Here is a 126,651-nt window from a genome sequence, read left to right as displayed (position 1 = left end):
ATGACGAACGTCAGGCGGTATACTGTGTGTATGCCTAAACTGTCGTAATACGCGCTCGGGCATGTGGTCCTCAACGATGTCCAAGTATATCAATGGACACCGCGATCTCCACGCCCCCTGACCTGCCCTGCAAAAGGTCGGCAACCCATCCAATATAGCAACGTACGGCGTCCATATAAATAGTTGCATAACATATAAATACAAATTAGTGATCACCAAGTAGAAAAGACATTTAATTAAATTAATAATGTAAAGTTAAATAGTTTTACCTTATCGTCCGTCATGTGATCAAGCTAGTCCCGGAGTGGAACAATATTGTGATGCATATCCACATCACGGTCAAAACCCATCGTCCACCTCCTCGTATAGGGCATGTCAATATCGAGGTGATGCCTAGGTACAGGCTGAAACGGCAGCATCCTCTCCCACGCCATGACTGTAAGCGATATTAGAAAATACGATTTTTTAGTCATCGTTTCAAGAGGTTTGTTTACATTAAAGGAACGCACACTTAAAATATTACCTGGAGAAGAGAAAAAAATCCACATACATTACTGACATCACCAATAGACGCTCGACATAGGCATCTGTAATGGTACACCAAAATAGCACCGCCCCAACTGTAGTCTCCCAAGCGTCCAATTATCGTAAATTGACAAAGGCACTCGATGAGTTCGGGAAAAAGATGCCCCCAAATATAATAAGAAGGTACAAACGGGCATGACAGTCAACAACGTCCTGCTGAGTGTCGTCCTCAACAGAAGGCTCTGCCTCCAAATAAGTACAGAGTGCACTAATCTTCACCCGACTTTGTCTCGAGATTTGGGCTGCGTCATCAGGCACGAAGTGGGTGAGCCTAGTCAACTCCGTCACCCATGTACTACCAGAAGTAGGCTCGTATCGAGTGTATAATGACTCTCCATCTACCCGCAATCCAAACAGGACCTCCACACCCTGAAGTGTAATCGTGGCCTCATCGGTGCGAATATGGAAGGTACGTGTCTCCGACCTCCACCGCTCAACCATGGCCGTAATGAGCGCCCAATCATGTTGTACCCGACCAACGGACACGCAACGATAGATACCGCCCCGAAACAATATCTCTAAGACGCGGGGGTGTGGGGGGGGGGGCTCACGTAAAAGAGCCCACGCTCTCTGCAGCTTACAGGGACGGAGCCTAGTCGATATCCCTATAATACCATCCCATAATAACTTTAACCTATAATTGTCTTGTAAAGACAATACTGATCTATCATCGAACCCCGGGTGAACTGCGAGCCTCGGGTGATCATCGAGCCCCGGGGGAACATTCGGATCCATGAAAGAGTTGGGTCTGTAGAAACTAAATTAGTCATTATTCTTGAAACTAAAGAGAAATTATATTAACTAATTAATCATTTGTAAGGAATATGTGAATTATGTTGTATTATATCTTGTGAATAATTAACATGAGATAAATAATTTCACAAATAAATAAAGTAACAATGCCATAATTAACATAATATGAGATTACTATATTTTTTGTAACTAGTCTCTATGTAGGTGCGTTACACGAACATTTCTTGTCGGTTTTTATAATATTATTTATATTCTATTGATAAGAAACTTGAAAAATAATATCTAATTATTATCTTGAATACAATATTTATTTTGAATGTATAAAAATCAAATATTTACTGCCTCGCACGATTCTGAATATTTGATTTGGTAATTTTGTTATCAATCTTTAGTAGATAGTATTTTCCAAAAATTATTTTCACTCTCTAACCAAATATTAGAAGAAAATAATTATTTTTTAGAATAACTTTCGTCATATTAAATGTGCAGTAAATTTAATATGTGGTAAGGACACGGGATTTTGAATCATGTGATGGCAAAGACTTTTAAGTTAATTAGTTTGGGAATTGAAATTCAGCGGTAGTATTTGTTTAGAACTCTATTTTGAATATGTGATATATTTTTAGTTGACAAAATAGTCAACATAAATATGATAAAATTATATTAAAAGAGTATATTCGTCGACCACATATTTTCCTAGAAACTTTGCATTTTATAGTTAACGTATCTATTTATGAAATTCATAATAATTTTTATTTCCGTGAACATAAATATTAAAAGAAGAACTTTAACTATTCTTTTTTAGATAATCTTTTTCTAACTAACATATATATTCATGCTTTTAAAATAATATAGATTTAACAATTCATTATCAATTAACAAAATAATAATTCATAAACAATTAACAAAATATCAATTCATAATCAATAATTAACAACTAATTAATTAATAATTGCATATTTTGCAAATAATAGTACATTACTATATTAAAAAAAATTAAAAAATTAACAATTCATAAACAATTAACAAATTAACAATTCATAAACACATTACAAATTAACAATTCATAAACATATAACAAATTAACAATTCATAAACATTTAACAAATTAACAATTCATAAACATTTAACAAATTAACAATTCATAAACATTTAACAAATTAACAATTCATAAACATTTAATAAATAATAAATTAGCCAAAAAAAAAGGGAACAGTAGCAAAAGCTAATGCCTAGCCCCATCAAGAACAAATATATATATATATTTTTTTGGAAAATAACAAGGATTAAATGTTAAACATGCTTAGAATATAATGTATATAACAAAATAATAACAAAAGTTCATAGTAGAAAACCTTAATCGAAGATTTTTCTAGCGTTATTTTAATCAAGTTGTACGCCGTTTTTTTTTTTCAAAATTCGAGCTTAGAATCTTGCTCCTTGACTTGAATATACCGAGAATCTAAACTTTGCCTACAAAAATTAATAGAAAACGACGTATTATGAAGTGGGGACCACCTTGAAATTGCCTCCAATGGCATTTTTGAAATATATTTGGCCGTGGAGGGGACCAGTGGTGGAACCCGATCGGGTTTTATGTTGGTGCTTATAGCTCAGTATTTTACTACGCTAAAGGAGAGAGAGAAATATCCTTTAGCGCAGTATAAAGGTACTTTTGTACCAAAATGGTTTTTTGGGGGTATTTTGGTTCACTTGGATTTTTATTGGGTCATTTTGGTTCCGGACTCTTTAAATAGTGGGAAGTTTATGATGACGAGTGGAGGAAGCAAGCATTTTACTTTCATCTATTTTCAGTTTCTTTTTGCATGATTTCTTGTCCTTTACCTATTGCATTCGTGAACAGATATTATTTTATTTATTACAAATCTAAACCATCTTAATTTCCTCTAAACCAGGTGCTTCTCCAAGGCCTCTGGATGGTTGATATTGGCGGATGGGCGCCGATTTGTTATTCGGTATGCTTGGTCTAGGCAGACGGAAGAAGATGAAGAATGCTGGTGGGATTAGTAGAAAACCAAAATGTGCGTTACTATTTACTAATATGTTTATTTATTTCTGTAAGACTTAATTATAGAAGTAGTAAAATCTCAACACTTGGCTATAAAAGTTGTTAAATTCGAACTAATATTGTAATACTCAAGTCAAGAATCACAATTTTCTTGACTGTTTTCATTAACCATATCTTTTTTTTTTAATCACCCGGTGTCAATATCCGCATGGGAGCCCGACTAAGTCTGAATAGCGCGTTGCTAGGGGCGGCTCGATACATATGGGGGCTTAAAGCAAAACTTCAATAAGAAGCCTTAAGCGTTTTGTTAAAACAAAACAAAAAAATTCGTACATAATTTTATTTGAAACCTATATTCTAACTTTTTTGATACGTACAGTTTTAAAAACTGATGGGATTGTGTTATAGTTTTAATCTGTCTTTGAGTTTTGAAATAATCGAATTCATATTTTCGAATGTACATATCTATATCCTGATAAATGATTTAAAAGATAATACAAATCTAGAAGTAAGAATGTCAAATATAACAAATTTTAGATGCAAAAATAATAGAAAGAGAGAATAATAGAACTTGATTCAACAAGTTGGTAATTTGATAATAGTACCTTTTAATGCTTCAATATGCTTGATGCAATGCTTGAAAATTTGAAGAAAAACACAAAATAGAGTTCGATGATTTACTTTGACTCTCTTATTTTTATAAATCTTTCTAAGACTTGAAAAAATGCCTAGGGAATACAAAATATTAAAAGAGTAAATACATATTATTTGTAGAGAAATGTTAAAAAGAACAAGAATAATGTTTTTATATTGATCATGATGCTGGTTGTATCAGTAAATGAGGCAAAAAAAAAAAAAAACAAATATATTATTTACACGTATGATTTAGGGAGTGATGACAAAAAGTCTACAGTCATATCTCTATATTAGTCACTCATTGAGCCCGTTTGGCTTAGCTTATTAGTTGCTATCAGTTTTTTTAGTGTTTGACTGGCTAGCTTATAAGCCATTTTGTGTTTAAAATAAGCCCAAAACAAAAGTTAGCCTGTTTGGCTTAGCTTAAAAAAAGCAGCTTATAAGCTGTTAATTGCTTTTTTAAGCCCATCCAAATAGGCTCATTATAACAACCTTCACCATAACAACCAAGTCATCTCAAAACTTGTTTTTATGTTATATTGTGCCTCTTTATAACAGTTTTTTGCCCAACATCTACCAATATAGCAGTATATTCTTTGTAAAATTACTCCTTTATAACAATTTTACTGAAATGTTAATTGCTTTACTATTTCTCACTTCCGCTACAAGTCATTTATTTTTCATAATAAAAAGATATTAATACTTCATTGTTGTCATAAAGCCGCATATAAAAATAGAATCTTTAAGACAAGCAATAACAAGTCTAATATTTTGATTATATATACACCACTTTTGATAAGAACATAACATTAATACGTACTCAATAATTAAAAACATTGCATTAAAAATCTGCACATTAGAAAAATTTGGGGCCCCTAAAATTATGGGGCCTAAAGCAGCAGCTTCACCATTCAGCCGCCCATGCACGTTGCGGGGCTCATTTTGGGGCAGCGCTCCAACAGGATTTTTTTTTGTTTCTGGACTCAAACTCGAGACCTCTGATTAAGGGTGGAAAGACCTCAATCATCTCACCATAACCCATATTGATTTTCATTGACCATCTCATTTTTAGGTCATTTGTTTTAAAATTTGAAGACACTTAACATTTAGTCTTATTTATTACAAAAGTCGGTAAATAAGTGTCGCGGTAGACCTAATTACTTGTAATATTTGGTTGAAAAACAACAAACTATCTTGCTTATATATAAAAAAAGTCTTCCCCCTAGATAGAACAGGATATAGGATATTTTTTTTCTATTTTTCTTTATAAGTAATTATTTTTTTCTCAACTTTGCGAATCATGTTAATATCTTTTAAAATTAAGTTGAATGAGCAGGGAATTAGCGAGACTCAAGTTGAGGAAGATTGAATTTAGACGATAGGATTGTTATCATTTTGTACTACTACATATAATATAATAATATTAACAACTTTATACGAGCTCGAAAAATTAGTAGACGCCGTCAGGTATCTTGCAGACGTGAACGAGTTGCCCGAAGAGGAGCGAATCCCCACTCTCTCTCTCTCGATCTAGATCTACTTTACCGACAAGAGCTCTTAATGAATGAGCAATGAGTTTTATTCTAACTATGAAAAGCAGAGGAAATTGAATGAACTATGAGCTAGAAGTCTTTTTACTTTCGTTTGGGCCATGGCGGCCAGTGCTCCTAAGATCATAGAAGCAATGCTGCAGGAAACCTTCGGTTCCCTTTGTTTGAATAAATCCTGCTTATTTTAGTTTACATTCAAACCAAAGTAAACCAAGCCTAAGCCGACATCTTGTTGATATTGATTGAGGAGTTTGATGGAGTTTAGCTGGTTGAATCCATAATCCATATAACTTATGATATTGACGTTAATTTTGACTCTCATTTTTATAATTTTTGTTTTACCGTTCTGCTGCAAATCTTTAACAATGTTAAATTTTATGTGGAGACTTATTATCTACTACACCCAATCAAACATCAGCTAAATGTTTCCCGATACTTAATTTGATAGGGCGAATTAGACCTTATAGGTTGCCAAAGAAAGATATCATCTTCTAAGAGGAAAAGTTCAATTTTTTGTATGAATTAAAGCTGAATTTTATACTGACGCACATATCCTAATAAATAATAAACACCATGATATGAAAATTATACATTATTTTTTTTGTACATCAATTGTATGCATGAGTTAAATAAATATGTTGACCAAAGTTGCATTAAAACTGTTTAGCTAGTTTATAAAATCCCAATGGTTCTGTTATGTTAATGTGTCTTTTTAACAACTTTCACCATAAAGTTAAGAATTCAAGAATATTGGATTAGAGAAAATTAAATAAAGAGATACTTTACAAACCTATAAAGGGAAATTTCATTTCCAAACTCCAGCCACATTGAAGTTTGAAATCCAATTATAATGCTAGACACATAAAAAATAAAAAAAAAATAAAAAAAGAGAATTATGATGATCGAGTCATGTCCTATGAAGGAAAATTTTCTCCTAAAATCGCACTATCCTACGTTGACATTAATTACCAATGTTGACCAAAAAAAATGTGATAATGTAATGACTTAAGTCATCGATAGACCCTCGAACTTATCCGTAAAATCCATTTAACACCCCCCCCCCCCCTCCCTCCAATTGAGAGTCATACCATCTAAACCCTTAAAGAAAACGTTTATTGCGTGTCATATAGAGTATACACACAAATTTGACAAGTATATTGTGCATCTAAGTGTGTGGATACCACTTAATGTGATATGGCAAACCAACCAATAAAAAAAATACACATCAGTAAAAAAAAAAAAAAGAGAAAGAAATTAAAAAGAAAAGGAAAAATCCATACGCCACCCCCACCCAACCGACCCTCCCAATTTCTTCTTTCTTCTCCTTCGATCCCCCATCACTGTACACCCATCTTTTTCTATTCCCCAAAGCCACCATCCATATTATGTAAGCAAGTTTATGCTTACATAATATGAAAAGCTAAGGCAACAAGTTCAAGCTTCTTTCCGCACACTGATTTGTAGAGATATATTTGCTTAATGGAAAATTTGTAGAGATAACCCTAAATTCAAAATATGAGTTGACAAAACGTTGGGGAGAATTTGTCGATGGGTTCTTTAAGTCTCTTTTCTCTTTTACAGTTTGCAAATAAATTTTCTGTGATTTGAGTCATGGGAATACCCAATTTCTTAACTTTCACGATTGTCTGACTAACTTTTAGCTTTGCAGACAATTTCAAGCTTCTTATACTGATTTTGATAGAACAGATTGACCCCAAATACAATGGCACGGGTAGAATATTGGGTAATGAAAATTAATCACCGTTGCAATATATCAAAACAACCCAACACAGACGTGTAAGAGAAGAGGAAAGATATTGAGTAAATCTTCATATATACGTGCTGCTCGTACACTTGTGTAAGGATTCCGGAACCAAAATACCCTTAAAGAAACATTTTATACCAAAATTCCCCAACAAAAAAAAAAAAGTTACCAAAGTACCTTTAGCGCAGTATTTTACTGCGCTATAGCACTTGACGGAGACGGAGCCGTTAAGTGCTATAACGCAGTAAAATACTGCGCTATCCAAAAGTTTCTCTCACCTATAACACATTATTTTACTGCGTTATAGGAGTCCCCCATTTCCATTAACATCACATTTTTCACTCCTCTTTACGTAGTTTATCTTTTTTACGTAGTTTAGCCGTATATTAATCGTGCTTTGAGATTCCGGAACTTCAATATTTTATATAGAACTCTAGCTAAATTTGTACAATTAATAAAACAGGCTCAACACATCAAGAATACGCAATACTTTGGATTGTCATTTTAGTGGTTGAAAAGTGCTCGAAGTCCTTTTTTCAGCCATTTTTAGCATTAAGTTATTTATCTTTTAGGGTTTCGTCTTTGTTTTAAATTAATGCTTAACTTTATTTCAAATGTGTCACATTTTTTTTAATTATCAATATAGGATGTGAAATTATAAACAATAATAAAGACTAAGATAATATTTATAAATATGCAAAAAATAGATAATATTGACGATAAATTGTACAACACTAATGTATATACACTATCGAGGATGGGTCCCACATGTAGTATGCCAGAGACTATCCCTGGGCCTAAGGCTCATGCCATCCCCACCGCCCTCGCCATCGTCTCCATCGCCTTTTTTCCTCTTAATAACCGGGCGCTCCAAGTCATGATCATCTCTTCTTCCCCTAGCCCTTGCGCCCTTAACTAGAACGTGCTTCTTCTTGGGATCTAGTCCCGCTGGCACGCTCAGAATCTCAGGCTGAGCTGGGTCTGGAAACTCGACCTCTTCCTCGTCGGGAGTCGCCACCATAGGCGCCGAAGGATAAACCTGAAAAGTATATAAATATTAGTACCATTTCTTATTTATATTGAATACATTAACGTTATTTATTTACTCAAACCTGTGTGTCAACGGGCGCCTGAGTAGGCTCCTGAGATGGGTGTGGTGGTGAGTATGAGGTAGTCTCCTGGACGACATGCTGTTCGAAGTTCAAGTAAAGGTTATAAAAATTAAATAAATATTTACCTTATATTGAATAAAATTAGTTTTAAGTAAAAAACTTACATGCGCCTCGGTAGTCTCATGAGAAGACACTTCTGCCTCGGCAGGCTGATGAGAATGCTCCGGAATGGGCAGCTCCTGTGGACCCACTGGCGTCGAATCCTAAAATATAAAAAAAATGAAATAATAAGTACTTTAAATGATCAAATATGTATATTAAATATTGAACTTATATTGAATAAAACTAATTTTAATTAAAAGCTTACATGTGGCTCGACAGTCACATGGGAAGACATCGCTGGCTCGGCAGGCCCATGAGAAAATGCCTGAGTGGGTGGCTCTGGTGAACCCGCTGGCGCCGAATCCTAAAATATAAAATAGTACTAAATAATGAGTAACATATATATATTTAAAATAAATAATTTAAATGAACAAATAAGTATTTTAAATACTAACCGGGATCAAAAACTCATCGAAGTCAAGAATCCGGGCTCCCTCTAAATTCCTCACAGGCCGCTCATCAGCTAATGAAGCGCGTAACACCGCCCAATAAACGTTATCACGCTCCTCCAAGTATGCATTCTGGCTCGGCTATGATGAAGACCCGGGTATCTCAGCAAGTAAGAGCACCGGCGTAAACGTAGGTAAGTCCCCAAGTGAGTTGCCACCGGCCTGGAAGGGCTGCGGATGGACTAGACCGTGAACGCCCTCTGGAATGGGATCCGCCTCATCCGCCTCATCTACCAGTCCTCCACTACCAGGTCCTCTATAGCAGCAACGTCGCGTCCTCTACGCGCACGGCGTCCTCTGCCAGCACGACCTCCTCCTCTGGGAGCACCCAGTGCTGCCTGATACTCAGCCTCCGGAACAGGCTCCGCCATGCGCCTAATCTCGCCTGCCTGGCGGATACCATCCTTGGAAATCCTATCCATCTCCGCGACAAGCCCCGCAAGCCCAGGGTAAGGCATATGCTCTAACCCCAAGATGTGTAAACGTTGTACGGCCACCAGCTGCATTTGTGTTTAACAGAAACAAAAAAAATTTATTTATAAAACGTAACAATTAATGAAATTAGATAAATCTAAATACGATAAACTTACCAATGCCTCGTACTGCCCTGCGAGTGCTGAATATCCTACATCCCTAGGGGGATGCAAAGTTGGGTTGCTGATCAATTGACGTGTGATCTGATGATGCCAATGCATGTAATGCTCAATGGGAGTCAAATGGCCGACCATCGCTAAAGTGCCCAACCTGTTCTCCCAACGGTGGAGCTGGACATCCATGAAAGCAAAAAAATCATCATCAACGGCAGCCCGATCGTCTCGCTAGTAGTGTCGGAGCTTATGACGGACATCAGGGGGTATACTCTGTGTATGCCCAAACTGTCGTAAGACACTGTTATATCCCGTATTTTGTACGTTTGGATATTTCGAAGTCGTCGTGAAAAGTTAAGGGCGAGGCCATTTTTAAAAATTATTTTAATATACAAGATGTTATGAATATTATTTATGGAGATTTTGATATGGAAATATTAGGAAAGGTTAGAGGTAAAAAGGGAAATTCACAAGGAGGTTCAAGGAAATTTTGGGAAAGCCGAAGGGCAAATTTGGAACTTGAAGATCTTAGTTCATGAAGTGGAAAAAAAAAATATATATATATATAATGAAAAGGGGCACCATATTGTCGGCCAAGGGTGGTCCCCACATGGGAAATATGAGCCAAGATTTATATATTTATCACATGTTTCATTTTTGCCTTAAGAACTTTCAAGAGAGTTGGAGAGGGAAAGAAAGCATGAAGAAGAGAGAAAAAAAAAAAAAAGGGGCCATTTCGGCCAACTCCATAGAAAAATAGGTCTTTGAAATCTTGCCCAAAAATATAATTTCTTCATGTATTCCTACTAATTTGGAGGTCCTCTACAATATGAAGTAGTTGTTGGAGCAAGAGAACCATTATTTGTCACAAGCTCACAACTTTAGTTAAGTGAAGAAGTTGAAGAAGAAAGGTAAGATTTAATCCCTTTTTGTATGTTATGAAAGCTTTGTTTATGTTGTGGAATGTAGGAAAGGATAAAACTCATGAGAATATGGAAGTTTGCATGGTATTTGTATGTATGCATGTGTGGCTGTGTGTATGTGTAGTTGGTATAGGCAAGTTGAGTTTGATTTTATGTAATGTTCTAGTTGTGGGTGTTGTGAATTCTATATTGGAAATGAAAGTTTTATGAATTTTCTTGAAGTTGGAAATGTGGAAAGTGACCGAGTGATGGTTGGCTTGGCAAATTATGATGAATTGATTTTATTTAATATGTTAGTTGTTGTCGTAGAGGATTTTATGATGTTAAATGAAGAATAAATGACTTGAAATGAAGTTGTAATTTGTTGGTGGATTATGAAAGAAGGTAATGCGATGTTAGTATTGTTTCTTGCGATTATAAGAATGAAGGATATTGTCGAAGTATAGATCATTAATATTCTTGTGGAAATTGGAAGGTCTTGGGTGAAGAAGTAGGTCGTTTGGGTCGTTTGGAATACTATGTGAATTGTTTGAAATATTCTTGAAATGATTGATGATGTTGTTGGCATAATTGTTGGTATTGTCGTCAATACTTTGGCCGAGTTCCATTCTCGGGTTTATTGTTGTGTTTTGGACGAGTTGTATTCTCGGGGACGGTATAATTACAGGGGAAATGCTGCTGAAATTTCGGCAGAATATAAGTGAAATTACTTGAGAAGTTGAGATAAGTGAATGACAATGAATTTAATGAATATGCGAATTCTTTTGTATGTAGATTAACGAGTTTGGACAAATAAGCATAACTAGTTGGTCGTGGCACAGGTATGTAAGGCTTACCCTTTCTTTCTTTGGCATGTCTTAGAGCCAAGTAAGGTATGATGTGATATGCTCTTGGGGTAAATCTGTTCTGTGATTCCAATTTTGATTATGGTCTTAATCCCCTTCTTGATATAAGTTCATGATTCTTATTTACTTATGGATATAAGTATTCCGATATAAATATTTTGATACAAGCATTCTGATACAAGTATTTTGATATATGTATTTCGATATAAGTATTTTGATGTAAGTATTCTGATACGAGTATCCCGAGGTGAGAATTCTGGTATGAGTCTTTAATATATTTTGATATGTACATATGATTGTAAAAGTTATATTTGATTTGATCCATATGATACCCGGAAGAGATTTGCTTCTGAAGCTCTATTTAAAATGTTTCCGAGTCTGCCTATGATTCTGATTCACTTCTGATACAAGCATGTCGGATATGATCCAGTATGTTATACGATTGAGTGACGAGATAAGTATAAGAGCTTTGTTTCTGAAAGAATTTTGTAAGTCATAATGTCCCTAACCTTCGGAAAAGATCTCAGATTTGCTCTAAAATGCTTATAGAACGTTCTGTACTTCAAACGTTTGTAACTTTCTCATACAACGTCGGATTGACCTGAAACTTGTTCTGAGCCTTCAGATGTCAATAAGTGTACGTATCTATGAGTCTTGATTTGTGTGCATACGGTTTCGCACTATTCTGTTCGTGCAAGCTTGATATGTCTATTCACTGAGCCCGGGCCAGGACATGTTATCGTGCGTACTTCTCTGCATTATTCACCGAGTCCCTTTCACTTGCGGGCCGGGACACGTTATATGTATATGATGTTGTGATGATATGGGGATGGTGGCCAGGATGGCATATGCTGATTTATTCACCGAGACCCGCAAGGGAGGGCCGGGACACGTTATATGTACCTACCGAGTCCCTCAATAGAGAGCCGGGACACGTTATATGTATACATGATATATGACATTGACAAGCATGATTCTATCCACCGAGACCCGCACTAGAGGGCCGGGACACGTCATGCATACATGATATATGATTTACTGAGTCCCTTACTGAAGGGCCGGGACACGTTACATGCATATGATATATGATTCTGACATACATGAAACATGATTTACCGAGTCCCTTACTGAAGGGCCGGGACACGTTACATGCATATATGATACATGATTCTGACATATATGATCTATTCCACCGAGTCCCCCATTAAAGGGTCGGGACACGTCATATGTATATAGGATATGTGATTCCGACATGTATGGTCTGTGTATGGAAAATGAGCATTTTGGTATTCAGCACCCTCTGTACGTTCTGTATTCTATCTGATATATGACATCCTCTGAGTATTTTGTACGTTCTGTATTCCGTCTGATATATGACACCCTCTAAGTATTCTGTACGTTCTGTATTCCGTCTGATATATGACACCCTCTGAGTATTCTGTACGTTCTGTATTCCGTCTGATATATGACACCCTCTGAGTATTCTGTACGTTCTGTATTCCGTCTGATATATGACATCCTCTGAGTATTCTGTACGTTCTGTATTCCGTCTGATATATGACATCCTCTGAGTATTCTGTACGTTCTGTATTCCGTCTGATATATGACGTCCTCTGAGTATTCTGTACTTTCTGAATTTCGTCCGATATTTGACATCATCTGAGTAATCTGTACATTCTGTATCCCGTCCGATATATGGCATCATCCGAGTATTCTGTACGTTCTGTATTCCGTCCGATATATGACATCATCGGAGCAATCGGTACGTTCTCTACTCCGTCTGACGTATGACATTATCTGTGCGTTCTGTACGTGCCACACTCCTTCTGATATCTGATATCGGTATGTACGATCTGTGTCTGGAAAGTAAGTATGTCGGCATTCTATATGCTCTGTATGATTTGTACGGTCTGTATGATTTGTGTTGGTCTGTACGATCTGTGTCGGTCTGTATGATCTGTATTGGTCTGTATGATCTGTGTCTGAGAAGTAAGTAATTCGGCAATCTGGATAATATGCTTACCCTTGTACTATTTGTTTCGATTATGGTTCTGCTTTCTGTATTTCATGCCTTACATACTCAGTACATATTCCGTACTGACCCCCTGTTCTTTGGGGGTTGCGTTTCATGCCGCGCAGGTACTCCCAGACGAGATAAGGACACTATAAAAGATATTTCAGCAGTGGCGGCGAACTCCATTTGCTCCTGGAGGACTGCCAAGTCAGGGTATGGTATATGTGTTATGGTTTCTGTATGGTGTTAGAGACTTTGCAGACAGCGTCGTGGGTATAGCATGTCAGTCTGTAAGCGGCTCCGTCAGTCGATATGTCGGTCTGTGTTATGTATTGAATTTTGTATGACTATAGATTTGTTCGCTTGGAAGCTTCGAGAAAGAACATTTCTGAAAGAAAGAAAAATTTACTATGTATTTTATCTGATTTGATTTAAAAGTTTGACGTAACTTTATGTGCAGCAAGAGTCTGAGGGTTCGCTCGGCCCTAAGTAAGGGTCGGGTGCCCATCACACCCTAGTAAGGTCGGGGTGTGACAGACACGCTCGGGCATGTGATCCTCTACGATGTCCAGGTGTATCAATGGACACCGCGACCTCCAAACCCCCTGACCTGCCCTACAGAAGGGGGGCAAACCATCTAATATAGCAGCGTACGGCGTCCATAGAAATAGCTGCATAACATATAAATACAAATCAGTGATCACCAAGTAGAAAAGACGTTTAATTAAATTATTAATGTAAATTTAAATAGTTTTACCGCATCGTCCGTCATGTGATCAAGCTGGTCCCGGAATGAAAGAATATTGTGGTGCGTATCGACATCTCGGTCAAAACCCGCTGTCCACCTCCTCGCATAAGGCATGTCAATCTCGAGGTGATGCCTAGGTACGGGCTGAAAAGGCAGCATCCTCTCCCACGCCCATAACTGTAAGCGATATTAGAAAATACGATTTTTTAGTCGTCCTTTCAAGAGGTTTGTTGACATTAAAGGAACGCACACTTAAATATTACCTGGAGAAGAGCAAAAAATCCACACACATCTCTGACAGCACCAATAGACGTTCGGCACAGGCATCTGTAAAGATACGCCAAAACAGCACCGCCCCAACTGTAGTCTCCCAAGCGGTCCAGATGCTCTAAGAAAACCAAGTAACGTAAACTGACAAAGGCACCCGATGAATTCGGGAACAAGATGCCCCCGAATATAATAAGCAGGTACAAACGGGCATGATGATCAACATCGTCCTGCGGAGTGCCGTCGTCAACCGGATCCAGACCCTCCAAATAAGTGCAGAGTGCACTAAGCTGAACCTGACTCTGTCCCGATATCTGGGTCGCGGCATCAGGCACGAAGTGGGTGAGCCTAGTCAACTCTGTCACCCACGTCTGACTAAGAGGAGGCTCGTACCGAGTGTACAGTGGCTCTCCATCAACCCACAATCCAAAGAGGACCTCTACATCCTGAAGTGTAATCGTGGCCTCACTAGTGCGAAGATGGAAGGTATGTGTCTCTGGCCTCCACCGCTCAACCATGGCCGTGATGAGCGCCCAATCATGCTGTACCCGACCAACGGACACGCAACGGTAGATGCCGCCCCGAAACAATATCTCCAACACGCGAGGGTGTGGGGGGTGCTCGCGTAAAAGAGTCCACGCTCTCTGCAGCCTACAGGGACAGAGCCTAGTAGATATCCCTATAGTACCGGACCATAATAACTCTGACCTATGATTGTCTTGCAAAGACAATACTAATCTATCAGCGGGCTCCGGGTGAACAGCGGGCCCCGGGTGATCATCGGGTCCCGGGTGATCATCGGGCCCAGGGGGAACATTCGGATCCATGAAAGAGTCCGGTCTGTACAAACTAAATTAGTCATTATTCTTGAAATGAAAGATAAATTATATTAACTAATCGAAATTTAGCAGTAATATTTGTTTGGAACTCTATTTTGAATATGTGATACATTTTTAGTTGACCAAATAGCCAACACAACTATGATAAAATTAAACTAAAAGAGTATATTCGTCGACCACATATTTTCCATAAACTTTACATTTTTTTCGTTAGCTTATGTATTTATGAAAAGAAGAACTTTAACTATTCTTTTTAAGATAATTTTTTTATTTAACATATATATTCACGCTTTTAAAATTGTATAGATTAACATTTCATAATCGTTTACAACTTGTTTGGATGGTTGTTACCTATTGTATTATATTATGTTGTTAGTTTAAATAAAATGTTTGCTTTGATTGCTACTTTAATTTTATTGTTATGTAACGACGAAAAGTTCTATTTTATGTAACTACTGATTTGGTCCTATACAAAATACAACACAATACGATAAATGTCAAAACAATACATAACAACCATCCAAACAAAGTGTTAACAATATAATAATTCATTACCAATCAACTTCTTTCAATTCATAAAGAATATTTAACAAATACTCAATTAACAAAAGAATAATTCATTAACAATTCATAAATAATTAACCAAATTAACAACTCATAAACATATAACAAATTAACAATGCATAAACATTTAACAAATTAACAATTCATAAACATTTAACAAATAATGAATTAAGCCAAAAAAAAAAAATGGAACAGAGGCCTAAGCCACTGCCCAGCCCGATCAAACCAAAAAAAAAAATGAAATTTGATTTTTTTTTTTGGAAATTAACGACGATTAAATGTTAAACATGCATGCAATATAATGTATATAAAAAAATAATAACAAAAGTTCATAGTAGAAAACCTTAATCGAAGATTTTTTGTAGAGTTATTTTAATCGAGTTGTATGCCGCTCTTTCTCAAAATTCGAACTTAGAATCTTGCTCCTTGACTTGAATATACCGAGAATCTAAACTTTTCGGATGAAATTTAATAGAAAACGACGTTTTTAAGACGTGGGGACCACCTTGGCTCGCCTCCAAAGGCGTTTTGAAATTTTTTTTGCCACTGGAGGGGACCAGTGGTGGAACCCGATCGGGTTATAGTGGAGTAATAGAGAGAAACAAACTCCTATAACGCAGTAAAATAATGCGTTATAGGTGAGAGAAGTTTTTTTAGGGCATTTTGATTCCGGACTCTTGTGTAAGACGGTGCTGTTTGTGGAGTAATGAATGTGGTGGAGAAGATGAAGTGGGGAGAGAAAAAAATTGTTTTTTTTTGTGTTTTTGTTTTTCTGTTGACACTTATCGTTTGGGAACCCCATCAATAGCATTATATGCTGGTCATGCTCTTTAAAAAAGTGGGCAACACCAATCCATAAAAGAAATATTAGATGAATTACAATAAGACAACATTGCACAAATAATTATTTAAATAATAATCATGTTATTGAGTCTGTTTTTACAATTCCTAATAGATCTTCATAATAGCGGAATAAGTACAGTTTAAAATAGTGTGGATGGATGTTTTTAAGGTATTCTAGCTTTGAATAACTAATAAGTAGTAATTTTTAAATATTTAAATTACTATATTATAACTCAAACAAATTATCTTAGAATATGTATACAATTGAATTTTTAATATCACTTTCTTATACTTTACACGAGATATACACGCACCTGTCCAGAAACTAGTCCACATATATCAGTTGGCACATTTATTATCATAACTAATTCCAACATAAAAGATTCACATAAATTACTAAAAGAATTAAGTTGATTGCTTAACAAAATTAATTATTTGAAGCAATTAGTTGTCTCCATAAGATACAGTGCTTGATAGCAATTGTAAAGAATATCTGCATTAAATGCGAGAGTAGATACTCTTACTATTCTACAAATTCTTTCTTGGCTGAAACAGCTATGAAGTTATATAGATATTTGCATGTTAAGCATAAACAAAAGAATAAAACTAAACAATAAATTGGAGTGTGGGTGAAGATGAAAATAACCCCACAATCCTCAACAGTTAGGAAGTAACAATCAATAATCTCTGCCTATGCTACTCTAATTCATGAATTTCCTACAGTTGGGAGCTCCACAAAGACAAGGGACTTTAGGTTCATCACTCTGATCAGCCTCAAACCTGTAATCAAACGTTAACTCATCCCCTGCTGAAACATCCATTTTAGCTATAAGAACGATCCGATCCTCGTCTTCTCCAAGACTCATGATCCTTGCAAAACAATTTGGCATGCATGAGTGGTTGATTAATCTCGCTATGGTTCCTTTCATCGTAGCATCGATAACTACTTCTTCATTAATCCTGAAAAAGTAACAGTCCTTGCCTTGTGACCTATAGCGACGTTCTCTAAGGTCAGCAACGCTTCCCCTAATCCTCTCACCAACATATTCAGCTACCATTTGTCCTTCTTGAATCTCTCTTTTCGCAAAGAGACCCCATCCGTGTATACCGGATTTTCCAAAACAAATCCGATGGTTTATAGTTTTACTCAAATGATGCAATCTATCTCTTAACGTTGCAAAATTCCTTTCTTCTTGATATTGTTTTGAGCTTATACTCTGTATGGCCGTTAGTGAGTGATGGCGAGGCCTCGGTGGCATATGGACTATTGGCTCCGGTTTAAAATTCTTATTCGTTGATGGTCTAAAAACTCGACATCTAGCTGCAGAGAAAGGATCTGGTTCGTTATCTTCAGCCGATGATGCCTCACAAGGCATGAGCCTCAAACGATTCAAGAGTCGGCCTCCATTTCTCCTATGAAGCAAATTTTGGTTCGAGTAAACACCGTTTGGAGTTCGCATGACTAAAATGTTATCCTCACTTGGGGCTTTATGAGAAGCACAATACGATAACCATTTAGTTGTTTGTGTTCCGTTCTTCTCTGAGCAATGCATTTCCATGTAGTATCCAGCTCGTAAGGCACACATGGTATGATAAGATGTTGTGCATTTGGAACATTGTATGCAAGAACCATGAGTCTGTTGGCATATACTGCATGCTTGATGAAAGTACGTTGGGGGAATCGCGAAAAGTCCTATGGCAGGTTCCATTTTCTCATGATTAACAAAAGCGATTTCGGGTCTAAACCAAGCACAAGTAACATGAACCCAAAAGGGATCAACATCAGTAGGTTTCAATGCACCCCCTTTGACAGGGCAGAGGCAACAGTCCCTGTCAACTTGTGGAGTTTCACAAGCCCGGCAAACCCAAGAAGCAAAATCTCGAACCCCTTTAGCTCCATAACATTCTTGATGAACAGCAATCTGGCACCTATTGCATATAATAATCTTATTAAAGTCCCAATCTTCAATCCATCTACAAATGGCGCAACGTTCTGAGGTCCACTTTGCATAAACAGGTTTGTACTTTTCTTGCAAGAGGGAAATCAATTGCTGCTTATCTAATTTCAAAGGAGTAATTCCATGAGCATCATTATTCGCAACCCATTCACCAAGTGGCTGCATAGACATCTTCACCTTAATGCTGGCCTTCCATTTTTTCGCTCTGGAACCAGCATGCCTTTCCCATTCACCAACTTTCTGCTTCTTAGAGCTGCATGAACCACATTTGCACTGAACCATATGAAGTGTTGGAAAATAAATCCCTTCCATGCCATTGCAAATTACAGCTATATTATCCGATTTCCCTCTGCAGTCGTCGCATAACGAATTTTCGTTAAGACTACTAAAGACTTTCTTACACGCCGAGCAGCATATATTGATTTTCCTCCATTTAACTTTGATGTCAGGAAAAAGATGGGATCTTGGACTTGGTATACGGCCTTTACTAATTTCTGCTGAAAAAGGGTAATCTTGAACTTGGGGCAAAAACTTTTGCAATCCTTTTAATTGAAAGCTAAAATCTCTGAATCCAGGAGACCCAAAAACATCATGGGGTTTCTGTTTCTTGGATGTAATAAACCAATTTTCCCTATCAATTTCTTCGTCGATTTCTTTCTTGTTAGTTTTCCGTTTCACAACCATCTCCCTTTTCTTAACAACTTTTCTGAAAAGAGAGGCAATTTCTTCATCCAACGTAGGATTGAATGTGGCAATTTATAACCCCTTAACCCTAAAACACATGAACTCGATCACAATTGGCTGAAAACCCCCTGTTTCACAAGAATTTGACAGAGTTGAATTTGTTGATGTAAACAGAGGGATTGTAAATTATATTCTTCAACTGTTTCTACGAATTAGGATTTTTCTGTAAAAAGAAAAGCCCCCAGTGGAAAATAAACGACGTGAGTTTAAGGAACACATGTTCCACTCCCACTCGTACAAGGATTTTCTCGTATTTATAGGTTTCCTTCGGGTCGACCGACTTCTTAAACGGACACAAGTTATGGGCTTGTACTGGGCCAATTACCTTCAGATAAAATAAGCCCATTCTATCATGAGACAAACATCTCCATTCCTAATGACAAAAGTATAGAGAAGACTCTTCTTGCTTCATGAATTTAATTTCTTTTAGAGTCAGAACTCGTATTTTTTGAATATTTAAATGGAAAATTTTATATAATGTAATCAATTATTCAAAATTAAAAGTAATTCATGATATTGAATGGAACTCAGGCAAAAAATATAACACCTTCCTATTGGGAAAAGTGTGTGAGGTAAAATCTGGTCTTGATGTGTAGGCGAGTCAGGAGATGACACATATAGAACAATGATATGATAGGCGTGATTCAGCAGCAACAGTCCCGATCCTCACACGTAAGCACGCCCGAAGGTTGGTTTTTTGATTTTTTTAATTTAAAAAAAAAAAAAAAAAACTTTGGAGTCTGAACCATCTTGCTTAATGAATTTAATTTCTTTTAGAGTGAACATTTAAATGGCAAATTTTATATAATATAATCAATATTCAAAATTTAAAATTTAAAATCAATTCATGATATTTAATTGAACTCGGCCGAAAATTGACACTTTCCTAATGGGAAAAGCATGCAGGGAGTCGACCCATTCACATCATTTTGGCAAAAGAATGAGCACTCTATGGTATGAGATAAGAATGAAAGTTTTGTTTGTATTTATGGTCGACAACACATTCATAATCGAGATAGCCATTGTCCACGACGCTACATTTTGTATGTTGTCTATATGTTGTCGATAAATATCGTTTTTCATGATTAGCATAGTAATTTTCAATATCTGGTTATTTTAATGTTTGAAAACAATTTTCCTCAATACATCAAATAGGCGAACAATTTAATGTGCTGACATTGTTATCATCGTATACTACTCATTTATTAGGAAAACACTACATCTATGTACCACCACCCCACCTTCGACAACTATCATATGCTTGTCAAGTGTCCACAGTCAACCTCCATAATGTAAAAAGTAATTTTAATTTCCAGAAATTTTGGACCTCAAACTGTTTACACCATCCCAAAAGTACCTTTTGAAAATGGAAGCAATGGTTGAATCAATTTGCTCATTTTCTTCACTACGTGGTAGACATAACATATATATCTCATAATCATGAGTCTCTCCTTGATGATTGCTCTTTACATGCAAACCCCATTACCCCACAGAAACAAATTATCTGAACATATCAAAAATAGAAAATTTACAAAGTAGAGAAAATAGAAAATTCAAGAATGATCAAAGCAAATAAAATACCCTCTTCAAACTAATGGTTTTTCTGTGCTGTCTGATGAACTCACACTAAGGTTAAACATGCATGTCCCTTTAGATGTTTGCTTCCCTTTAGATGGAGTCAGTGACGTGGTGTTCCAATAATTACTCCCACTTCTAATCTCTTCTCCATAAACCCAATTTTCCCCTTCTCTACTTTTACTCTCAAATCCACCAGTCTCTGAGCATGAAATTGTAACTTTTCTCCAATTGCACCATATTCTCAGCATGATATAAAGCAGAACCATGCATATGACTGTGGCAGTAGACACAATGGCCACTGTTATCCCTACAACACCAGCTTTTGATAGCTGCCAAATTCCCTCATGTCCCTTTAATTCAGAACAGGATAATAATGGTGGGCCACATAACTTATCATCATTACCTATGAAAGAGCTCAGTGGAAATCCTGAAAATGTGGAAGGAATTGGGCCTTGGAGATGATTATAAGACAGATTGAGAATATGCAAACTTGATAACCTTCCAAGTGATTGTGGGACTTTTCCTTCAAGTTGATTGAATGAAAGATTTAGTCTTTCTAACTTCACAAGATTTCCAAGTGATGAAGGAATTTCACCAGAAAGTTGATTCTTGCTCAGGTCTAGTATCACTTGTAACTCGGATAAAGAGCCGATTTCATAAGGGATTGAGCCAGTTAAGTTGTTCTCAGAGAGCCTTAGCTCATAGAGCTTCTGGCATTTTTGAAGAGTTGAAGGAATGGAGCCAGAAAGATTGTTTCTTTGAAGATTCAAGACATTTAAACTTGTGAGATTTCCCAATTCTTGTGCTATGGCACCTGATAATCTGTTGTTACTGAGAGAGAGTTTGAGTAATCTCGGACAACTTCCAAGTTCTACTGGAACTGATCCAGTGAAGTTGTTGAAGGAAAGATCGAGCTCACCAAGACCTTCTATACCTCCTAACCATGTGGGAATTTCTCCCGAAAATTGATTAGAGCTAAGGAGAAAATGACCAAGGTTTTTTAGGCCAGCAAGGGAAGGTCCTAGATCTCCGGTCAAATTGTTGAACGATAAATCAAGAAATCTTAGCTCTTCAAGTTGTCCAAATTCAGAAGGGAGTTCTCCAGTGAGAAAATTATTAGCAAGGCGAAGACGGGTTAGATTTATTGACAAGGCTAACTCAGATGGGATAGGACCAGAAAAGCTGTTGTTTGTTAAGTCAAGAGCTGTTAGAGAATTTAAACCAGCTAGGGGAGAAATGCTTCCACTAAACTTATTGTGAGAAAAGTTAACTTTGCTTAGATTTTTCAGAAGGGAAAGAGATTCGGGAAGTGGACCTTCAAGGGAATTGTTGTAAAGAGTAATCAGGTCCAGCTCTGAGAGAAATCTGAAAGTTGGTGGCAATGATCCTGAAAGTTTGTTATCAGCCAAAGCCAGTTTTTGAAGCTTCTTGCAGTAGCCTAAGCTTGATGGAATTGGACCAGACAACTCATTCTGCCTTAGCTGAAGAATTTCAAGATTCTTAAGCCTACCAATGGCATCAGGAATAGAGCCCGAAAATTGATTACCAAAGAAATCAACTCGCGTTAAGCTGGTGCAGTTTGTCAATTCTCTTGGAATATTTCCTGACAACTGGTTTTCATAGAGGTACAGTTCGCGCAGCCTCTGAAGCTTTCCAATTTCAGTTGGAATTCCACCAGAGAGCATGTTGTGGAACAGGTACAAATCTTCCAGGTTAGTCAAGTTTCCTATCTCAGGCGGTATAGCTCCAATGAAGCTGTTATTGTTTAGCAGGAGGTCCGTGAGACTTTCTAGCCTGTCGAGGCCACGTGGCAGCATTTCTCCAAAGTTGTTACCAGAGAGATCCAGCTGTCGCAAGGACGTGCAATTTAGTAGCTCCAAGGGGAATTTGCCTGATAGCTTATTGTCAGCCAGAATAAGTAGGCTTAAGCTTGAACCGCGAAGACAGAAATTACTCGGGATGCTTCCTGTTAAGAAGTTTCCAGAGAGTGCTAAAGTCTCAAGATTCTTCAGCTGAGTGTTGAGAAGGGATATGGTTCCTGAAAGATTGTTGTTTGATAAATCTAACGTTTCGAGCTGAACCAACTTGTTGAGCTCGAAAGGGATTTCTCCCTCCAATTCATTGCCAAACAAGTTTAAGTACTTCAAATTGGAGAGATGGCTCAACTCAACAGGAATTAAACCAGAAAAGCTGTTGTTTGCCAGGTTCAAGATTTCGAGTGATTCGAGCAGACCAATTGAGGAAGGAATACGACCTCCAATTCCGTTATTTGATGCTGCAAAATTTTGAAGATTTTTGCAGCCGCTAATTGATTCTGGTATGGGGCCACTAAGACTGTTTTGCTGCACGTCAAGATTTATCAGATGCTTCAAGTTACCAATGTCATTTGGTATTTTTCCACTGAATTGGCAATAAGCAAGAGCCAAGACTCTCAACTCAGAAAGTTTACCAATTTCTGGTATCACTTGGCCTGTCAGCATGTTAGCTCCAATTCTAAGAACTTGCAGCTTTCTCAAATGACCGATCTCCGAAGGAATCTCACCAGTGAGAAAATTGGAAAAAAGAAGCAATTCCTCCAAGTTGTGAAGCTCTCCTAATTCAGGAGGGATTGTTCCATTAAGAAAATTGTCCGATAAATCAATCACTCGAAGAGAAGTGACACGCGCGAATTCTTGAGATATTGGACCTTCTAGTCCTGAAGCGGAAAGATTCAGGCCCATAATATGAGACTGATCATCAGAACATGCCACTCCATTCCAGGTACATATACTAGTTCCTTCAGACCAGTTTTCAAGAACTCCAAATGGATCAACAAATTTTGACTTTATTCTCAAAAGCCAATAAGAATCTGAACCATTTGGAGAAGAACCAGCTAGAACAACACCAAGTGTTGTCAAGAAAAGCAGCAGATAAGAAAGATGAACACTTCCCATGTCAATATTTGGGAATGGAAGACAATCTTGGACTTAAATTGACAAATGCATAATTTATGAAAGAATATTTGTGGAGGTGTAATGGAAAACTATGAGTAGCATGAAGCTCATATGTTTGCTAATAGAGATAGGAGGAAAATTAACAGTGTCCTTAGTTGGCAAAGGCAAAAAGGAACTTGGAGTTTAAATAGTTTGATAGAAGTAGTCCTGCCTAATCATCTTTCTCAATAAAGTTGATGACGATGAGCATGAAAAGTTTTCTGAGTTTCATAATACTTTTTTATGACTATTCCATCTTTTCACTTTCCAAGTTCTAGGTAAATGATGTGATACTGTAACTTTTCTTTTTCTTTTCGGTCTGAGGGCAATCATAGAATTATGGAGCAGCTGTTAGTAGCTTTTTAGATGATGAAATGTATGAAGATAAGATATTGTGATGGCTATGTTGAAAAAATAGTTAAACAAGAACAAAAAGGTTATGGGAAGTGTCCCACTTGCCCTTGCAAAACAATCAAGAAAGTGGGCCTTTCTCTAGAAAAAAGTGGGCTTCTCTCTGGAGCTCTAAACTCTGAGGGCCCTCTAGTCAAGTTGATGTAATTCCTGAACTACTACTAGATACAAAGAGAATGTTATGAAAAAGGAAAATCTTTGGAATCTATTGCAAAAGATCAGATCAGGTTTGACTTTCTGAAGAGATGTGGTCAATTAAGCTTCACCCTTTCGTCAACATAATTGGTATAAATCCATTATATTATATTATTTGCAACAAACCATCTAGCTAGCTTGTTGTTCTTTATCTCCTCCATAATTTAAATATGAATCCTATAATTTATCCATCAAAATAACAATTCAAATGTCTTGGCATAATGACATGTTTACGTAATAATAGCAAGTTAATAAACTCTAAATTATAGAACAAAGACACGTTCAATTTGATATATTCTCAAATACTTAAAAGTCAAAGGCGAAAGCGTGTACACGGCTGACATGTCACCTATTCGAGTGTTAGTTACTTGAAATTTCGGTCCTCTTCAATGACCTTGAGATGTTGAGAACCTACCCCATACATAATCAAGTCTAAGGCGAGTTCTTACTTACCTCTTACGAAAGTGAATGCAATTTTACGATGTAATTCTAGTTTAAAATAAATTTTAACAACTCCAAAGTTTCATAACCGCGTAAACCTATTCGTGACATATAGTACCTAGCCAAAAATTAAGGTAGTGGCGCTTTCAAGTTGTTCTATTAAACTCGAGCCAATCAATTTTTCATAATTTGGTATAATTCTCTGTCAGCTTGTGATTGGAAATTTGCATGAAATTATTCTCAACCCTTCAACCAAATCTCACCTAATACCACATTTAAAACAACTAGAAAACAGAAGAGCAGAGTAAACACATTTGAATATCTCAAAGAGGGAGCAGTTTGATTTCAATTCTTTAAAATTCAGAACAACCAAATGACCATGTGAACTATGTTTGGCTGTATTATGATCAAAGAATGTTAACATTTTTTTGTCCATTTGGGCCTATTATTAAGGCTTAAATGTGAAGTTACTATAATTTTATGACGATTATTCTTGCAGAAGAAGACAAACAAGACAAGTTAGATAACTTTATACAGGGATGTTCGTTGACAATAACTCTTGAAAATTGGAACGGTGGTAGGCGCCCAAGGGTTCATGCGAACTTTTTTTATCGAAAATTTATATTGTATATATAAGGTCAACATTATGTATATAATAATAGATTATGAATCTCCGTTGACTTCTTTATATATTTATTCTTTTATATTTTGAATCCTTTTAGTGAAATTTTGACTCCATGCTACATGAATATCTACTTAGCTTTCGGGTTTTTGCTTATTTCTTGAGGAACCCCTAGAGAGACAACTAGCCAGGGGCGGAACCACCTTAGGCAAAGGTTGGTCAGGTGCACACCCTTCGCCAGAAAACTACGCGGTGTATATAGGTTAAATGTTAGCTATGATAAGTATATATTTAATTTTGCACAGCCTTAACACATGTGAGAAGAAATTTGGCACATCCTTCGCCAAATTCCCGACTCTGCCACTACAACTAGCTCTCATCAATAAATTCACAACACGTTGTCCAATCAAACTATTAAACAAAGGAAAATATTCACTTTGCTGGATCATGTCACCCAAGTGTTTAATCATTTTCCTTAACAGACCATTGGAATATTAACCATGAAATGTCACAGTTAAATTACCCCATTTAACTGCATAATATTCGGTAATAGTGAGGTAGGGAAACATAGAAGGGGAAGATATTTTGATGAGGTTGAAATCTCGTACATGAGTGATGCAAGCTGATGTTTTTATTTTAAAAACAAAAATTAGTCTTTTTTTTTTTCAAGTCACCTTTATGCATGTATTTTTTAATTTTTTTTGGTAAAGAGGATATTTATGATACTTAGGCAAAATTCAGTAAATCTTTTTATTAGAAATAAGGGTAATATTTTAGAGATTTTGGTGTAAGAAAATAAACATTAACTATTCATCATGAAATTACCCCTTATTTTTATACGCCCCTATAAATAAATTAGCATCAAGTAGGAGCAGAAAGAAGGGATTCACGTTCTAATGCTTGCCTTTCGCATCTTAATATATCTAATTCTATTTTAACTAATCTAGATATTTTTACTTAGTAAAAGTAAAATATCTTTAATTTTAGATGGTTAAAAGGAGAATTGAAATTCTAAGTTCTTATCTAAAACTAAAAGTTGGGAAAATCAATCCAGCCCAAACTCCCTAGTTTTACTAATTTATAGTAAAAAAAATCAGTTACAACATTATTTGACTAGTCGTCGATAACCTTTTATACTATCAATGAAGAGAAAGAGCTATGCACGTAGTAGGTAGAGGTGGAGCCAAGATTTTTAGTTTATAGATTCTTGATTATCACTTTTTTTTTTATTGACTTCTGGAAGTTTGAGCCAAAATTACTGGGTTCTATCGAACCCCTAGCTAAAACTGTGGCCGCTCCTGATTGTAGAGAGATAAAAATTTATTCATACTCGATATTCACATCAAATCGTGTTAATTTACCATAATTACGTCATAATTTAAGGTGACAATTAATGTATATTGATAATAATATTTTAGTGATAAAATTGTATATAAAAAAATGTATCGTATATTTATTAGGTTGGGGCAAATAAGGAAAATTTTATCACGTAGAAAACAATGTAACAAGTTTTTTTTTTTTTTTTGGTTTAAAAGGAGGGATCCAACCACTTTGGACATTAGGGTATAATATGCTTTTAATTACTTGTCTTTACTCAATTTGAGTATTTTGTCTAAGGTGCCACCTGAAGAAAAACAAATAGAATGAAGCCACAAAGGCAAACCAACTCTAGAATTAAGAACAAATGAAGGGATAATTGACATTGACTTCTGAAGACCATTGGTCACAAATAAGGGGATATAAGTCCAACAGAGAAGGTGCATTGAATTAATTGTTTATAGCAAGTAGTCACTATATTAGGGAGATAACAACAACTTAATTATTATTTCTGTTGAAGACTTCTTCATGAAGAGAAATATAATGCTATTTGTGATTTCATTGACATTGGAGGGAATATCTTAAAATTATGAATCTAATAATCAGTCCACTTCAGGGAATTAAATAGATTTAGATTTAAGTTATATACGCAAATAATATACTTTTTTTAGGCTATTAGTATATTTAAACATGTTCTAGCATATAATCTACCTTAATTAGTCATCTCGCTTTTTTATGAACGAGTTACACGTAGTATCTTTTAGGTGTTTAATTGTTTAACTTTCTTTTAGATCTCACAATATTAATATATAAAAGTTAAACTCAATAAATTTTGTATTTTCGTATTTGGATAAAGTATATTAATCGAATCGCACATCAAATTCGACAAGTCAACATAATGTGTTGAATTGTATGCGCTAACCTTCTCCACAATCAAGGAGTTGACTTCATAAGTTGCAAAATAATCCGTAGGTGGGACCTAAAAAGGAAAGATATTGAAGTTAACTTCTATCCCTTTTGATTTTACGAAAACTAATTAACATCCTCTTTAAATTTTGGAGGTACAAAAATGCAAATGCTTATTCACGTATGAAGTTTATACCGAACTGTAGTATTTAAAGACAAATTAATTTTTCATAACTAAGTGATGAATTATCAGTGTTTTAAAAGGTTTAAAAGGCAGTTTCAGGACCACCCCGGGGGCACTGGCAAAACGCCTCGGGGCTCATATGCAGGGCTTTGTTCCTGTGAGGCTTACGCCCTAAGTGCCCGATTGTACGCCCTAAACACGCTTAACGCCCAACGCTCGGGGCTCGCCTAACAGTTCTTACACAAATTATTTCCTTAATTAAAAACATTGACCTTCATAATTATTTAACAAATGAATGATATTAATAGTTTTTCATCTATAGATATAAGGAGATTGGGTGTAACTCAAATTACAAGTCGTAATATTGCGTATTTACTAGTTGAGAACATTGTGAGGGTGAATATCACTTGATATTTCTTTTAAAATACATAGCCGAATTGTACATTTTCTCTTGTCATTGGTCTTTTATCCTATGAATCAAAATTATCATATTTTATTATTTCGCTATTTCAAAGTAATTTTATTTTTATTCATGAGGGAGTAATATTTTTATTTTAATATTGATAAAATTTATTGATTATTTGCTTGTAGGGAGATGAAATGAATAGTATTATAGTATTGTTTCAAGATGATATTTGTTGAATGTGCTCATGCTATTTGGGTAGAAGGGAAAGCTAGAATTTTTGAAGGGAGATCAACTTCTCTTGATACCATTGCCAGAGCTATTGCTTATACTTGCTGTTTTAGAGCTCCACCACTACTGCAACAATATCTACTTAGGTTTAATTTCTGAGTTTGCTATGTATTTCTAGGCCTCTTGTTACTGTTGGCACTTTGTTTTTGTGATGTACCTCCTGAGATAGCCAAGCTGTGTTGTAGCTAGCTATGGATTTATAACTATTCATTTTGATGGTTAATGAAAAAAGTTTGATTACCAAAAAAAAAAAAAATTGAAAGTTAAGATGTTAGGGTTGATTTACATTTCATAATAGCTTTTATTTCATTGTATTGTTTATACTTTTAAAGTTATGTTATATATAATTACAAGTTGTAAGTGATGTATAATGGATTGCTTTGATTATTCACAAACACACACACATATATATAATATTTCATTTATTTACAATTTTCTTTTATTTTTTATGTAATTTTACATATTTAAAAATATTTATTGTAATTATATTATTTTATGATATACTAATAATTAAATACCCATGGAGCTTATAATTACGCTCCATGTCTCGGGGCTTACGCCTCGCAAGGCATATGTAAAAGGCCCCGCCTTACGCCTTTTAAAACACTGTGAATTATATGAGCATACAAATTAATTAACAACGATCAAAGGGTAAAGTGTATTTAAAGACAATTTTATGGAAATATGATCAGTGTAAGTGAAAAAAAATTCTGAAAGCAGAAAGAATGGAGAAAAGGAACCTCTGTGGCAACAAATCACACTCCTCCACAGAAATTATAAGCCATGATAATTTTTGTTATCGGTTTTTCAATCTAGTGTATTTTATGCGATCAATATTAAACTCGACTCGTTAGATACTACGAAAATTGAGCAACCACAAAGCCAATCTCTTGATGACTTCATGGATTTGACCAATCGCTTAGGTACTACTAAAGACAAAATTAGTTAAGCCTCTTTTCATTTTGACGTTATGACTTAATATGTGATTTCGAAGTTGAAATTACGTATTAGTTGAGAGTCCATGAAGCTAATTGCATGAATTGTCAAGTCCTATGGTAAGTACATAAAAGCTTGTTTAAATGATTAAGATATGTAGAAACATCCTAGAACTGAAATTTAAGATAAGATCTTACATTAGAATTTAGAACTTTTAGAGTCGTAACTAATATGTTGAAGAACACAACAAACCTACGCCATTTTGTATTTTATGATATTTCGCGTTACGGAAGTTTGCATATATAATTTTTTCACTTTCATTGAGTTGCGCGTGATTGAAGTCGGGGTTGGAGCTAGCGCTTTGATTACAAACTTAGTAGCTTTGATTCAAATCCTATATATGTATTAAGTATTCATTGTATATGTACATATTATTAATTTAGAATCAGTAACTTCAAGAGACCAAAATTTTGAATTCATAAACTTCAAATCTTGGATTTGGTTCTTATTGAAAGACTAGTTTAACTGGAATTGGAAAAAAATGTTTTCCAATGTTTCCATGTTCAATTGGTCAAAAAAAGATTGAAAATTTTCTCCTGAAAAACAAGTTCCTTAAAAATGAGAAAAATGACTTAACTAGTGGAAGTAGGTGTAGACATCGAAAATTTGTAGGACTCTATAAGACGAATCCAACCCATCTTCAAACTCTAAAACAAGGCTCGTTTGGTATGATGGATAGAGAAAAATAGTCCTGAGATAAAAATTAATACCGCCTTATCGCACGTTTGGTTGAAAAAAAAAACTAGGGATAACTAATCCCGGGATTAGAGTTTTTTTTATCCCACCTTGAGGGTGGAATAACTAATCCCGGGATAAGTTGTTTCCAACCAAACGAGCCCTAAGGTCTGTTGGGTTTCTTGGAGGCTACTCTGCCCTAAACCCTAGCTCACACCTATATAAAGGGAGACATATTCCCATGAAAAGGCATCTCAAATATCTTATAAACTCATAGGTATTCACAGAGATATCAAAACATATATCGAATATCCCATAAATTCTTGGGTATTCACAAAGACATCAGAACATATCTCGAATATCCCTTAAACTCGTGGGTATTCCGAAGAGATCAAGTCATATCTCAAATATCCCATAAACTCATGGGTATTCACAAAGAGATCAAGCCAGATCTCGAATATCCATAAACTCATGGGTATCCACAAGAGATCAAGGCATCAAATAATGCCTTTTTCAAATCCATGCCAGATGTCTACACGTTCGAGAAATATGCCACTGACGGCCCTCGAATTACGAAGAAAAATAAGAGAGAAGAATCAAGGGATGAACAAATTTGTCCTCACAATCTTGATAAATAAAACCTCTTTATATTTGTGGTTGCAATTTATTTTTCTTATTTGGAAAATTTGTTGTAAACAGTAGGGAAAACAAGTAATTTTGTCGTCTCCGCCCTTCAATACCTTATCTTCACCCTCACCCCGTAGCCCCTCCCCCTAACCCCGCCGCCGCACACCCCTACCCCTTATCACTCCCACCTTCCATAGTATTTATCTAGATGATATATAAATATTTTTAGACTAATATTTTTTACTTAAGTACCAACACAAGAAAAATAAGAAACACAATAATTTTCCTGAAAAACATTTTCCCAAAAAATATTTTTTTATGGAAAACATTTTCCTTGGTACCGAACACCACCCTTAATTATGATCATACTCAACTGTTAAATCATTGACAAGTATCCCTCTTTAATTCAAAACAACTTAAGGAGGGTTCTTTCCTTAACATTTTGTGAGTATAAATTTAAGAGTTCATAAATAAGATTCGGTAATAAAACTGTACAAGTATTTATAAGCATGCGACCACTTCTACTTTAGTTCAGCAAATTAACTCAAGAAAGATTACTGGGGGTTTATTTGCTTTTTCTGCGGCTAGTTAGCCTTGTCGTTTCTTAAGTACGTGAATCTGAACAAAAAGCAGTTTCAAGAGTTCCAAATTCCAACTTTCACTAAAGTTACTTTATGACATTTATAGTCGATTTTGAATATATTCAAAACACTACGTGAAACAAGCATCCATCCCTAAATGGTATAATGGGATGAATGAGATTGATCCATCCTTAATTAAAGATCTCCGATTCGAAATTTGCGAATGGAAAATCCTTTGATAAGGAGTTTTCCTCTTAAATGAATATTTACATAGCACGAGTTCGCATCAGTGGGGTAGTCATTCATATCAAGTTAATTTTTAGTTCATTCATCATGATGATCCTGAGGAAAAAGTTGAAATATAAGTTGACAAACTAAACATAAATAGTTCTCGTACCCGTCACGAAAGAGAATGGTGAGTCATAAAATTCAGCTGTGTGCCGCTTGTGGCTGCCTAAGAGAGAAAATAGGACACAAGTGAAAGTTACAACATTGACATTTTGGACTATAAATTGTCATATTGATATTCCGTTCATATGGTGGTGCTCAAAGCATGTCCATTTTTTGTCCACCAACGATGTTTCTCACAGTGGCATTAATTAAATTTCGCCGTACTTTAATCTGTGCTACTCACAGTATCGCATAACTTGAACAAAATCTTTGATGATACCTAGAAAAGATGAGAATATACACAAAAGACTGCTATATTGACCTTTTTTTCAAACACAATAGCCATAAAACGGTTCAAATGTACAAGCAACCTATTATACCTTCCTTAACAAGGTCAAACTATTAATAGTAAAAGACATGATCAGCAGCTAGGACAACTAAATTGCATAAAATTAAAGCTAAACTTAGAAAATGTATTACTTCCTCTGTTTTATTTTATATGTCTTTGTTTGATTGGACAAAAAATTTAAGAAAATAAAAGAGACTTTTGAATCTTGTGATCTCAAATAAAAGATGTGTGTATTGTAGTAAAATGTCCTTTAATTTGAATCGTGTGATCTTAAATAGGTCATGCGATCAGTTATTGGAATTAAAAAGTTACTAAATATATATAAAGTAACATTCTTTTTTAAACAGATTAAAAAATAAAGTAAGACATATTAACTAAAACAAATGGAGTATATTTTATTTACATAACAACATAGTAGATACACAAAGATGCGACTTTGTTTTTTTTTTTCTTTTTCTAATCATGTGTAATTAATTAAAAACAAGTAACAGCAAGACCAATTATTCACCTCTATTATTTTTTCTTGAAAAAAAAATCTGTTTCTGCACTTAAGAACAGTTGTACAGCTTCTCTTTTTAATATGTAAGAGCAAGCTCTAATTTGTATATTTTATTAGATTTGATCAACATTATTAAGTTGACGATTTAATTCAGCAGTAATATTCATACATGCAAACATATCCCCAGTGGACTACTTGCAAACATATCCCCAGTGGACTACTTGCCACGCACATAGTCCCGGAGGAGGTCCCTCTTTAACGCACGTTGCCACACAATGAGCAGACTCATAGCATTGCCCACTAAATGTCGAACTCAATTTCATTGCAAATCCCATTCTCCACACCATTCACATCTGCACCCAAAAAAATAAAAAAATAAAAAAGGAATTTTGAAACTTGTGATTTAAAATAAGTTGTAGATATTTATATGGCTTTAAATTGTATAGGGGTAAAATAGACATTTTAAAATTAAGTTATGCACTTTTTTTAAGCAAATCCACTAGGCGAGGTGCCTAGGACTAGTTTTTTATTTATATAATAAAAGCGAAACGCAAAGAAAAAGTACAAGCAAAGAGGTTGGGTCTTACCTTACTAATCCTATTGAGGCGTAAAAAACCTCTACTAACTAACATGCATGTAAAAAATAAGAAGAATTAAGGAGTCCGGAACTTTTTAACCCAAAAAATAACGTTTGGAACGAAACTAACCCTTTACCCTTTACCCTTTAAAAAAAAAAAAGAACCAAACTAGGCTTCACGCACAGAATCTGTGCATGAAATCCTCTTTCCCCCGACCCCAACCTTTATTCTTTGGAAATCAAACTCAAAATTAAGCTTTTCTCCGTACTTTGACCAAAGATTAGTCACGTTTCAAAACACCGGAATATAAATATTTTATATAGAACTTAATATTTTTTTAGCATAAAATAATGTCGGCTCATTACATCAAGTATACATATATGTTTGGATCGTCGTTTTAGGGGTTGTAAAGTACCTCGAAGCAAGTTTGGAAACTTATTATCTTTAAAAAAAAATTCGTACTTTGACCGAAGATTTGTCACGTTTCAAAATGTCGAAATATAAATATTTTATATAGAGCTTAATATTTTTTTTTAGTGTACAATAATATCGGCTCATTTCATCAAGTATACATATACATTTGGATCGTCGTTTTAGGGGTTGTAAAGTGCTCCGAAGTAAGTTTGAAAACTTGTTATATTTAGGTTTAAGTGTCATATTTTATAGGGTTTTGATTAATCTCTTTTGTTTTACTCCCAAAGCTATGAAAGTACTTTTCTGTTTCAAGAAAGATAGAAAAGAAAAAATTACTCTGCTTTGTATTAGGTTGTTTTTTTCTTTTATGTCTTTTTTATTTTGTTATTGTATTGTGTAATCCGCACCTTTTCAATGTGCAAAACTAAATATAATATTTAAAAATAATTCATCCAATATAAGAGGTTCACAATATTGAAAAATATTTCATTCCATTAGAAACGAAATACATCATTAAATTACAATATACTTAAAAAAAAAAAAAAAACAAGTTCTAGACATTCTTCTACTTCCAAATGTGTTGCCACCACGGGAGTTTTGCCCACATGAAAACTTATCATGCCTAAATTGCTTACATGTCGAGCACTTGCGAGAGTAAGTCTTTTCTCTAACATCCATTTGATTGGGATAACGGGTTAGCTTGTTTTTTCCCAATTTACGGATATACTCCTTGTTCGCAACCATAGAAAACGGCGCGGCTGGCCAATAAGCTTGATTACCAAGGGGATGGAAGTGGACGGAATATGCTTTAAGGTAATTTACGACCTTATATTCCCCCGCCACATAATCAGTTACATTTTTTGCCATTCTTTCAATGCACTTGACTGCATGAGAACATGGCATGTGGTATGTTTGCCACTTACCACAAGTGCATGATCTTGTACGCTCAATAACGATATGTTTGTTTCCTCCTTTACCGTCGTAATAACCCGTTCTAAATTCATACACTCGTTGAACGGCGTCATACTCGGTCATGCGGTGACCCTATGCTTTTCTTCTATGGTGCTCCATCTTTTTGTAGGGCTTTGGCATCCATGTTCCGTCCTCGGCTAATATGGCTCTGGCCTGCCTTGTCCTATCCGCAAACCGCTCCACGACCTGCTTGAAAGTTAGTCTTACTATTGCGGTGACAGGTAGTCCCCGAGCAGATTTGAGGAGTCCATTGAAAAACTCCGAGCTGTTCCTTGTGAGCATGCCCCATCTCCTTCCTCCATCAGCATAAAGCGTCCATTTTTCAACTTCTAATTTCATCAACCAAACATATTCCTCTTCACTCACTTCCCTTAGCAGCTCCATTTTTGCAGCCCATTTTCTTGGTTGATGTTGCATCGCAGCCCCCCACATCAATTTGTTTATAGTGCCATTTCCAAACTTTGTTTGCAAATTAGCCTTTAAGTGCCTTAAATAATATCGATGGTAAGTATGTGGAGGCTGCCACCCTTCCAAAGTACGCATATTGTGTAATATGCCTTTATGACGATTCGATAGGATACATATGCCCTGACGACCCCTAATAACATGAGTCTTCAGATGAGTCAAGAACATCCCCCATGTCTCGTTGCTCTCGTTGGCGGCAATTGCGAAAGCAAGAGGGAATATTGACCCATTGGCATCCATACCTACTGCAATTAGGAGTTTGGTGTCATATCGTCCATATATATGCATCTCATCTATCGATATCACATTCCGGCAGTGAGCAAAACCATCAATATTCAGTTTGAATGCCCAAAAGACGAAGTCGGAAATTCTGCCCTCTAAAAGCCGTCACTGTACAACAGTACCAGGATTAGCATGTTGTAGAGCCGTCATCTACCCCGGCAACGCCCGAAAAGAGGATTCCCAAGTTCCAAAGATCATCTCAAAAGCACGTCTATGCCGGAGAAATCTCTTTCTCTTGCTTATGGTTTTACCATATTTGGAGTGGACCATGCTAATACAAGATAGGCATCCTGCATAAGTTTAAACAAACAACATTCAGCAATGATATTTTAATTGCTATAAGATATATAATGTACTAGGTCAGATAAGTTACCTTGGAGTTTCCTCAATGTCTTTAAGTAACACATGAGCAATCAGGTTTATATCTAAATTAAAATGATCTACTCGACTTTGTCCCATATCACAAGTGTGCTTTGGGTGCAATTTTGTGATTTTCCACAGACCATCAGGCTTAACAATTCCCCGAAGCAACCACCGACAGCCTTGAGTCTTTCGCTTACAAACCAGCCTCCATACCGATTTGTTTGGTCATCAACCTTAAACTCCCTCATATCCTTTATACAATAAATTTTGGCAGCCTGTTGCAACGCTTTTTTTGATACGAACATCATTCCCTTTGCAAGGACGCATTTATCAGTCATGAGATTTTTTTGTTCAATCCACGTTTCTTGGCGAATTTGATCATCATCTCTTGTGAAGACAAATGCATCCTCACGACTTTGTAGACTGTCAAGATATGGAATATAGTCAAAATGCCACTGCATTGGGCTGTCAAGAATTGGGTTTTCCGCCATCAGAGGTGGTATGTGGTGGTGAGTTGGTTCTGGTTGGTTCGGGGGACTAAAATGCGTATCTTCTTCATCTCCTTCACTATCTTCATCATCAGTTACCTCTGCATTATTAGCTGGTTCAACGCCATCACTCTCTGATGTATCCACATAACTTGGACAATCAGCCACATCTAAGAGAGGCCTCCTCCTACACGATAAAAAGCATATGTTAAATTCTAAATTCAAATATATATAAATTATTCAACATCAAAGTAATGAACCTACACATATTGAGAATGAGCATGGTCTGGAGAATGATCAACCCTACCAAACTGAGAAGATTGCCCAACATCCACAGTTGGTACCACTGGCGAGTTTTGATAATAATAAGCTACACTGAACTGAGAATTATTATAATAATCAGCTCCACTGAACTGAGAGTTTTGATAATAGTGAGATGCTCTACTAAATTGATATGATTGCCCAATATTACTCATATCAGGTCTATAACCCCTACAAAGATTTAAAAATGATTATTTACCAATACATACAATAAACACATGCTACTACACAAAATAATAATATAAGAATGCATATTTACCATGTTTGATTAAATTGTTGGGTTAGATTTTCTAGCGGTACCTGGCCACTCAAAATGCCCCCGTAAGAACTAATATCCCCATAAGTGTTAACTTGACTGGGCTGTTCTTGAGGGACCTTTCGGGGTATCTTTTCAACATACATCTCAAGAACATTAATGGCGACTAAATGTTTGCATTCTTCTGACGCATTCAAATAATCCCTCAAAGAATCATCATCATTGATATAATGCATACCATAAAGCACTCTACCATGGGAAACTGATTGTGGATATTTGCCTGTTATAGAGATTTCATACTCATCTGGCCTAATGTTCATTTTTCATGTATGTAAGTGATTAGTGATTCATAAGACATTTCAAATGAACATTTAACATGAACTTTTGGTCTTTTATTGTAACGAACTGTACTATTGCCATCAAGGATAATACCATCCCAATATAGTGAAACCATATCTGATGGAATATCTTGAGCCATTTTTTGTATGAAGCTTGATTTTTTTTTTTGAATGACTTAAGAGACTTAAACTTATGAAATGGATGAGTTTTTATCTCGTCCAACATTCTTCTTAAATAGATTCATATTGACCCCTATTGCACATTGAAATGTTGCGCAATAGTCACTATTTTCGTCATTTCATGCATTGTATTGTCAAATCGGTCTTTTATGTGAGATAAAAAAACTGAAATTGACATGCATGGCGTGTAGTCAAATCAAGCATGGGGTATAAATATACTTGTATTGCGCATTGAAATGTTGCGCAATATGAATTAACGTCTAATAAAACGGTAAAATAATGCATCATTGTATTGCCTTTATGTGAGATAAAAAAAAAGTTGAAATTGGCATGCATGGCGTGTAGTTAAATCAAGCATGGGGTGTAAATACAAGTTTACAACCCCTTAAAGATAACAAGTTTCCAAACTTACTTCGAGACACTTTACAACCCCTAAAACAACGATCCAAACATATATGTATACTTGATGTAATGAGCCGACATTATTTTACGCTAAAAAAAATATTAAATTCTATATAAAATATTTATATTCCGGTGTTTTGAAACGTGACTAATCTTCGGTCAAAGTACAGAAAAAAGCTTAATTTTGAGTTTGATTTCCAAAGAACAAAGGTTGGGGTCGGGGAAAAGAGGATTTCACGCACAGATTCTGTGCGTGAAGCCTATTTTAATTCTTTTTTTTAAAGGGTTAATTTGGTTTCAAACGTTATTTTTTGAGTTAAAAAAGTTTCGGGCTCAAAATTAAGTCATGCACTTCCTTCTATCCATATCATGATATTTCATGATACTCACTTTTTTTCAAAAAAATGGCTAGTAGGCCCTACTTCTGCATCAAATCATGGGAAACAAATTAAAGCAATTGCTTTCCCTTTTTTTTTTTTTTTTTTTTTTTTTAAACGCTCACCGTTTGACGCAATGAGGAGTACCCAAAAAGGTATCACCAGAAACCTAGAGAAGCAAAAATGATATTCAGCGATATTAAAGTTTCTCTTTAACTATATTCAAATAACACAGAGTTATATGAGAAGTGGCATGAATATGAGATATTTATCGGGAGAACAATAGTTGGGTTCTTAATTAATTCGAATTTAAAATTAGTTGATTCAAGAAACAACTTTTGGTATCTTCAAAATCATCGATTTGAGCTGTTTCTATCCTTCTTGTATTTGTATTTCTTTTGTCTCATAGCAATGGATCTTTTGGTTCCTCTACGCTACAAGGAGCCTCCAATAAGGTACTTTTCGATAAATAAAAGATGTAATGAAAGTGTTTGTAATGTTGGTATATCATCTGTGACTTCTTGGTATGGTTTGAATTGAGTCTCAAGGGGTTTTAACATGTTTTGAAAAAGTTTGGAACTTCAAAACATGGTGTTGCCTATATATGGCGCCTACCTCAATCACTGCGAGATAGTTAGGGTTGACCGGGGAAGTTGGCTCTCGTGATTGTGAGAGACCGACTGTTGATCATGAAAGGTTGACTTAGTCTCTGCTTCGATTGGGCTAAGTAGGTTGTATATGGATGACAACCTCAGTATATTTTGATAGCAAAAGTAGCAATTATCTTTGAGTATGGCTCAGAACCAAATTGATCACTTTTTGAAATACATCAAGGGCCATATCCAAATGTATATACATTAAGGACCAAATAGAACTAGGTTATATTGATGAACGTGTTATAATTCGGTCCATCCAAACTAACCTGATAAGAAAACATTATGAATCCATCCGTTAAAGCCTTGACGGATTAGACATTTTTATGGGTCAAATACGACACCACTACCTTGGCCTCAGAACCTCTCTTATCTTAATACTAGTTTTCCAGTATATTGTTGTTACACACTTCCAATGGTAACACCACAATATATACCTGTATAATGCGATTCAGTAGACAAACTTGATTTCTGTTTTGTTCATTAATCCACAGTCAATTTCAACTTGCATACCGTTTGCGGAGATGAGAATTGCTTATACATTCCCAGCCAAAAAAAAAGAAAAGAAAACAAGGCCATGCCGAAGGAATGGTGGATCGGTGTGGGTGTGGGTGTGTGGGTGTGTGTGGGGGGGGGGGGGGCAGAGGGGGGCAGATTTTCTATTGTTTACTTTGTTGCCATCTTAATAAATTTTTTATAGACTACTCATAACATAAGACGAGGAACGATGGGATGCTTAACGAATTAAAAGAGCAAAACTCGTCCACAACAAAAAACGCATGCAACCCACTTTCAGATGTCCACTAAGTTACAACAGAAACCTGTCTTTCTGCTCTCGAGGAGAACCCCAGCCCAAACTGGGGGTTCTCAACAGACAATTCCTAAAGGCACTGCTTACAAAAAATTATACAAGTAAAGGAGAACACTAAACAAAAAATATTCCGTATTTGAATGTGCTTTTCCGTTGACAGAATATTGGAAAGATATAATAGTCTTACACCTAGATTAGATTTGCCCTCTTCAGAAACCTGATCGTTCTGCAGTAATATGGCCATATTGATTCAACATAGTCCAGGTACTTCTCCACCAAGTACACTTGTATATCCTTCGTCTTTCTTTTCGCTGCCTCTTTGTAATCCAAGTTCTTTATATCTACCAACGGTTGCAGCAAAAGCGCTCTAATATGTTCTTTGAGCTTCCCACGAGCAACATAGTCATAGGCTAATAGGGAATACCTAGGCAAGTTCTTGACCACGTTAACCGTCTGCTTGATGCTGAATACATAGAGTGCACATATGGCCCGGAGCATCTTAACATACAAAGCAAGAATCAATGGTCCAAGAATCCAGAGAGGGGTCAACTCTTTAGATACTTCGGCTCCATATACTAGAGTAACACCAAGATACAAGGGAACACTGCAAAGTGAGAGAATAGGCAGCGTAAACATCTAATATGCAGGATCACAATGAAAGCAAAAGACAGCAGAACCATTCTATTCTGTACATTCAATGCCTGACTGCTATAAAGACATATTTTCCAACTTTCAGATAAATAACAACACACACGTAATAGCAAAGCAACAATTTTCTATTCTGACAGACAAAGTCCAGAAAGCTCAGACCTCCATTCTTTGAAAAGAAGACATTCTTTTAATTATTAAAAAAAAAGGATGCTGAGGAGCTCCATTTTATAGCAAAATAGCAGATCATTTGCACACAGCAAGGGAATATTTAAACTCATTAAAAAGATTGCAGAAGACATTTTGAATGTCTATGTAACATCTCAAAAGACATTTTGAATGTCTATGTAACATCTCAAAATCCAAAAATCAATGGATGAAGGAGCATATTAAGTAGAAAGAAAGACCACATAACAGAGAGACACTCCCCCAAACTCAAGGCAAAAATCTGACATAAACATACACAGACACAGAGAGATAGAGAGAGAGAGAGAGAGAAAGGGGGGACGGGCAAAAGCAGGTAGTAAAAAGACACACATTAACAAGAAATACACTACAATACTTACAATGTCAATACAGGTATCTTTATTGTTGCATCCAGACTCAGAAAGTAGCACCAGACTGCCTTTATGAAACCTCTTTCTTTCTCTTGTACCATCTTTTGTGTTTCTGACGTTTCTGTGGTATATGGCTCTTCCACTGTTTCATGCGTAACTTGGTTTGGTGGAGGTGTACGCAACAATGTTAACCAGCTCTTAAATATGTTTTGTATGGCAGAATAACTTGTAGTCTCGTCTGCTTCCGCGGGGTAAGAAATCGGAACATTCTGTGCCCGTGGAGATTCCACAGAGGTTTCTTCACTCTCATGTGGTACATAAGAAAGTTTTACTGAGTTCTTCAGGGATTTTGTCCCGCTGACTCTGACTCCAGACTCATTTTGGTTGTTGCTCTTGAAAGCTGAGATCTTCAAGGATTTTCCTTTTGGTTTAAGGACTAGAGGAGCCCCTATTCTGGAATCAAGTTATTTGATCAATCACATATGCAGCACCATGCATGGAAGGGACGTAGTATAATCTAGAATAACTAATATGAACTGATAAAACGGTCCAATGAGGGAAATATCTTGGACGACCAACACACAACTGAAAATCAGCAATCCAGATTTCAGACTGCATACACCTAATATGGACACTAGGCATCTTTCTGGGAAATTAAACACGACGAGGCCCTGGTAGCAATGGCTGTTTCTTTCTTTTTACTTTTTTTTAACCTTAATTTTGTAGAGGTAGTTTTGGCAGCTAAAACGTACACACTGAGAAATGCCAAAAGGAATGAATCAATCTATCATCAGGCTAAATGCAGATTTTCTGGATAAATAACATCATGCATGGCATCGCTTTCAACAGAATAGTCAAATGAATTTTTTTTAACCAATTTAACCAGTATTACGATGTGGCTATTGTTCAGTCCTTCAGTTTTGTTTAAGCCTTACAAAGGCCTGACAAGAAACTTGACAGATGGCTGACTTGGCAACTCCTAGTTTGTCAAGCAAACAGAAAGACCTACCGTCAGCATGTAAACGTGAATGCAGATAGATTTAGCCATGTTTTTTGTTACAATTGACATTCACGCGTAGAAGTAAATAAACATCTCGTATGTCAGATCAGAGCTAAATATGACAGTAAAAGAAAGCAAACTCAAAACATGCTGTCAGCCACCCTTTCCTTTTCTCAACTTTATCACACTACAACCAAGAGTAGTGTACAATAAAAAGGGTGAAACAGGCATCAGCATAGGCATATTGATCAATGATATTCTAAATCTATAGTGCTATCCTTTTCATATACAAGATAATATAATCAAAGACAGTAGATCATCTCCATGAATTGCATAGGTAACTGCTGCTTGGATAGATAAAGTTGGATCTTTTTTTATTAAATCAGCACAATTAGGTTGGGAGGATTGTATCCTTCAATCTGTTCTCAGTGCCTTAGAACATGTCTTATTTAACACCAAGAGAATAAATATAAATGTAGCAGCTGTACAAGCCCCTAGGACTTCGGCTGATAAGATGTGCGGGTTAGATGCATGTCACGGATTCAAACTCTTCTGCAGAAAAAATGTGTAATATTTAGGTGGAGTAGGGTAGAGGGATGGGCCCATTATCCTCCAAGTTTTGGACCATGAGCCACTGTGCCTCAGGAATTTCTCAGTTATAAAAGAAATTAGCAACTACACAAGATTTCCTAATACGTGATAATGAAAACTAAAGCACTTCCAATTCATCGTCATTTCCTATCCCATGGGAAAGAGTGTTAGTTTCTACAATGAATTATAAATTTTCTTCATCCAGGTTTTCATCAGATATGCACCTCTCCAATTTAAACTGATATCAGTATACAATCTTTTATAATTTAAAGGAACAAACATCTACAAAGTCCTTTCTATCTCTCATTTTTCTACATGCTTTACCCTATCCATCACAGCCTCCAGCCAAACGGAAAAGCAAGAAGCAGGAAACAAGAATTTATTCATTCTCTGCCTATTCTCCAGACGCTGCACTTGGTCACACATTTAATTCAAAGGAATGCAAAGAGTTTTTTCCCTTTTTTTAAAAAAAAAAAATAACTGTGGTGTCCAGGCCAGCTTGCGCACACCTTGACTAATTCCTTGATATACCTGCCACCTCCCACCAGCAATAGCTACCAGATAACTCTATCCACCAAGGCTAGAACAAATGAGAAGAAGTCACCTAGTGCTTGTCTCTGCTGGGATTTGAACAATATACCTCATGATTCTCAACCCACTCCATTGACCACAAGGCCACACCCTCCGGTATGGTGAATCCAAAGAGTTGTAAATCTTGATATAACATGAAGTAATTAGTTTACCAAGGGTTTTATGATATATTTACATATGATTGGATATAACCCAAAAGTTTTACTATGTTTATTGTCAAGATGTTCTTTAGAAAAATTATAGAAAAAGAGCTAAAATGTTCATTTTAATTACTTCTAAAAATCTTCATATAACTGCGGAATCAAAAGAGAATAGACCATCACGACCAACTCCTTGAATTTAGAAAGTTTCTTTTTTGTGATAAGTCATTATAAAAAAAGCTGAATAGAATGACTGCAAAAGTTAGGACCATAAATTGGGTACCAAGAACAAAGGTAAAAGGAGGATACATGATGCTACCTCAAACAAGATTTGCACTTCAGTGATATGAAATTATCTTTCTGGCCAACAGGAACTTTTGCTACAGAATGTCTCAATTTGTTCCCAGTAGTCCACGAAGATGGACTCAAAGGAGATGTTCTATAAGAACCCTGCAAGTAAAAACATGTCTACTTAATACAATTGAGGAACTTGCAGGCTGCAATGGAGACACTTCTCTGCAAACAGAAAAAGACAGTATGATGATATTTCTTCTATTAGCTACTATTTTTCTGTACGAGGAGCTTTTTTTTTTAAAAAAAAAAAAAATGATCAAGTAAAAGTATTTTCATTCAGAAACATGGCCAAAGAACGACCGTATACAAGGGATATACCAAAAGATAAAGAATCTACAAAATATGATTCTCTACAAACTCCACCCAATCCTCTGTACGAAGAGCTTTTGGGGAGGAATGCTTGAAGGCGAGCCTAAGTTCATGTTGCTGCTTATGGAAGAAAATAATTCCAGATGCAATTGCATAAAATTGTCATAATGTCCAACTCAGTACAAAAGAAAAAAAATTACATTTTTAGCACCACTAGAACTAAGGAGCTAACAATATCCAAAAACAAGTCAACACTATTAACAGGTGCAAGAGAATTCCAACTAAACAAGCTAAGTAAACATCCAGCTTCTAGAGAACGTGTAGGAGGCAATTCAATTCATAGAAACTTTTTCATTAATATAAAGAAAAAAAAAATGCACCATATAACAATGGTATGAACTGCAAGTCCAATATAGAGATTTCCAAGTTTAAACTTACAAAGCATGCCATGGAAACTGTAATGGATCATTGTCCATTTTACCTGCAAATGATGGGTTGCTAATGCCATTATCTCCACCTTGCACGTGCAATCATCTAGCAATCAAGGTCATTACTTCTCCAAGAGCTACAATATCAACATACAGTATACAGACACATCACAACAAAAGAGTATTATATGACTCAATAGCTAGCAAAACAGGTAACCACAAAAATCAACCAAAGTTTATAAATTTATCACAAAAAGCAATAGAAATCTAATTTATTGATTAACAGAACATTGAACACCACACAGCACCATATATTCTTTTTTAAAAAAAATCACAAAAAAGGAAAACAAAATAAAAAGTCAAGCAAATATATCCATACACAAAATAATAAATTAAATTCTAGCAAGCATTGCAAATAAGAGACACATAAAAGGTTTCATATAGTTAAACCTCTTTATTTTGTAGTATGTAAAGGACCACAATTTCATTTGAAACCTAAATTAACAGCTCAATAAACAAATATACATACAAATTTGTGGTAGTATTGAAGGAGATGAATGCTCGCAGGTGCAAATACGTGTAACCGGGTTTTTCTGAAGGAAGGGTGATGAATTGCTTTTCGAAGACGAAAAGTTTATTCAGATAACACAAAAGCAACTTTTAGAGAGAGATACAAGTTCGGATAGGGGAAATAGTAGGAGAGAAAGGGTCAAAATGGTGAAATTAGGGTTCTTCTAGGGACCATTTTGATTTTTCACTTTTCTTTTTTCTTTTTCTTATTATCACTTTTTGAACTATAATGTTCACTTAATAAGTAAGTTCTCAAATATATACTTAAATATAGAGGAGTAACTTTTTTCATCTATCATGTATATTCTTTAGAGAAAAAGAAAAAGAAAAAAAAAAAAAAAAGAGGAGCAAAAATTGACTTGAGAACCCATATTTGCCCCTTTATAATTTGGAAGAAGGAAAAAAAATATTTTATGATTTGCATTTAGTATATACGTGTAATGTCTACTGAATTATTCCAATTTGAAACACGAAGCATATTTCATATTTGTATGATGTATCTAGATTACAAGAAGAAGAAAGAAAAAGGCCTAAAGTAAACTCAATAATTTGCCAAAGTCAATCAAGTACGTCTTAAATTCGGAGCAGTTAATGACTATTTAGATCTTCTATTCATTAGGTTCTATTTTTCAAATTCATTTCATTATAATTTTTCAATCATAATTTGTTCGATAAAAAAATGAAAGAAAGAGATCTCCATTAGGTGTGTGTTGCCTCTCATCAACGTAGACATGTCTACTAAGATATAGGCCAATAAGAAGAGACCATTGAGTGTCATTTGTCTCTTATGTATTTTGACTCTAGTCTTCCATGATTTTCAGTAACTTCATTAAAAGTTAGGTTAACCCTAGGATGCATGTGTAATTATAACATATTTTATATAGTCATATTTTAGTACCGCATGTCATATAAAAACAATTGGCATCCAAATTTGAACGTACTACAAACTATAAAACAAGGATTGCGCGATGTTACTGCATATTTCATTTCACCAAACTATTGGGACTTCAAATGGGACAAATTATTGTACTGTCAATTTGATTTCGTGGCATCTTGTTCTAAGTTTGGTTCTGAGTTTGTTTTGTTACTTCTTATCCGCGTGGAAGTTTAGAATCATGTTTTGAACATATTAATAATGATTGTAGAATAGTAATGAAATTGTTCAGAGTTGGTTAACAGGGAATGAAACCTATTCACATTTATCTTGCTTTGTGGAAATGCATTATTATTTGTAAATTAAAAGGAGGCCTAAATAGTTTTAGAAAAAAAATCTTGTAGTTTTCGAGCTACTCACATATTATAAAGACAAGCTGTCAAAGCTGTGTTAGTTCTCCCACCAGACTTATATTATATAATAGAAATGTGAGTGGGAGTAAGACACGCTTGTTGTTTTGAAGCTACTCACATATGATCAGTGTTGGTAGTACTTACTTTATTTTAACTGTTCTTTACCACCGTTTGAACTAAATGTGTAAAAACTACGTTTAAAACATGTGTCCAAACAATTTACAAGTACAGGTTTCCAAGAGTTGGTGGCTGGATTCAATTCTTTTATACACGACGCGTTCTAATTCATTTAAATCACCATTTGTTATAATTACTTATTTGATTCATTTGTTTAAAATAATACTGTTTTATTGCCTTTAAATTATTATTTAAAAAAAAAAAATAGGCATAAACGTAACCATCTCATGCACTAGACTGGGAGGATTATAGGTATTTGTGCCAGCTAAAATAAAATAACACAGCGGGGGAGGCAAAATCATTCTTTCTTTTCGACCAAGAGAAAAAGCTACACCTCTAAATTCTGATAATACAAATATAGTAATAGCAACTTACAAGAGAAAAAGCTCCATAAACATATGCATAGACATTCCTCTGTGGAGAAAATGGGCAACAATTTTAATGGTCTTCAAATTAATTACATCTCTCACAACGTCGCACTTACAGTTGCACCAAACACATTACTTTTTCCCAATACCATGTCCCCACACCCAGCCGTAGTCCAGCTCACCGTGTGACATTGGCCAACAAGTTCTCTCTTCTACCACGACAAAAGTTATCACCTAAACTGCACCACCAGATATCTCGCCAAACTAAGAAGAAGACTATCTGCTGAGGATGCTGCCCATCACAAGCTAAAAGACCTAAAACCACATTTTAGCCTCCCCATCAATCATAATTGGCATTTACTCGTGCAGGTCCACCTTGCCTACCATGGAAATTCCCACCTCCGCGCTTTGACTGAACCTGACCCCTCTCTCTGTATCTATTTTGATCAACATTGTGAGAACCATCAGCTAGCACTTCAAAATTACTTGATTTGCTATTATTGTATTGCCCAACTGGCTGGTACTCATAATGCATGTTGTTCCTCCGCCTTTCTCGCCCACTTGAGGTGTTGTGCTGCCGAGTATCTTTCCCTGAGGACAAATCTCCACTACATTCCTGGGTCTGGGCAGGTCGATTATTTTGGTTTACATTCCTCCTCAAACCTGAGTTGCTCCTCTCTTGCACAGCTTCAGCATTTTCAGCAGGAGCTGATCCAGCTTTGACAACAGGGCCTTGATTGGGGGAGTAGGGGCGCCCCCTTAATGAAGCAGGCTTTCTCTCTCTTCTTGGATCCAGATTTCGAACGTTTGGCACGTCTGAAACAATTTTCTCTTCAGGTGCTAATTGATCTGCTTTACCTGCACCTATATCACAGCTCTCCTCCTCACTGTGTAGGGGAACATTCACTTTATCGTGATGATAGTCCCTCTTATTACCCCGATCGCCTTCCCTAGTAACATTTTGGGCTCCAGTAGACACACCTGCCTGTTGATTATTAACTGCAACCATGTGGGACTTTGGTTGCCAATGGGGTGGTGGAGTACGATTGCCCATGCCACGGTTTTCCTTTGCTGCAACTCTTCTGTCCATCTGGTTTATTTCAGTAGCTCCTGACAGAGTGTGATTTTCCTGAGTCCCCGCACTGCTGTTTTTGTATTCATATCCAGAATTTCCTGTGCTTCTATGGCTCTTAGAAGGATAGCGTTTTCCTTTACCTGTCGTTCCCTCATCTTGTATACGTGGACCTTCAAAATCACCTCGCATGTTCCAACCATCTGATACATCGAACTCACCGGTTGATTCATATTTCATAGAATCTCCATCAGGCTTCAAAGATTGAGTGTGATCCAAGGACTTAAAATTCTTGTCTAAAGCCAATTCTGTTGAACCCCTTTGCCTCCACACTCCATGTGCTTTGCCTTGCTTATTATTATTGTGCTTTCCATCACCATCGCTAGACTCTATGGAAAAACTCTCAGTTGTAGATCCAGTAGGTGGGGAACATCCTGAGTTTTCAGGCCTAGATTCTGCCCTGCCAGTTGTCCCATCTGGACCAGGAGAAGGGCCTGACAACAACAGCGGCTGCTGACTACTACCATGCTGGGCAAGCTCTTTGGCCACCGGTTTTGGAACATATCTCTCCATTTCAGCCCTCTTGCTTTTTGAATTACTCTGCACCACATTATCACTCTTCAGAGGACCAATGGAACCAGATCCAGTTTTCTGACTTGCTTCAGCACCATCTTCTTCAGTTTTGCTTTGAGACCGCACAGGTGCCCACACAACCGAGTCACCTCCCTGAAACTTATCAGTATGCATATTAGAGTGCTGATTTCTCTGCGTCCTGCGAGGGTGCTGAGGTTTCCAGTGGTTAATTACTCGACCATGACCTTCACCAATTTGCACAGGAGAACTCTGGTCAGAAGGTTGCACAACATTATCACCACTTGCTGCCTGAACTGAGCTCACATCCAGAACCAACTGAGAAGAATTCAACTTCTGTTGTGCACGAACTTTAGCAGGATTATTATCATTTTGCACTGGTAATGGAGAAGCAGGGCCAGGCAGCACAGTATCAAGTTTCTGCTTGTTCTTGTTGGTCCTATTACCTTTCCTTCTCGGCTGCGAAGATGACTCAACCGCGACCTTGGCATTATTGACCATGTTTGATTCAGCATTTAAGCCAACCTCGTGAGCCTCAGCTGATGGGACATTATTAATAATTACATCATTAGGGCCCTTAGATACCTCAGTAATGCTAACAGGGACAGCTTTTTCATTCATATTCTTCGGTGTCATATTTGTCCTTTGCTTGTAGCTAGTACGCTTATGCTTGATGACACCCCCATCACTTGACTGACTAGTATCTTTTCCATGAGATGCAGAAACCCTATTGACATCCTGCTTAGGTTGAAAAGCCTGGGGTTGTGGGATGGCTATTTCTGATTGGACCATAATAGAAGTGCCGAATTCTAACTTAACAGGTGGATTAATATGCTCACTGCCTTTGTCAAGAATGCACTGACTAGCATCAATGACGTCACAGTGTGCTGCTAAAGTTGCATTGTGTGCTTGAGGTTTGACAGTAGACACCACTGTTTCAGGGGGTGATGAGCCTTGTTGATCTTGCTTGATAACATCAGGGGACAAGTCCTTTTCAGCCTTCTGTAACGGAGCATCACCTGACTGCATACGGCGATTCAATTCCTCTAATTTAGCAAGAGCTTTGGCTTTCTGTTGTTTGATTCGTTCTTCCTCTTCTTTCTGCAGCTGTAAGGCACGCTGCCTGGCTAACTCTTTCATCTTTGCGCGCTGATTGAAAACAAGTAGCATGCATTTAGATAAAAAGGAATTTTACAACTAAAGTCAAAGAGTAGAAGTAAGCATACTACCTGAGCCTGGGTATCTGCTGAATCATGCAAATCTGACAAAGATTCTTTTTCACCACTCACGCTTGTATCTGTTAGAGCTTGTCCAACAGCCTCAACTTGAGGACCTGACTCACACACATGAACATTAGAAGCAGGTTCTAAGCATGTTACAGATGATTCAGCAGTAATGGGCCTTTTTCTCCTACCATCATCTTGACTATTAAATCTGGGTTTACCAAGATGATCATTTCTGGTTTGCATACCATGAGATGGCCTCCTGCGAGGAAGATGTTTTTAGTAAAAGGGAAAACAGATCTATGAAGTATCAAGCACAATATAAAGAACCACCTTGACATGGCAGCTATTGGATGACCTCCCTTGTTCCCCGTGGTTCCAGAAGTATGAGTTCTTTCCAATGACATAGGACCACTTTTAGCTTCATTTATTGAATTGGTAACCTTAGAATTCAGTTCTGACTTATTCATATCCTCTTCTGACGAAACATACGGCGCTTCATAACGCCCATCAGATGCTCGGACCTTTGCATTTAGACCTTCAATCTTCTTCATCAAGGATGAATCTTTGGCAGTCACTGCAGGCGCTGAACCCTTTTCAGGAGCTGAGGAAGACGGAGGCACTCCACCAGAGGATTCAAACCCTGATTTCTTTGTCCAGCTGTCAACAGCTGCCTTTGTAGTATTTATACCTTCAAATGAGATTGCCTTGGTGGTATCTGAAGAATCACCTCCGCGATCATCATAGCTGGGCGGATAACTGTTCCCACTCCCTGTAGTCCTCCTTGAATACAATTCCTTCTCACTGTCGTGCTCACCTCCCCGCTCATGTTTCTGCAATGATCTCTGAAAGCGTCTATCATGATTTGGGCCATTAGTGGGCGTAGAATGTTCCCGAGTCTCTCCTTCCTCTCTTGCATCATGTTTTAAAATAACTTTATATGGTCCTTTAGCATCATCAGGATGAGCAGACTCCAGTCCCTCTGGCATTGCTTTGGTATTAGCACCATGGCCGCCGATCCTGGCGTGAGTATTGCTTGGATCAGTGTTTGGGCCTGAGTATCTATTATAGACTGGGGGACCAGGAGGCATGCCCATAAGAGGAATTTCCCGTTCATTGGAATTACAATAACCCATTGGCGGTCCATAATAGCCCTCAAAAGCCACTGGACCAGAGTAAAAACCAGGTCTAAATGGCATATTTGGACGAATATAAGCATCAGCCATCTGAGGTCTATATATATCTCCGCCTCGGGGGTGATGCCCTCTAGATCCAGGCCCCGGAGGAGGAACTGGCTGTGAATTTGCAATACCAGGAGGCGGCATCTGGGGTGGAAAGTAGGGGAATGGTTCAATCGGGAAACCACCGGGAGGAACTGGAGCTCCATAAGGTGGCCCCCCAGGTGGTCCTCTGTACCAAAGACCAGCTGGAGTATTCATAGGAGGACCACGCCATGCATCAAAATGTTGTGGTGGAACATTAGGACCGTGATACTGATGGGGATCCCCTTGCCATTTCTCCATGCCATGCTGAGGAGGATCCTCAGCACTTTGACCATCTCTTTTCCATGCATCAAATGCCCCACCCTTCACATCTGCATTCGTAGAATTACCCCACCATCATCAGAAAGCATATTCCACGAATACTCCATTGCAACTGAAAAGAGTACCAAATGAGAATAACTTGACAGAGTTTCAAACTAAATACACAAACCTGAGTGAGATGCAGTTGTCTTCTCTAGGGGCTGTACTATTTTGCCAGAAGCTGAGCTAGGACGGCTACGAGAACCATGATCTAGCAAAAGAACATGACCAAGCAATCAGTTACGAGAACAATCCCAACAAAACAATCAGCAAAGTTTCATTCCCGGGACAGCAACAGGATAAACACTGTTTAAAGTTTCTTTTTCATTTTTTTTTTTAGAAGGTAACAGTGTTTTAAAGTTTCTTTTTTTTTTTCCTTCTTTTTCTTCCTTTTTCTAATTTTTGGGTTTAGGGGAAGAGGGATTCTTGGAATTTAGGCATAGTTGTTGAAGGGGGTGAGGGGATTGAACAAAGGAAATAATTATAATGTTTTAACTGCATTTACAGCGTCCGTAGAAAGGAAATTTTTGAAGATTTAAACCGAACATGTCCCATTTCTAATAATTGCCAGTAAAATCATTAGTTCTAGACTCCACGTACACAAACTGCCACAAAAAATAGTAAAAGATGAAACGACGAAATATATTGGGGAGGACAAGTCATTTTAAAGAACCAAACAAATGATCCCAGAAAGCATTGTCTAACAATGACATGTACATTGAGCAGGCAGTATTTACACCACAGGGATGACAAAAGCTAATGCAGTTAACCAATAAAAGACAATTATGCAGGAGATTTAAAAGGCACCAGTAGTCACCTTGTGACTCGGTAGTCTTCCCAGAAGCATCTTTATCTGAACCAAGAGTTGGAAAATCCCCAGAACTCAAAGAAAAGCCTTCATTCTTAGATGACAGTACTCCCTGTATGTACAATTAAGCTCACAAATCAGCACAGTGACAGAGTTTATTTGAGAGAGAGAGAGAGGGATAGGGGCAGGGAGGGACGGAGCTAAGTTGCTCGGAATCGGGTGCGGGTATCCAATAAGGGTATGGATCCGAGTGTCGGATTCGGCAAAATCTAAATTTTGAGATTCGGAGGTGCGGATCCAGGTATGGATACGGGTGCGGAGATTCAGCTAAGAAAATTCAAAATTATAAAAATAGAGCTATAAAGAACACAACCCCTTAACTTCTTGGTTTCTCTCTGTTTGGCCTAAAACGTGAAGCAACGAATATGAGACAAAAGGACTATAATATGAAGGTATGCCATTTCCCATGATCTTTTTTTTTATGACATGGGAACCCACAGCCGCTACCCTTCGAGTGCGCATAGGGTAAACCCAGCTCCTGCATAATAGCTCGCAAACCACACGGGAGAGATAACCCGCACTAGGCAAGCCCCGTGCGACGAGCTCGACTCAGAAGGCAAATCCCTGCTATCGTAGGCAAGGGGTTTCAAACCTAATACCTCCATTATGAAAGCCCCATGCTCAACCAACTGAGCCACCCTTGCGGGTTGCCATTTCCCATGATCTTTCATCTTAAGAAATCAAAATCTCAATTTTCCCCCCAGATTTGTCCATGGACTCTGGTCGAAGTATGCGAGGTTGGTTGAAGACGTATCCCGCACCCGTCCCGTGTCGAGACGTGTGCGACATCAAAAACGAAGAGTCTGTGCAACTTAGGGAGACAAGGAGAGAGGGGGGGATACACTTTTAAGGAGCAGAAACTTTAAAGAGAAAACATAGGAAAAGGGATGAAGTCATTCCCAACCATGATAATGCCCTGTTGAGTGGGGTCCGGGGAGGGTAAAGTGTACGCAAACCTTACCCCTACCTTGGAGGGTAAGAGGTTATTTCTGATAGACCCTCGGCTCAAGGAGAGATAAAACATTTAGCTTCTAATGATAGCATTGTACAAAACAGCATAACACACAGGAATAAAATAGACAAAAAAGTGAGAAGAGAACATCGACAAATTTGTACACTATTGTAGAACGAGCTCTTCTTAAAACTACTACTCTTCCACAAGCGTGGTGATTTTCTTGTAGACCTTTCCCACCAACACCTTTAACTATTAGATTGCAAACTTAAAGTGAAAAAATCAAATGCGAAAAAAGAGTTAAACTCATTCCTCTTGCTCTTACTCTTAACACCCCAAAAAAAAAAACTACAGAGGAGGTACAATAGGCATAAAAGATATTTGGCAAAAGAATACCTAAAAGATATTATTCACATGGGAAAATCAAATAGCTACAAACTACGTACCAAACGCTCTGCAGTAGCTGTTGCTCCCCATGCTACTGGATGTTCAGAAACAGAATCAGCAAACCGTGAAAGTTGCGAGCTGCCAGGCCTTGTCTCTGCACTGCGTGGACGCGCCAATGTTGATGGTGCTTTGTTTGATGATAATGGCCCAGAAGCTGACGAAGGCCTAGAACTGGTACCCCATGCACTAGTGGTAGGTTCTTGTGTTCTATCACTACCAGCAGTTGAAGGTCTGCCACTCCCACCAGATGAGGGGCGGGACCTAAGATGACTTGGTGAACTCGTTCCACCGTCAGCATTTGGAGAGTGTGCTGAGGAACCCCATGGATTTGAGGTAGAGGAAGATGGACGGCTACCCCAGCTCAATGTACCCCTATGTCAAAAGAGGAGAGGGGTCTAGATCAAGTCAGCAAAGAAACAATGCAAAAGGAAATACCAGACAGCCCTCCGCAAGCCAAACCCAAGTAAGTTTTGCATAGAAGTGCCAAAACCATGGGTCGGCGGACACCAATATAAGGTGTTAAAAATAAAATAAGAATTAAAAAAGAACACAGGCACTCACTTGGGAACAATTTCAACATTTGGGTCCAAACCATGATTCTCTAACCTTCAAAAGATTTAAATACATACAACTTCAGAAACACCTATAGGTAGATCAAAAAACCAAAAGTTTAAATCAGCCAATATTTCATACCGCTGACTGGGTAAGTTCAATGGTTTTGGGACAGCCACTTTTCCAAGGACAGTCATGCCACCTCTTCTTGCAGAAACCCACCTATAACGATGGAATTAAAGAAAACCTTAAAGAAATGACACTATCACACCAGTAAAACGATGTCATCATACCGACTTCAATGTATGTAACACAATCTAAAAACAGCTAATCAACTTGATAACACCATAAATAGAGAGAAACTATGAGAAACACCAAAAGGTTAATTTGTCATAGAATCAAAGCAGAAATTTTAGAAACACTCTTCCTCGATCCCAAAAAAGGGTTCTACAATATATTCCTAAGCTTTAATGCCACACCATTGATTGAGTAATCAACACAACAATTCTTCAATACACTGAAAATGTCGCATTGGAGCTCATTGTTGGTTCTCACTTGGTCCTACTAAAGAAATCCACAAGTGCATCATAGTTTGCCTAAAAACAGGTAGAGTATTTAGACAATTTTAGCTAACAGCACTTTGAAACTTTTTGGGAGAAAAAAGCTTATGCAGAGGAATAAAGAGAATTATGCCTTTTAGAACGCAAAACTTAATTCGGAGATTCTGATCACGAAAGCCAGAATATGAGACCCTCCTCAAATTAGTTGGTCTACATTCCCTTTTATTTCAGACATAATAAAATTCAATAGTTTATCAAAAACCAATGCTAGCAGTACGCAACATTAAAGACGTTAAGTAACACAAGAAATTTTCTTCACAGTGTTTGGCCCTGGAAGTGACATATCTCCCACTTATAAACCACTTTAGACAATTGAACTACTCCATCAATTTATTTGATAGTATTTGACAAGGACGAAATTTAAGATGCTGATTTCAGTCGTATCTAAATCAGTGAGACATCAATGTTTGATGCATACATTCTTTTCTAGCCGGAGATAGAAAAAACTAGAAAGATATGGCCTTTCAATCAAGATTTTCCTTGCAAGCCGATTCCCCAGCTCCTACAAATCCTAATGTATAGAACGACTATATTGAGGAGTAAGGAAAGGGCTCCCATGACAATGAGGTCATTTTTGCATGGTCTTGGACTTGCTTTGATGAAGAGTAGGCTTGTTGTTATATATTACATTAGTGATTGTGTAAAAGAATCTTAAAGTATTATTGAAAAGTTATTTCATACTGAAACATTATATCAAACTTAAGGATTTTAATGAATTGAAAGCTGTATAACAATGGGATCATGCCAATCATCTTGGAACGTCGCAAAATGAAAGAGTATCATATGAAGGAATATTGGTTACTGCTTTAGTCTAATTTTGTCCAAAATCTGCATAATAGACGAAGAGCACCAGAGAGAATAAAATGACAAAACAGTTTTGGCCTCATAATGGTATTTTAATGGGTTTTTTTTTAAAAAAACAAAATAATAGAGCGAGGCATGTACTTAACGAGTAAAGGAGAACAAAGCTCAAATAAAACAACATAAAGGGCATTTATGCAAAATAAAAATGTTAACGTAAAAAAGGATCTCTTCTTACCTTCTCTCCCCTGCCAACATATTCGAAGTCATTATCCAAATATTGATTTACGGTCATCCAAACAGCTTCACAAATAGCCTAATTCAGCAAGAATCTGGAAATGATTTGCAACAACACCTCTTCCCATTAACAAGTCATCAAATTAATAGAACTGATACCAAAGCATTTTCAAGATGAAACGTTACACCAGAACATCCAGCCACACAAATTATCTACTTCATGGAATAAAATTTACATATAATAAGACTTGGCCGATGCTAAGATCAATTGGATTGAGGAAGTGGATAACCAAAATAAGATATAGCATGCTTGGCCAAGCTTCCAAAATCAGCTTAATTTGGAAAGCGTTTTTCGAAATTGGAAAGTAGCAACATATTTTAGGCTAATCAATTTAAAAAACACATTTAGAGCATCAATCTGTGCTTGGCCAAGCTACCGGAAAGTGCTTCTGCAAAGAAGCTACTTTTTCAGCTTCTCAAAAACATTTTCTGCTACTACTCAAAAGCACTTACTTTTTTCTTAAAAACTTGACCAAACACTTCAACTCTCTAAAATAAGCACTTTTGGTTCCCAGAAGCTTGGCCAAACAGGCTAATAGACAGTTCCACTCTTTCACTTTCTCTGGGGAGAACTTTTATAAACCATACACTAATGTCTCATGTACAAGGGTGGTCAAAACAAGAAAGGAAACTGAAACACACATAAATCCAGACATGACAAGTGATGCATTCTGATTTGTGTGTACACGAGATCAAAGTGAGATATTTTTATATGTTGTTCATCATCTTTTCTTTTTAAGTTCAATACCACAAAATTAGCTAGTTATTACCCCCTCCGACGGTGTTTGGATGCACACGGAGTTTAAGGATTTAAAGAACACTTGCGACATGTAAACCAAATGTAATCATTGTAAAATGCCGAAAGATGACTGAAAGGACTGTTTTACCTCATAACCAATAGACCCCAAAAAACATTAACCTCACTAATAATTGCTTTAAGTTTGGAGATTAAGACAACTAAACTCTATGTCATCAGCTATAAATTCTTTTCAGAATACTTAAAGGTATTTGCACATTCACAGGTAACAAACTAATTTAGGTCAATAGTGAACTAGATAAGAGAAAAAGTCATTTTTAATAAGTTAACTAGATAAGAGAAAAAGTAACCAAAAGTAATGCCTTTTTAAGCATTAACAACCGTATCAACCCAGTGGACACATTTAAAATTATTTTACTATTTTCTAGCACAACTCAATGGCTATCATTTTTTAAGTAAAAAATAGGTGAATATATACATACATTCAGTTATAAAAACCAGGTAATGGTTTTGGTCCTTAACCAAGCTTCAAGGCATACGTCCCTCTGTTTCCACAACTAACTTCAACATCTTACAGCAAAATATGTAAAAGAAACAACACAGGAGGATATAGGAAATTGATCCAGCGCATTTTTATCTCTATTCAATTTTGCTTTAGATTTTTTTTCCAAGATAATTCCTTTTCAGCAATATATATATAACAGAGTTTATTTGAGGCAATGGAACAACTAGATGATTGGCTTCACTAGCAAAGTGTCTGAACTACCGGAGTAGAGTTTACCCTGTGCGCACCCGAAGGGTAGCGGCTGCGGGTTCCCATGTCATCAAAAAAAAAAAAGTGTCCGAACTTCTCTCAACTAGATGATTGGCTTCACTAGAAAAGTGTCTGAACTTCTCTCTACTAGATGATTGGCTTCCCTACTAACCAGCTTAATACATCAAAGTGTTGTTTAGAGTATGCCGCCTTCAATTTCAAATATATCGACAAAATCAAAGAAACTCCAAGCAAGTGAAGTGTACAAAATCATTAACATCACATTTAGAAAGTTTTGAGGTATATAATACAGCTTTAACTTGAGATACTCTGAACATACACGTGAAGAACTAACTGCATACTAGCAAAAAAACCAGAAACTCTGAAGCACGTGACAAATTTAACTAGATTAACCGCAAATCCCATTAAACTTAACTCTATCTTGAACTGTATATCTTTTCTTCCCTTTTTCCCCTTTGACGAAAAGATAAACAAACTAGGTCTCTTTTCCCCATAACAACCAAAATAACAAGGAACGAAACAAAACCCTTTCTAGTGAGAACACGGCCAAGCTACGATCAGAAATCTCCACATAAGCATGATTTTACATGTAAAGCCTTGCACATTACACTAACTATGAAGGAGGAGAAACAGTGCTTCATCTATTATCTCATTATACAAGGAATACAATCCTCTGTTTTTCCTTGAGCCGAGAGTATATCGGAAACAGCCTCTCTACCTTCAAGGTAGGAGTAAGGTCCGACATACACTCTACCCTCCCCAGACCCCACGCGGGATATGTTGTTTTACAAAGAATACAATCCTCTCATTGCAGAAAGCATAATACTTTACTGAGCAATAATGTTACTACAGTGTAATTAGAAACCCCATCAAATTCCTACCCACAACCTTTTTTTGCAATTGAAGCTCCAAAGATGATTTTTTTTTTTGAGGTAACAGTATTAATTTACACATCCAAACATAAAAGACTGCTCCATTACCCACAACAATATCACCTTAAACAAAAAAAAACGCCACAATTTCTAAAAGCCAAACCTTTATTTCCACAAAACTCACCAACAAAGTTTAAGTGCAATTATAGCTCAAGACTTAATCTTTTCCCCGTCTACAGGGCGCACTAAAGCGTACCAAGGAAAGACATAGTGTAAATAGCCATATTTCCTAACCCTAGAAATTCAAAAACGTTCTTAATTTCTATAAAAATCGGGAAATTCAAGATAAATGCCGAAAGAATCAGAATTTGTCTAATAAAGACACGGATAGAGCTTACCAAAAAATAAAAGAAGAAATATAGAATTGAATCGGATCTACGATCTGCAACACGTAAAATATAAGTGTGTGTAGTATAGAAAATATAGAAGCGATGGTGAGTGTGTGTGTGTGAATTTGTTAATAATTTTTTTTTTTTAGATTAATTTTGGATTACAAAGGGGAAAGAGATCGAAGAAGAGAGGAGAGGGAGAAAGTGGAGAATAAGGAAGAAAGGGAATGAATGAAATATTAGATTGAAAACCCAACAAAGGCGAAGGGAGGAGTGAACTCTTTATTTAATCAAACGGAAGAGGGTCAAAAATACAAAAATATCCCAAAATAATCCGATTCCGCTCCATTTAAATCCGACTCAATTAAATAAAAAACTCATATGGATTATCTGCTCGTATACCTAGTGACTCCAGATGTAAGGCTATGAAATAAAATCGAATTATTATGGAAATTTGGAAATTTTCATTAAGATAGAAGTATATTTATAAAATTTAATGACGGAATAGATATTTTTTATTTAAATTTGCAATGGAGGATTTTTGAACCCTTTCCCTAAAGTAGAGGGACATTTTTGTCCCTTTTCCCTTAAGTAAACTAACACACGGGTGGGGGTACACTGTTAATTTTCGGATTCACGTTAACTTCTTCATCTGGTTTTTACTAGTATAAAACTTTTTTATTATTACGTCACTCTCACTCTCACCTCTAGCGCGTGATTCTTGCTTGACAAATGGAGGATAGAGTAAAAAGTAAGTTTTTCTTTTCTCCAGATATTTTCATCTCTCTCAAGTCTCAACTAATAAATCTGGTGATTTGCTACTTAAAAAGAAAACTTATAGTACCTGCTTATTTCATTTCATGTGAACTTATTTTAGATTTGTCATCAAATTTAAGAAGAAAAGACTGTTTTTCTTAAAATATTTATGTGATTATAAAATGATGTCATTAAAAATGTTGATTTATTTTCAAATATAAAAATGTGTCCTTTTTTTTGGGGTAAAAAGCAAATAGTATTATGTACCATGTAAAATGAAATGGTAGAAATATGATAAGGATTTACTCGCATCGAATGTTTACACTAAATCAATATATGTAAGCGTATTTGCATGTATACTTTTAGCACATAATCATGATTAATTTAATTTATATATTTACTTTATTTAATCAATTAATCATAGTAAGTTGAATTAATATGATTTAAAAATCATGTGCGAGCTAGTATTTACACTTATGTTATCGTATGAGGTCAAATCCACGCTTAGCATGTGGACCAATTGGAACCCAACACGTAGAGGTTTTAGCTCGATCAAGTCCGGACATACGATGGCCTTGTCGGTCATGATCCGAGAACATCCTCAACAAACGTTCCTGGAATACCTAGGATCGGTGTTATCTCAATGTAAGATGGACTATTCCACGACCTGACGACTAGTAGTACCGTTTCTATAGAATCATTTCTCCTCGGTCACAACTCACTTTTCAGCTTGAGCACGCTCACAATGACTCTCAGTCTACGTCAATCAACCTCGAGCCCAACGCCTATACTAAAACATTGCTTGATAGGACTTCTGCTTTGTCGGATTGCACATTTACATCGTTGAAAAAGTTTTGGGGAAAGACCATGCATGCCCCCCTCCAAACCAAAATAATTACCCGCTGATACCCCCATTACTATCATACCACCAGAAAAAATAAAAAGTATTTACCCAAGATGCCCCTCATTTATGATACCAACATGGTATATAAATATACTGAGATGGTATTTTGGAAGATGCTCTAGTCCTTCTCTTAGTCCTCCGTGATACCGTCATGGTATATAATATACTGAGATAGTATCATCGAAGATGCTTCAGTCCTTCTTTTAGTCCTTCATAATACCATTATGACATATAAATATACTGAGATGGTATTAGGGATTATCATGTTCATTTATTCAAAAAGACACACTTTTCTCGAAAAAAGCCTCTATGATACCATCGTCTCATATACATATATCATGATGGTATCATGAAGGACTGCTCTAGTCCTTCAATGGGACACTCCTCAGGACCATGGTATCATCATGGTATATAAATATACTGAGATTGTATCATGGAGGATTGTTTCAATCCTTCTCTCAGTCCTCCATGATACCATCGTGATATATAAATATACTGCGATGGTATCACGGAGGAAGGGGTTTGGCCGAGGGGTATATAAGGTAAATATTTCTAACCGGTGGGAATAGAACCGAAATTACTTTAAAAGGGGCATAGGGCGGGTAAATATTTTATAGGGATAACTACATGGCATAACTAACTCTATTACATATTTAGATTTAGTAGTTATAGTTTAGATTAATTACATCTCATAGCTAAAAGTAATATATTAAATACAACTAATAGCTACATATATATTTAAAGTAGAATACTGATCATCACATTATTCACTGCCAACCCAACCCTCCTAGCTATCTCTCTCCCCTCTTCCCCCCATTGCTTCGACGAGAAGCTCTAGCTCCGGCGAACCGGAGCAGCCGTGCCCCTTCACCACCACACCACCACCATTGCCAGCCCCAACCCCTTCCTCTTTTTCTTTTCTTCTCTGGCGTCTTCTTTTCCGGCTTCTGTCATGACCACCGCTGCAGAAGCTAACATTCTCCGCCGTCGAAAAAGCTTAGCTAGCGTCCTCCGCCGCAGGTCATCTTCTCCGGCTCAGATTTGGTCGTTTTTCGGCTGGCGTCTTCTTCTCCGGCTTCTTCTTCTCAGATATGACCAAAATCTGATCGGAAAATACACAAATCTGATCGGACTTTTTCAGATCTGAACGGAAGTGTTTTTTCCAGATCTGTGTATACATACAGTATATATAATTTCTTTCTCGTATTTCGAAGAAGATCTTTTTGTATGCAAATGAATACAGTGAATTTGAAGTGTATACAATGAATTTTATTTCTTATATTCAGTATTTGAGTGTATTTGTTAATTTTTTAAGTGAAAATTTCAGTGTTTGGGGGTGTATTTTGAAGGATTTTTTTTTTGTATACATCCGATTTTAAATATAATAAAGTGAATACAGCGTAAAAGTAGCTACAATAAATACAGTTGAGTTTAATACATTTGACTTGAATACAACTTAGTTGAATACATCTGACTTGAATACAGCGAAATCTAACTTAGCCGAATTTTGAATACTATATACCGTAGCTACGAAATGTAATTAGCTAAAGTATAGCTATGCCTAAAAAAATCCTCAAAATATAGTCATTTATGTAAATTGCCCTATTTTATATTTTAGGGATACTCAGTAATGTTTTCCCAAAAGTCTTAGCTCTCGTCCCATAAGTATAGCTTCCGAGTCCGGAGCCAAAATGACATATTTTTGCAGCCATTAGCCCAAAACAGGCTGCCTTTTTTTTTATACCACAATGGGTATTTCGTTGGATAACCAACGAAATACCCAACAACACTGTTCCTGTGCCTCACTGATTGTAGCGAAATGCAACAATTTTTTTTTTTTTTTATATTTCGTGAATTTGAACGAAACTGATTTAATTTTTTTTTTATTTTGCATTTCGTGAATTAATTCATGAAATATAACTGACTTTTTTTTTTTGTATTTCGTGAATAAAAAAACGAAATATGGAAAATATAATTTTTTTTATTTCATCTAAAAACGAAATTGGAAAATATATATGATTTTTTTTTTATTTCGTTCATCTAAAAACGAAATTGGAATATATATATATATATAATTTTTTTTTTGCATTTCGTTGGTAGATCGGATAAAATATTTTTTTTTTATTTCGTTGATATACCAACGAAATAAGAAATTATAATTTTTTTTTTTGCATTTCGTGTATTAGAAAACGAAATAGGATTTTTTTTTTTTGTATTTTTGTATTTCGTTTATATAAAAAAATAGGAAAATAATTTTATTTTCATTTCGTTTATATAAAAACGAAATAGGAATATATATATTTTATTTCATTCATATACCAATGAAATAGGATGAATATATATATATATATATATATATATATATATATATATATATATATATATTGTATTTCGTTAAACATTTCGTTGGTATATAAACGAAAAAAAAAATATTTTACTATTTCGTTTTTATATAAATGAAATACAAAAAATATATATATATATTCATCCTATTTCATTGGTATATGAATGAAATAAAATATATATATTCCTATTTCGTTTTTATATAAACGAAATGAAAATAAAATTATTTTCTTATTTTTTTATATAAACGAAATACAAAAATACAAAAAAAATAAATTATAATTTCCTATTTCGTTGGTATATCAACGAAATAAAAAAAAAAAATTATCCGATCTACCAACGAAATGCAAAAAAATATTTATATATATATATAAAAAAATTCGTTTTTAGATGAACGAAATAAAAAAAAATCATATATATTTTCCAATTTCGTTTTTAGATGAAATAAAAAAAAATTATATTTTTCATATTTCGTTTTTTTATTCACGAAATAAAAAAAAAAAGTCAGTAATTCACGAAATGCAAAAAAAAAAAACAATTATATTTCGTGAATTAATTCACGAAATACAAAAAAAAAAAAAAAAACTGTTTCGTTCAAATTCACGAAATATAAAAAAAAAAAAAAAAAATTTGTTGCATTTCGCTACACTTGTAGCGAAATGCAAGTTATCAGTGAGGCACAGGAACAGTGTTGTTGGGTATTTCGTTGGTTATCCAACGAAATACCCATTGTTGTATAAAAAAAAAAGGCAGCCTATTTTGGGCTAATGGCTGCAAAAATATGTCATTTTGGCTTCGGACTCTATAGCTTCCCCAGGAAGGAAAAGCAATTCTCTTGTAGCAAACACCCTTGTTGAGTTCAGACATATTACTACGAACATTCCATGCACTTCTTACTCTTGTTCTTCACTTTATGTCATTTAGATCCTTGCTCTTACTTATATTATGGTTTAGCTACAAGAAGATGATTTGATCGATTACGATATACTTGTCTTTGACCCAACTTTAATTGTTTTCCCGAGTCACAAATTTAGCGGTAAACACTTAGGGTCGTTTGGCAGGAGAGATAAGTTATTCCATGTAGATGGGATTGGATGGGATAAGATGGGATAACTAATCCCACCCTCTATGTGGGATAACTTATCCCACCTCTTATCCCATGTAGATGGGATTGGATCCCACCCAATCCATCCTACCAAACGACCCCTTATAGTTTGTCTGGATAGTTGTTATTGTATTGTAAGTTATTGACACTTTAAAATATAATATTTATTTTGATTGTTTTAAATTTTATTATATACCATACTCGTCAAATTTGTTACTATTATGTATCAATGAAAATTGTCATATCATGCAACGATCGATTTGGTATGATTGCGTCGTTGCCTTTCGTTTTATCTCATATTGTCCTTATTATTTAATAATCTTATTTTATCTTTATCTAACCTTCTATATAAACTTTATCGTGCACTCTATTTATTCTTTGCAATATTGTATACTTATTCTTCACATTATTGATGCATGGCATTATGAAGCGACAAAAAATAATACAATCCATTCGAGCATTATTTTCATCAATGCGCAATACAATATGAAACAATACGTAACAACCATCTAAAACATAATGTTAGTGAGTTATAGGATACTTTTATGATTTTAAAACCTATTTTTCACCATTTAACTAATAATACTATTCTATAAAATTTCATGAACTTCAGTTATTGAAATGTTTAACCATTGATGCAGTTCGTCATTTTATCAAACTGGCTTATCAATTATTGTTTACACTATTAGAAAATAAGGAACCAATGAGTGACAAAAATTTGTAGGTAAATAACAAAAAATCTATACTAATCTCATTTAGCTACGGATTAGTGACAGATTATAAAAAAAATTCAATTAGCTAGGAGCTATTTAGCGACGGAATTCCGTAACTAATTTCATGTTTTATGCCACTTTTATATTTAACTGTAGGGAAAATGTCTAAAATTAACGTTATTTGAAAATTAACGATGACAATTTTAAATACAACTTGAAGTTAGTTGTATTTGAAATTTAAAAAACACCAAAAAAATTTATTTTCACTTTTTTTTCATTTTTTATACATTTAAACAATTAAATATTTTTTACAAAAACTATAACCAAACACAACTCTATTTTCAACTCCAATTCAAAAATACCAAATAAAGTGAAAAATATTTTGTTTTCATGGCCAAGCGCCTACTAAAACTTAAGCCAATCGACCGGACACGTGTTTCATTCCCCCTTTCTACCTTATTATTCCTCTTCTTCGGTCATTGCCCCATACCTGTAAGGCCCCACACCCCTTAAAACTTCTCTTTATTCCAAACTAAAACACGGGCCGAGAGGGGAAACAGCGGGAATATGCTGGTTTATGGAATTCGAGCAGTAAAATTTGAATTGTGGAAACTAAGATCCACATGATTTTGAGCCTGTTTGGATGGACTTGTGCCTATAAGCTGCAAACAGCTTATAAGTTAAAAAAAATAAGTTGAGGTAGTCTAACTACCTCAACTTATTTTTTAACTACCTCAATTTTTTTTTTTTAGCTTATAAGCTGAAAACTGCTTTACATAAGTTAAGTCAAATGGGCTCAATTATTTTTTTGAGCTTATTTTAAGCACAAAATGACTTTAAGCTGGCCAGCCAAACACTCAAAAAAGCTGAAAACAGCTTATAAGCAACTTATAAGCCAATCCAAACAGACTCTTTAATAAAGGTGAATATTGAGATTCTTTTTTCAAACTATAAGAATGACTTTTAATATTTTGGTGAAACATGTTGGATTTAATCTCTAATGATATTATCACAATTTTTTCCGAACAAACACTTGGTCTTTTTTAAAAGGCACAACGTTTTTCTCAAACAGACATCACAAAAATTCAGATCGCACCTTTTCAAATCTCACTCATTCGTGCCTGAGGCAATGCCTCAGTTTGTCTTCAAGTTCGATGAATTTGTTGGCATTTGAAGTACCGCTACTCCAACCAAAGGGATATTGGTTCTATCCTGGAGGAAGTAAACCAACACCTCAGATACTGTGAGACACAATAAATTTTATGGGATTGGATATTTAATGAAAGTTTCTGTTTTTCTCATTTAATTGATTTCCAGTTTATTCCACATATTCTGGTTTACTATTTTGAAAACAGATTAGCAGGAGTAACAATTAACACCGTAAAGTTAACTGCCATACAAGAAACACGCATGGTTATGCCATAGTTTGGAATTACAGTACATGAGCATGATAATATGTCCTCCATGCTGTTTTATGAGTTCAGTATATGTACATAAGAAGCAACCGCTCATGCCTCTCTAGTATCTATAATGGGAGATACACAACAACGATCCAAGAAGCTTCAATTTCGCACTCAAAATCAGTATGCAGCAACCAGATTGGATTTGCAACCACTTGCTCTAGATCCAGCGACATCCACCCACACTTCATTGACACGTCCAAAGATCCGGAAGGGAGAATTATACTGCGCTATAGAGTAAGCATATTCACTTGTAGAAGCAGTAGAATTTGCCCATGGAGATCTACTCAAACTCAGAGCCAGTTTTTCAGCTTCTTTAACAATGTTGCTATCTCTTGCAAATCCAGAAAACTTCCTTACAGCAATGCAATGACTAGTCCATGGATCAGGTTGAACGTTAAGCTCTGGAAGTGGAAGAGGTGGATCAGCTTGGAACTTATCAGGCAAATAGAATCTAACAAAGTATGCTGATGAGTGAAGAGGACCCGCTCCTGGGACTATGCTCGTCAAAACTGGCTTTGTCATATAGATACGAGAAGAGTTCAAATTTGCACCTTGGATGAACTGGAACAATCTGTACGACAATGACCGATCACATAAGAAATTCAAATGTAAGCTTTCAATTTATCTACACATGAACTCCGCTTATAGCAGAGCCAGTCCTAAACTCAGATAAAGTAGGGTAGCCGCAGTAGGTCGTTGGACAACATAAAAATAGTGAAATTATGATTAGATCCTCTGAATGCTGCATTTGTTGAGACGTATTTACCTAGACACATACTACCTTAAATAGAACAGAAATGATATTTATATGGCTGATCCGAACCAATTGAGACTGAGCCATAGCTGATTGATTTATATATAAGAGTTAAGACAAAGACCTGGCAAGTTTCTTGTGCATTGGTCTATTCAACTGTAATTGTTCGTATGCAACCAAAACTGAGTTATGTTTACTAGAAGAACATCTCCGAATCTTCATACACCATTAGTAGAGCCACAAACCTACCTCTGCTAGCATTTACTAGAAGCCTATGGCTATATATATGGTAAGTCGGGAGCAGCTTTTGTTCATAAAACAACTGGTTCAGAGTGATACATCTGATAAACAGTGTTTTATAAAGACCAACCATCTAGAGTCGCCACGAAAGACCTCTATGATTCAAGTCCCAGACTCATATAAAACTATATGACTTGACAGACCCTTGCTAAATCTCCAACTGTCAAAGCTACTACTTCATTATTGTTATATATAAGATTGAATAGCTGTGGCAGCTCGATTGGTTCAAGAAACAGAGGGAAGAGTGTAGCACATATTTGACAGTGTGTTTAGAAAAGAATCTTTTTTTATAAGGATGTTTAGAACAGAAGCTCAGAGTCAAATCAACATTAAACGACTTTAGTAGTCTATAAAGTTGCTTAATCCACGAAAAAATCTTTCCTGTACCTCTTATACTAAATTTTTCAGCATATCATACCTAAGCTTGACTTTCTTTTTGTTTGACAACCGTGGTGACCAGACCAGCTTGTGTACCCCTAAACTAATTCCATGAGATACCTACCTCCCACCAATACAGATTCCGAGCAACTCTATCCACCAAGGACTGGAGCCTCCGACAGATAGGAAGAAATCCATAGTATTTTTGCCTTCGCTGTGATTTGAACCTAAGACCTCATGGTCTTTGACCCACTTCATTTTGATCATTAGGTCACGCCCTTGAGTGCTAGACCCAAGGGCGTATTGAATGTAGTAATTATGGGTTCGACATAGTAAAGTTGGCTCAAACCCTGTAATTGTTCTACAAAATTATTTAATATGTAAGCATAATCTATTCCGAACCCAGTAAGCATAAAGAATTGTGATTCAAATTGTGATTCAGAATCCATAAACTAAAAATTCTAACTCCACCTCTGGACCCAGAGACCTAAACTTGATATTGACAGAAAAACGTGTTCTTGATTAGGTATTCCCGTTTTGTACATGCAAAGCCCACATAAATTGTTGTTTCTCCAATTGATACTTACAAACTTCTACGGAGCTTATTTATTATAACAGCAAATCCATAAGAAAAATTAGGGTAATTACTTAAGAAAAAGAGATCAAATTGGGAATCATACAAGAGAATAAAAGGGAAAAACTGTCAATCACCCATAATAAATTAAGCTCGAAGCAAAAGAGAAGCTGCAAAAAAACCCCATCAACTCCTTTGAAAATCCAAGAATAGATATCCTAATAGCTAACCCAGTAATTGTAACCAGAAAAAAAAAATACCCATTTAATGATTAAAGGGTACCTGTGAAAACCATTTTTGGTGGCTTTCTCAAAGGAGATTTCATTGACGGGTGCAGTCATCCATACTGATTCCCTGTAATGTCTGATTTCAAAATCTGATTCTGAATGCACTACTTTGTACTGTGGTGATTCGATTGCTTTGCACAATTTTGTCCAACACGCAATACTTATCGCTAAAAGGATTATTAAAGCATTCTTCAACCTTGACTTTGCCATTTCCTCACCACACAGCTTTCTTTCCCTTCAACACTGATAATTTATCGCTTGTTTGCTTCTTTCGAGGAAATTTCACTAAAGGCCCTTAATTATTGGCTTGTTGGCTTGTATCTTGATGCACTTTGCTCCTTGAAAATTGAAATGACCGTTTCTGGACAAGTTTTTTTTTTATTTTTATTTTTTATTTTTTTTATTATGATTCTTACACATAGTTTTACCGCACTGTACTGAATTATTTGGATGAATACAATATTTGGATAGACTGTATTGTTTCCCTTCGTTTCATGATGTCATGTACCAACAACTTAAACCTTACAATATTACAAGAAAAAAAAAACATGGTACACAATAGATTTATTAATAAGAAAAGTAGGATAGGTGATAAATTATATAAGCAAAAAATGAGTAACGACATGATGACACTAAATCGATCTTTACATAAAATAACACTTTTAATCGTTACCTAAAAACAAATTTAACATGACGATATAATAAAATTTACGTAACAATCAAAACATAATATTGTATTTAAAGTAACAATACGATACAAAATAACACCCATCTAAACAAGCTGAAAGACCATAAAGATGATTTCACTACCGTGTGTTTAGGTTTTTTATGTATGAAAATAAGGGAAATGAAGATTGAAATTCTGCATGAGGCAACTTGACATACAACATTATCAACGTTTTGTTTCATAAAGGACAGCACCATTTCTAGTTGGCCTTTAGAGGAAAGATGAGACTTTAATTCGAGATTCCTTTTTCATCACAAATGAGCTGTATTGGCTATTTTCTCAAACTTTATGCTGATGTGACATTTGAAGTTTCTGTGAAGAACTAGAGAATTTGGAATCAAGCCAAAGCTCATGGAGTAAAAACGATGGAGTAAGTGAGAATAATTTTGCTTAGTTGCAAATGATACACACAAGTACCTTGCCCTATGTCACTGAGTGATCTTTTACCCTTATAGTGACCGAGATATTCGGTGTTTACAAACTTCCAAACTCAGTGGATAATGGACTCGCCTCTAGCCTTCTCAACTTCAATAGCAAACTTGGTTCATAACAGGATTCAAACTGGGGACATACTGACACGGATCTCCCACACATCCTGCCCTGTACGACCTTTAGCATTGAATAAGAGCCCTGGGAGCATCATCACAGTAACTTTTAAGGTGATTTTTATTGTATATGAATCAAACCAAGTAGATTGTGTGAGCTAATTTTGATACACCATTACTGTCGTAAATGACGCTAACTCTAACATAGTATTTTAGAGGAAAGTGACTTTCTCCATTCATGTACAACTGAAAATACTAGAACCCAATAACTTCATAAGTCCATCCCGAGATTGAGCTTGTCATCGTTATCTTGGACAATGCTTCTGTGTATCGAGTTTCAGTCTTTTATATTCTTCCCGTGTATCAAAGCTTGGTGCGAATGGGTAACAAGTGCTCCTGTCTTCATTTTCTAAAACTAGCCGGGACTGTCTCTTCTGTAAAATACTCCTCTCTGACCTCCTTTCCGGAGCAAAATCTCGCCTTTGAAATTGCAAATACAAGTGTAAGCAAATAACATATAAAAGCAGCTGAAAAAATAGAACTTTTGTTCTGTCAAGACAACATGAAGATTACGTAATCAGAATTTGAGACAACAGCTATTTCTTTTATTGTAGAATTTATTAATGGCAAAGCATAAAAGGCTCAAATGATAGAAATAACTAATCATGAAATGGATGGGGAGCCTTGGAGCAACGGTGAAGTCTTCGTGTGACGTATAGGTCACGCCGTCACGGGTTCGAACGGTAGAAGAAGCCACTAATGCTTGCATTAGGGTAGGCTGTCTACATCCACACCCCTTGGGGTGTGGCCCTTCCCCGGACTCTGCTAATGCGGGATGCTTTATGCACCGGGCTGCCCTTTTTTTTTTCTAAACTAATCATGAAATGGAACTTGTGAGAAACTGAAGACTGTTGCATCAAAGGTGCTATCTAGGGATATTTCATGCTTGTTTTAGCCTCGAGGCTCCCTGTATAAAGGGTAAAAGCAGAGTTTGAAGATTTAAAAAGTGAGGTTACAGGCAGTAAATATACTCTCTCAGTGTGTCTGTCTAAACACAGGCATTAGTGCAATCATGAAGAGCTGATTCAAAGGGGAAATAACTTCAAAACATTGTGTAATTCTTCAAACGAAATCATAATGAACTATGGTTTACTATAAAGTGAGAATATAAGTCAAGCTTTTGGATATAAGACTTTTAACTCAAACAGAAACTATATATATATATATATGAGAAGTCAGCAAAGAATTAACTCCTTAATTAGTATAGTATGAAAATTCTTACCAATGAAGCATATTGCTTGAGCATGGGTTTGACAAGCTGCCACAGCGGTTTGAACACAAAAGGAGCTTCAACAAAAAGAACCTGACCTAATCGTCTTGGATAATAGTAGTAGAAAACATCAAACTGTGCCAGAATGAATAAAGAGAAATCAGCATGCGACTTAAACTGTTCAAGATTCTGACGAAAATTGCTATGTGCTATATACTAAAATTCAAGTAAACACAATGAGACGGTACAGAAGATGACATTAGCAAGTCCAGGAAGCATCTATAGGCCCGTTAGTGACCCACTTGACAAAGATTATTGTGAAAATCAAGAGAAGCTGGTGTATGAGGGTGTTATTTATAGGAACACCAAGAGAAACATCATTAAGTTTCTCAAGCTGAAGTTCTCAAACATAAAGTTTCATGATGTATCAGCATCTTGAAAGTTAAGTTTTACTTGATAAAGGCCTCTATAGTTTAGTCACACAAGAAAAAAGAAAAAGAAGATAGAAAACCTTATGACTCAAATCATCCTAAACTAAAACACGGGGAGATAAATCATGCAAGAAATGTAAAAGAGCAATTACAGAGCACATTACCAAAAAAGTAAGGAACTTAAGATCTGCATTCTCCGTTCCAAACTCTCTCAGATCAATTATACCAAGTATGTCTTGTTTGCCAGTGGGAAGTCTGCTCAATGCCTTCTCAATTAGAAAGACACATAACTTCTCATCTTCATCAGGATCCTGCTTCTGTGGCACCAAATTTTAGTGTATAGATCAGAGCTGCTGAACAGGATCTACAGGGGAAAAACTTTATTTCATAAGAAATCACCAATTCCAACATTGCTTTTATTGAAATGTGTGACCATCTCATCTAAAGGCATAAGTTGTTAGAGAGAGCACACTTTTATATATTTTATTATATTCTCAATACCATCCCAATTCATGGTTTTCCGATGTTGGGCCCCATATTAAATTGTCCATGCTCCAGATGTCCAGATCTGGGCGGGGCGGGGGGTTGAATCTCCCACATTGGCTAACGAGAAACACTTTTCTTCTTCTTAAGAAACTATAGTAGATAGATAAGCTTTATATTTTCAGTTAGTACAAAGTTGGAGGCATTCTGAAAAATAGAACTTCAATAAAGATAAAGAATTAGATCTAGCTATGGGTCAAAATTCAAAAGTTTCATGACAGAAAAATCCAATCGCATGAAATATCTAGGAGGAAGTAGAAATGCATGTTTTGTTTTTGACATCAGTAACACTTTAATGTCACTCGCTTTAGTTAAAATACAAAGCATAATCTTCAAGCTTGTACTAAAACAATGAAATGTGACATCAGGAATGTATGACTTCAGAAATTCTGATTAGTCAAATAGGGATGGGTTCAAAGTTTGGTTCTCTGAATTAAAGCAAACAGCAAAAGTGCAGCAAAAGCTATCCTTATTTACTCTTAAGAAGATTTGAAAATAATTCTAGTGTTACTAATGTAGTTTTAAGATAAGCTGAGTCACATTGTTACCTGAGGAAAATGCTTTGATGCGTTCACTATCAAGACTGGTCTTCCATAGACATCAAAATTGTCGTGCACGTATGCTTTTCCAGTTTCAGCAATACTTTTAACTGACTCTTCTGACAAATTTTTTACACCAAATTCACGACGCCATCTCTGATATGAAAGTTTGGGAGATATATCATTGTTAGTGACTCTTCTTACTTTGAATCTTACAGAAACTATTATATCATTGCAAATATACGACTCAGATGCAGCTTCTAAGTAACTTCGAGATAATTGAAATGAAGAATTGACAGACTGAAACAAGTCAACTGGCAGGCAAGAGGAACAATATTCCCATTCTTCTCATCTCCATGAGGTAATGGAACATTGATAGTAATCTTAGCCATCCAGTGTCCCATGTTTCATTGAGAAAACCTCTAGTAGCTTACGGTAAATTTAGCATTAGAAATTTCAAGTTGGGTATAAAATTTGACACAGTGAAAAAGTCAAATGAAAGGCAGAGGAAACCAGGTGGAAGGAGGAAAAGTAAATCTGAAAACAGTAAAGATAGATAGATGAGGCCTTATGGGTGCAGATATCATGCTGTGCTAATCCAAACGAGAGTAGCTATATGTTTTTTTCCTTTCAATGATCAAGTTCTAGTATAGCAGTCAAATTAACGCGATGATTCTAGTAACATAAACGATATAATTACAATGGCTTTATGCAGCTTGGAAACAGCATCATCAACAGAGAATTTGCGATCCTTCAGGAACCATAAAATCATCTCCTCATCATCTCTTCCATTTCTTCCCACCGGGAGATCAGTATATTCTTTTTCAAGTCTCTCCTTTACATCCAGCACTAACTGCAAAGTTCAAATGTGGCTCCATCAGATTTAATCACAACATTGTTTTTGTAAGAAGTGCTTACATGGTGTCATCACTCATGAGATGGTATGTAGCAAACAGATTGTCTAGTACTTAAATAAGACTTATTATCTAGTACTTAACTAAGACTTATTATTTAAAAGGAGCTCCTTATCCGCTGAAATTAAGTAGATCATGATCTGTGCTTTCCTAATATCCTGGAACTGACTTATGAGGAACTCGAAATGTTTCATAGAGTCGCTTATTGAGGCAAAAAATCATTTCTATAGTTTGTCCTAAAGTTGGGATACACATTCAGCATGACCTTGTGGGTTGAAATTACTTCAAACCAATTTTCATAAATTTCAAGATCTTGATTGTCTTTAATGAATTAAAGGTTATAGAAGTTGGGAAAAGGAAAAGAGAAGTTCCAAAACCACACTGATTAACTGTTTTTGAAGAGATAGACAACCGAAAATCATTGATTAGAAATCAGTAAAACTTGAAACTTGTTAAAGAGTTACTTCTAAGATGACATGTTAGTAGTTACATGTACTCTTACTTTGTAACAGGTGAAAGATGGTCTGTATTCTCTAGCAAACCTAACAATTTTAAATAGATAGTTAAGGCTCAAGAAAGCAAATAAAGACCAGCAAATTGACTTGTTGAAGAACTGAAAGCATAAAAAATTATGTAATCCAAACATCATTCTTTTGCATTAACTGCAAAAACCTAAAGACATTTTGGGTGAACTCTAAACTTCAATAAAAAGACAAAAAAAAGTTCATGACAAAGAGCCACTTTTAAGTTAAAAGAAAAGAGTCTATTGCGACGCAATTCCTCTGGAAATTAACAGAGATTGCAGTAAAATTCACCTTTTGGGATTTCTGAGGGTCTATTGCGACGCAATTCCGAATACATAAGCTGCTATATCCATGGGGTTTATTGGCAACAAGAGTAGCTTTGACAAGATGGCGACCTAGTGGAGGTCTAAAAACCAACTGGAATGCCATTGCTCAACTTGTGATCTTCTCTTAATCTGGGTGAATTAGGTGACGTTTACTCTTTAATTGGAGTAATTATATATATGGAAAGAGAGGTGAAACAGGAGGGGCAAATAGGATTCGAGTACGTTATGTCGTTACGGCGGGTGAGGTAAGGTGCCACCTGATCTTGCTCAGCTATCTTTTGCCATGTTTTTTTTTCTTTCTCTTCTCTTCACTTATATTGTCCTTTTTGTAAAAGTAATATTCAAAAGTCCTAATTTATTCATATTTTTTTTCCTTTTTTAATTTGTCACAAAGAGAATGTCTCATTTTTATATTTAGTAACATTTTAGTTTTTAAATTTTTATTATTTTTTAATTGCGTGTCCAATCAACTAGTATGAAACGGAGGTTGTGCTATCTTGTTTGAATGACAACTTAGGGAAGGAGAAGTCGTGACTGGGAATCAAACCTTGCACCTCTAGCTTGAGTAACTGAATAATATTCTACTTTGCCTTTTCTTTTTCCTCCTTAATAATGTTGATTGTCCACAAATTTGATAACAGGAGCTGGAAAATGTGCTAAAAATATGAGGTGCGGAAAATTCTCATTATATATGACAGAGCGTCCTTCACAAAAGAATTATCGACAACTCCAAAAAGCATTCTGCCGAGGGACCTTGAAATTACGAAAAGTTATTCCCTTATAAAGTCATCAAAAGAGTGACATCGCATTTCTAGGAACAAAAATAATAGGAATAAAGATTTGATATCGCAATAAAAGCGCAAAACTGAGACACAATTCCATTAACAAAAAACTAAGCAACTAAGCAAAGAGTTTGTAGCTGAAACATAGTTGGGGCAAATAGAAAATGAAGAAATTCTCTCTTTAAATATCTAATGCTAGAGTACAACTGGAGCCACAAAATTCTTCCCTCTTTCTTTCATTTATATTGTAAACAACTTGCTCATAACCGTTACATGAATGTTACACTCTAGTGCCTTTATAATCCTATGCTAGATCCTTCTGAAATCAATCACTTTACAATATGGAAATTGATCCAAGACACAACATGCCCTTCTGCACAAATATTTCAGAGGGGCAAAGAGGCTAAGCTTGCAGGCGTATCTGAGCTCTGAGGTCCTCTTCGCGTATTAAAGTTTGGCTATGTTGGCTGCTGAAGCATCTGTTGGAGCTGAATGACCTGCTGCTGCTGATCTGGTGGCAGTGAACTTAACTGTTCAGGAGTGAGACTCAGTACTTGTTGCAGCAAGGCAGACTCTACGTCCGAGGGAAGCTGCACCTGTTGAAAAACAAAAACATATCTTCATCTAACTAAACCACCATATTATAACTACATCCTGCATGATTCTAAATATAGTACCAAATCTAAACAATCAGTTGCTTCTATGAAAAAATAATTTTAAAAAGGCATTTAATATATTTACATCCAGGATTGTACCAGACTGCACCCGAAGTACTAGTTAGGCAATTCAGATCAATATATCAAACAAGAAAACAAATGGGAGTAGAAGCATTTAAATTCACTTTTCATTTGCAATTGATCGGTCTTAAGTTTCTTCAATTGATAAAAAGACACAGCACCACTCTAAAATTACCTGACTAGCTTGTTTATCAGGGTTTGACACTTCCGCTGCAACTGAAACTTGAGTCGAGGGTCCTGGCAGGGACGTAGATACACTTGCAACAGGCAAGGCATAACTTATTCCATCATTTAGCCTTGCCTGTTTCAATGGCCGACTCAGAAGATCTAGATTATTAGATGCCCCTCTCTTCTCCTCAGGCAAACCTGAAGGGTAAGCTGGTCTGGTAATCAAAGATGAATTATTAGGAGCCTGGGGTCGTCGAGAGTCTTTATTCATATTATCCAAGACACCAGAAATGGCTGAAGGGCTTCCCTGTTAACCAAAATAAAGAAAAAAAAAATTATACATGATCACATTGATGTCCCTTTGGAAGTGACATAAGTACAACATCACTAAAAGTAAGTCTCCACATACTGTTCCATATAGAAACCATCCTAAGGACTTCCTATTTTCATTGTGTTTGGGAGTCATATCGAGTAAATTTTCATGAAGCAGAAAGGGGTGAGGAGCAGAGCTTGTATTATCAAAGATAAAGCGACATTCTGCATAAGATGCTAGTTATCTTCTCGTTTCACCCAAAAGCTATTAAGAGAACCCAATATTTAAGCTCTCTTCCTTCCTAAATCCTAAGGTAAATTTATTCATTGGATAATTACTTACTCAACCAGTAAAGCATGCCAATCATCCATAGTAAGTCATATTGACCTTATCAGTTCATTTTCACAACTTTCAAACTAATGTTTCCATAGATTTTATATTTCGCCATTGCTGTTCTTGTATTTGCAGTACTAGACTAACAGTAAAGAAAGACAGGCACCTGAAAACCTTGTTCCAATAATTGGGGACGCATTGACGGAGGACGATGATAGCTTGTATTTGTTGTCCCCAGCTGATTATTATATGTAAAACTCGTAGATGCAACAGGCCCAGCTTGTTGTGAGAAAGGCGGCTGCATTTGCTGCTTTATAGCAGAGGAAGTTCCCACCTGAATTGGTGGGTTAACTGACACATTGACCTGGGGTTGCATTGGTGGACCGATTCTAGAAGGCGAGGGAAACTGACTGTGCAAAACTTGGTTCTGCCCTGGTTGCGCCAGTTGAACCTGAGGCCGTGCCTGAGGGAGCAAATTTGGGGGAAGTGGGGGTAACCCAGGAAGAGACTGAGTTGCTTGTTGTTGACTTCGCTGACTATCTAGTAACAATGGCTGCAGCTGAGGAGCAGCAGCTTGTCGAATATTTGGCGTCTGCAACTGCACATTTCAAAGATATTAGGTGTTGCTCTTTGACAAACTGATGCCTCAAAAAAAAAAAAAAAAAAACAGCAGCAGCAGTAGAATGTCCCCCAAAAAAGGAAGAAAAGGCTATATATATGTGCGTGTGTGCTGATTTTCAAATAAATTCTAGGCAAGGATTATAGAAACAATCCTTAACCTGGTACCGAAATGATAGAAATCAAACTCAAAAGAACAACAAAGTAAAGGAAAGCAATAGGAATTTAGAATAGACACCACTTGACAGCTTATATATATAGAGAGAGAAAGCGCGAGAGAGAGAAAGAGAGGATGTTGAGCCAGTGAACAAACCATTGGTTGGGTTACCATTCCCAGTATTAGTTGTGCCTGCATTGGCAAACAAATACAAACTTGTAAGCATGTGATTTCAATAATCATGCAATGTAAAAAGAAGCAACACTGCTATTCTGAAGCTAAGAACTAGTAATACAATCCCCTTCATGTTGAATAAAGCATGCTCAGCACTCCAGAAAATAAAAATGGCTATGCAATTTGCAATGCAGGAAAACATCCAAAACAATAAGCATACAGTACAGGTGCTCGGGGAAAAGTAAAGGTCATGGTTGTGATGATACTGCGAGCTTATCCACAGTACAAAAAAAATCATAGCAGCAGTATCTTCAATTGCTATTTATTCAATACGTTACCTGTAAGAAAAATGTAGATATCTTCTTTTCTTTGTCACACTTACTATAGTGAAATTATACAGAAAATGCATGTCCTGACTATGGCTTTCTACTCTGCATCTTAGGATGATAAAAATTGAAATTCAGATCAATTAAAATCATATGTTTGATGTCACTCCTCTAACAAAATTTATAGATAATGATTGTAAATTCTGTCCAAATGGGCCCTTGTTCAGAGGGATAGTGTTTGATCAAGTGGGCCCTTGTTCAGAGGGATAATGAAGATATTTTTAAGGGCTCCAATATATTAACTTTCTCCCATAGTCCCAACTCTTACAACTTTTTTCTTTTTTGATAAGGTAGGCCCCCATGTGATTACATTAGTATACAGATTCATTTGCCCATATCTAGCAAAAAGTTTTGAATTGTGACTTTCAAATACTGATGAAAGAAGCAGCCAAGGACAAAACACTGTAAATGCAGTTTCAGAAGCCTTAAGTGGCTGCTTGGCCATGCTGCAGTAATGGATAACATAAGCACAGAAGCTATATTGACATCTAAGGGGTCACCAACTATGAAAAATAGATGATTGTTTTTATTATTGAGTAGTCAGCAATAGCAAAAAAGCTAACAACAGCAGAAAGGTGCAAATACATTAAGCATCTACCATAGGTCAATACCTGAAAAAGAGCTTTTGACAAATTTGGAATTGCTAGCAGCAGTTGGCGTGTCTGTTCCTTGTTTTGTGAACACATCGCCTGTCATCAAAATTACAATAATCATGTCAAGCAGTTATGAGGATCACATACATTGATTGACACTGTAAATAAAGGAAATAGCCTGCCAGGATAAGACCATTTGGCTAGTTAATTCTTATACCTCTGGCCATATGAGGAGTTTGTATTGTTTCGGTTACGTCTAGCATAACTTAGCAGAGCGTCTTTGAAAGCTACTCAATTTTTATTTTTTTTTATATTCCAAGTTTGTTTCATATTATAATTTTGCAGCAATATTCAAGAACCAGAAATATCATAAATGGGAGAAGGATTTAATCAACATGCTGACCTTAAACTCAGACATAACATCATTCAGTTGGCTCCTAGACAATTTGGACATATGTAGTGTTAAAGGATCTACTCCAGACTGACCGAATGAGCTGCCACTCTGAGCAGCTCCAAGAGCTCCTGACATAACGGCTGCAGCAGTCATAGCTACCGACATGCCTAATGGTTGCTGAAGTGCAGAATCCACGGGGACAGCTGGTCCCCCTATGTGCTTTTTGGGATCTGATAGACATTACCATAGAAAAAATTAGATTCTAATATTCTAAAGGAAAAATGAAAGAAACAATTGCTACTGCTGATATGAATCTCATGCCCCCCTCTCTTTTGCCTATTGGAAAAGAAAGGGTGAAAAGCAGAAGTGAAGTTGAAACATACCAGCATTCGCGACCATGCCAGGTCCACCGCGACCCTGTCAGAAAAGACAAACATGGTCAATTGAATAGATTTTATTAAAAATGAGAGAAAAGAAGTATCTCAAGATTATAAGTCCGTTTCCTTTTCTCTTTCCTCACTAGGTGGGTTCAATAAAGTAAAATTGCTTGAGTCGGAAAAATTGATGTCCAGAAAAAAATGATAATACTTCACACATGAAGTTCTCTCAGAATATTTATGCTTCCACCATCTTCATCAAGAAGGGTATATTAAGAAGTGCTCCTTTCATCCTAATCAAGGAACTGTATTCCATTTGGGCATGACTGTTAATGTTAAAGGATTCGCACATAAGTTTAGTATAGAAGTGGTAAAATTGCACCTTTTTGATTAAAAAAAAAAGAATGAAAAATTGAATGTTGTAGATTGCTGGCCTTGACTCTCAAGTTTACACATTAACATGAGCAAGAACCTTCATTATCCAGTTAACCGGGTTGAAATTATTCAGTAGTTAACTGTGATTTGGGGTGCAAACAGGACAGTTGCTGCTACGTTTGGCGGCAAAACATAAAGCATCTGCTATGTGGCAAGGAGCAATAGAAGATATGAGAAGTAGTTGCCTATGTGGAAAAGAAGTACTTATCCATGGGGAAAAGATTAACACTGACCAATAGTGTTTCGGGTAGCACCCCGGGGCATTGGTCTAGTGGTAAGAGCGCATCCCGTGATATGTGGATTAGGTAGCTAGAACGTTAAAGCATAAAATATCAACTTTAATGGTCTTTAACCAGGGTGAAAGCCAGTGGCGTAAATGTTGAAAGAAGAAGTTCATCTCCGACAGAACCTAATGTAATGCCAATACCACCTTGTATGAAATTTAATCATTCGATAATTCCACCAGCACAATCATGACTATGTTGAAATAGCCATTCATTGAGTAGTATAAAACCAATAACTTTTGATATATATATATATATATATATATATATATATATATATATATATATATATATATGTGGACATTTTGGTTGAGACATGCAGCTCAAATAAGCAGGAAAATGGCTGTTCAATCCAGCGACAAGAAATTAAGAGAACAGTTAGTGGAAGAAACACACTAAAGTAATTTTTGATAAGGACATACACATAAGAAAAATGGCTAATGATGTCTAAATATCTTACCTGTTCACGATTTCTGTCAGAATTCTTATCATTTTCAGCAAAATCAACTCTTAGCTGCCGACCATTTATCTCGTACCCCTGAAGGTTGCGACGAGCACTCAAGGCAGTCTCTTCATCCTTGTATTCGCAGAATCCATAACCTTTTGGTTTCCCAGTTTCTCTATCAATCACTAATCTGAGGGGAAAAACAGAGAAAAAAAGATGAGAAATGCTAGGCATACTCATCCAAGCAAGAAAGAAGAAGGGCGATGAAATTATCTCCTATCAGATGAAAAAGAGTCTCCTTATCCTCCACATAATGCCCTCTAAACAGAACTTTAAAATTCTTGACTATTAAACCAGTTGCAGTAAAAGATTCAAGCATTCATTTTTATACTAAGGGTGTGTCTGGTATGGAAGAAAACATTAATGTTTTCCAATTTTCCCATGTTTGGTAGGTAGAAAAAATTTGGAAAACATTTTCTCTAGGAAAACAAGTTACTTAAAAATGAGGAAAATGACTTCCCTAATGGAAGTAGGGAAAATAAGTTCCACAAGTGACATTCCAAGTTCATTGTCTCCTCCCCACCCACCAACACCCCCAAACCCCTCCCCTTGACCATCCCACCCCCCAAATCCACACTCCCCCACCCATAGTGTTTTGCTAGATTACATATAAATGCTCTTGAGATAATATTTTTCTTGCTTACTCACCAAACACTAGAAAATAAGTAAGAAACCCACTTGTTTTCCAAGAAAACATTTTCCTTCATACCAAACACACCCTAAATGATGTTAGGTTTTCTAGCTCTCAAGTTCACTCTATCCATTAGTCACCTCCTCAAATCCTCAATGAGCAATCTAACATCTACAGGGATGTGATAATCAGCATTATGAAACACCAAATTTGTGATGTAAAGGTTAAAAGAGTATATATATATATATATATATATATATATATATATATTTTTTTTTTTTTTTTTTTTTTCACTATCTTCCCTTTCTTACATATACTAGATAAGTTAGTGCACTTGAAATATGACAAACTCTTGTATGTCCTGCTACGGAAAACCAAATCAGCTGCTTCAACTAAGTAAATTATAAAACAAAGAAAAGATAAAAGTATTTGTGAGTTAAAATAAGTGGAGAAGGTGAAGAACTAACCTGAAGGAAACAACTGGTCCAACTTCCTCACAGATTTGAATTAGTTGTTCCTCAGTAGCATCATATGGTATATTCCCAACTACATCATCCACAAAAATAAATCCAAATTACCTACTAACATCTTACTAGCACTACTAATACATACATATACATAAATTGGATCGAATTACCAAACCCCAGAAAGCCCAATGAGTTAAAGATTCAATCTTTCAACTTGCAAGAAACAATTGGTGGAATTACATTAGAATTGAGAGATAAAAAGATGCTAACCAAAGACGCAGCGACGCTGAGAATCAGAAGTGGCCATAATAATCACAAGGTGAAGAAGCTCCAATGAATTATAAGCTTCATCTTTTCCCTCTTATAATTCATTCATGTCCCGCTCATTCACTCCTTTCTTCTTTCCTTTTCAAATTGGGATTAAGCATTGACCCAGGTCGAGCAACTGACCAGGGAAAAAAAAAATGTAGAAACGGAAACGGGTCAGGCGGATCGGATCATGGCAGCCCATTAATTTACTTACTACTCCTAACTTTCGTTGGGGGTTGGTAATTACTAGTAATTAGAATGCCATTCTTGTTCTTATATATAATAATAATAATAATAATAATAATAATAATTAAAAAAAAAAAACGGAAAAAGGATCATTTATGCTGAATATATCCTTCGTTATATTTTGGGTTCAAATATATCCCTGTCATTATATTTTCCTGGGAAATTCGCAGGAATGCCCTTATTTTGGGGTGGTTTTTAATTTTTGCCCAGCAAATTGATGGTTTTTAATTTTTGCCCTTCGCCTAATATCACGAGGTTTGGAACCCTGACTTAGTCAAAAAAAAAAAAAAAAAAACTCGCAAGGCAGAGTTTTGTAGCAAAGTTAGGCCTCAGGCAGAATTTTGAATGCAAAACTCTACCTGCAGGCAGAGTTTTGCAAGTCAAAGTTAGGCCTCAGACATAGTTTTGCAAGCTATCAGTCATAGTTTGCCTGCAAACTCTACCTGCAGGTAGAGTTTTGCAAGCCAAAATTAGGCCTCAGGCATAGTTTTGCAAGCCAAAGTTAGGCCTCGAGCATAGTTTTGCAAGCCAAAGTTAGGCCTCAAGCATAGTTTTGCACTTCATCAGGCATAGTTTACCTGCAACCTCCCTTGTGAATTTTTTTTTTTTTGTCTGAGCGAGATTTCGACCTCAGATCCCATGAGTTTTTAGGCAAAGGGCAAAAACTAAAGATTTCAAATTTGAGGGGCAAAAATTAAAGCCCAGTGCTTTTGAATGGCAATCCGCACAAAAAAAACTATTTTCCTTATTTTAACGGAGAGACACGTGTCATCATCTTATTAGCCTATTTTAAACTATACCCTAATTAATTAAAATTCAATTCATAACTCGGTATCCAATTAAAAAAACCATACTCATACCCAAAAAATACAATACAAGCTTCGGAAAGCTTCTTTAATGGCTTCTTCTTACTACTCCTAACATACTTACTACAAAAAAAAAAAAAAAAAAAAACCAATAATGACAATTTATAACACCTTTTGAAGTTCTTCCAAAGTAGAATGTTAAGAGAGAAACTGAGAGAATTATTTGACTGATGAATTCGTCTTGGTTTAGGGGCGTGAATTCCTCACGGTTTAGAGCCTGTTTGGATGGGCCTAAAAAAACAGCTTATAAGCTGGAAACAACTTATAGGCTGCTTTAGATAAGCTAAACCAAACGAGCCCAATTAATTTTTTGGGCTTATTTTAAGCACAAAATGGCTTTAAGCTGGCCAGTCAAACACTAAAAAAAACTGAAAACAGCTTATAAACAACTTATAAGCCAATCCAAACAGGCTCTTAATTAGGCGTCTTTCGGTTTAGGGGTGTGAATGCTTTACTTTGTTTTGGAATTGGGTCGGATAATGACATTTGGTAAGGTAATGCGTAAAATATTGGGGATAGGTCTTTTTATTCTTGAGTTGCCACGGGTTTTTCCGTTTAAATTAGGGGTATATTTGTGCCATAATATAACGGTAGGGTCTTAATTAAACTGATAGCGTAACGAAGTGTATATTTGAACTATTTTCGATAGTATAGAATTTTTTGACTCTTTTTTTTTTTAAAAAAAAAAAGGGGGGCAAATTTGACTCTTTTCCCTGATTTCGAGTTTTTAATTTCCTTTTATTCTTCTATTTTCTATCCCCCTACTACTACTTTCACTTCTACGTCTACTTCTACCGCCAATCACCCTTATTCTATATTTGTATGTACAAACAAAAGCATATGTGTAAGATCCATCCCTATATTGGCAAGTTGAAAATATAAATGTTATTTACTAATATCTATAGTTTGATGTAATTTGAAACTCCGACGTGTTGGTTAATATTATAATTATTCTCTTATCACCTGATAAAAATATATGACATAAGTTTGAATCTCAATTACAAAAATTTGTGTTTATGACAAATAAACCAATGTTGATTTTGTGGCTGAACTCGTCTCTCGTAATATATATAAATATGAAAAATTTCATAATATTGCCCCAAATGTGCCGCTTCATTTTATCTTAATGTTATTGGTAATCCATGTAGCAATTGAATAAGAAATGACAAATTGTAACCAAAGAGAAACTATGAAAGTTGATCGCTTATGCTTTGATGAAAAAATTACTTCATAACAATAAAAATTTAAAAATTATCACACCATCACAAATTTAACCATTTATGTAAAAATCGTTTCATCTCAATTCTCCAGGATGTGAAACAACATTAAACGTACACTATATTTCCCAGCACCTCAACCATGTCAATACACGTTGTCCAAACGATAAAAAACGTAATAAATCATACTACATAGTAGTAATAATTTGCCCGAGTAACAATCCTCTACGCTTTGGTAAAGAATATGATATGACATATTTCATGCTACAACGAGTAACTATAATTTCAAAGAAGCTCTGGACCAGGAAGAGGCTTGCTTTGGGATAGAGCTGTCAATATGGGTTAAGGCCCGTGGGCCGATCCAATCCAACCCGTGATTTGATAGGGTTGGGCTTGAATTTTTGGAGCCCATTTAAGAATGAGGCTTTTTAACCCCAGGCTCATGGGCTTGAGCGCGCGTGGGTTGGGCCGGCTCGTGGGCCTAACAAAAAAAATATAAAGAAAGTGAAGATGTTAAGATAACCTTGTCACAAGCAGATTCAGATGTGCTGGTGTTGGATACGTCATAAGTGTTGTAGAAATTTCTTTGAGAAGTTTATTTTACTTTAAATGGATGGAATGGAATATTGTCTTTTATTTTGCATATTATTGAGATCCATTAGAACAATGCTAGGTTAATATTCCTATTTAGCTGGTTATATTGCTACTCATTAACTGTTTAGTTTGCTATTAATATCTCTATTTGATTCGAGTGATATTAGTTATTGATAATATGCTAAGTGTTAACAATGTCAAAAGTTATTCAGTTAAACTATCACTGAATGTTTGGCTTACAAGATCATTTTCTTGTTCAGTTGTATCCAAAATATTTGCATATGATGGTAGAGATTTCATACTGAAGTCATACAATCAAAATTTTACTTGAAACCAAACTTAATAAGCATTATTAGAATCATTTTATTGTGGATTTGAGACTTGATTAGCAAGTAGTAACACCGTGCAATATTGTCTTGTAAATATTTATGTTAGCATTTTTAAATTAGAATTTAAATTAAAGAATTATGAAGAATATTTTTTTTAAAAGGGTGTGTTGGCCCGGCAAGGCCCGCAGCTCACGTAGTAATAGGTTGGGCTTGCTCTTTTAAGGCCCATTAAAATGGTGAGCCAGCCCGGCCTGGTCAGCCAAATTTCAAAGCCTGCGTGGGCTGGGCCAGCCCGTTTTGACAGCTCTACTATAGGATAAAGGGCTGCATCTTTTATTACCTCTTTATTCAAGAAAATAATAGTATTTCCCTTGTTGGATTCATATATAGAGCCTGTTTGGATGGGCTTATGCCTATAAGCTGCAAACAACTTATAAGCTAAAAAAAATAAGTTGGGGTAGTCTAACTTATTTTTTTGGCTTATAAGTTGTTTTCAGCTTATAAGCTGCATAAGCTAAGTCAAATTGGCCCAATTATTTTTTTGAGCTTATTTTAAGCACACAATGACTTTAAGCTGGTCAACCAAACACTCAAAAAACTGAAAACAGCTTATAAGCAATTTATAAGAAACTTATAAGTCAATCCAAACGGGCTCATAGTTAACATATTTTGTCTATAGTTAATGGTCTATCTTTTAAAAAGATGTAACATCATCACAACCAAAGTAATTGAGATTGCATGAAATAAATCAGGTAACTTATGCATCTTTAAATATTTGATACTACAAACTTTTGATCGAAAAGATGAACTAGAAATAGCAAGCCTGAATTGAAATAGGTAACACTGCGTATTACATCCTATATATAAAAAATAGTATCATATTTGCCTTACACTCTACATAAAATTGGTTGAAACCAAGAAAATAATCAAGAATGAAGTCCTTCTTCCCCATCCGCTACATACTAAGCTTCAACACTATACCTTAAACCTAAAAACGGAGCAAGACAAACCCTGTATCTCCTTCTCCTCCTCCTCCTCCTCAATCTCCTGTCTCAGGTCAAATTTTCTCTCGTGCGCGATTGCCAGGTCTCTGGGATCCCAACTAGTAACCGCAATGCCGAGAACAATAGGTAGTAGAGGGCGGCCAAAATTGGCAGGTAAAGACATCATGGTCCGAGCAAAGGAAGAGACTCCTCGGATGATTGGCAGCATTGAGGGCACACCAACAGAGCTTAGTATTTCGCCAATGCTATCATCAGCAATATCGTCATGAATCAAAACATTACTCGGCAAATAGAAAGATTTCACGGTATATGGACCTAGAGGTTCCTGCACTATGGAATCCCTGCCCTTTGGCAGATATTGAAGAAATTCTTGAACTCGAAGTTCGATTATGAATAACGGACTAGGACAATTAGTGCTCTTCAAGTTGATCGTCTTCGGAAGGATAAAATCGTCTGTCCAAACTTGGAACGAGTACTCAACTTTGAACTCATAGGCGGTTTTTAGATTCTCCATCTTCAATTTTTGGTGGGGTGATGAAACAGAGGAAATTGTGTATTACAAAGTGTAAATTCACTTAAATGAACACAAGAGTGTGGGTGGTCAGTTCTTGAAGCAGTGTAAAGCATAGACTTTGAGAATCCCGGTTTGTGTAGAAATAGGAATCCCACGTTTTCCTAAATTGTCCAGGTTTCAGAATATTTTGAAATAAAGGAAACCATACGGTAACTTGAAAAACCTAGCTAGTTTGTCTAGAAATAGGAATAGAGTCATATTTCCAATATTTTTTCAAGTTTTAGAAAGTTTTGAAATATAAGGAAAAGTTGGTAACTTGATTTGCAAGTAAAGCAATTCTGGCCTTACTAAGTAGGAGCAATTAAACGAATAATAGTTCTCAAGAATAGAAAGAAAGATGAAAATTTTCTAACTAATACTTTCACATCAAATTACCATCATTTAGTTTTTGTTGTTTTGCAATAAATGGATATGGCGCACAAATAGAAACGTTTTATGTCGGATCAAAAAGAAAAATGTTTTATGGGTTAACCTTTAAAGTTCTTAACATTGAATTCAGTATAGTAATTAATTATTATGGGTTCAAACTTTCTATTTGTTGCAATTTTAATAAAATTTTGTACATAAATTTATGCTCCGCATCGGACAAACTTGGATGGTGCTGCAACGGTGCATCCGCCCTGACTTTAAATGTCATGTGACCCCTCATATCTGACTTCAAAAGGCAACACCATCACCTGTTGCTCTAATCATCGTTCTTGTAAATGACATGAGAATTATCTAGTCCAAAGAGAGTAAAAACGTACTAATCATAATATATAATCTGCGCGTAGTAACAGTCATATAAGCTTTGGTACAGAGTATGATACGAAATATGTTCATGCTACAACGAGTAAAATTCTAACTTCAAAGAAGCTCCAGGAAGAGGCTTGCTTTAGGATGAAGGCCTGCATCTTTGAGTGTCACTCCCATTTGATCCACACCATAGACTTTCCTTGGAAAATTTGAGATCAATCTGTAATTCTCAACTCCAGGCAACCCTAGTGAATCGATGTGTCTAAAAATTGCTTGAATCTTGTCTGTTGATGAGAAGCTCTGCTCCCTCCTTTCACCATTAGGAAATCGAATTGCAATCTGCACGAATTCATCAAGAAAAGTGAGTATCCGTGCATGGTACATTACATATCAGCATGCCACGGATTTAAGATATATACACTGACAGTATAATTTAACATGTTGCCATTTATTCTAAGTTACCAATCATGCTTATTCATAAATAGAGATACTTGCAATTACCTCTTAATTGACCTGATTGTGTAATCTACGTGGTCAATATGTATGACTTAAAACTCAAATGCAACACCAAGAAATATAATACTGTGCAATTACCTGAGTCACTGGAGCATTTTTTCCTGTACTTGCAATGGAAGGCTCCTCCTCCTTACTAGAATGGGATTGTGTAGGATCTTGCATAGTTGCTTTGGAAAAGATAGATTCTTTTTTCTTGCTAGGTTGGGATAGTGAAGGGTTTTGCATGGTTACTTTGGCAGAAGTAGCTTCTTTTTGCTTGCTAGTTTGGATAGTTGGATTTTGTTTAGGTTTCTCTAGATTTGATTTATTTGGGACATGTTCTGGTTTTGAATTCCGATATAAGGGCATTATGTTCTTGAGTTTCTCTTTCTCCTGAAAAAATCAAGGAATTTGGTTTGATCTCCAGCTTTCTCTTGATAAGACGAAATATAGAGCAAGTATAAAATAAACAGAATGGACCTCATCAATCTGAAGAGATGCAATGAAAGCTACATCTTGTTCTTCTCTTAGTCGGCGATCCGCCCTTAACTTTTCCTGCTCTCTGGCCCTTCCACTGCCAAAAGCCAATCCTTGTTCTTCCATTGTTCTTTGTAATATCTCCACTAATTCAGCTGGGGAGACTGGACCCTCCAACTATTCAATGGAAGTAAAAATAATGACTACATAAGGACCATCTAAACATTCACCTACTTCATAAAAATTGATCACCAAACTGAGTACCGGTACATAAGTTCAATGCTAAGTCATGTTACATAAAGGATAATTCTTATTCACTCTTCAGAATCAATACTCTCCTACTATCTTATTCTCCGGTTTTACCATTGGATGTTGTTTTCTTTGCTTCGGTAGTCGTACTATTTGTTGTTGGTACTGTTCTTTCCATCATTATTTTTTATATGGTTTCTTCACTACTGTCTTTCCCTTTCTCTGCCTTCTCAAGGTAAGGGTAAGGGTGCGTACACACCACTTCCCCAGACCCCACTTGTGGGAATACACTGGGTATGTCGTTGTTATTCAGAATCAATACATTATGAAGAGAGTCTGGCAGTAGGTTTTGCTTTTTACAATATGTTAGGTGCTTTCCCTGAATTCTAATTTGAAATGCAGTACTATATGGATATCTTAAGTCTGATTTCATCAATCAAAGCAGGGGAAACTTTTGTTCTTAGTATTTTTTGGATCCGTGTCTAAAGGGCAGCCTGATACATTAAGCTCCCGCTATGCACGGGGTCCTTGGAATGGTTGGAACATATCAGGGTCTATTATACTCAGCCTTACCAGGTTGTTTCAACGACTTGAACCTGTGACCTCACGACAACAACTCTTACTGTTGCGCCAACGGCCCCTTCTAGGAGATGTGTCTCCTTTTATAATTTATAAGGTTTGACACAATATATCTCTTCTATGTTAGAACATTTCTGTGAATGCTATTCTGATTTAAGTGGTCTTATTACTCCTCTTTTCATTCCAAATTGAAGAACACGATTGGCTGTACAAAATGGTGGACAATGCAATAAGAAATAGACTAAAATGACAAAGAATAAACTCTAGGTAACCTGTTGCAGCACAGCTATGCTATCTCCAGGAGCAGGAGCCACAAGGGCACAAAAAGGAAAACTTGAAGCCTTTAAAGTTGTTGCCATCTGCAAACCCTCTCCTCTATCAGCAAGTGCACCCCAACAAACATAATTTGCATCAAGAAACTGTACCACAAGGTCGCAACACAATGTTTCACTGCAGAAAGAAGGTGTAAAAGGGTGCTGTGGAGAGTGAAAGTACACAAACAAGAACTTGTGCTCATCCTTAGCTATCTTTAGTGCATCCATGAATTTACAGGCATAGAAAAATGGATGTTCAGTGCCATATTGCTGCTCAAAAGTGGTTAAAAATGCCCATTCTTCTTGGACCATTGAAGGGTCATGTGGGTAATTTTGTGTAGGGAAATCAAGTGGATCTTGAAAAGGGAATTCATAAGGGTGTTGGTAAGGGGAATTTGGGTGTGGTAATTGGTGTTGCTGATTTCTTCTTCCTCCAATTCCCATTAGGTCCATTCCTTGATCCATTACTCTTGAAAATCCACCCATAATGTTACGAGGAAGATTCACCATTCTTCTTACAATACCATTGTAGGATTGCCCTGTTGCTCTTCCACTTGAAGAAGACATCACTGCTCAAGAACAGTGTTGTGTTGTGTTGTGCCCTTATGTATATGAAAAGGTCGAATCTTGAAACTTAACTGGGAAGAGTGAGTCTTGTAAGTGTGAAATGAAGCTGTATGGTTTAAGGGGAATCCAAGGAATCAAAGGGAGGACTAGGACCTTTAGACTTTAGTGGTCAGTAAATTTTGACACTAAATAGTTAAATTGAAAAAGGAAAAGAAGGAATCAAATTAAGGGAGATATAACTTCTTGGTGTTGGTCAAAATCAGCTGGCCATAATCACTGTTGAAAAATTCTTGCTTTTATCAGACTTTAACAAAAGTAATTCTGGGAATATTTTCTCAGGAATTTTTCACCTGTCTTCTTCTACATAGTTCAAGAAGGATAAATTGTACTGAGAATAGATAGTGCAATCTTTTGTCACAGGCACTAGGTCATTTATTACAGGAGAGTGGATTTATAGAGTTATTTTGCTATGTTAGAGGCTGTTGATATGGAAGATAATGCCTACAGAGAAATTAAATAATACTTGGTAAAAGAATATGGCATTTTATTTGTCTCCATATCAAGATTAGATTCCAAAGTAGTTCACTATACTCCTTTCCCGATCAACAACCACAACTAGAAAACGATTAAAGCATGACTATAACATTTTTTTAAACTCCTTTGATCTTTAGCTTATCTATTAAGATGGTTACCAAAAAGTGTTGTTATTTACCAAGAGCACTAGAAATATAACACATATATTCTTCCTTTATGGTGAGGATAGGTAAGGCACTCATACTAGTATTACACTTTACTTGAACAAGAATTATAGGCTGGTGGAAAGTTGGGCTCGAGGAACGAAGTGTTCAAAAGGAGTAAAAAAATGATCTGCCAAAGTTCAGATTGACTAATGTTATTAGCTAAAGCTGTCCATGGACTATGCATACAAATATCTTAAAGTTGAATAAAGTATGAAAGTTCTTTGCAGAAAAATGGAAAAAGAAGTGCATAAGTGAGTTAGTAGAAGATAAGTGAATAAAATAAAACATCGAAAAGGAAATAGGGTCTGACACGTAGCTATTGATATTGCATTATTTTGTTTTGGATTGCGTGTGGACTGTGTATCAAGATGGGCTTCTACATCAGTCAATGTGACGCATGGAACATTAGGAAGCATTACTAGAAGCAGCGAGATCCATATATTTGGAATTAAAGTTGTACAAAATAAACCGATAAATCGTATCACACCGATAATTCAAACCAAATTGAGAAAAAACTCAACTAATGACTTGATTTGATTTTAAAAAGAAAAATCCAAACACTATTGGTTTGATTTGGTTTTAACTGAAAAATGTCAAATCGAATCAAACCAACCTGACATTATATTTATAAAATTTCAAACATATTTTATACATAAAAATATTTATTTATAGTGTAATTTATAAATGTTTCTTTAACTTTTTCATAGTTTTTTATCTTTTAACATATTATTTCTAGCTTGGAATTAGAATTTTTGAATAATCCAATAAGTTTTATAGCCCATGATATTACTAACTCAAATAAAACTCAACAAAAATCAAATCAATACTAATGCTAACAAAAGTAATTCATATCTAACACTGGAATGACAATAATGTTTATCTATTCTTTAGTTTTATATTAGTTTAAAAAGTGAAAATACATTATTTAATTTTATTTTTTTCTTTAATATCTAGTCATGTAATTAATACTTATTAGTCGTACTTATTTTAGCATGACTTAAGATTTTTAGATTATGATCATTTTCTACATGCTTTATAAATTATCTGTATTTATTGTAATATGACTTAGTACTTTTAGATTATGATCATTTTATTTTATGCAATTTCATTAACTTTTTTCATTGAATATTTTAGCACAATCTCATCTCACGTTTTGTGTTATTTCCTTAATAAATATATTAATTAGATAGTTGTACCTTACTAGCACTAAAAGAATATTTGAAGTACAAGTTATATGCTTTGTATGAAGACTTTACCTAAAAAAATCCAAAAAACCTGAGCAACCCAAAAAACCGAGAAAACCCGAAGTTGAAAAACCCGACTTTCGTTGGTTTGGTTTATAGATTTAAAAACCCGATATAATTGGTTTGGTCTGGGTTTTAAAAAATTCGAACCAATCTGATCCATGTACATCCCTATTTGGAACCTTCATCAGAGTTTGACACTATAGTTGACGCGTAAATTAATCCAACATGGCACTAAATATTGCTTTGTCTTAGTAGTTGTAAATTTTATCTCACAATACTTTAGCACAGTTTAATTTTCGCTTTTGGTCTAAAAATTTAAAATGGTATAATGGAATATAGCACTTTCTGACAATGCAGCAAACTCACTACAAACACAATTTTTAGTAATAGATCATCAATTATATGTCGAGATGCGCAAGCTGCCCGAAAACCGCTATTATTAAAAAAATTATAAATATAAAATTTAAATCAAACGCAAGAGATGTGTCTGCATCCGCTTATATAAACATGAAAATCTATCACTTCTATCTTATTTGCTCACTATTCACAATTATACCTTCGCCCAAATGGTAAAAGAGAAACGATTAAATCGACTTATATATTGTTTAACTGGAATTGATTCAGCAATGCATGACCCATCTAAACAATCTTAAAAAATACAATCAAGCTCATATCTAAAAGCTTGATATATTTACCACCTAATTTTGTTTGCAAAAAGTCGTTCCACAATGATTTTTAAAATAAGCATTTTTAATTTCTTAAAAGCTTGACCAAACAAGCTATAAATCTCGACTTGTGTGTTGGTTGAAATTACAATAATAACATACAATCCACAAATACGCTCGAAGACCTCGAAATGATCTTTTAGCTTTGGATAGAATTCGCATAATTACATGATTGAGAATTGAATACATTTTCATTGAGAATTGAACTGATTCTTTACTTGTTACAACCATAAATTGATAACGACAAGCTATAATTTCCTTTTGCCTAGAATGAGCTCTAAAATTAATTATGATAGAACTCTTTATGATGAGGTTAGGGCAACTGAATTGGGCTTCGGGCTAATAGATTGAATTGGGCCTGCAGGCATTTGCTTTAATTTTTGTCCCTCAAATTGTTGGTCTTTAATTTTTATCCTTCGCCTAATATCACAAAGTTCTGGGTTTGAATCTTGGCTCAGTTAAAAAAAAAAAAACATCGCACGGCAGATGCTTGTAGAAAAATTAGGCCTATTCAGGCAGAGGTTTGCCTTAAGGCAAACTTTTACCCAAAATTAGGACTCAAGGCAAACCTATGCCTCAAAGTTAGGCCTATTAGGGCAAAAGTTTGCCCTGCCTGAATAGGCCTAACTTTGTTACAAACTTCTGTCTTGCAATTTTGTTAATATTTGACTGAGCGAGGGTTCGAACCCGGAATCCATAGGTTTTAGGCGAAGCGAAAAAAATTAAAGATTTCAAATTTGAGGGACAAAAATTAAAAACTAGTGCCTTTGAAGGGCATTCCGCACAAAAAAATGTCTCATTTGCACGATTGGCCTTCAAAGGCACTGTCTGTAATTTTTGCCCCTCAAATTGTTGTTCTTTATTTTTTTTTCCCTTCCCTAATACCCTCAAGGTTCTGGGTTCGAACCTAGGTTCAGCCAAAAAAAAAAAAATGCAAGGCTGAGGTTTGTAGCAAAATTAAGCCTATTCAGGCAGAGGTTTGCCTTAAGGAAAACTTTTATCCAAAATTAGGCCTTAAGGCATACCTCTGCCTTAGGCCCTAACTTTTCGGCAAAGTTAGGTCTATTCAGGCAGAAGTTTGCCTTAAAACTTCTGCCTAAATAGGCCTAACTTTGCTATAAATTTCTACCTTACGATTTTTTTTTTTTTAATACTATATTTGACTAAGTGGAGATTCGAACCCGAAACCCTATGAATTTTAGGCGAACGACAAAAATTAAAGATTTCAAATTTGAGGGACAAAAATTAAAGACACTACCTTTGAAGGACATTCCACACAAAAAATTGACTGGGATTTGGTGCTATCTTTTGAAATGAATGTTCAGAAATTTAATCCGAAGGCTTTAGAGTTGCTTTAAAGCCCAATGAGTCCTTTTGAGCTCATATTAATTGAAGGTCTACTAAGGTAGATTCAACCCAAGGGCCGATTGTGTTACCTCTACGAGGATACCGAAAAGGGTAAAGTATGTATATATACATATCTTTTTTTCGCGTGGATTGCCCTTTATTTGGGGTGGTCTTTAATTTTTGCTCTTCAAATGTGGTCTTTAAATTTTACCCCCGCCTAACACCCCAAGATTGGGGGTTCGAACCCCAGCTCAGGTAAAAAAAAAAAATCGCGAGGCAAAATTTTAGAAATTTGCCCAGCGAAATTCTGCCTGAAGAGCAAAATTTAAAGACCACCATTTTGAGGGGTAAAAATTAAAGACCACCCCCAGCGAAGGGCAATCCTGCAAATTGCCCTATACATATTAACGAGAAATATTTACGAAACGTGACGATAGTTTTCTATTTACAAAACGTAACATTACAAATCTTATACAAAACATGCTTTTAAAATATATATATATATATATATATATATATATATTATTTTTTTATATTTTTTATTTTTTATTTTTATTTGGCTCAAAAATTTATGTATGAAATGTGTATATCTCGCTCAAGGCTTAAAAAGTTTGCTCAAAGTTTAGTTTATGAAAGCGGTATAAAAAATATATGAAATGTGGATATCTCGTTCAAAGCTTAAAAAATCCGCTCAAAATTGTATGTATGAAAACGGTATGAAATTTGTATCTCGCTCAAGGCTCAAAATTTCGCTCACATTTTCATGTATAAAGTTCATGTTAGATTTCTATAAAATTAATATAACTACAACAACATTGTATACAACTTTGATACAAAATTCAAGACTTAAATAATCGCTCAAATTTTTGTATATGAAATGTGTATATCTTGCTTAAGGCTTAAAAAATTTGCTTAAATTTTGTGTATGAAAAACGTATGAAATGTGTATATCTCGATCAAGCCTTAAACATTGCACTCAAAAATTTATGTATGAGAATGGTATGCAATGTGTATATCTCGCTCAAGACTTAGAATTTCATTCACATTTTTCGTATATAAAGTTCATATTAGGCTTCTGTAAAATTAATACAACTACAACAACATTGTGACAACTTTCGTACAATATTCAAAGCTTAAAGTTTTCGCTCACAATTTTGTGTATGAAAATTGTGTTAAAGATTTCGCTCACACATATACATTCCATACATTTTTTGTACAACTTTCATACACAAAAATTTGTGGTAATTTTTTAAGCATTTGAGCAAAAACAAAATTATTTTTAAAAAAAATAAATTCTTAAAAAATTATAAAAAAATTATTATTTTTAAATATATTTAAAAAAAACGAAAAATATATGAAAATCCGTCATGTTTTGTAAAACATCGTTATGTTTTGTTAATAAGGAAAACGATCTATGTATTTTGTAATAAAAAGTCTTAAGTAGGTATCCTATGTTATTTTACCTACCGAAAAATACAGTAATGCATGACGGTAGTTTTGCGTTTGGTTGATTTGGTCGGTTTTGATTTTCAATTTATAAATACGTAAAGTGATTAAAAGATCAAAATAAATTTTGCTTTCTATTTCGTAGCTCACTTGAGTCTTCCAATTGAATGCTTTAATTATAATTATTTCATTTTGGTTTCTACAAATCAATTGGCATATATTTGAACAAAACTATTATTTTTAAAAGAGAAATATATTTTTGTCTAATGGCAAGGCCATTTTTGTCATTTGGCTCTTGCCATTCGCCAAATGACATTAATTAGGGGATGCATCTTTGTCATTTGGCTAATTGCAAGGCTATTTTTTGATCCACTAGACTAACGGCGAAAGCTTTTTTATGTAAATAATGAAATGGAGAACAAAATTATGTTATTTCGAATAGTTTAAAAGGAAAAATGACCCTTCTGTTTTGTTGATATGCTTTTCTGAAGCTCTTGGCTAAGGATCTTTGAATTTTTATGTATTTTCTTAAAAAAATTGTTACGTATAGAAAGTCAAATCCCTTTTTGCATAAAAAGACTGGGAAGCGTCGTTTTGATAAAAATAGGCGAACTTATGTTCCTCAAAGTTGCTTGTATTCCAAGTTCAACGTGATTATTTAGTGGGATATTTAATTTTGGCCAAAGTGACAAAGATTGGTGAGAATACTAGACAACTTGACATAGCAAAAAGAAGTGAAATGGTCACATGGTCACCACATTTAGGTTCTTTCCTTAAAGCTAGACACCAATGGTTATTGGTGGTGTTGATGCCGCCCGCTTTATTTGTTTCCATTATTTTTCTGCCAAACAACTCACTCACTATATGGCGTGGGGGTGGGGCGAGATGTACTTATTCATAGCTAACTTAATTGACCATACTTATTACTTATTAGCCTCTATTTGTCCTTTCGTTAGTTCTAGTGGCCCTTATGTTACAAGATTTTGATGTCCGTTCATTTCTACGAGCAAAAGGTTGGATCTTAAAAAGCATAATTAGATACACAGGCGAAACTAGGATTTGAAACTTATACGTTCAGAATTTTAGCTCTTTTAAGTTATTGGGTTCTAGATTAATATGAATATTAAATAAATTTATTAAGAAATAAAGTACAGTATTTGAAGCAAAATTAACCTACTCCACCCCTGGTGACAAACATTAACTTGGCCTAATAGTGTATCAAAATCTTTGTTCCTATATTCATGGCGACCTCCCTAGAAAGAACTGAAAAAACAAACAAAGAGGTTAAAACTCACATTCCCAACACTTATAGACTGTTTTGTATATGTATTTAATTTCTGTACATCATTTTTTGCCGCTATCAGGCTATTGAAGCTAACAACTAGCAACAGCTAATTGCAAGTGTGGAATGAGCTGAGGCGGATCCACCCTTTAAGGTGGGGTGCCATGACACCCTCTCGATTAATAAATTTTTTATATACTTATGTTGTAATTTGCTTAAATTAGGTTAAATATTTGATCATGTCACCCCCAATCGTAAATTAGACAAAGGCGTCACGGTTGGCTGACACAAGTTTGAATCTATCTTGAACATTTTTCGACTCCTATTTTTCTTTGCGCTGTTTACTTCTTTTGTACCAGTAATTTCCTTTTCGACCCTCCCAATTGTCTATTTATCTTTTTATTATTTATATTGACTTTCCTCTTTTCTATTATTTTATCTGTGATCTCTAGCGAGAACACACAAATGGAAACTTCAAAATCCCTTAAATTAAGCATTTATCTTAATCTCAAATATGTGAGTATTTAAATTGAAAAACTTGGGTCTCAATGGGAATTTTGGATTGAGATCAAAATTCAAACTTTTTTTTTATATATAATTTCTTTTGTTTATTACTCCCTCCGTCCATGTTTACTTGTCTAGATTTGACTTGGGACACTCTTAATAAGCAATAAATAACATGAGAAATGAATTGGAGTACTTAATAATAAAATGAGAAATGAATTAGAGTGCGTATAATTTCAATTTAAATCACTTTTACTACTTAAATTGTGATGAAAATTTCGTAATCACTGCTCAAAAAAACATGAAATTTATGATTTATTTTTGAGAACTTGTAGTTTATCTAATTCTACATTTACTTATGGGGTGTATTTACCTATTGAAGAGTTTTTCTATTATTTTTCTTATTTTGATTGGTGTAATTCTCTTATTGAATATGTTATTTTACTTGTGCAAATTTTTTTTTTTTTATATACATAAGAGATGCAAGTCCCTGGTGAAAATGTTGATTTTACTTCTGTTGTTAATGGGTGTTAGTGAGTGTGATTCCTTGTTTAAGATGCTAATTATGTTCGTTTCTTGATTTTTGAGATGTAATTTTCATATTTGCAAATAAAAAAAAGCCTATTAATTTGACCCGAATAAATTAAAAAGAGATGGACCCGACTCAAATATATGTTTCTAACAAGATGTACATTGAAGAAAATAGTGACACCTGTCACCTTCAAATTCTAGATCCGCCTCTGGGAATGAGTAATCTTAAAAACAAATAAGTGATTAGTAACGCTTACAATCAATTTATATTACAGTGCAAAATTAAATATCTATTCTAAGTTGGTTGAAGTTGCCAAATAGATGACTTCTCATTATACATTTTGCTATGTTTAGACATGTTTCATAATAGTGCTATAAAAATTACTCTTTGCTTTTTAAATGTATATATATACCTTAACTAATTTGAATAAATAAACCTATTTGTATATATTTTGTGAATAAAGTTTACTGCATGCACAATTTCTAAGAAGGCTAAATACCTAGATAGCCCCTTAAATTTGACATCATTTGTAAGTTAGACATATAAACTTAACTAGTGACCAGATATACACATTAACTTGACAAATATGAGTCTCATTAACACTTCAGTTCATGAGTTCATCTGGGTGAATTTCACTTGCTGTTGACATGTCTAAGAGACAAATGAATCAGTGACGATTGTCATTTGAAAAAAAAAAATCACCTGCAATTATATATTTTTTAAAAGAATACATATAATCCTCTTCAATCTTCTCTCTTGTATACATTCCCAGTCTTGTTCTACGTTAATCCCAAACCCCTTGTCCAATCTTCTTCTCTATTAATCCCTCCCCATGGCCCCACCCTCTTCTTCTTCTGCCATAACACCCCCGCACAGACATAAATTGTTGACTCCTTCATTGTATTGCTTAAATGCTTGACCTGGCTTCTTTATTTAAAGGATTCTCTTGGAAATCTTAGTCCCAACTAACTTTGTCTTCTTGAGACTTTACATCACCATTTTTATGTTTCTCTATTTTATTCAAACAAGATTTCTCTTCCTTTTATTTTAAATTTGATCTCTTGTTTAAGTAAAAGGCTCAAATCCAATTTTGACGCAGATTGTAAGATAAATCTTTTTTCATGTGAGCCTGTAAATTAAATTAATTAGTCAATCCATAATGAAACACATTTTATAGTTCATGAATAAGCATTAAATGTTTTATTTGCGGTATTTATGTGGGTGAAGTAGGAGCGAACGAATTTGAGAAAATCAGGGAAGGAGGAAGATGAAATCGTGGGACTCACATGAAATGTACATTGAAAGTAAAAAAAAATGACAATGAGAAATTAAAACTAAGAAAAAATCTTAATTAAGTCATCCACGCGCTCATTTGTGAGTGAAGAACTCACAACTTGTCATGTCAGCATGAGTTGCCTATAAGACACATATTTGCCAAGTTAAAGTGTGTATCTGGTCACTAGCTAAATTTATATGCCTAACTTATAGATTGTGTCAAGTTTAAGGGGCTATCTATTTAGCCTTCTAAGAAGATATAAACCAATGCTCATGAAATTTGAACAACTTTTTAAATAAAGAAATGAAGTATAATAATATCTGTGAGTGGGGAATCTAATGCAGGCCAACTTTACAAAAGGCGTGGATTTGGTGTCCTCAAAGACGGCTTAAATACTCAGCTTATAAGTTACGTTTTAAATTTGAGAGGTGATTCATACTCATGGACCAAAGCCAATATTCTCACCGCCAGGGGTTGCGAATCTGAGATTTAAACTTCGGTAGATTCCTAAACGATTTTAAGTTAAATACAATACTGAATGTATTCAATCAAATATTTAATAGATGTTTTTCCTCTCGAAATAAAGTCAAAATATAATCATAATTATTTTACTTTTCCTGAAAGTAAAATATAATTCTCTTTTACATTTGACTATTCTTTTTATTGGAGGAAAGGATTTTGACCTCTATTATTCAGGGCCAGCCAGAGGGCCAAGCCATCAAAGCGGAGGCTTTAGGCCCAAAAACTAGTGCATTTGTCCGCGCTTCGCACAGTTATAAAAATACCTCCTTAAATTCACGAAACAAATTTTAAAATATTCTAAAGATTCTTTTTAGTGTTTCAATCCAATTAAATAGGATTTTTAGTTTAAATTCATGTTGGTGTCAATGCTTCGTTTTTTTTTTCTTTTTGTAATATTGGATGTCATTAAAAACGTTTTAACGATAAATATGATTTAGTTTAATTTTTTTATTTTACTCTTAATGACATGATTTTAACCCAATAAAAAATTCATCGCTTATTTAAGATCATAAATTTTAAAAATAATTTTTTTAGTTTTATGACATATTTATCACATTCATATACAATAGCTGATAGGCTACAGTCTACATATTATACTATTAATTAAGAAACAACAATTATACATAATAGCTTTCGAAAATAATATTCTATATAGTTTTGTACTAATGTTAGCTTTCAGGATTAATCAAAGGAAACTACTGCTTTGAGAAACTGTACAAACTTACAAAGGATAGGAGAATAACCAACGCGGTTTATGTTCTTATAGTAAAAACCTAAACAGGGAAAAAGCAAATGAAAAAAAGACTTGAAAAAATATCTTACAAAGAAAATGGAGTCCATCTCTACATGATTTAGCGGCTTGATTACTATATTCATCCGTTTGATTATCTTCTTCAACCGACTTTAGAAGAGGCTTGTCTCCATGACCTTAGGATTTCTCTTACTTGAAGCATTATGTTTGCCCCGAATTTGGGAAATCAATTGAATTTGTATGCGGGTATAGGATATGTGCTTGGATCTTGATATATGTTTGATAGTGGAAAATAAGCGTGTGAGTATTTAGTAATAAAACGGCTAATAACGATAATTTGCTCGATTTGCTATGGACATGAACATTTAGAAGCTCCGTTCAATACTTAATGGAAGAAGCACAATATAAATGGAAATAAATGGCCTTGGCCGGATCAAATATTGAGGGAGAGAGATTGTGTATATGAGCTCTTTTATCATAAATGTTCTTGGAAAGTAAAGGAGTCAACCCCCAAAGGAGGGGGATGTGCTCTTATTTATAGTGGTGCCTCTATGGGCCTCTTCCCATACAAATGATTAGAATAATAATAAAAAGGACAGCTCTGAGAAGATTTTGTGGGATTAGGTTGGCCGTACGATCTGACACACGCATGGTTGGTGGTTGACCATGGCATGACGCTACCGACGCGTGGCAACCGCGTAACGGATCTCCCGGATCAACGGCCATGACCAAAACGGACTAACGGCCAGGATTTCCCGGACTAACGGCCACGATTTCCCGGACCAACGGCCACGATCAATTCGGACCAACGACTATGATCAAACGGACCAACGACCACGATCAATTCGGACCAACGGCCATGATCAAACGGACCAACGGCCACGATCAATTCGGCTATGGAGAAATCGGGCCAGATGACGATCTTCCCTCTTTTCCTTCGATCTCTGGTCTTACCGGTTCTAACATATGTCCGATTTTTACCATATACAGATAGCCCCCACACTTTCCGGACCGTAGTTTTATCGGAGTAACGGGAAGTGGATGAATCACGGCTTCATTTCATTCTTCCTCCATTTTATTTTCTTCACTTCACTTTATTCTCTCTTCATTTCGTCACCTCTAATCATCTTCCATCTCAGATTTGTTGCTGATTTAACCGTTTATCCCCTTTGGTTCATCGCTTATATTATAAACGGTGGAAGTCTCGGAGGGTCACCCTTGAGCAAGCCGGGCATGGTTTCGCGGATCTTTCGGCCCTGATACTTGAAGCTAAGAGGGTCGAGGAAGAAGCTAAGAGAGCCCTCGAGACTGACTCCCGCGACTCCGAGCGGACAATGTCCGAACACTCCGGATCCAGCCATACCGGATAGACCAGGGGCTGTACTTAGCCTTTTGTTTTTTGCTTTTGTAGGGGTTTCCGGTGTAAAGACCTTCGCATAAATGGAACACGCATTTTTCTTGATTTTCTTTATTCTTTTGCTTGAATATCTGTTATGACCTTCGCCCGAGTTGTTGGTCCGATTTAAGGGCAAGTAGACTCGGAGTCATTATTCCGCGCTGTGCCTGAATATTGGCTTTTCTCTTCATCCAGTATGTTTTGTCCGGAAATTTGATGGAGTTTTTGCCCGTGGGACTTATCTTATGCTTTGTGAATTCAGACGTCTCCGAATCACGATAGGCATTTTTAGGGCCGGTATTTTTCGGACACCTGAATCTCAGCCTTAACTAAATTTCGATGTAATAGTCTCTGTTTGAGGGGTTAACGATTTTGGCTCGGTTCACTATGACCTTGTTGCCTTTGTCAAATTTCGACCGTAGTGCCCGGAACAGGGTATACGAATGAAGTAATGCCGAAATACGACGATAATCATCGGGGTATTTTAACAAGAAGACATTCGAGATATCGTTATCCGAACTTTCGATGATTTTTGTATTGCAAGTATTTGTATAAGATACGAGAATTTTGTTTCCTTCTGTTTTTGCCGTAGCTAATACTGTTTGGACACGATTCATTCTGATCGTTTGGTCCTTTCATCGACACCGAATGCAGAAGGTCCGGTTTTGGTTTTGCCGTAGCAAATATTGGGGGGACACGATTCATTTTGATCGTTTGGTCCTTACACCGAAGGCTATGGCCGGTGGCCGGGCCTTGGATTTGCCGTAGCAAATGTGAAATGGGACACGATTCATTATGATCGTTTGGTCCTTACATCAGAGGCTATGGCCGGTGGCCGGGCCTTAGTTTTGTCGTAGCAAATGTTGAATGGGACACGATTCATTATGATCGTTTGGTCTTTACATCGGAGGCTATGGCCGGTGGCCGGGCCTTAGTTTTGCCGTAGAAAATGTTGAATGGGACACGATTCATTATGATCGTTTGGTCCTTACATCGGAGGCTATGGCCGGTGGCCGGGCCTTAGTTTTGCCGTAGCAAATGTTGAGCTTCTCCGTTTGTTGTGATCGGTGTCATCTTTGGTGTGGCATAGTACTCCCCTAGCACTTATCCGAGCTGCAAGATCTGGCGAGCGCTATCAAGCCCCCACTTGTAGGTCGTGACCCCGAGTTCCCGGGCGTTTGCCCTTATCTTTGTTAAGTAACACGTTGTACTTGTTGCCTCATTAAAAACCTTGTCGAGAAACCCATTTTGGGACAAAACCGTACTAAGGAAAAGAGTGCAACACGCGTTTTCAGACCTAGATCCTAACTTTATCCGGTACTCGACTTCCTGCAAAAAGAAAAAGGTTAAACATGAGGTGTCCATACCTTAGCAGTAATATCCCTTCAAATGAGCCACATTCCAGTTGTTGCCCAATCGCTGCCCGTCCACGGATTCCAGCTGATACGATCTTTGCCCGTTACCCCGGTTATCTTGTACGGTCTTTCCCAGTTTGGACCCAATTTTCCTCCGTTGGGATTCTTGGTGCTCAAGGTAACTTTCCGAAGCACCAAGTCCCCTACTTATAAATGCCAAAAATTGGCTCTCTGATTGTAGTACCTTTCTATTCTCTACTTCTGGGCTGTAATACGGACCAACGCGTTTTCGCGAAGTTCATCCATGAGATCGAGTTTCACAGCCGTGGCCTCCTCGTTTAACTCCTCGATGGAATACCTAAACCGGGGACTCGACCCGTTTATTACCCCCGCCCGGAGAAATGACTCGGGCCACCCCTTGATTTTTCCGACCTGAAGCTTGGTTCTCGAGAGTATGGCCGATACCTTTCCCTCGATGGTCCGGCCTCTGGTTCGTAATTCTTTCGTGATCTCTCCGAGCTTTTGTCCATTTTTACGGCCCCCGGGGGAAGCTCGAGTTGGTCATCCTCTATCCGAATTTTTGACTCGTATAGGTTATGGACATCCGCCTAGGTCATGGCCTCGTATTCCAGCAAGCTTTCCTTTAATTTGAACGAAGCCGTCGAGCCCTGAACATTGAGCCCCTTTGTGAAAGCTTGTGCGGCCCATTCCTCCGGAACCGGGGGGGAGCTCCATTCGTTCCCTTTGGAACCGGTTGACAAATTCACGCAATAACTCCTCGTCTCTTTGGGCTATACGGAAAATATCCGTCTTTCGAGCCTGCACCTTTTTTGCTCCGGCATGTGCTTTTATGAAGGCATCGGCGAGCATTTCGAAAGAAGTGATTGAATACTCAGGCAAATGATCGTACCAAGTCAATGCTCCTTTTGACAGAGTTTCCCCGAACGTTTTCAGCAACACGGATTCTATTTCATCCTCCTCCATATCATTGCCTTTTATAGCACAGGTGTATGAGGTCACGTGTTCGTGAGGGTCCGTTGTGCCGTCATATTTTTGGATATCCGGCATTTTGAACCTCTTCGGGATCAATTTCGGAGCTGCACTCGGAGGAAAAGGCCTTTGGATGTACCTCTTTGAATCCGGCCCTTTCAAAATCGGCGGAGCCCCCGGGATTTGATCCACCCGAGAGTTGTATGTCTCCACCCTTTTTTCGGTCGAGTCCACCCGCTTCGCCAACGTTTCGAGCATTCTCAGAACCTCGGTGGATGAACCAGCTCCGGAGCCATTGCTTTCAACCCTCCGTGCCTCATCTCTTCTGGGTTCAGCAGCACCCTTCGCCTTTACCGGGGTCGTTTTATCTCTTTCGTTTTGCAACTGGGCTATTACGATTCCCTGTTCGGCAATCGCCGCTCTCTGTTCCTGCAACATTTCAAAAATTAAACGCAAGTCAATATTCTCATTCGGGGTATCCGGTTCTTTCCGGAGTTGTGTCCCGGACAAAGTAATAGAATTGTTAGTGGGGTTTGGCAATCCTCGTGGCCCGCTGTCTTCATTTTCGGCCACGATCTCGTTGTTGTTGACGTGACCAGATTGCCCACTGTTAGCCATTTGGTTAGTTTTTTCAGAAACGAACAGTAGATGTTTCTGATTTTGATGGGTGAGATAGAGATCAAGATCAAAGACCACTATTATCCTAGCCCCACGGTGGGCGCCAAACTGTTTGCCCCGAATTTGGGAAATCAATTGAATTTGTATGCGGGTATAGGATATGTGCTTGGATCTTGATATATGTTTGATAGTGAAAAATAAGCGTGTGAGTATTTAGTAATAAAACGGCTAATAACGATAATTTGCTCGATTTGCTATGGACATGAACATTTAGAAGCTCCGTTCAATACTTAATGGAAGAAGCACAATATAAATGGAAATAAATGGCCTAGGCCGGATCAAATATTGAGGGAGAGAGATTGTGTACATGAGCTCTTTTATCATAAATGTTCTTGGAAAGTAAAGGAGCCAACCCCCAAAGGAGGGGGATGTGCTCTTATTTATAGTGGTGCCTCTATGGGCCTCTTCCCATACAAATGATTATAATAATAATAAAAAGGACAACTCTGAGTAGATTTTGTGGGATTAGGTTGGCCGTACGATCTGACACACGCATGGTTGGTGGTTGACCATGGCAGAACGCTACCGACGCGTGGCAACCGCGTAACGGATCTCCCGGATCAACGGCCATGACCAAAACGGACTAACGGCCAGGATTTCCCGGACTAATGGCCACGATTTCCCGGACCAACGGCCACGATCAATTCAGACCAACGACCACGATCAATTCGGACCAACGGCCATGATCAAACGGACCAACGGCCACGATCAATTCGGCTATGGAGAAATCGGACCAGATGACGATCTTCCCTCTTTTCCTTCGATCTCTGGTCTTACCGGTTTTAACATATGTCCGATTTTTACCGTATAGACATTACTTGATTTTTATGAATTGCTCTTTGCCTTCAAAGAAAATTTTAAACAATGAATCTAATATTATATACCAAACATTATTTTGAATTACTTTAAAAAAAGGGTGAAAATTCTATGAACAAACGAGAGTTATAGTATACCAAATCCAAAATAGCAACAAAAATATTAGAATATCATAAGGTGAAGAGACAAAGAGTTAAATAGCCTCATCAGAAAAAGCTTACAGATAGTTAAATAAAAGTAATTAGTATTTTTATAGAAAAGAATTCTTTGCTTATTTTCTCACCTCAGAAACCTCCAACCTTCATATTCATTAGCCTGGGGAAAATTTGATGTCTGAAAATAAGAAAAAGTTAAAAAGGATGAACATAGTATAATGACATTGAAATATAAAATATGTGTAGGGAAAAAAACGCAAGGCAATAAGAGTCGTTCCTAATCAACATAGAGCTGTCTACACTTGTTCTTTATCTTCATATTGAAATGTAGTATTTGGTAATTAAAGAGGTTTAATGAATTTAAATGCGATATAAGTTACAAGTGAGGGAGCAAATAATGGGAGTTAATACTCAAAAATAGAGGAAGACTCCAAGCATTCCCATAAAGGAGGAATATGAAAGTTTGAAAACTATTATTGGAAAAGTAATTTCTTTATGGTTGTATTATATCATGTTTAACGTATTTTGCTATATTAACATTGTGAATGTTGATCATTAATTATTAAATTTTTTATTAGAAAAAACGAAGTCATTGATTAAACATTTAATACATATGTTTATTGCATTTACATGTTAACATTCATTTCGTATGTAATGTTCATGCTATTGACTCTTCATCTTCTTAATTTATTACTACAATTCTTTTTTTTTTTTAATTGTCTTTATATGGGCTTTGAAATATAGTTAATGATAAAAATGATGGAGAAAATGTCAAAAAAAAAGAAAGAGAAAAAAGATGTAAAATTTACTTGGCATAACTTACATTATTATCTATTTATGGAACATAACTAAACTTTACAATAATTGTATTTAGTAGCTAAAATATAACATATTTACTTCCTATAGCTATCACTTTTTTACCACTCATCTGATAACTACCCGCACCCCTAAATTTAAGCAAAAAAAAAAAGTCTCTCTCTCCTACCCCCCTAAATACACGCCATTATGCCCAATATTCGTTAATTTCGTCCAATTTCAAATCAGTTTTATAATAGTTCAACTTCCTTATTTATCTCTAATTAACAACTCATTAATTTCACTCATAATTCAAATCTAATTCCCAAAAAAGGTAAGATTCTATACTGATTTTTACGTTTCACCGTGTATTTAACTTATATTTTCATTTTTTTTTTGTTTGAATCAACAATGCAACTCTAAATAATTAATTATCACTGTTTGTTCTTGGTTGTTTTTTGTTAGATTCAAGTGAAATGGCTAAGAAAGCTTCTACTCCGATGAGGACTAGAGGTATAGAACCCAAATTTTCAATTCCTAATGTTTTGGATTGATATTTTAATAGTTGTTTTTCATATTTATGTTTTAGCTATATTTTTAATTGTATTTTGATTATTATGTTCAATATTACTTATTCTGGTTTCTGTTGACTATATTTCAGATATATTTTTCATATATTTTGACTATATTTTAGAAAAATTTCAGAAAAATAAAAAAAATAAAAAAGTTGCAGTGAAAATGTCGCTACCTCAATTATGACTATATTTTAATTGTATTTTGAATATTATGTTCAATGTTACTTATTCTGGTTTCTATTGACTATATTTGAGATATATTTTTCATATATTTTTCAAAATTTCAGAAAAATCAAAAAATTTAAAAAGTTGCAGTGAAAACGTTGTTCCCTTAATTATGAACTCAACTTGAATTCGATATTTCAACAGATGAATTCAAATATATATTCGTCGTTTAAAACGAGCTCTGTTCACTGGTTTGATATTGTTATTTTTCAAAGTTTTTTGATGAACTAGTTTTTGAACCCCCTTTTTTTTATTAAAAATATGAATGTAATTTTTTAATTCAATTTTTTTTTTGAATTTGTTAGCTGTTTGAATGAGATATGAGATCAGATATGGAATTGGAGGATATTTGCATGAATCAGGGAACATTAAAAACTGATTTAATTTAAATTGGAATAGATTTTATTTTCATAAATATAGCACTTTCAGTTTTCCCAGCGTGTGTATTTCCGTTATATATATCCTATATTTAAGTCGACGCATCTACTAGCTAAATATAGGTCCTCCAGCTACGAATTGTAAATGTAGAATATGTAGTTATAGGTTGTTAGAAGGAGCTAAAAGGTAACTGTTTGTGAATTTTTTTCAAAAAAGATACATGACAATGAAGGTCATTGAAATGTGTCACATATGATTGTCTATTCCTAACTTTATATTATATATAGATTTTTGGGCCCCCATTTTTTTCATCTAGTGTTCGATACTTGTATTGAATTTTCAGATTAATTCGATTTCGAGACACGCAAGGTCGGTTAAAGAGGGAAGCACTCCCTAGCAAGATTTTTTTGTTCTGAAGCTCGAACCCAGGACCTTTAGTTAAGGAAGGATGAGGCCTTTTTGTTGACACCCAATTTTGTCCCGCCTCTCCTCCGAAATACATATTTGCGCTTCTGATATTTTAAAAAAAAAAAAAAAAAATAATAATATATATTATGTTTACTATAGTTATTAGTCTCTTATCAATAACGACGTTTTATTATTCTGTTACAACTATTATTATTATCATTACTATTATTATTATTATTATTAATAACTATTATTATTACTATTATTGATATTATTATTAATTTATTAACGTTTTGTCACTATCAATAATTGTTATTTATTATTGTTATCTTATTATTAATTATTATCATCTTTATTATTATTATCAATTATTATCATTTTAATTATCAATGTTTGTTATCTACTATTATTATTATATCTATTATTTTTTTATCACCATTATCATCAACATTATCATTATTACCATTATCATTATTGTTATCATTATTAGCAGTACTATTACCGCTAGTCATTCGCTACGGTTATTTAGTATTATTGAAACTGGCATTTCTCGGCGTTTTATCAACTTCCGCATACACATCACATTTATTTCGCACATTTAAAATGATAGCGTTTTATTTATTGTCAAAATATTATTGCACGGTCATTGCAGCATCATGTAATTTTATTATCCGGATCTTTTATAATTACATATTTCCGTATTAGGTGATATTCTGGCACCCTTAGTACATCGTTAATCAAAATGGGTCTCTTATTCAAATTTAGAAGCCAAACTATTTCTTGCAGTCAGTCCGTATTTTGACTTACCGAACCCCAAATCAAAGTCCGATTAACTCCTAATATTTTTTGGACTAGCCCATATTTTGTCCCAAAATTTTAGATCGGTCATTGTTCTAATTCACTAGCCCGTTCTTCAAATACCCGGTCTAAAAATCGACCCGGTCCACAAATGGACCGGGTCCGGCCCATTTTCAATTCAAAATAAGGGGAAACCCTAAGGGTTTACCCTCATTTTTTTCGTTCCCCCGCCGCACCTTCATCATTCTCCTCCTCTCTCCTCCTCATCTTCTCCATCTCCGCTCCCACGTTACCCTCTGACACCCCCACGCCTCCACCACGCCCTGTCCCCCACGCTCCTCTGCCATCCCCACGTTGCTCTGTCCGCTCTTCAACACAAAAACCTAAAGAACCCTATAAATAGTGTTGTAGTGGAATTGAAAAGGGGGAGGAGTTTCGGATTAGTGAAAACCCCCAAGAACCTGGAGATTTTTCATGAAATTCCCCAAGAACTAAGTTCTCAGCCGCACAAAACCCCCTAAAAATTGAGTCCTTTAGCCTGAATTCCACAGAAATTGAAAGCTTGCGTTTTGTCGCTAAAAATCCCTTAAGCAAAAAATTTTAATCTTAGCAGTCTTGTTTACTTCTGGATATTGAGTTTAAAAGTGTTCGAGCGGATATCGAAGCCCTGCCCCACTTTGCTGCACCCGAAGAAGGTAATTCTCCATTCCCTCTTTTTATTTCTGCTGTATTTTCTGCTGCCCTGTGTTATTTAGTTATTGTTCTGTGATTCAAGCGTGTTAGGTAAGCTATTTTAGTTTGATAGATAAGCCTGGGCTGGTTTATTTGTGCGATTAAGCATGTTTAAGTATGATAATAGAGTTTGGTTTGCTTAAGTATGTGAGCTACACTTCCTTTAGTGGATTTCAGTTTTAACGGTTTAATGCGTGGTTGTGTGTTTATAGGCTAAGTTCGAGTCATGTTTAGCTAGATATGCTTCCGCGTATGGTTAATTCATTTTTATACAGTTTAAACCATGTTCTGTGCAGTTCAGTTTCCTGTTTTAGTTCCAGCATTTTTAGTTATGGTTTATTCGTTGAGTTTCAGCATGAATTAATCTTGTTCCATAGTGGCTCTAGCCGAATCTTGGCCTTTTCCTGCGAAGCACGAATAGTTTATGGATTTTCTTAATACTCCATATAAGTTTAAAAAATGAGTTTAGTTTAAGTGGACAAACTTATTCCAAAGATTATGGGTTGTCGATCAAGTATTCAACAGTATGATCTCATGTTAGCCGCTTAAATGGTTTGCCTCCATGTTTCGTGTTAATGTTTTAAGGTAGTTTGAATTGTTAGTTTCTTGCATATTTCGCCGCTAGTCCTTATCCCATTATGTATGTGATTCAAGTGTAGTAGTGTAGTTCAGAGCGGCTTGAACTTTGATCTTTATTTGTTTGAAGTATTAATCTGTCAGCAAGTAGATCTATGTAGTATGTTCTGTGTCTATCGTTAGCCACATTTATCGATTACATACTAATCTTTTTTCTTTTGTTTTTATGCATGACCACCGCGTGCGAGTCCGAGGAACTCATCTTCTTCCGCATTCGATGTTGGGCCAAAGCCCAACGAAACACTCTATCGAGTCAGCCCCATCAGTTGTGTAAAATGATTTTGGGCCGAGGCCCATAACCGCAACAACAATGCACAACAATTGGCCTGAAATGGGCCGATCCATTTAATTCCTCTCCTCCTCTATTTTATGCTCCGTTGAGCATTTTGCTTTGGTATTGAATGACTAATGCTTTGCCTTGTTTCGTTTTCTTAATATTAGATGAATCCTAGTAGATTAGTGGGGATGATGTTAGTAGTAACGGATAGTTAAATTAAAGGAGAAACCAATAGTTAGTTCCCTAGTTTTAAGTTCTTATGTTAAAATTATTTAAAGTTTTCTTTTATACAAATTATTATATTTTCCCTAAATCTGATTTTAAGTAATATTCTTATATCTTCTTTAAAACCTTAACAACCTTTCCTAGCCCCCTTTTCTTAAAATTCAAAGTACCTTCTTTAGCATTAATTAATTAACCTAAGTTTGACCGGATAACCGTAGTTAAACGGATTCTAAAGGATGCCTAACCCCTTCCCTTTAGGATAATATAGAACCCTTACTCAGAATCACATTGGTTAAGCAGACTATTAACAGAGGTTTAGTTTTAACTTTGCCTTAGTTAACCTCTAGGTGTCCTAATTCACCGTTAAATTAATTAGGTGGCGACTCCTTAAAACAAAGCATAATAGGAATCTCCAATATGTTGTACTCCACTTCAATCAGGTTAAAATGGGGTATAACAGCTTGGCGACTCTGCTTGGGATATTTAGGTTCTTAACCATCACAAACTTAGGTTAATAATTAATTGCATGTTTTCTTTATTTTTGCCTTATTGTTGCTTTTATTGTTTTCTTTTGTGCTTTTAAGTGACTGTTTTGTTATGTGGAATTTTTCTATGTTACTGCTTTCTTTAACTGGCATTCCGTTCATATTTCCTCCATTTTTGGAAAAACTCACACTATCACACGTACACGCGAGGTGTGTTTTGCGCACCCGCAAATTTCTTCGTAGAATCCAAATTTTAGGAGAGTTGGCGTATGCGCGGGGTGTCCGAATAACGGTGACCGCGTAGCCTTCTCACTCGAGTAGTCCGCTCGGGAACCTTGAGTCTAGTAAGCCAAATCCTAGAAAAACTTAAGATAGAGCTATGCCACCAATTCTATTTAAGTCATGCATGCATAAACCTTAGGTGGGTTGGTCCTTGGTATCGACTCCACAATTAGGAAACTTACCAAATTGTCGACGGGTTTTATAACCCAACGACCAAACAAGCATATCGTGTGTAACGTGATAATGATAGAAAGATCCAAGCCTATCCATGACATATCGAGTTTGGGAATCATTTCCTTTTGTAGGATGGTTTTCGACACCCCCCAAGTTCTGAAATTTATAATTGCTCGGCTTTAAACATGAAATTTGCTTTTGTGAACCGAGTCCTTGGATTATTGGGACAAGTAAATATTTTGAGTTCGAGTTAGTTGTCATTGTCGGTGAAAAACTGCTTGAGTGATTGTTGACTAGGACATGATCCCATTACTTTCCTTCTTCTTTAAACTTGTTTCTAGTGTAATTGCATGCCTAGATAATTTTCATTAGTGCCTGATCAGCCCTGTTTCTACCATCAGTCTGTGACACTGTTCCTTGGTATTTGGTGTAGCCTTCACTTTGTTTGTTGGTGCTACGTTGTGATTTCTGAATTCCTTAGCTTATATATGTGTGCATCATCCTATGTCTCGCAATCTCTAGCTTCCATTGAATATGCCCAAGTGAATGAATTGCTTCTTATCCTGTAATACAGAAATTGTTTTGTTAAAAGTAAAGGAAATGAATATCATGTTCATCACTGTTAAAGGAAGCTAAAAATGATTTGGATATCAAACCTTGTGTGACTATATTTCAGCTTTAAAATGCATACAAATTCTGCCTTGTGTCCTGTTTGTTCTCTTCTTTTTAGATAGCTGCCGGTATGTTGATTTAAAAAAAAAAAAAAAGGAGGCAGATCCTTCCTTACAAACCATGAGCTGTGTTTAATATGAGATATATATTTATTTGATCTTTCCTTATCAAGAGTGTTGATTAAAACTGTTGAAATCTAGCACCAAGCTTTGAATTACCATATCAGTGGGTAATGTCTGTGGCCATTGCTTTTGTCTAAATAGACTGAGTCTCATTATTGCAGTTGTGTGATTATGTTACTTGGACATTTGCTATTAGCAAATTAAAGATCTTTTATATAAAGAGACTCTTTCCTGCATGAAGTATATTTTTCATTTGATTTGAGGCGATCTTTTACTGGTTAAAGAATATGTTATCTCTGGCCAATTTTGGGACTGGTAACTTAATGAACAATTGTTGTGATAAACTGTGTAAAGCTTCTATAGCATGACTAGTTAAACTTGACTGAGATGAAGCGAATTGTTTCATTGCCTTTGAGAATATTGTACTTTGGTTGCTTTTGAGGAACAAGGGTTGTGTGTTGAATTGTTAACATTTTTTTGCTCTCTGTGACCTGTTGCTATCTGATTTCTGGTATTTATGATAAAACAATTGTTGACCACATTTTGAATGGACTTGCTGTTGTACTTTAAGGCATCATATGCTACATTGGGATTTTTAGTTTACACATGAGGAAAGTCCTGCAGTTGCCTGATGTTGTTTGCGGTATTATCTTTTAGAATTCCCTAAGATGGTTGAATTTCAGAATTCTCAACAAGTGTGAATGTATGTTAGGCTAATGGTCGTGCATGTATGAACTTGGTTCCGGTTGGGTATAGCTGTTCTCAGTGCTTGTGAGTTTCAGTATTCTTGCCATTTTGGACAGTTGAGTTAGTCTAATGTGGGGTTGAAGTACTAAGGTAGAGTTGAAGTAAGTTTCTTACATTTATTCTAGTAGAAGCTTTGGGTAGTAGCCTATAGAAATGGATCTTATGGGTTGTTTCATTGCTGTCTATGATAGCTGCTTCCCTTAAGTGCATCTGGATTAAAGTTGCAATACAAGTTAAGTTTATCAAGTCTGGGTGAATATGATATAGGTCTAGTCTGTGGACTTATTTTAGTTTAAGATACTTTTGAGGTCTAGTTTGGCATTAAGTATGAGTTATGCTCAAGCGACTCTAGATTGGGAATGGCTAAAGTTTAATGATCCTTTGTTTTAGCTTCATCTCTTGTCTAAACAAGTTCCCCAGAAAAGAATTTCAAAGTTTTCAGTTTTCAAACTTATTAATTCATGAGTTGTAGATGTGCATGCTTGATGTTCCTTATTAATAGTATTTGTTAAATAGTTGAAATATGTTCTCTAAACTCAGTTTGAGACTTGAAGGCACAAATATCATCCTGTTTTTCAAAGTAGTTGTTTTCTTTTATGATTGCCAATCAAATGTTCTAAGAGGTGTTCTCATTTGTTGATCAGGGGATTAGCTAAATGATTTTAAAAGGCCAAAAGAAGTCTTTATAACAGAGTCACATCAGTTCTCCATTGGGGTGTCTTTATTTGCTTTGTAAACCAGTAAAGACTTCATTATTTTTTCCTTCTGAATTTTAGTTCTATAAATCTCCCAAGTCAATTAGTTCAAATACTCACCTGATTCTAAAACTGATCTGCTTTACCTCTCTGAATATGTTTGACTTAGCAAATGATCTCCCTCATAACCTCCATGTTTAGTTGGTAATGAATCCCATGATAAATGTAAGGTGACCTGAATCATTCTTTTTCTTTCCTCAGTAACTATTAAAGACCTGACTGGCTCGAATCTTTGTAGAATTAGTATGTGATTAATTTTCTTCACCTGTATGATGGTTCTTTATTATGTGATCTTAAATTTTCTTCCTCACATGTTCCTGCTATTAGCACCTATTCATGGAAATGCTGTACAATTACATATGTGCCTCCCTCTATATTCTCCTTGTTATTAGCATATGTATGTTTTAATGTTGACATGGATATAGATCTGCCTGTATGCTCTCTTTTTACTATTAAGAGGAATTAGAATACTCCTAGCTTCTTCACCCCTTCTTCTTTGCATGACTTGGGGACTGTTAAATCTCAAAATATCCCTGAGTCTGCTGCTGAATTCTTGGGAATATTGCTGCACTTCTGAGGGCTTACAGTTTCTTCTGTCCTGATGCTTGACAAGAAATTGGTGAACCTGGCAGTGTATTTGGTTGTTTTGCCCATCTATCACAGTTGGTTGTATGCATAGCTGCTGCATGTTGCTGCTGTTTTGTTGTGATTGACCTTTGTTGCTGTGTTTTACTCTTGAGATTTGGCCAAAATGTTGTGTGTTTATCAAATTCAGAAGATGGCTATCTGCTGCTACTTGCTACTATCTGGGGTATGCATAGCTGCTGCATGTTGCTGCTGTTTATGTTTCCTGTTTTCTTTGCATGATCTGAGGTGCTTACATCCCAATATCTCCTTGAATTGCTGTCTTGTTGCTGCATTTTGAGACTGGACCACCTGCTACATCTTAAAGGGTCTAGGGAGCTGTGTTTGTGGTTCATTTTGTTAATGAAAAGCTGGTATGTTTAGTTGATTGATCCTGAGAATAGATACCTTATTTGAGTTGGTATATTTAGACAAGCTATTGCTTTAAACGAGGAGAGCAGTTGCTGCACTTTGAGCACTCGTTTAATTGCTGCACCCAATACTTTGAAACAAAGGTTGTATGTGATTTTGAAGTTTGCTGTCAACTGTTGCTATACGTGGGCTGATTATTGCTAGTTTGCTACTGCATTTTGAGCCACTGTGACTTGACGAGTGTTTGGCCTTGTGCTTCAGGGGGTAAATTGCTGGCACATTTGGACCATTTGTTGCTGTGTCTTAAAGCCCTTTTGCTGCTGCATTTCAAATTAAATTGTTGGCCAACTGTGAACCAGTTTGCTGTTATGTCTTGAGCCAAACTACTGCTGATTTTGGCCTTTATATTGTTGTACTTTTGAGCTAAAAGGTGGCTGTATTTTGAGGGAAAATGAACAGATATTACACTTGAGTTATTGTGTTAGTAGCTGCCACATCTTGAGCCGAATCATTAGCATTTTGTGCCCACTACTGCTGCTTCGATTGAGCTGATTTGAACCAAAATGCTGTTGTGTTTTAAGCTAAATAGTTGCTGCACTTGAGAACACTTGTTAGGCTTGATGCTTCAACTGCTATACTTAAGAACAGCTTATTCAGCTGCTGCTATGTTCTTTAAAAAACTGATTGCTACACCTGATGAAATTTTACTAATTTGAACTTGATACTACACTTAGGCCAACTAATGTCATTTCTTTGCTGAAAATTGCTACTACAAAGATGCCACATTTGATGAAAGCAAAGTAGTTGTTCCTGCTATGTTCTTTAAAAGAGCAGATTTCTACACTTAATGGGGTGGTGTTTATTCTGGTTAAGTTTTAGTTAAAGATAAGGGTGGGTTTGTTTGAAATATTATTTGGTGTAATGAGTCCCAAAAAGATTCAATTTTTAATGTGTTGATTGGTTCAGATTGATATTGGCATGGGATTCTTGAAATTGTTGTGCTCAAAAGTTTCAGTTTTATGCTGCAAAAAAAATGTGTTCAGAAATTCTTCATTTCATGTCTGAGATATTCATTTGACTTCCTATAATAGTCCATATTATTGATGGTGAAATAAAATACCCATAATATTTTAGTAGTTGAAGGATTAAGATATCAACACTCCATGCATACTAATGAATAGAAATAATTGGAGAAAGAATCGGAAGAGGACTTTGGTATTAAAGATGATCAAGCACGGGCAAACAAACATTCCTTGTTTTCAAGCACAAACAAAATAATTGTATCATGCCTTGGTCAGATATAAACAATTCGTGTTGGCAGTTCGCAGAGACAAATGATAGAGAAGATGCTGTAGAAAGTCACTAATTATCAATAAACATTTCGACCATTGACTTGTCTCCATAAACAAGAATAAATGAGAAAATCATTTGTAAGCAACTAATGCTAGATATTCTAATACTTTATCTTGGATTTGGAAACATGCGTAAGATCTATTTAACTGAATTGACTATTTATCAACCACTGACATGATCAAGTGTGAAAGATCTAGGCTGAGTCTTAGTTTGTCTTTACATTATGTCACCTTTTAAGTATTTTGGTTTATTGTCTCATTAATATACTCACTTTTATTTTATTTTAATGAAATTTAGACTTTTATTTCCAAACTCAAGTGTCTTGATAAATGGCTTGGATCACTCTATCATAATCTCGAATGTTTGGCATTAGGCCTACCTCTGGTATAAAAGAGGTCCCTGCATCTTAGGACGTGTTATTAATGTCTGTGTTATGAACTTTATAAGTTGTTTGCTCGCTTACTTGCTAAGTGATTTATTTGAATTTATTTGTGATATGCTCGCTCTTGAATTTACTTGCGATTACTGGATGCTAAGAGAATTATTTGAACTTATTCTCTACTTGTTTAGTTTTAATTCTTTAGAGGTTGCCTAGCATTGAACAGTGGTTTGGCTGCGAATCCACGTTTAAGGACAAAATACAATGGAAAAAAGATTTGAATCATTCAACGTCGGTGTGGGATTGGTGCAAGCGCAAAATGAGGATAGCGAGAAAAATGTGGTACAAAGAAACGTGTTGGTCAATTTGGGAAATACCTTCAGCCTTCTTCCTAACACAAGTTCAGCTTCCAGCTCAACCCAAAACATTTCCTTCACTATTTCTCCTCACCCAGCTCCTACATATATACCGCCAAGATACTCTATTAAACCGGAAGCTTTGCAAGTCACGTTGATGCCTAATGTTCAAAAGCCTGCACTTGCAGCACCCTTCACAGAAAACCAGCAAAATCAGCTAGCGGTATGCCCATACAAGAGATTGAGAAATGAAACAAATGCAATCAATTGGGATGACTCGGATGGAGAGCTTCACAATTTAAGGAGAATTGTCGAAGAAGAGATGCGGGCAAGAAATGTCCAAAGTTTAAGATATGAAAGCTTGTGCATGCTCCCAAATGTTGAGTTGCCGCCAGGATTCAAAGTGCCAAAATTCAACACCTTCAATGGCAGAGGAAATCCTATTACACATTTGAAGGACTATTGTAGTAGATTAATGGGAATTGGACAAGATGAAGCCATACGAATGAAATTGTTCATTCAGAGCCTAACGGGGTTAGCATTAGATTGGTACACAGATCAAGACTTTCGCAAATGGTACACATGGGAGGACATGGCCCGCGACTTTGTAGAACATTTCAAATTTAACATCGGGGTTAGTCCAAATCTTTATGACATGCTGGAGATAGAAAGAATGCCACATGAGTCTTTTCAGGAATATGCCATCCGATGGAGATTGGAAGCTTCAAAAATACGCCCTCCATTGCCCGAGAATGAGTTGATTTCAACTTTCACCCAAATACAAAAGGGCATATATTATGAAAAGTTGTTATGTGCGCGGTTACGCGACTTTTCTGATTTAATTCAAGTTGGAAAGCAAGTAGAAGCGGGCATTCGAGCAGGAAAAATTGTTGACACTTCATCAGTACAAGAAACTTTTCAAGCCGAGACATTCAACAACTTGCAAGGCAAAAACAGAGAGACCGACTCAACTGTCAGGTCTACACGTCAGCCGCAATCACGGCAGAACTATCAATGTTCGCGTGATCATGTATACTTTCATCAACGAGGCTTTCAAAATCAAACCGATCAAGCACAGTCTAGCTTACGACAGTCAGAGCACGCAAAATTCCGCACTTTTACTCCTCTTGAAGAGTCATTAACCAGCATATTTGAGAAAACGAAAGCCAAGGGACTCCTGAAGCCAAAGAAAGGATGGATCCCTAAAAGCCTACCGCCAGATTTTGATTGGTCCAAGAGTTGTGCTTACCACTCTAATATTCCAGGTCATGACACAGAAAATTGCCCGGCTCTTAAGCATAAGATCCAGAACATGATCGAAAAGGATAAGATAAGTGTGCAACAAAATAAATTGTACGACAATGATGGCCTTTCAGTTGCAAATGCAATTATTGTTACCGGTGATCGGTCAAAATTGGCACCGAGACATTTGAAAAGGAAGTGTAGGACTAAGTAAGACTATTGAAAGGATCTACCGTCACTAGCATTCTCCACCCATCAGCTTTCCTTCTTGTAATTTTTTGCTAAAGCTTGTTATGAACTACTTTCGACCTGATTCCTTCGGGATAAGTAGGCAGTCCATTCTCGGACACGGTCTTTAAAATAGTGAAAATTCCGTCTTCCCCATAAAGCAACACTGGGGTAGCTTTGCAAATGGCCTATCATTATTCGACAAAAGCATGAATCGAAATCTCGAGCAATGTATTAGCGTCACCAGATTGTTGCAATGACATCATCTCGAGAAATGCAGATTCAACGCCAAAGCTTTGGTGTTCAATGCAAGGCAACCATTTTATTTTACACTAACAAATTTTCTTTGAGTAACGCAGGGGCATATTTTAGCTATTTTTGAAGGATATCGCACAGTATCAAGTCGGCAATTGCAAGATTCGGATAGAGCAAAGGGCAAAGTCAACTCAATACTGATTAAATTTGAAACTTACAAATTTCTTTGAGTACAGGAACTTTTAGATGCAAATTTTGGCAGGGTAGAAGGTCCCCAAATCTTCGGCATTACGTCATGAATATTTGCTGCTACAAATTACGCATTGCGTCAAACTCGTCTCACCGCATACAAATAAAGCATCGCAAAAGCTCCTCGCTCCACACTAATTTTAGTGATCATAAATCAAGCACTGCACTTAGGCTCGTCCGCCTTTAATAGGACATTTTAGGCTCGTCCGCCTTTAATAGGACATTTTTAGGCTCGTCCGCCTTTAATAGGACATTTTAGGCTCGTCCGCCTTTAATAGGACATTTTAGGCTCGTCCGCCTTTAATAGGACATTTTTAGGCTCGTCCGCCTTTAATAGGACATTTTGGGCTGTGCACCGCCCCTTTGAAATTTTAGCATAAGATCGAGCACCGTCTTCTATCTCAATTTTATTCTGCCTTATAATTTGAACTGCGCTTGACCTGATTCCCTTAGTGGGATACATAGGCAGCCTATGTCAGGATCGGTCTCGTCATTCGCAAAAGCAACATCCTCTTATACCGGAAACTGGGACAAATTTTAAGGGCATTACCGCAAAAGCTCAATATCCTCCCATACCAGAAACTAGGACAAATTTTAAGGGCATCACCGCAAAAGCTCAATATCCTCCTATACCAGAAACTGGGACAGTTTTAAGGGGCATCATAGCAAAACGACACCCTCTTATGCGAGTAACTGGGACAATTTTTAAGGGCATCATCACAAGCGACATCGAGGAACATGAAAGAGAATGTGGCCAACAGAGTCATCAGGCAAAAAGAAGACTTGGGAGAAAGGACGCTCGCTTTGTTTCACGGTTCCCAAGTTGCGGAAACCAAAATATATAATGTTCGCAGCCTTGCAAGGATTGCACGTCAAACGGTTTGATCTTTCTTATGCCTCTCGAGTATCAATAATTTGCGAGATTCGCAACAAATTAATGCTTGAGTCTTGCAAATGATTTTTCAAACATGTCGATGCACAAACATTTCCTATTGCTTTCAAATGCCTTGCATAAATGCTTTCAAATACAATGCGCATGCACTATTGCTTTAAATGCCCCGCACTGCACTACTGTTTTCAAAATGCCCCGCACTGCAAAAGCAACCGCACCTGCATTACATTATTACTTTCAAATGCCCTGCAAAGGCACATCATCATTGTTCGCAAAAGCACCTCATTTAGACCCGTCCGCCTTTAATAGGACATTTAGGCCCGTCAGCCTTTAATAGGACTTTAGGCTCGTCCGCCTCTAATAGGACACTTTAGGCTTGTTCGCCTTTAATTGAACCTTTTAGGTTAGTCCGCCTTTAATAGGGCAGTTTAGGCTAGTCCGCCTTTAATAGGACATTTAGGCCCGTCCGCCTTTAATAGGACTTTAAGCTCGTCCGCCTTTAATAGGACACTTTAGGTTTGTTCGCCTTTAATTGAACATTTTAGGCTAGTCCGCCTTTAATAGGGCAGTTTAGGCTAATCCGCCTTTAATAGGACATTTTGGGCTGCGCACCGCCCTTTTAAATTTTTCGCATAAGGCTGCGCACCGCCTTTCATATGATGCATGGGCTACGCACCGCCCTTCGCATCGCTTTCATATATTGCCTGAGCCATGCATCGCCCTTTTTAAATTTCTGCATAAGACTGTGCCCCGCCTTTCATATGATGCATGGGCTGCGCACCGCCCTTTGCATCGCTCTCATGTATTGCTTGGGTCATGCACCGCCCTTTAAATTTTTCGCATAAGGCTGCGCACCGCCTTTCATATGATGCATGGGCTACGCACCGCCCTTTGCATCGCTTTCATATACTGCCTGGACCATGCACCGCCCTTTAAATTTTCTGCATAAGGCTGTGCACCACCTTTCATGTTGCATAGGCTGCGCACCGCCCTTTGTAGTTTCCGCATAAGGCTGCGCATCGCCCTTTGAAAAAATTTCTGCGTAAGACATCACACCGCACCTTCACTGTTTTATTATTATTTTCAAATGCCCCGCGTGCGCTCGCAGCCGCATTTCACCGCACTTGCATCACTTTACTTCAATATTTATTTGTTACTGACTATTTTATCTAGTTTAAAGTTTCGCAGGAGCTTTAGCGCAACGTGGAACTATTTCTTCGGCAGCGAACTGGGGCAATACGTCGGGAAGGACAAGCAGACTTCTCGACAAGGGTCAAAGATCTACCTCGAACACTCGGCTCCAAATTCAAAATTCCCGTTCACATTCCAGCACAATCAATTTTCAAGGGTCTATCACAATACCCAGTGTCATCATAACTCGACACTGGGACAATATTTTTGCGAAGATTCGCATCAAATCGTGAGTCGCCAGTCGTAGGTGTCGTAGTCTTCCCAGAACTACACACGGCCTGATTCTCGTGCAGCCCGAGATATGTAGGCGATTCAGAGACCAGAGTTCGGCCGTAATTTTCTTTACCCTTAGTCCTTCATAATCCTCTAGCCGGGACAAAATAGGCTACTAAGTCAACGTCTTTGCCCGAAAACTCTTTCATCATTATCAGGCAAAGAGGGACAAGTTGTTGACACCCAATTTTGTCCCGCCTCTCCTCCGAAATACATATTTGCGCTTCTGATATTTTAAAAAAAAATAAAAATAAAATAATAATATATATTATGTTTACTATAGTTATTAGTCTCTTATCAATAACGACGTTTTATTATTCTGTTACAACTATTATTATTATCATTACTATTATTATTATTATTATTATTAATAACTATTATTATTACTATTATTGATATTATTATTAATTTATTAACGTTTTGTCACTATCAATAATTGTTATTTATTATTGTTATCTTATTATTAATTATTATCATCTTTATTATTATTATCAATTATTATCATTTTAATTATCAATGTTTGTTATCTACTATTATTATTATATCTATTATTTTTTTTATCACCATTATCATCAACATTATCATTATTACCATTATCATTATTGTTATCATTATTAGCAGTACTATTACCGCTAGTCATTCGCTACGGTTATTTAGTATTATTGAAACTGGCATTTCTCGGCGTTTTATCAACTTCCGCATACACATCACATTTATTTCGCACATTTAAAATGATAGCGTTTTATTTATTGTCAAAATATTATTGCACGGTCATTGCAGCATCATGTAATTTTATTATCCGGATCTTTTATAATTACATATTTCCGTATTAGGTGATATTCTGGCACCCTTAGTACATCGTTAATCAAAATGGGTCTCTTATTCAAATTTAGAAGCCAAACTATTTCTTGCAGTCAGTCCGTATTTTGACTTACCGAACCCCAAATCAAAGTCCGATTAACTCCTAATATTTTTTGGACTAGCCCATATTTTGTCCCAAAATTTTAGATCGGTCATTGTTCTAATTCACTAGCCCGTTCTTCAAATACCCGGTCTAAAAATCGACCCGGTCCACAAATGGACCGGGTCCGGCCCATTTTCAATTCAAAATAAGGGGAAACCCTAAGGGTTTACCCTCATTTTTTTCGTTCCCCCGCCGCACCTTCATCATTCTCCTCCTCTCTCCTCCTCATCTTCTCCATCTCCGCTCCCACGTTACCCTCTGACACCCCCACGCCTCCACCACGCCCTGTCCCCCACGCTCCTCTGCCATCCCCACGTTGCTCTGTCCGCTCTTCAACACAAAAACCTAAAGAACCCTATAAATAGTGTTGTAGTGGAATTGAAAAGGGGGAGGAGTTTCGGATTAGTGAAAACCCCCAAGAACCTGGAGATTTTTCATGAAATTCCCCAAGAACTAAGTTCTCAGCCGCACAAAACCCCCTAAAAATTGAGTCCTTTAGCCTGAATTCCACAGAAATTGAAAGCTTGCGTTTTGTCGCTAAAAATCCCTTAAGCAAAAAATTTTAATCTTAGCAGTCTTGTTTACTTCTGGATATTGAGTTTAAAAGTGTTCGAGCGGATATCGAAGCCCTGCCCCACTTTGCTGCACCCGAAGAAGGTAATTCTCCATTCCCTCTTTTTATTTCTGCTGTATTTTCTGCTGCCCTGTGTTATTTAGTTATTGTTCTGTGATTCAAGCGTGTTAGGTAAGCTATTTTAGTTTGATAGATAAGCCTGGGCTGGTTTATTTGTGCGATTAAGCATGTTTAAGTATGATAATAGAGTTTGGTTTGCTTAAGTATGTGAGCTACACTTCCTTTAGTGGATTTCAGTTTTAACGGTTTAATGCGTGGTTGTGTGTTTATAGGCTAAGTTCGAGTCATGTTTAGCTAGATATGCTTCCGCGTATGGTTAATTCATTTTTATACAGTTTAAACCATGTTCTGTGCAGTTCAGTTTCCTGTTTTAGTTCCAGCATTTTTAGTTATGGTTTATTCGTTGAGTTTCAGCATGAATTAATCTTGTTCCATAGTGGCTCTAGCCGAATCTTGGCCTTTTCCTGCGAAGCACGAATAGTTTATGGATTTTCTTAATACTCCATATAAGTTTAAAAAATGAGTTTAGTTTAAGTGGACAAACTTATTCCAAAGATTATGGGTTGTCGATCAAGTATTCAACAGTATGATCTCATGTTAGCCGCTTAAATGGTTTGCCTCCATGTTTCATGTTAATGTTTTAAGGTAGTTTGAATTGTTAGTTTCTTGCATATTTCGCCGCTAGTCCTTATCCCATTATGTATGTGATTCAAGTGTAGTAGTGTAGTTCAGAGCGGCTTGAACTTTGATCTTTATTTGTTTGAAGTATTAATCTGTCAGCAAGTAGATCTATGTAGTATGTTCTGTGTCTATCGTTAGCCACATTTATCGATTACATACTAATCTTTTTTCTTTTGTTTTTATGCATGACCACCGCGTGCGAGTCCGAGGAACTCATCTTCTTCCGCATTCGATGTTGGGCCAAAGCCCAACGAAACACTCTATCGAGTCAGCCCCATCAGTTGTGTAAAATGATTTTGGGCCGAGGCCCATAACCGCAACAACAATGCACAACAATTGGCCTGAAATGGGCCGATCCATTTAATTCCTCTCCTCCTCTATTTTATGCTCCGTTGAGCATTTTGCTTTGGTATTGAATGACTAATGCTTTGCCTTGTTTCGTTTTCTTAATATTAGATGAATCCTAGTAGATTAGTGGGGATGATGTTAGTAGTAACGGATAGTTAAATTAAAGGAGAAACCAATAGTTAGTTCCCTAGTTTTAAGTTCTTATGTTAAAATTATTTAAAGTTTTCTTTTATACAAATTATTATATTTTCCCTAAATCTGATTTTAAGTAATATTCTTATATCTTCTTTAAAACCTTAACAACCTTTCCTAGCCCCCTTTTCTTAAAATTCAAAGTACCTTCTTTAGCATTAATTAATTAACCTAAGTTTGACCGGATAACCGTAGTTAAACGGATTCTAAAGGATGCCTAACCCCTTCCCTTTAGGATAATATAGAACCCTTACTCAGAATCACATTGGTTAAGCAGACTATTAACAGAGGTTTAGTTTTAACTTTGCCTTAGTTAACCTCTAGGTGTCCTAATTCACCGTTAAATTAATTAGGTGGCGACTCCTTAAAACAAAGCATAATAGGAATCTCCAATATGTTGTACTCCACTTCAATCAGGTTAAAATGGGGTATAACACTTTTTACCTACAATAGATTTATAGGTTAATTTTTCTTTTAAAAAATATTGAGCAGAAAAAATAAGACCTCTTATTAAAATTGGCTTTAGGCCCCGATCTTATTGAGCCGCTCCTACTACTATTATGTATTGAAGACTCCCTCTTATACAAAAAAAAAAAAACATAAAAAACATAAAAAAGCATCTACAATGTAGTCTCTAAAGGAGTCTTGTTTAGGGGGAGATTTTTCTCTCATAAGTTTTTATGCTTTCTTTTATATTAATTTTTTAATTTAATGTAGGTCAATCGACCAAATAATATCAAAGTATTATGTGTCTTTAGTATACCTTTTTCTGTCCTCTGATTTATCGTCGTTCAAGGTTTGCAATTATTAGCTTTCGCATGATGCTCTGTTATTTCAATCCCAACACCCATATCTAACATGCATATTGGATTCGCCACTGGTTATGATAAGATTGACGGGATCCCTCTATCTTAATCAGATCAGGTTCAGATGATCAGGTCATGAGTTCGAGCATCGAAATTAAAAGAAGTCCTTATAGGTTACGCTTCTTTCTTTAACGAGGCTTATACAATGAGAAACTAATTAAATTAATCAGGATTGCCTTAAAATGAATAACGAACATTGTGTGGAAAAAACTATATTCTCCCTTCTAACACACAGTTCTCTGTTACCTCTCCTTCCCATTGTTTGCCTTTGCAGCTAAGCTGGCAGAGGTAGATGGGGGTAATGCCAGTGGGTCTCCATCTCTTTCTTCTTTTTTCTTTGTGAAAAGAAGAGATGAACTTGAATTTAAAAAGGGAGAAGTGGGAAGCAGCAGTGCCCCAAAACCCCATAAAGACATTAAAGTGTGAAGCTTTGTGAAAAAGGGTGTACAATATGTCCATACCTTTGTGCTCCTACCAAAGAGTGGCATACCACATGCTATGTGAATTACCCCACTGTATATTCATTACCTCTTTAAACTATCATCACCCTTTTAGTGCCCTCCTGCACATGCCAATCATCTTCCTCACCTTTTTTACTTCTTTTAATTTTATTACCTATTTCCTTTGTTTTCTTTCCCTAATGATTAATGACAACAAAACTAGCCATAATAAGGTTGATCATGAAGCCTAGTTAGGCTTATATATGATTTGGTTCTTGACTAAAAGAATGATTAACCTTTTAGGCATATGGGTTAGGCTCTATTTTCTGGCGAACAAAGACTATAAACATGATGAGGATTTGTTAATCACGGAATTAAGAAAATGAAGTTTATTCTACGAGAAAAGGACCAAAATCATCCATAATGTTTGGGTTTGGATCACAATCATACATATTCTTTCATCTATTTTGCTAAAACTACCCCTCAATTCAACTCTTTGAGAATTTATTTCCCTTGTCTAACGGACAACACTAATTTTTTTTAAAAAAAATAAATTAAATTGCACATGACATTTTATTACTGAAAAATTGATTTATTCTTTTAAAAAGAAATTTGAAAAATCGTTATTTGTAGAATAAGGAAAAATAATATTTCAACATCCATTTCTTAAAAAAAACAAATGTAGTAAGCCTTATATATATATATATATATATATATATATATATATATATATATATATATATAAAAAAACAGAATTGGATTTTCATTAAAACATGTGGAATTTTTTTAAGTTTGGAAAAAAAAAATTAACGGGTGGAAACCCCATTTTTTTTTTAGAAAATTCAATTTTTAAATCTGAAAAACTGATTGTTTTTTTAAGTAAAATGTGCAAAACTAATACTCCATAATTTTCTTCTAGATTTAAAAAAAGATAGTTTTCTGTTTTTTTTTTAAACACAGTTTTTCCATAAAAAATTTAATTTTTTCAGATTTTTATAAAAATCCAATTTTTCACATTTTGAAAAGAAAAAAAATTAGTGTTGTCCGTTAGTCAAGGTTTTACTCGTTAAAAAAAAGTTTTCCAAATTTAAAAAAATTCCAAGGTTTCAGATTTCTTTTTAAAAGAATAAATCAATTTTTCAGTAATAAAATGTCATGTGCAATTTATTTATTTTTTTTAAAAAAAAATTTTAGTGTTGTCCGTTAGTCAAGGGGAATAAATTCTCAAAA

The 126,651-nt window shown here is 36.0% G+C and overlaps 8 protein-coding genes and 1 long non-coding RNA gene across 11 annotated transcripts; 1 reads left to right on the top strand and 8 right to left on the bottom strand.

Annotated features, from left to right (window-relative positions):
* Positions 1–10,320: 10,320 nt before the first annotated feature.
* LOC132634207 (uncharacterized) lies at positions 10,321–13,659 on the top strand. The gene is made up of 3 exons (XR_009580077.1): positions 10,321–10,539; positions 11,326–11,372; positions 13,536–13,659. It is a non-coding gene; the product is annotated as an uncharacterized LOC132634207 (long non-coding RNA).
* A 3,573-nt stretch (positions 13,660–17,232) lies between these two features.
* LOC132631391 (histone-lysine N-methyltransferase ATX4-like) lies at positions 17,233–19,313 on the bottom strand. The gene has a single exon (XM_060346966.1). It carries the CDS (start codon positions 19,311–19,313, stop codon positions 17,373–17,375), a length of 1,941 nt encoding a protein of 646 aa, XP_060202949.1. The 3' UTR covers positions 17,233–17,372.
* Positions 19,314–20,788: 1,475 nt separating this feature from the next.
* On the bottom strand, positions 20,789–24,263 carry LOC132632632 (LRR receptor-like serine/threonine-protein kinase GSO1). Its single transcript, XM_060348630.1, has one exon. The coding sequence runs from the start codon at positions 23,882–23,884 to the stop codon at positions 20,960–20,962; it is 2,925 nt and encodes a 974-aa protein (XP_060204613.1). The 5' UTR covers positions 23,885–24,263; the 3' UTR covers positions 20,789–20,959.
* Positions 24,264–39,612: 15,349 nt separating this feature from the next.
* Positions 39,613–45,104, bottom strand: LOC132632631 (uncharacterized). Its single transcript, XM_060348629.1, has 5 exons — positions 44,858–45,104; positions 44,382–44,465; positions 43,557–43,687; positions 40,925–41,368; positions 39,613–40,314 (listed from the first exon to the last, which is right to left on the bottom strand). The coding sequence occupies exons 2-5, from the start codon at positions 44,406–44,408 to the stop codon at positions 39,900–39,902; spliced, it is 1,017 nt and encodes a 338-aa protein (XP_060204612.1). The 5' UTR covers positions 44,409–44,465; positions 44,858–45,104; the 3' UTR covers positions 39,613–39,899.
* A 1,546-nt stretch (positions 45,105–46,650) lies between these two features.
* Positions 46,651–58,794, bottom strand: LOC132632630 (protein MODIFIER OF SNC1 1). 2 transcript variants are annotated; one of them, XM_060348628.1, is made up of 11 exons: positions 58,539–58,794; positions 55,678–55,771; positions 54,160–54,240; positions 54,028–54,072; positions 53,466–53,838; positions 52,017–52,119; positions 51,330–51,410; positions 49,950–51,210; positions 49,808–49,878; positions 49,623–49,726; positions 46,651–49,542 (listed from the first exon to the last, which is right to left on the bottom strand). In XM_060348628.1, exons 2-11 carry the CDS (start codon positions 55,707–55,709, stop codon positions 47,071–47,073), a joined length of 4,623 nt encoding a protein of 1,540 aa, XP_060204611.1. In that variant the 5' UTR covers positions 55,710–55,771; positions 58,539–58,794; the 3' UTR covers positions 46,651–47,070. The 2 variants fall into 2 exon arrangements, with proteins under 2 accessions (XP_060204611.1, XP_060204610.1); XM_060348627.1 differs by having other exon boundaries at positions 49,623–49,878.
* Positions 58,795–65,722: 6,928 nt separating this feature from the next.
* On the bottom strand, positions 65,723–68,455 carry LOC132632628 (uncharacterized). The gene is made up of 2 exons (XM_060348626.1): positions 68,102–68,455; positions 65,723–66,384 (listed from the first exon to the last, which is right to left on the bottom strand). The coding sequence occupies exons 1-2, from the start codon at positions 68,314–68,316 to the stop codon at positions 65,931–65,933; spliced, it is 669 nt and encodes a 222-aa protein (XP_060204609.1). The 5' UTR covers positions 68,317–68,455; the 3' UTR covers positions 65,723–65,930.
* A 1,020-nt stretch (positions 68,456–69,475) lies between these two features.
* LOC132632627 (CRAL-TRIO domain-containing protein C365.01) lies at positions 69,476–74,254 on the bottom strand. The gene is made up of 6 exons (XM_060348624.1): positions 73,891–74,254; positions 72,862–73,014; positions 72,171–72,317; positions 71,244–71,396; positions 70,661–70,783; positions 69,476–69,858 (listed from the first exon to the last, which is right to left on the bottom strand). Exons 1-6 carry the CDS (start codon positions 74,026–74,028, stop codon positions 69,781–69,783), a joined length of 792 nt encoding a protein of 263 aa, XP_060204607.1. The 5' UTR covers positions 74,029–74,254; the 3' UTR covers positions 69,476–69,780.
* A 525-nt stretch (positions 74,255–74,779) lies between these two features.
* On the bottom strand, positions 74,780–81,800 carry LOC132632626 (cleavage stimulating factor 64). Of its 2 annotated transcripts, none has more exons than XM_060348623.1 (10): positions 81,550–81,800; positions 81,280–81,358; positions 80,137–80,311; positions 78,964–78,997; positions 78,590–78,810; positions 78,205–78,282; positions 77,190–77,225; positions 76,425–76,856; positions 75,620–75,919; positions 74,780–75,297 (listed from the first exon to the last, which is right to left on the bottom strand). In XM_060348623.1, the coding sequence occupies exons 1-10, from the start codon at positions 81,584–81,586 to the stop codon at positions 75,166–75,168; spliced, it is 1,524 nt and encodes a 507-aa protein (XP_060204606.1). In that variant the 5' UTR covers positions 81,587–81,800; the 3' UTR covers positions 74,780–75,165. The 2 variants fall into 2 exon arrangements, with proteins under 2 accessions (XP_060204606.1, XP_060204605.1); XM_060348622.1 differs by having other exon boundaries at positions 74,780–75,303; positions 81,550–81,796.
* Positions 81,801–87,150: 5,350 nt separating this feature from the next.
* On the bottom strand, positions 87,151–90,823 carry LOC132632625 (plant UBX domain-containing protein 10-like). Its single transcript, XM_060348621.1, has 4 exons — positions 89,226–90,823; positions 88,129–88,302; positions 87,748–88,041; positions 87,151–87,492 (listed from the first exon to the last, which is right to left on the bottom strand). The coding sequence occupies exons 1-4, from the start codon at positions 89,832–89,834 to the stop codon at positions 87,265–87,267; spliced, it is 1,305 nt and encodes a 434-aa protein (XP_060204604.1). The 5' UTR covers positions 89,835–90,823; the 3' UTR covers positions 87,151–87,264.
* Between the last annotated feature and the right edge of the window lie 35,828 nt (positions 90,824–126,651).

The sequence above is a fragment of the Lycium barbarum genome, chromosome 3 (assembly GCF_019175385.1).
Source record: "Lycium barbarum isolate Lr01 chromosome 3, ASM1917538v2, whole genome shotgun sequence".
Taxonomy (NCBI): Eukaryota; Viridiplantae; Streptophyta; class Magnoliopsida; order Solanales; family Solanaceae; genus Lycium; species Lycium barbarum.
The sequence above is the reverse complement of the archived record's forward strand: the minus strand, read 5'-3'. Positions and strand labels throughout refer to the sequence as shown.

What these genes read in the sequence shown, in the direction of transcription:
- LOC132632625 (XM_060348621.1), bottom strand. Translation starts at nt 89,834, where the DNA reads ATGTCTTCTTCAAGTGGAAGAGCAACAGGGCAATCCTACAATGGTATT. An exon ending in GCATAGCTGTGCTGCAACAG is followed by an intron (nt 88,303 to 89,225) that starts GTTACCTAGAGT and finishes TCCATTGAATAG; the next exon opens with TTGGAGGGTCCAGTCTCCCC. An exon ending in CATCTCTTCAGATTGATGAG is followed by an intron (nt 88,042 to 88,128) that starts GTCCATTCTGTT and finishes TGATTTTTTCAG; the next exon opens with GAGAAAGAGAAACTCAAGAA.
- LOC132632632 (XM_060348630.1), bottom strand. Translation starts at nt 23,884, where the DNA reads ATGGGAAGTGTTCATCTTTCTTATCTGCTGCTTTTCTTGACAACACTT.
- LOC132632627 (XM_060348624.1), bottom strand. Translation starts at nt 74,028, where the DNA reads ATGGCATTCCAGTTGGTTTTTAGACCTCCACTAGGTCGCCATCTTGTC. An exon ending in TTAAGTTCCTTACTTTTTTG is followed by an intron (nt 70,784 to 71,243) that starts GTAATGTGCTCT and finishes ATTCTGGCACAG; the next exon opens with TTTGATGTTTTCTACTACTA. An exon ending in TCAAGCAATATGCTTCATTG is followed by an intron (nt 69,859 to 70,660) that starts GTAAGAATTTTC and finishes GCAATTTCAAAG; the next exon opens with GCGAGATTTTGCTCCGGAAA.
- LOC132632630 (XM_060348627.1), bottom strand. Translation starts at nt 55,709, where the DNA reads ATGACTTCGAATATGTTGGCAGGGGAGAGAAG. An exon ending in TTGAACTTACCCAGTCAGCG is followed by an intron (nt 54,073 to 54,159) that starts GTATGAAATATT and finishes AATCTTTTGAAG; the next exon opens with GTTAGAGAATCATGGTTTGG. An exon ending in AATGTTGAAATTGTTCCCAA is followed by an intron (nt 53,839 to 54,027) that starts GTGAGTGCCTGT and finishes CTTTTGACATAG; the next exon opens with GGGTACATTGAGCTGGGGTA.
- LOC132632631 (XM_060348629.1), bottom strand. Translation starts at nt 44,408, where the DNA reads ATGGCATTAGCAACCCATCATTTGCAG. An exon ending in AAGTGCAAATCTTGTTTGAG is followed by an intron (nt 41,369 to 43,556) that starts GTAGCATCATGT and finishes ACTTGATTCCAG; the next exon opens with AATAGGGGCTCCTCTAGTCC. An exon ending in AAGATACCTGTATTGACATT is followed by an intron (nt 40,315 to 40,924) that starts GTAAGTATTGTA and finishes CTCACTTTGCAG; the next exon opens with TGTTCCCTTGTATCTTGGTG.
- LOC132632626 (XM_060348622.1), bottom strand. Translation starts at nt 81,586, where the DNA reads ATGGCCACTTCTGATTCTCAGCGTCGCTGCGTCTTTG. An exon ending in TGGCATGGTCGCGAATGCTG is followed by an intron (nt 78,811 to 78,963) that starts GTATGTTTCAAC and finishes AATGTCTATCAG; the next exon opens with ATCCCAAAAAGCACATAGGG. An exon ending in ATGTTATGTCTGAGTTTAAG is followed by an intron (nt 78,283 to 78,589) that starts GTCAGCATGTTG and finishes TTTTGATGACAG; the next exon opens with GCGATGTGTTCACAAAACAA.
- LOC132631391 (XM_060346966.1), bottom strand. Translation starts at nt 19,313, where the DNA reads ATGGTTGTGAAACGGAAAACTAACAAGAAAGAAATCGACGAAGAAATT.
- LOC132632628 (XM_060348626.1), bottom strand. Translation starts at nt 68,316, where the DNA reads ATGGCAAAGTCAAGGTTGAAGAATGCTTTAATAATCCTTTTAGCGATA. An exon ending in ACCAAAAATGGTTTTCACAG is followed by an intron (nt 66,385 to 68,101) that starts GTACCCTTTAAT and finishes ATTGTCGTACAG; the next exon opens with ATTGTTCCAGTTCATCCAAG.